At 40.1% G+C, this 121,896-nt stretch overlaps 1 protein-coding gene across 7 annotated transcripts; it reads left to right on the top strand.

Moving 5' to 3' along the window:
- The first annotated feature begins 711 nt into the window (after positions 1-711).
- On the top strand, positions 712-74,399 carry BCOR (BCL6 corepressor). 7 transcript variants are annotated; one of them, XM_039342167.1, is made up of 15 exons: positions 713-1,222; positions 40,011-40,137; positions 41,478-41,556; positions 42,574-45,399; positions 46,021-46,074; positions 46,479-46,662; positions 47,667-47,942; positions 48,370-48,621; positions 52,098-52,426; positions 53,165-53,302; positions 59,869-60,035; positions 70,131-70,276; positions 71,814-71,891; positions 72,074-72,224; positions 73,228-74,399. In XM_039342167.1, exons 2-15 carry the CDS (start codon positions 40,052-40,054, stop codon positions 73,514-73,516), a joined length of 5,055 nt encoding a protein of 1,684 aa, XP_039198101.1. In that variant the 5' UTR covers positions 713-1,222; positions 40,011-40,051; the 3' UTR covers positions 73,517-74,399. The 7 variants fall into 7 exon arrangements, with proteins under 7 accessions (XP_039198103.1, XP_039198102.1, XP_039198101.1 ...); XM_039342163.1 differs by having other exon boundaries at positions 48,268-48,621; XM_039342165.1 differs by lacking the exon at positions 713-1,222 and adding an exon at positions 1,622-2,065 and having other exon boundaries at positions 48,268-48,621.
- The last annotated feature ends 47,497 nt before the right edge of the window (positions 74,400-121,896 follow it).

Genomic DNA, 121,896 nt, shown 5'->3' with positions numbered 1-121,896 from the left:
AGCCGAGGGGCGGCTGCGAGAGGGCCAGAAAGGTGCCGCGAGAAGGCGGGGGACGCATCCTGAGGCAAGAAGCGGCCGCGCCGAGGGGCAGAGGCGTTGTGCCGGGCCGAAAAGGCGAGGCAACCCGGGCGGCGAGCGCGGCGGTCTGGCGCTGGTGTCTGGCTGCGCCTGCCGCTGGGGCTTTGACAGCTTGGCTAAGCTGAGGGAGAGGAGCTTTATGGTAATTGCGGCTCTCCACTGGCCTTCTGGGTAGCGAGCCGAGCCGAGAGTCTGGAAGGGGGCGGGGGACTTTCCTTTTCAACCTCTCTTGGTCAAAAGGAGAGCGGAGTCTCCTCAGGACGCCCTCAGGCGAAGAAGCAGGCAGGGCGTGTGGAAAGGGGGGCTCGCTGAGACCAGCTCAGTCAGCCAAGAGAGAAAGAACGAAAAGCCAGGAAACGGAGCGGAGGGGGGGGGGCGGAGAGAAGTGGAGGAGGAATCAATTAAGAAGAGAAAGCCAAGAGCCTTGGAACAAGAAAAAAGCGAGGCACTCGGGAGTGAGGGGAGAGAGATTTGCTGCGAGAAGCACGGCGGAGGCTTTGCTGCTGCCTCTGCTTCTGCTGGCGGCGGCTCCCCGAGTGCTAAGCCGGGGGGGGGGAGGAGAGAGAGAGAAGGGGGCGGGGAGAGGAGGAGGAGGCGGCGGCGGTGGTGCGAGGGGGGGGGGGAAGAGTGCAGCAGACGTAGCCCGCTCTCCCAGCGGCAAGGTGAGGAAGAACGGCTTTCCCGGTGGATTAAATCCCCAGAGCCAGCCCAGCCACACACACGCACACGCACACGCACACGCACACTCACAGCCGCCGCCAGGACACGGGCTCTGCGAAGGGAGGAGGGAAAGGAGCCTGTAGGCGCCGCCAAGATCAGTCCCGAGAAGCCACAGCAGCAACATGGCGTTACTAAAGCGGAGCCGGAGAGCGACCGGAGGGAGCCCGGCGGGCTGTTGAACTCAGCCGAGGGAAACGCCGACATTACGGCCTCTCTCTCTCCGCCCACCCGGCCCCCACCTGCCTCTGGCTAGTTGAGCCGGGGCCAGTTTGTCAGTCTCTGGGGCAACTGCGGCCTCTCGCCTCCGAGGTCGGCAAACTTTTCTCGCTCACCTAGAAAACGGACGCGGCTCCCTCGGAAAGGGTCAGGCGACGGCAGCGCTGGACTCCGTGTCCCCGGCAGCGTCTCTGGAGCGGAGACTAAGGTCAGTGATCTTCCCGTCGAATGCTCCTCGCGTTTCGCGGAAGCGCCGCGGCGGGCCAGCCAGCCGAGGGACCCCAAGCCCGACTCGTCCGAAGAATCGGTCTCCTCGCTCCGACTTCTCGGACCGAAGCTAGGCGTCCTTTTCCTTCCACACCAGGTGTGGCTGGGATGCGTACGAAGGTGCGCAGGAGAAGTGGGGGAAAAAAAAAAAAAGACAGCGCGCGCCTTGCTTGGAGCCTTGCCTTTCTAAGGCTGGGCTTGTTGCCAGAATTTATTTCAACTTGAAAGGACCCGGGATCCCAGGAGGAAGGCGGAATAGAGAAGACAGAAAGGTTAGCAAGGCCAGCGGTCACCGCCTAGATGTCCCCTGGCTGGGAATTGCGGGTGGGGTGCTCCGGGGACGGCTGGGTCGTGCGGGCTGGCTAGAAGTTTGGAAGCAGTTGGGCTGTGAAGCAGTGCGCAGGGGGGGGGGGAGGCGAACGATTGAGAGACGAGAAAAGAGAAGCTGCCGCTCGCGGTCTGTCTGCTCCAACAGGAAAGGGGAGGGGGCAGGGAGAGCTTACAGCGTCTCGTTCTCTTTTATCTTTCCGATTTGGAAAGGCCTGTAAAAGCCCCACCTCTGGCAGCCGCCACTTTTCGGCTCCCAGGGGGAAAGGGGAGAGTGGGTGGAGGGGAAAAAAAAGCTCAGAGCTCGATCGAGGAAGCTCAGGGCCCCGGGAAGTATTGTTGGAAAGCCTCTTGGCTCGTCCTTATGGATCGCTGAGCGGCGGACTAAAAAAAGATGAGTGCCGGGAATCGAAGAGCGACGTGCGGTCGAGGAAAAGGACTTCGGGATCTCAGTGTGGTGGGTGTGCTTGTTTTCCTAGGGACTCTTCGAGAAAGCCTGTGGGGGCAGTGACTGGTGTGTTGTTTTTTTCCATCGGTGATTTTTCAGGCCACTGGAGACTCGGTTTGGCGGGGCCGGCAGGGGATATTCCAGTGATAGTATTCCGGTTCAAAGAATGTGTGTGTGGAGAACGTGGGGTCCAATATAACAGTTGGGAATCTCGCGGGTCCGTCGCATCTTCCTTTATAGCTGCGGGTAGCTTAAAAAGTTGTCTGGCAGTCGCCGGGGCAGAGAAAGGGGCACCAAGACTCTTTGCAACCCCCTCCCCCCCTCCCCCGTCAACTCCAGGGATGCCAGAGCACCGTGTCTGAGGCACGTAGCTCCTTTGCGTCTCGCCCAGCTGCTTCAGGGGCGATCTTTCGCTTGCGACGCTTCGCTCACCTCCCGTGCTGGCGTGCTGGCTGCATCTCAAGCTCACGAGAGCCGGGGGTACGTCGTCGGTTCCGGAAAAAGGGCTGGGTCGAGAGGCATGCCCCACCGCCGCAGTAGGATTGTGGCAAAAAAAAAAAAAAAAAAAAGCGTTTTATTTCAATGGCGATCGCCCAGGAGCCCGTTTCCGCATTATTCTTCTAACGATCCTCCCTTTGGGGTTTCCGTCTGTTCCGAGGAAGCCAGTGGCTTCTGTCTTTCGTTTCTCTGAGAAGGGCGCTGACGGAAGGACGACCTGTGCCGAGGGTCCAGATCTGTCCAGGGTTTTGTGAACTTTTGCCCGCTCGAGGCTCCTTGCGAAGGAGGCCCAGGGCAAAGGGCTCCCTGAACGGGGCCCCTCGAAGTCTATCTGCCGACCAAGATAAGAAGCGGGATTTCACCCCTCCCCCCCTTACGTGAGAGGAGGCCAAACGCCCTTACAGGCTCTCTCTGGGGCATTGGAGACAGAGCCTACAGGTCAAAACCAGCTGTCCCAGGGCATTAGCATTCACCCTTGGCAAATGGGTCCCCCTTTTTCCCTCATGCGCCTATTTTCATGCTGCTAAGCCCCGTTTCTAGCCACTATTTGTCATTTGTTCGCTCGCTCTCTATGGCAACTTTGTTTTGAAAATACTGTAGTCGCACCAACAGGCTTGTCCCGGGATGCGATGCCCTCAAGATAGGGACAACGATTTTCAAACCATTTCCCTTACAGCAAAACAGTGGAATTGCTCCAGGCTAAATAAAGAGAACCGGGAGAATTGTGTTTATTCTCAGGTCTCCCTCTCAACCCCTTTTTTTACACGTCTTGTATGCGCTTTTCCGTGGATGGCGGCCGGTTTGTTTTCGTGCGAATAAGAGAATAAAACCCTTATTTGATTTTAAGAGGGCTGTAAAGAAGGGGTTTAATCTTTTTCCTCCTCCGCCCTCTCTCGAGCTGGGTTTAAACTCAGAGAGTTCTCAGAACTGGTAGTTGTGCGTTTCTCCAAAGTATCCTTGACAAAGAGTAGTGCAAGACGCTGTAGGTTCCCCACCCATGGCAGTATTCGCCATCTAGTTCACACCATAGAAATTACCTTGTTTCGAAGTAAGGGTGGGGAGCCTAAGAAACTGGGTCTGTGGGCCAAGCCCCTTCGAGGCTTTGATTAAACTTGGGGATGCCTGGGAGGCCTAGATTCTAGCCTATTCTTTCTCCCCTCCCCTCCCCTCCTTGGCTTTATTATATCTGAATGAGCCCAGCCTTCTCCCCGTTGGTTTACAGAACGGGAACAGAAAGGAGTGGTGCGTCTCTGGCGAGTGTTTAAAAAAGCAGGCAAGATCCCATTTGTCCGGCAGGAAGGTGGACATTTTCTAAGCATTCTGAACGTTCTTTAGGGCTGCTAGGGCAGACATTTCTTTATCCTCCTCGCTTTCTCGAAGGTGAGATACCGTAGAACAATCGAGAGGGGGGAGGGAAAGAGAGGCTCTCCCCCCCCCGGTATTGTTTCGGCCGCCTATGATAGATCGGTCTAGACAGCCGTTCAGGCTCCCTCCGAGCGAAAGAACCGGAGCCTGAAAAGGGAGCGTGGGGGAGACGCAGAGGAAAAGGTCAGCACGTTAGTCGGTGCTTGAGAATGGGTGTTGTTAACCCTTCGCGGGTCAGGGCCGTAACTCAATGTTTGTGCGTTGAAGGAATAGGCCCGGTTAGTCAGCGGCTACGATCGTGTGCCTTCTTTAGGGCAGATCGTAGTTGAACCCTGAGGTTGCTCGCCCTTGTTGCCATCTGAATGTCTCCCGAATATCAGTTCCCCGCCTCCTTTTCCAGGCGAGTGCCGGAGCCTTCCGTTCCCAAAAGTTTCCTCTTGTTTGGGAACTCCGCTGAGCGCGCTTAACCCCCACGTCCTGGTAACGCAGAGCCAGACAAATAGCCACGAGCACTAGGCAAGGCAGGCGTGGAGGAGGGAGAATCAAGCTGGAGAACGGCGGGTCGCTTTCCCCTAGGTTGGAGTGTGTGTGCGTGTGTGCGTGTGTGTGCGTGCGCGCGCGTGTGCCTGACATAAAAGGACAAAGCTCAGGCAGAGAGGAGCTCTCCGGGCAAAGATCTCCCGGCAAACAACCCTCGGAGCAGAATCCAGTTTCCTTCTTCAACGGCGGTGGTGGGTGGGGTTTGGAAAGTAGGGAAGCGCGTCGGTCGGGGCTGACTTTGTTCCACACGGCTGGGCTGGGCTGGCTGGCTTCTTTATATTTGTTTCATACAAACGGACCAAACCAGGCACAAACTCACCCTCCCGCTGCCCTGAAGCGCTTTAGACTTGCCCGCAGACTCAGAGGGTAAATAGTGGCTCTGACTTGGCGAGCACGTCTCGATTTATGTTTCATTTTCTGAGACCGGGGAAGGGGGAACGAGGAGACTGCGGTACCCCAAGCCACTCTCGGAGGAATACAAACGCCCATCCTTTCCGAGGAACCGTCCCCCACCCCGCCCTGCCTCGGGTCGCAGACCCTTTCTCAGCCCCGGGGAAAGCTGATTTGCTTTGGATTTGCCCTGCAGCGCGGATCAGCTTTTCTCTCTCTCTCTGTCTCTCTCTTTGTCTGGAGCTCAGACTCCCGGCGCTCCAGCCCTCTGGAAAGGTTCCCGATGAGGAGTGCACACAGAGCCAAGCAGGCAGCTCGGCAGTTCTTTTTTGCACGTCACATCTAAATACATCGGTAATTAGATGGAAGCACCGCCGGAAATGATAGATTGGCTGCATAGCTAATAGGGACGAGGACAAATAAAGCTTACAGCGCCTCTTCCCCCTCCCTTCCCCTTCCCCCCCCCGAATAAGTGGGGCCCTGGAAATCAAGCCCAAGATCTGGAGCGAGAACTGAAATTACACGTCCTCCGTTTTAGGGCTGTAATCAACCAAACAGATGAGAGTCTCGGTTGCTCTCCGGCTGCAAGCAGTTCTTGAACGTGTTTGCTGCAGGGTGGTGGGAGGAGGGAGCGCGGGAGTCTTTTCAAAACCCTCCGGGTGTCTGCTCGCTAAATATATACACCTAGGAGAAAGAGGCGGGAGTGGCGGGTGCAGGAGAAAGAATCCGATCCGTTAATGGAACCTTAGACCTGCGTCTTCATTCCCCGAACACGCACTGGAGCCCAAGTTAAGCGCCCTTCTGGAAATTAATGGGTGTCGATGCAGAGACGCTAAGGAAGACTCTTCCAGAGGCTCAGGAATAAACCTATGTTAAATACTAGCATTTGGGGTGCAGCTATCCAAGGCTACGGGTGCCTCAATCCTAAACGGCAGCGACCGCCATGAGTAGCCCCGACCGCAGGAATTGGGAGCGTCTGGAAGTGGTGTTGTGTTGGCTCCCTGCTGCTTTGGGCTACTCGTTTAGCCCCTTTCCTTCCATCCCCTTTTTTTCCATCGTGGTTCTTTGCATTTGTATAGCGCTTGACATGCTTTTTTCTCTAGACAAACGTGTCAGCCTAAGCAGACTCTTACTAACAAGGAATGTTCATTGACTTTATTGTTTAAAATAGCTCTTCCCTGCCCCCCCCCCACTCCTTTCTGTTCCTGATGTAAAACCCACTGTTGACATTACTGCAGGCTTCCTAGGCCCTGTTCCCGCTTCCTATTCCAAAGCAGAAGGGTTGAAAAGAAACAATTACCTGAGCATTATGATGCAGGAGTGCTTTTTAAAAGATATTTTAATTGCCCCTTTACTATTTTTTTTTTATAAATAACTCAAAGTGGCAAATAATACTTCCTATTTTCTTCACAACATCATCCTTCAGGCTGACAGAGTGGGCCAAAGTCACTTACATGGCTTTCATGTCTATGGAAGAGTTAGAATTCACCATCTTTGAAGGGATTATCTGTTTCAGAAAATGTGGACAAAAACCACTTTAACGTTATTATTTGAGAGATAGTACCTACCTGTTTTTGTGTGAGCTATTAAAATTAAACAGAATAACAAGCTCTTCTACAAATATATGCGAAACAAGACAGTTAATCCTCCTCTTTCAGAGTTTGTGTTTGAATTATTCTCATAGAGAATTAATTTCTCAGTCCACACAGGTAGTTTGGAAAAGGGTGTTCTATCAGTAACCTGCTTCAGGAAAGTTGTCTGCAAGGAGGACAAATTATGTTCCACCTGAGCTTAGAGGAAGGGTGGAGTATGAAGGTGGCAAATAAATTTGTCTTGTAAGATTGCTTATCAGCCCTAAAATGCACACCTCAATGCTGAAGTAGAAGGGTGTGTGTGTGTGTGTGTGTGTGTGTGAAGAACACAGGAACTTTTTTTTTCACAAAAGGGTGCATTATGTCATCTAACCAAACATTAGGGTGTTCATTGGTTATTTCTGTTTTGGACAGGGTTTCTAAGCTTTTAAGTTGTACTCAAGCTTGTTATCAACTGGTATAAAAGGAAGGAGGGAATGGTCACACAAAGACCATAAGGAGTTCCTAGTTTATACTGCAACAGGAGCAAGATTTATAGGACATTAACACACACTCATTTCAGCTCTTTTTTTTTTTTTTGCTCTGGGCTTTGTAATTTGAGCCTATAGACTGAGCTCATACTGCTTTTAAGCCATGCTTAACCTTGGTTTATTGAATAAATTATAACTGGATGGGTTGGTTGCAATGCCGAGTCACAAACCATGGTTTACAAATCCAGTGACTGATTTGCTATAACACACCAAGCTACTACTTTATAGCTTAACATACTGTGTGAATATGGTCATAATATCACTGAGTTTAATGATGCTTGCTTCCAGATGACTTGTGGGTTGTTCCTGGGGATTCACTTATGCAAGCTGCTTTTAATATTTGGTTGGGTGTTGTATCTTAAAATTATGGGATGCCAATCAATTGTGTTTATTTGTGGAAGCATGATTAGACATGGCATGATTTAATCCAATATGTTGAAGATTCTCAGTCATCCAGGTAGACTTCTCTGGAAGTTGAGTCATGGCAACTGGACTTCTTATTAGTTCAAAATATTTAGCTGGTTACCTAAGGAGCTTCTTCCATCTAATCAAGTACCCCAGTTTAGTCCAATGTATAAATCCAGTTTGTGTGTGCCCTGTAGGGTTATGCGCTCAAAAATGGACCCTCATTGCTCTTTGTAAGAGTTGATTTCAAGAACATTTTTAAAAAATTCTGTGAGGATTGTGTTAAGTAGTTTGCCCAAGACCACCTACACTGTTTCTAAGGAATATGGGATTTTATCACCTAGTTGGTCATTAATTTCTTCATTTTTGGATGCTAGGCTGTGGAGATTTTATGCAATCCTGCAGGAGCTGCTACTCTAATTTGACTGCTAATTTGATTTATAGCTGTGTATCTCCTGTCTAAGCCACTTTATGTTCTGTGTTTCCTTCCCAGACAGGCTACACAATAGCAATGCACACACTCACCTTCAGTGTTTGGTGTGCATGGGGAAAGGAAAAAAGAACAGGCATTTTTCTTCCCACCCCACCCTCTTCAGCAATCTAACCACTTAAATAGATCAAGCAGATTCCTTCCGGAAAGCCTGACTAACATCCTTTTGCTGTATCAATGGATGGGTGGGGGGACTGAATGCAAGGACCCTCTCTGTCTTGGAGTATGGAGCAGAGGCCTCATTTGCAGATGGGGGGGGGGGATTTCCTACATCCTCAAGCAGTGCTGACAATTTAATCCTCCTGTCCTTCCACCAAACAAGGCCCAATAAGTGAAAATTTCTTCCTTAGAATCTACCTCTCTTTTCCTTAGTCTTGAATCTTTTAGCAAGCTGCTGAAGGGATCTTTCTCGGCAGAAGTTAATGAATGTTTCACAAGGGTTCCTCTGGCGTGTGCAGTGCCTGACTTAATGGATGAGGTGACTTACCAGCAGAAAGCAAAGAGGCCACCAGCTTGTAGAGGGCATTCCCTCCCCCCACTCTGAAAATTACATTCTCTCGAAAAAGTTTCCTCCCCCCCCGCGGATATTAGCTTGGTACCTAGAGCATTTTTTCCCCTTTCCTTCCTTTAAAAAAAATTATAAAATTCTAATCCCAGCGAAGCTTATATAGGAGATTTTTGCCTTAAACGTATAAAGTATTGAATGCCACAGTACAAAGATAATATCTTATTTCTTGTTTTTTATGCTTACAGTATACCGAAATAAATACAAAACAATATTTTGTCCTTTATATCCAATGTGACCGCAATGTGCTAGGAAGGTTGCATAGAAGATGATCCTTCAACAGAATGAAGTATAATTTTCTGACATGCAAGACAGTTTTGAACGTAATCTTACTGTGCACCACAAGCTCCTGGTATTATTTTGTAGAAGATGGACAATGATCAATTTACATTGACCTGGGGCTTGGTAAGCTTTTAGATGGTAATTGCCATATTGATTTGCATGCCAAAAAGAGGGAAATCTGCTAAAATTAAACACTGCAAGCTAAATTAAACTAGATTTAATGTTGAGGTACAAATGCTAAAGGACTTGTTAACTCAGTCTGCTGGTCTTGCGTTTTCAGAACTATAAAACTTGGAGGAGGAGGATGAGGAGGTGGGTGGGTGGCTTCCATTGCCTTGAACATTATCTTGTATAGCTCTAGAAAGACTAGAAGTCTATGGTGAGTCCACAATCACTGTCCAGTATGTGTGACTGTGTATTAATTGAAAGGAAATGCTAAAATGTCCTGGCTTCCAGAAGACAAATGCTGGGTTTTAACTTAATAAGAGAATTTAAAAAAGAAAAACAAGAAATTCTGGCAGCATCAGCAGCCCTGGAAACTGGTAGAGAGACTTGAGTGAAGTTAGTAGACTATTTGGGGAGGGTTATGGTTTTGCACATTTCCTCAGAAGAAAATCTTCTGCACATTTTGAATTTACCTTATTTAATAGTGCCCAGAAAATTCAGAAAAAGAAACCCATTTTCTCCTTACCTGTTTCTTGCACCTGTTTAAAAGTCATGCAAAGTAATCTACTGCAAGAGAGTCCACTCTTTGTATTAGAAAACTCTGTTTGCAAATGTTTCTATTGAAGCATATTATGAAAACTAGCTATGCCACAATGACATTTCCTCCCAAAGGACTGTGCATAGGATTGTGCCCTTTGTGTCTAATTGCCCAGCAAAGCTATCATCCTATGCAGAACTGTTTGAAACAAATATGAGCGAATAAAAGATGGCTGGCTTTTGAGTAAATGTTTTCTAGGATTGTACTGAATCTCTTCTCCATCAAAGATTAAGAAGGGGCTAGCATTTTACATGGAGAACTAGCTCATATAACACATTTATTGGAAATAAAGTTAGAAGCGTTTATTTAAGTCTAAGGATTAATATATTGATTTAGTACCAACACCTTGATTTTTGTAGTTGTAAACCGTATCATTTGAAAATATTTTGTTATTTTGAGGTTATACAGCTAAATTTAGATAAGTGTGCATAAGACTGGTATAGATCTGTCTGTCTGCCTGCCTGCCTGCCTGCCTGCCTGCCTACCTATCCAACCCACCCATCCACCCATCCATCCATCCCTGGTGCAGTTACACCTGTAGTTATGGGTTTACTTGCACCAATAAGAAACAACCAGATTGCAACATTTCAGCAAAGCAATACGTATCTACATTTATTTCAAAAGAAATAGATGTTTAACTAGGGCACACAAACCATCCCCTCCCCCCCCATGCTGAAAAGGTTGGGGAGGCACTGCATTAAACTACATCGTGTCATTAAATATACTGTATATAAGTAGTTCTTGATTTATAACCGTTCATCAGTGATGATTATGATGGTGCTGAGCAAAACAACTTATGACTCCTGTCCAAAATGTCCATAGTTACAAAACAAAATCTGGACATTTGGCAATCTGCCCACCCTTATGACTGACCGCAGGGACACAGCAATGCCCCCTACCTATCTCCCCCCCCAATCCTGTTCTGCTGGGTCCCTCAAGGCCTTGGACCTGCTTCCCATCCTGCTGGGTTCCATACCCTCCTCCCTATCACCCATCATGGCTTGGTCACTTATCTTTTCCTTAGATTTCTGCCACCTGGCCTTCCTACATGGAGACTGCATGGGAAGGAGAACTGGCCGACCTGTTCCTCAGCCTCCCTATACAGTATGGAGGCTATGTGATGCCATCCTGGAAATTGGCCAGGATGTCTTTCAAAATGGTCAGAATGAATAATGGTTGCTCCCAAACTGGGGCCCACTTCTGGGACAGAGCCATTTCACCTCTGTGTAGAAGGCCATGTGGCAGACTGGCTGCTTTCCAAAGGAGATCTATGAAAAAGGCAGGGGTGGTAAGCAGGTCCAAGGCCTGAAAAGACCCAGTGTGATGGGAAGTGGAGGCTCAGGCCAATCTGCAGCACTTCCTGAGCTCACATGTGGCTTGCCCAAGAGCTCCCAAGGCCTCCCTCACTCAGAGGCACTTCCATGTTCTTCTTAACCACCAGCAGTGTCTCTTAACAACCTCAATGGGGAAAGCAAAGATTGTGATCATTAAGCAAAGCAATCAGATGGGTGCCTCCCTTATTTAGAAACATAATGGACATTTACACCTGTAAGCTGAGCACATCCTGTAATGAGATAGAGAGTCTAGAGCAGGGGTAGGTAACCTCCGCTCTTTTAGGACTCATGGACTTCAACTCCCAGAATTCTGGGAGTTGAAGTCCATGAGTCCTAAAAGAGCCGAAGTTAGAGAGAAAGATGCTTTTCTGGAAATAAGCTGTACCTGCAACCTAATGTTTGCTTCCTTAGCAAATTCTAGGAGACTGTTAGGAAGAATAGCTTCATTCTAAGAAGTGTGTGTTTTTAAGAACATGATCAGTTATAGTAATCCGAACAGTAACACTGAAGTTATTGAAAGTATATGACCTAGATTTATGGAAATATAGGTAGTCCTTAACTTATGACCACAATTGAGCCCCAAATTTATGTTGCTAAATGAGACAATAGTTAAGTGAATCACTGTAGTTGTTAAGTTAGTAACATGGCTGTTATGGGAATCTGGATTCCCCATTCACTTTGCTTGTCGGAAAGTCACAAAATGTGATCACATGATCTCAGGACACTGCAGCCATCATAAATACGAGTCAGCTGCCAAGCGTCTGAATTTTGATTACGTGACCATGGGGATGCTGCAAGTGTGAAAAATGGCTATGTCACTTTTTTCAGTGCCTTCAAACTGTCACTAAACAAACTAAGTTGAAGACTACCTGTAGTTTTTCCCCCTTCACATTGCAAGAACAAAAAATCTGGAGACAATTAGAATTTGAACATTCTAGGCAAGATATGATATACACTACTTGTATCAAGACTGTAGCTTAATCTCTGATGTGCAGACAGACTCGGGATTTAAATTTCATACAATGTTCTTTTTTCTGGAAATCAACAGGTTGTTGCCCTGAAAAAAAAAGTCTAGAAAGAGATTTCTAGGGCTTCCAGCGTTTCAAGCATCTGGTGTTTAGTAGAATCTTTTAAAAAGCAATTTAAATAAGTTGCTTCCACACATTAACTACATGTCTTATGAAATATGGCAAAAAAACTTTACACATTTCAGAGTAATGGTTTTCACACAATTAAAATCCTATGCAATTGAGACTTCTGTAAATACAACAGTGGAGGATTCTCATTGAGAATGATTTGTACATATCAATCGTGGGAAAGTGGATCAACTGGTAATACCAGGAGTGAAGCTCCATGGAATGGCATTGTTCCACATGTACACGTTGTGTTAGTCACTTTAGATAGTACCCATATACTGACATGATGTGATCAGACTTATATATCATTTTCCAAATAAAGCGAAATCACAAATTGTATACATGAAATCAAAGTGATTTTGCACACTGTCTGACTTGGCTTTATCACTGAATTGTCTGTTATGATCCTAATATCTCTTTCCTGGTTAACTGTCAGAAGACTGACTTCATTATATGCAATTATGATTTCTATTCCAAGTGTTTTGCATTTATTTGTAAAGTTTTTTTGATTTATATTGAATTCTATTGCCATTTTGTTGCCTATTCACACACATTGGACAGTTTCCTCAGGTGGTCTTCATTGATTATTAGAATTTAACTATAACCTGGCAGATAAGATAGATAGATAGTCATTTATCCTGGGCTTCATATGAAAGTATGAATATTTTAAAAAGCCCCATCTCATACTAATTTAATCCGAGAATAATGTTTACAGCCTCGCTAAGATTTCACCAACTATGAATAAAGAGTCATTGGTGTGTACATCTGTCAAATAAACAGGTAACCCTTATACCTGATTATTTCTATCCACTTAGTGTTCAAAGAAATGCTTGACAAGATAGGACTTCTCACTGCAGAAATCATGCCAACTTGTCAACAGCAGCACATTTTCTTCAGCAAGCCTTGTCTGACTGTCCTACGTTGGCATAAGCTTTTTACCAGAAATTTGGAAGAGATTTCTAATTTAATATCATTTTAAGGGATCAGGGTCAATTGAAAGAGTGTATCTTTGTAATTATCATAACAATGTCCTTTATGAAGCTAATAACAAAGTTATATTCTTTGGATTGCAGGAGCCCTTACAATTGTATTAGACTAGAAATCTCTTTCCAACTTCTGGTAAGAAATACACCTAGATCCTCATAAGAGCTTGTGAACTTGCTAAAGCAGCTTAAGCATTCATTTTAATGTAAACTTTTTTGGTAATATTTCATCCTTAAAGATGGTCCATTTTAATGTAAGTGTAAACATGAAATTGTATAGCTATAAAATGACACAAGTAATAGCATGAAAAACTTATAAAAATAAAACCAAAATAATGCTTAGTTTGATAACATCTCAGAAATTTACCTCCCCCTCTTTCATCCAAAATCAGAGATAGATATTTGTTAAGTATCTTCCATGGTGAACTTATTTAGGCTAGGTTCATATAATATGCTAAGCCAGTGATGGCGAACCTTTTAGAGACCGAGTGCCCAAAAACTGCCCCCCATGTCCCTGCTCCGCTGTGCCCTCTGGGCCACCCACCACCTTCTCGGCCCACCACAGATCACCCAGGCAGGCCAGCAGTGCCATGGCAGCCATATCCTCAGCATCATCTGCGCGCAATGTGGCTCAAGGGAGAGTCTTGTCCCCGCTTCCCAGCTACCATGTCCTTGGCTGCAGTGGTGACTCTCCTCCAGGGGGGGGGGCTGCTGGTGAGGAGGGGGCCGTGGGAGGAGGCAGGGCTGGGGCAATGGTGCGTGTGCCCACAGAGAGGGCTCTGGGTGCTGCCTTTGGCACATGTGCCATAGGTTCGCCACCACTGTGTTAAGCTATAATGGAGTTCAACTTTGGCTTATCATTTTTTATGAGCCCATTTGGTTTTGCAAATGATAAGCCAATACATTGGTATGTGCATTCTTGATTAATTATATCAGAAGTAAGCAAACCATGATTGAGCACAATGTGTAGATTAGATCTATACTCCATAAGATCTATCATAATTTTTTCTTTTGCATATAAAGTTTTAAGTCAGTGAACTGAAGACAACTCAGGAAGACTTCCCAGTGAAAATACATTGAATTGCACCTTTTTTCTTATGCTGGATTACTTTTACGTTTTTAGACATTTGCTTCTCAGTAACTGTTTTGCTTGCTTAAATGCATTTTGATTTGGAGTTGAATTGTTAGTTTTGTATTTCTGATTAGGGCAAATGATTTTTTAAGAATACATTTTCGTCTTTCTATAGTTTCCTCAGAATTTAATAAACTGACATTTCCTTAGATGTTTGGAATTCTTTCGAATCTTTGGCAGGAATTGTGACTGTATTTGCACAATAACACTGGATCACAAACTACATTACACTGCACTGTAATGTGCTGTGTGTATCAGCTTGGCTGACATACTTAGCTCAGTGTTGTATTAAGCCAGAAAATCAGCTTAAATTTAGTTAACCACAAGTGCTTCGTGCAAATGTAAAGATGAGTTGGTAACCTTGTAGATCAAAATAAGTACAATTTACTCTAATTTGTTTTTTGTAGTTTGCATCAGAAGCCTGTCTATAACTGTCTGTGTCCATACTTGGAAATATGCTCCAATAAATTCAGGACTTACTTTCAAACTGAACTATCTAATGTTTAGAAAGCTGAAAGGTAAGATAGTCAAAAGAAATGTAATGAAATGTGTTTGGTAGAGAAGGACAAGAGAGAGACAGAGTGCTTCAAAAATATACAAGTTTGAAGTGAAATATTTTTAAAATAAGAATTTGAAATATTAATTTAAAAATAATTGGCTAATTTGAAAGTCACAATTGGGTGATTAAGCTCTGAAATTCAGAATCTATAGTTGCAATGAAAAACCAAATGCAGAAGTTTAAAGGTGCTTAAGTAACTCTTGCAAAGTTTTGTATTTCAAGTCCCAGTTTCCTTAGTGCTTTCAGTGGGCCTAGGGCTGAAATTCTGTTGAACCAAGGATTGTTAAGTTTGGAAACACATTAAAACAGCGAAACAAAAGACTGAAAGGAGTTTACAAGGTCTGGCTAGGCGTCCCTTCAAGTTCAGAAATCCTCAGAGCAGGAAGTGACTGTCTCCATTCCCCCTTTCAGTCGCGGTTCCTGTTCCTGTGATCTCGATCTTGTTTTCCTCTGGTTGCTTCTTGGCCCAGTGCATCCTATAGCTGTGGATTCCTCTTGGCCTTAGCCAAGAACCTGCACCCCTTCCTGCCAGCTCCTTCCTAATCATTTCTGGAGACACAGTGGACCAGCTCTTAAGGGAACAAAACATTGCTTTGGAGCAAGTGGATATTTGGTCAATTTTGCTGGCTTTGTTTCGAGCACTATATAGAGTTGAATCATGTTTGGGTTTATGCCATTTGTACTGTGGGGCAAAAGCAGCTGACAAATTCATTCAGTTAATCTAATGATGGAGGATTGATCTGAGTGGAGCAAATTGTAAATATTTGCCATAGATCCTATGCCTTTCTGATTCCAGATGCTATAAAATGTTGAGTGTCTCCAAACCTAGGAATATCTGATTGTAACATTGAAAAGTACAGAGCTCAAAAAGACTTCTTATCAAGAAAACATAGCTGGGGACTGCCTTAAGAGACAGCTTCTTTGCAAATGAACAAAATTATGAAGGAGCTTTGTCTGTTTTGAAATATTGCTTTATTCTAGTCATTCTGAGAAGCAAGAACTTTGAGAAACTGTGTGCCTAGTGCAGCTGCTTCAAGGTTGTTGTTTTTTTAAAAAAATATTTTAGAAAAAAGAACATACCCCAATCAGATTTGGTTCATCTTTTCTAATCAGGCTAATGTTATACCTTTTATATACAGATTTTTGATAACAAAATAGGAAGGAGACTCATGGAGGCAGGCATAAGCATGTGAACTCGGGTTTCCTACTAAGTTCCTGAAGGAAAAGTCAGCATTTGATTGAAGCTACACTTGGTTCTTGGTTCCCAGGGGGACAACAGTTCAGAAATACAAGAGTGCCATGTAGCGTGTGTCTCTCTCTCTCTCTCTCTCCCCCCCCCTCTTCCTTCCTTTCCTCCCCTCCCCTCCCTTTCCCTCCCTCTCTCCCTCCCTCTCTCTCTCTCTCCCTTCTTCCTTCCTTCCCTCCTTCCCTTCCCTCCCTTTCTCTTCCTCTAAATCCTTTGTGCTGAAAGAGGTTTGCAAGGCATGAATTGCTATTCTCTCCTAAAAGAATGTATTTTTAGCCTTTGCTGATTTAGCTAGCAAGAGTTGGGCTTTTTCGTACTTTTTTACGTACACAGAACCTCCACAGTAGAGGTATTTGCCAGCTTGGTTGAGACAATGGTTATGACTGACCACAGGGGGCTCAACTGCTTGAATACTTGGACTCCCTTACTGGGGAATTTGGCTAGAAAGTTGAGATAAATGCAGCCTGTTAGTCAGAAAGCCTACAGCTGGGAATTAGGAAGCATTTTATCTTTCTTGTTAGTTGGATCAGAGATGCTTGCCTCAAGTCATCCAATGCTACTATTTCAAATGGCTAGCCATGTGATTTTTTATGTATTTACCTGGAAGTAAGTTCTCTTGAACATATCATTTTGGCCTCTTGGGAAGTGAGGCATTGCTGACAAAAAAAAAAAAAAAAAAAAAATATCTAGCACGATTTTTGCTTACTTTGAAGATGGTCCCCTAAGTTTATAGAGTTATTGGTAAATGTGACATTGTGGGCACATCAATAGCCTGGTCTTTGCGTAGTTACTCAAAAATAAATCTAGTGAAACTTCTAGATATAGTAATATTCTATTCCTTCTGCTATACCAGTTACGTGGAAATAACTAGAGTAGCCTTATTCAACCTGATGTACTCTAGATATGTAGGGCATTCATTCTCATAACCAGCAGAAGGGATTATGGTATCAGAGTACAGTTGAGTTTGAAGGGGCACCAGATTGAGGAGTATTGATGAACAGGACCAAACTATTTATTCCTAAAGTACTCTTTGATTGTAATCCTATTTAACTTGGCAATCGTTTTACATACATGTAACTCAGTACAGCTGTATTCATGTATAAAACTTATTGTCAATTTATTTTTTGCTTCCATGTGTGGCTTCCTTTTTAATCATATTGCTGAGAGGCTTTTTAAAGAACACATGAATATAAACAAAATACCAGTATAATAGAAGGGCTACTTACAGTCTAGTATATTTTTCTGCAGCTGGAGCTGAAAATGCAAAAGCACAAAAATTAACTGTTTTCTTGTAAAATAATTAAATTTGCATACTGAAGTCACACAATGTGAATGGGTTTAGAGCCAGAGATTAAGTTTTGTAGCTATTGGTGCCTCCTAAGGGACACTCTTTGAGACTTGGCTTCATAGTTCTACCACCTGGTCTCCCTTCTAGTCCAGATGTATTACAATCAATTTAAAGGCAGATTTTTTAAAGAATGGCTCAATGAAAAGGCCTAATTTTTCAAGGAAAAAGTCAGCACTGAATGTGCAAATGCTGCATAGAGCAGTTCTGCATACAAAAGGCAGGCTTAGCTGAACTGATACTTCTGTCCAAAGGGCATAGTATCTGTCCAGTGCTCCCTTTTGTGCCTCCCTTAAGTGGTAAATGAATTTTATTTTTCCATGTCCCAGAAGGAGCAGGAGTGGGAATGAATTTTACAGTTGAAGTACACCCAGCTTAGGACATCCTTGTGAGATGGAACACTCTGAGTTTGATCGAGGCCATCACAGCCATCCTCCATGGATGTAAGACATCTTATTATGCCTTCTGTTGCTAAAGTCCCTGACTAATCATAGAGCTAAAAGGGACCTCAGGGATCTTCTAGTCCAACCCACTGTCCAAGGAAGGAGTCCTTATACCATCCCAGACAAATCAATCTTTTCTTCACAATCTCCAACAATGGAGCACCCACAACTCTGGGAAACAATCTGTTCCATTCGTTAATGTTAATTGCTCTGTCAGGAAATTTTTCCTTGGTTTCAGATAGACTCTCTCTTTAAGGAGTTTCCATCTCATGCTTGTTGTCCTACACTCAGGTGCTTTGGAGAATAAGTAAACCCTTACTTATTGCCCTTGAAATACTGGAAGAGAGCTATTGTGTCATCTCTAATTCTTCTCTTCATTAGCCTAGAATGCACCTAGTTACCTTGACAATTCATCATTGTATAGTTTAGTCTACAGGTCTCTTATCATCTTTGTTGCTGTTCTCTGCGCTCTTTTCAAGGACTTTTTTTGTATTGTGGTGACCAGAACTGGACACAGTATTTCAAGCCTGGCCTCAGTAGTGCAGTATAGAGCAGTACTATCACTTCTCTGAGTTTGATACTATCCCTCTTTGATGCAATCAAGGACTATATTAGTATTTTTTGGCACTGCAGCATGCTTAGCTAGTTCATACTTAAATGGTGGTCCAGTATGAAACTTAGATTTCTCTTACGGTTACTATTGTTGAACCAGGTATATCAGTTGGTATATCGATCTATAGCTAGTAATCATGGGCCGGGGATCTGGGGATACCGTAGCTTAGTGGAGAAAAGGCTCCAGTGAACTCTCTCAAGTAAACACTGCAAGAGATTTCACACTTAAGAATGTAGAGGAACTATACTAGCCAAACTTGGCAACAAGATAGCATCTAAATTGTTGGGACCACAGCCTCCAGAATTCCCAGCACAAGCATGGCCACTGAGGTTCATTAACTCACCACCCCTTTCCTTGTTTAGCAAGGTGGAGCCACCTTATTTCAGGCAGACTCTTTCCCTTGCTCCATATTCAGGCTATGTTCGCTCTTCCCTGCTAGGCCATAAGCCGTAGTTTACGAAACAAAAACAGAATTCCTGCAACTCGCTAACTCCAACCCGCCACCTTCAAGTGTAGCGTGCTGTGACATCAACAGTTCCCTCCGTCTGAAGAGAACGGAAAGTTCTTTCGAAAAGGAATTTGGCCATGGACGGCGGCTCCTTTTCTCAGCTCTGGCGAACCGGCTTTATGTGGAGTCCGGCAAACGACTGAGCTGGAAGATCGCCGAATTGGCGCCTGATCTCCACAGTGGGAGGCCTTGGCGAAGGAGATTTCCTCATCCCTCCTCCAGGCGCAGAGGGGACGCGGGCCCGTCAGCGGTAAAAGCCCTTATCGTCCTGGCAGCTTCCTTGAAGCCCTTCGGGAGTCTCAGCTCCGTCTTATCGCCTCCTAGGCAAACGGAGGAGGCCTTGAGGACCGGTAGCAGCGGCCAAGCGGGAAGGAGCTGCGGAGCGCAGCTCTCATTCCTTGTTTCGTTTTCTCCTCCGCCCAGCGCGCCGCTCGCAACCCTCACTAGCGGTGAAACGTCTCCTCCGGAACAAGAGGCCTGGGGCTTCTTGGGGCCCCGAGGTCGGAGCACGACCTTGTCAGCGTGTCTGGCTGAGAGCGAACCCAGGAGAGGCGAGGCTAACACAGCTGGGCGTGAGGGGGGCGCACTGGATGGCGGACCTGCCCGGGCTTTTCCGGGAGGAAAGGTCCTAGTGCTGGCGGGGCGAGTGGGCAGACGGCCTCCCTCTGCTTGGAAGGAAAGCTTTTAATTTTTTTTTTTTTTTAAAAAAACGCCCCTAGATTGACAGGAAAGGTTCGTGGAATGATGGATCAGCTGACACAAACAGCTCCCTGGCTTCCCGGGCGAGAAGCGAAGAGAGGGGGCTCCTTGTTTTGAGTAAACCAGCTGCAAGAGAGATGCTAAAGCGACCGAGGCAGACACAATGCTGCTGTTGTTGGCTTGATCTCGAACTGGGGATTGTTAGTCTGGATTTAACTATGTGGTATGGGGAGGCGGGCGAAAGAAGGGGGGCGCGAAGGCTGTTTACAGCTAGTGCAAATAATGTGACAGCTGTTGGGAGCGCGAGCAGCCAGCGCCTCTTCGGCTTTTACACAAAGCTCTCACTATGGCGAGAGGGAGGAGGGAGAGAGGAAGCTAAATGGGGGGTGGTGGCAGGGACGACAGCTTCGTTCCGGTTCTTGCAGAGAGCACACCCGACAAAGGCGGCGTCCTCTTCCTGCTCCTTTAGGGCAGGCTCAACAGATTTGAAAGGTTCCTAGGAAGTCTTGATGGGATGAGTTGTTTTCTTTTTATGGAGGGGGGGGAGAGAATACCATCTCTCCTCCCTTCTTTGAGAAACTTGCAGAATAAGGTTGAGTATTAAAATGCACAGGAATTCTGTGAACCTTATTCCCCAGTTACTTGTATTTTAGGACAGAAGATTTAAATTATTGCGAAATGTCTTCTTACATTGTATAAAAGAGGATAGGCATATTATTTTAAAATTTTTCTGGGAATTATCCGATGCCTGCATATTATTTAATATTACAAAAATCTACACATTAACACATTTTAGTTTAACTGAAGATTGATTCACACATACACACACATCCTAGCTTATCTCACCCCTGGGGAATCTTAATTTAATGTGTAAACTGATTCCACTGAGAAGTTTTGAGTCCTATATTCGCCTATATTCTTGGAGTTCTCTTCAATGTAATGCTAGAATTGTTTGATACTACAATTGAACATAAGACATTAAAGAGTTATTGGGCAACTAGTGGGATTTTGCTGCTTGGAAGGTTATTATCATCACCCACAGTAACCCCAGTTGAAAGTTGTTCTTGCTCATTGGGGAAGTAAGAATGTGAGCTAGCTGCAGACCAGAATCAAAACATCTTAACTAGCCCTTTGAGTTTATTCTTTATCCTAGTGACTTTTCAATAATATTATATAAAAGCTAATTCATACATGAGATTACACAATTCTTTTCATATAATATGTAAGACAACAAAACAACAATCTGAAAACTTGAGAAAATAAGTGCCTCCAGCCCTTAGTGGCTATCTTAAAAATGCCAGGGAAATATTAACCATCTTAAAATACACCATGGCTGAGGAGGCAAATGTCTCTTAATGGCTTGCTCCCATATGCAAAGTCTATGGTGAAGGTTATGGATTAGTGATCTTTTCCAAAAATTGCTGAACTTCAGTGCCCTAGCCAATAGGAAGCATGGAGGTTGCAGTCCAGTCATCCAGAGATCCAAAAGCTGTCAACCCCTTTTATGCAAAATAGTTTGCATCCTGTTTTCACATCTCCACTGAATACATTCAATCAGAAAAAGTAAACATCTGCCTACCCCAGAGGAAGGCAACCTTGGCTCTTTTATTTCAACTCCCAGAATTCCTGAGCCAGCCTGGCCTACCCCTTCATTCAAGAGGTAGATGGACATTTTTTTATGCATGTGCAAATTGGCTAGAGAAGATAAAGTTTTCCCTCCTGTTTTAGCCCTACAAATAGGAATCAGTGCTGGAAATCCAGGATCCTCAGTTTCTTTATTTAGCAGCAGATGCCAGGGCAACTAGCTCTCTTAATATAATTCACGTATCAGGGAATTAATTTCCATATCAAATTAAATATCCCATATAAATAGCAGCAAAGAACATAAAAAAGGATTTCTTATCTGACTCTAATTCTTACTTAATATACCCATTTAAGTAAAGTATGAAAACCAGCTAAAAGTAAATTTCTATATTATTTCAGGATTAAGGGTTTTCCAAGCCAAGAGCCTGTTATAAGCCAGCTCCAACTTGCAAACACATCCTTAAGTTAAATATGAATGGCCTTTACTTGAAATTAGAACACCAAGAGCTTTCACAAAGCAAAACTCAACCAAGAGGCTTGAGTCTAAGACAATGATTCTATGAACATCGTAGCATCACTTTTGATCACAGTGCAATGAAACTTTGATTCTGTCTGAATCAAAATTGCATAACTTTCATGGAAGAAAATTACTGTATTAAGCCTTACAAAAATGAAGGAGAGAAAAGGAGAAGGAATTAATGCATAATATGTTTGTGTGTTTTGATATGTACAAGGTAAGACTTCCAAACAGAAATACATGAGTGTATAATGTGGTTAGAACATCTTTGCAGTATTTTTCAAATTAATTAGCCTGCATTGTTTTTAAATATTAAATTATGAAGTTCTAAAATAAAATTCTGAAGCAACATGTTGCTATTCTCACTTTTTATGTTAGACAATACAACAACCAATTTCACAATAGCATTCATTATGTGCTATTGTACACATATACCAGGTGTACAATTATTTCTTTTTATTAATATAAATATACAAGGGGCAAGACCTCATTTTGTAAAGTTCACGTTTTCCTCCAATTTAATCTATTTTTAATTTTTTTTGCAAAACATTGAGGTAAAAATAGAGATTTTGATAGGTGTTACATTTATCAAACACTTATTCCCAGTAAGATTTGTTAGTTTCCTTCAAACTTTTATGACACATTGATTTGATAATTTTCAACCATTTTATTAAGAGAAAAATGCTGCTGGTAATTTGTTATAAACCAGATTCAATCTGAGCCATGTTTACAAGGGAGAATTTGGTGCTAAATTGAGTAAAGTAAATACGTGAAGGATCAGTTTGCATGGTATTCCAAATTAAAGCATAGACTTTGTCCTGCCTGGATGAATTGAGAACCTAAGTATTGTTTTTAGAGCAAGACTGAAGCAGCAAAAGAAAATTAACTCACAGCTTGCATTTTACTTTGGCGCCAGCTTTGGAACAGACAGCCTTGGAACCATGTGAAAACTAGCAAACCATTTACCACATACATCCTTTCATCCAAACAGTTTTCATTATTTGTGCCTTTTCTGCCTGGTTTAAGGTTTCTCAGGTGATTTGATAAACATTTTAGGCTTTTTTTTATAACATTAAAAAAACCTGCCCATACAAAGTAGCTAAATGAAAATGCATTACAATTACATCTGGCTTACTTTTCCTGGACCTGGAAGCTAAGTAGGATTGGGCCTGGCTACTACCTGGATGGGAGATTAGCAGAGAGTTCCAGTGTTGGAGTAAGACTGAGAGGTCCCAAATCATTCTGGGAGAAGGCCATTGCATACAACTTATATTCTTTCACTAGGAATAATACCACACGCATTTGGCCACAAAGCCATCAGGAGTCCAGGTTGATCCAAAGAAGACTTTATCTTTTTATTTTAAAATAGGACCTTAGAATCTGGCCATGCTAGTGAATCTCACTTCTTTCTGTTTTGATAAAAAGATTTTTATTGAAATACAATTTGATGCCCAACAATATAATTTTATGTCTTTTTTTTTGAGCCCAGTAACTCTTATTCCTTCATACGAGTATATAACAATTGTAGAAATGCAATTCTTAAAATCTATCCTGCCTACATTAAACTTTGATTAAAATCCTGTATCATTACATATATCCTTTTCAGAATTAATATTATATTTCACATAAGTATATGCTTAAGTATATGCTTAAGAAAATGTAAAAATATTCCATTTTGCTTTTTTCCAAGCTACACTTTGCTTTGGCTCAGTAGGATTGGAGTTTGTTGTTTAGAATGACCCTTTGACTGCACATGAACAAAAAGCTCAGCTCTTGGTCCAATGGCAGCTGAGCAAATTGGAGTAGTTTTATTCCTTTTCATAATTGGAATTAATTAGGTCCCATTTGGGAATCTCTCTGCAATGCAAATCTATTCCTTGCTTATGTGTAGTGAAAAAAACTGCTATGTTTAACAACATATATTTAGTTATGGGCATAATATTTTTATGGAGACAGTAAAACTGAATCAGGTTGAGAGCAGCCTGGATAGGGGTGGTGATGGTACTCAGATCAAATAAAAAGGGGTTGAAAAAGTTGGGTTTGATTCGCCTGAATAAGGAGAGACTTGATATAGTCTTTAAACAGTTCTTACACAAATACTGAAGTTTTAGGGAAGCCAATTTCAAGTAAATGTTGGGAGCAACTTTCTAACAGCGAGAGATATTTGGCAATAAGTAAAGACTCTCTTACGGTAGTGGGTTGTTGTACCCAATAAAGGTTAAATTAGATCAGAAGTAGGTGTCTTGGCATATTCTAGAAGTTTTAGATCCATAGCATCCAAAGCTATGGTCTTATATAACTAATTTATAGGTTATGCAGTTATCTCGACTGGAAGAGATATTATTACAAGTGAATGCGTATCTTTAGACAGTATGGGGCACTTCATACCTTGGTGTAATATTTGAAGAGGAAGTACTATTTCTTCCAGCATTAAAATGCAAGAGCTCTTCCCGTATCTGTTACTTGTGACCCTACTTAGGAAGCCCAGTGCACATGTATCTACTTGCCTCATTTCTCTTATGTCTGAAACCATGGTATGGGAAGAGGAAGGAGTTTTTTGTGATGTTCATGACACTGAAACCTCTCTTTTATATAAATGAAAGACTTTATAGCAATATTTAAATAAATAAAATATGCTACCTTTGTATATGTGACAATGACTTGTAAGGGGCCACAATGTCACAAGTAACTGAATGTGATAAAAAGGAAACTATCATTTTTCAGCAAACCTCTATTCTGGCTTCCCTAGGTGATTCTGCATTTGAATTACAGATGTACGAAATGCAAAAATGATGGAGATTTGAACTAACAGGAAACCTGTTTTTAGCTGAGTTAATTGCTCTTAAAGAGCTTGAAATTAATGGAACAGGCTTTGAGGCTGCAGGCCTAATAGTGCCTTTGCAGGAAATAAGCTTCATTGAACTCAGGGAAACGAACTTCTGAAAAGCACATGTAGGACCCAAAAGAGCAATAGCATGAACAACAGCATTTTATTTTGGCTTGTAGAACCAATCTTTTCAAACAAATTTCATTTGGTTTGAAATCTGAATAGTTCGTTGGGCAAGAACTGATTCGTTTAAGGGTGACTCACATTTGTATATAGAATTTATTCCTCATAACTCTCATACAGCGTATTTGTCAGCCTCCAGTTTCCTTGCAAAAGCAAGCGTTTTTGGTAGAAGACCCCTCCAACAGTTCAAAGTAATAAATTGGATTTTAACATGAGGTACACTATTTTTGCTAGGAACGTTGATTGTGACACTACTTTTGTCTTGCAGCAAAGGTGCAAGATAAACATAACTGGCTCACCAAAAATATTGGCAAATCTTGTCTGTGTTTCCACAATTCTCTTAAAGTCACCCAGCATTTTTATTATTTCTCCAGGATTACGCTGCTGCCTCTGATAGTGGATTGCTGTTGGTTTTTTAGTTTGGTCTTAAGGGGAAAAGAGCTAATGCAAATTAGAGGAAAATAATTTTCTTTCAGAGATATGCAATGTATTAGTCACTTGTTATCGTGCTTGGAGGCAAACCTCATTTGCACTTCTGCCAACTTGCTCACATCTGCTCAGAGCTGTTCTGGGCGTTTTAACCTTGGCGGTATCAAGTCGTAGTCCCAAGGATCAAGAGCCAGTAATTAAGGCTCTAAGCAGCAACAAAAAATTCATAGCTGCCCATCTGCAGTGTTGCTACCCTGCCCAACCTCGTCCCCCAACCCTGATGTGGGGCTGACTTCAAGATGGCAAAGATGGCTCTGCTGAGAGTCTTGGGGCTGCTGAGGGCTGACACACAAAGAAGAAGCCTTATGCTGCACCATAAAGCTTCACTTGCAAAGTCTGAACTCTGCTCCAGGCCCCTTCTTGTTGTCCAGGGGCTGTCACTTCCGGTTTATATATAAAAAAAGGCAGACTGCCCGGATCTGCTATTGAGCCTGCTTTAGCAAGGGGCGGCACACTAACTGCTAAAGAGGAGGCCCATTGTAAGATGGGGGGCTGAAGTTTCATCCTGCTGACTTGCATCCATGCAATCCAACTCTTGGAAGAGCACTTTAGCCCATGACCCAATCTAAGTGACCTTCAGCTCTTACCTAAGTCACAGAAGAGACCGCCTTCTTGATTAAGGCTGTGAGTAACACCACTCACCCCAATCAAGTTTATGTCTAGACACTTTAAGAGTTCTGTGATACAGTTTAATATATGAGACCACTTCTGAGAAGACATGCATGAAGATGAGAGAAAACTAAAGGAGTAGTAGGAAAATTATCTCATTTGATGAGCTGCTTTAAGATAGAAGCTACAGATTTCATATTAATCGGGAAGATATTCCTTATCCAGTGGCTTGCAGGTTACCATGTGGCTCCATTTCTGATATTTAAGACTGATACGCTTCTGGATTGAAATACACAAACAGTAGGAATTTTCAAACAAATAATGGAGCCTTTCATGTTCAGGGATGGAGGGAGGGGGCAGCCAAATGAGCATAAATTCACCTGCAACACTGCGTGTTTTGTGTGTGTGTGTGTGTGTGTGTGTGTGTATATATATAAAAAAAAACTGGGCTTCCCTATCAGGAACAAGAGGCCTTCAGCTTAAGTGCTTTTCAAGAAGCAACGATCATTCCGCGTTGCCTCCCCCTCCCGCCTCGGTTAAAACCGTCTCTATTTGCGAGTGCTTAACTCCCGGACCAATCTGGTGGCGGGCGGGAAGGTGGAGGCGGTGGGGCCGACGACGCAGGCAAAGGCAGGCAGACTGGCCTGAGGGGGAAGCAAGAGGATTTAAGGCTAGTTAAGCTCAGCAGAGCGTTCGACAGCGAACCAACCAAGCTGAATCTCTCGCTGCTGGCGCGCCGGCCATTTGCTGAATAATGAGAAGCGGCTTCTCTTCCCCTCCCGAGGGATTCGCCTTCACGCAGGGTTCTCTCGGAGGTGGCGGCTGAGTGTGTGTCTGCCGGGGGAGGGGAAGGGAGTGGGAGGCGCTGCGCTCCCAATCAATCAGACCCCTCAATGCTGTTGCTCCGTAAATGAGGAAACCACAGGTACTGTCAGCCACAATTAAGCAAAATCAACTCGCCCCGTGATTCAATATCTGCTGGCTCCTCCGGTGAACACGGGAGGCGCCCCTGCCCTCCAGGGACGCACAGCTCGGCTGTCGGCCCAACACTGTGTAATGCGGAGCAAGCGAACCGAGGCAGCCATGAATCCAGAAAAAGGACGTGGAATTCATGAATCATGAGGGTGCGTTGCTACGTGGGAAAGGAACCAGCGTGTAGGACCTGGGAGAAGAATAGGTGCTTATAGAAGCCAGGGTATGGATCAATCGAGCCTGCTTTCAGTGCTCCTAGGCCGTAGGTCTATTTATACAGCACAGATGCATACGAGTCACGGCCCTACGTTTGCGGATGTGGGTTCTTCTTAAACAGAACTTATTACGCCTGTGAATTATTACGTTTTTTTTTTTTAAAAAAATGGAACATTCTTACCAAACTATAAATGTACACATCGAATCCCTCTTCCCGAATACCTGGTTCTTAGGTCCCAGTGAGCTGTATTTATGGACACCAGTATCCACCACGGTTTTTTCTGGCCTTCCAGGAATAGCGAGACCAAAAGACCATTGTTTCTGTTTCGGGGACGGGGGGCCCGAATCCGCCTCAAGCCGACTCTGGCAAAATGAACGCTTTGCTTCCGTCTGGGCCTAAGAGGCCTTCGAAAGGTTAATGGGGTTGTGGCTGCAGCCGGCAGCGGAAGCCAGCGCGGCCTCTTCCGCGTTTTCCCCAAGCTCTGGTTTGGCCGACCCAAAAAGAGAAATGTTCGCTTAATTACCTGACGGGTTTATTCGTGCCAAGCGGATTGGCTCGGTGGATGTATCGCTCCCTGCGCTAGCGCGATCTCCGCTATTGCTACGGAACGTCCTTCCTCTTTTGCCACTACTAAGACCCTGTCGCTGCCGGCTTGTTGTTTCTGAAAGCAACAGCAACTTCTCCGCCGATCCTTCATTTGTCTAAAATGGCGCGCCTGGTCCGGGAGACCAAGACAAAAAGATGTAAAGGGGCGTTTAAGTGGTGTTGGGAGTTAAGGGAAAGGCCGAGGTCTGTTCTTGTCCAGATCAAGTGAGCGTTTTTCCAGGCTGGGTTGCACTCCGCCGCTCTAAAGTTGGCCAGAAAGAGCGAGAGCACCCGTATGCTCTCTTGTTTGCTTTGCTCCAGGAACGGTTGTTGGGATCGCTTCAGTGGTAACGGGGCAAAGTTGCTTTATTTGAGCTGTGGAAATTCTGCCTTAAAACTAAAATGAGGGGTTGCTTCTGTACTTTATAACCATGCCATACTCCCTCTTCAAGCAGCAATTCTAAAGGACCATCTTTTGTGACAGCCTTAAAGGCTCTAAATCTAGTTCCTGAGCAGCCCCCTGAAATAGTAACTCCCTGTCTGTCTGTCTGCCTGCCTGCCCGCCCTTACAGTCCCCCTTCACACATGCGTTAGTCCTGTGGAGGAAATGTACTGCGCAGGCTGACATTTGGGGAGGGCGCTGTTTCTCCATTCTATAAGCCTCTGGCAGAAATGAGGTGAGAAAGACGGGCAACAAGGTTATTTGAAGGCTCCACCAGCCATTTTACCTTTCCCTTATTGACAGCCTCTCCTCTCGCTTTCTCTCCGCATCACTTATTCACAAGTTTTGCTGGCAAATGGCGTCAAAAGGCAGAAACCATACCGCTTTCTTCACGATTTATAGAAATACGAAACTGGAAAAAAACGAGGCGAGACGCTGGTGCTGCGGATGCGGTCTAAAGCTCAGTGTGTAATAGAGGCAACCACAGAGAGGATTGGGTGGCGGTAATGAGAAAGTAGAATTGACGAGCTGCCGATTGTGCCCCCGCTCTCGCAGAAACAAAGCGAAAGCTAGAGCCTCGGTTTCTCTCCAGAGCAGGACTCCCCGAATCTACTGGAGAGCAGGAAAGCCCCCTGGCCGCGGATACCACATTTTTCTAACACCGCCGTTTCCTCTTGCCACACCAATACAGCACTCCTCGCTCGATTTCCAAGGAGTTACGCTCCCGCTCCTAAAACTCAAGCTTTTTCCGTGCCTAAACTGGAAGAGCGACGCTCCCTCCTTCCTCTACTCGCGTTATCTGTGTCAGGGCTTGAATCGCTTGCCTAATAGCGGCGTCTGTCCCGTCAATGCACAGCCCTAGAGTCCGTCGCCCCGACGAACAGCATTGTGGTTACTGGAAACTCCGGATCGCTTCTCTGTACGTGACAAGTCTTGGGAGCCTTGAGGCAACCGAGAAAGAGAGCGAGCGAGAGAGCGCCGAGAAGAGGAAGTTTAACACTCCTTCCCACCCCCAACCGCGACATTTGACCGGGGGCGCTATTTTGCTAAACTAAGCAGCTTTCTGCAGAGCTTCGATACGTATTTTTACTTCGTAAGAACTTGCAGGCGCACTATATTCAGTTTTATGGTCAGACGAAATGCCACACATCTCTGCTAAAGGTCAGTTTTTCCTCCCACCCCATCGGTACGGCAGTCATTTCGCCTTTTCCCATCTCGCCGCCTGGCAAACGGGGCTGTGTTTATTACATTCTTCTTTCGCCTCCGCTATATCTGCATTCAAATATATGCAACTGTATTTATTAATCATTCAGTAATTGCTAGCAAAAGAACTAAAATGCCTCCCTTCGAGTAGGTTCCATTAGGGATTAACACACTTCGAAAGAACTTGGCCGCACTCAAACTGCAGAGCTTACTTGTAAGAAAACGCTTAAACTTATAACTATCCCCATTCGATCCGAATTTGTTTGCTCTAAAGTATAGTTCGTTTTTACCTACACTTAGGTTAACTGGTGGGCTTCATAAGCCGATGTGGCACAGTTGTTATGGAATCGGACTAGGGCCCTGATTGAATCGCAAGTTCACTGGATGGGGCCAGTCACCGTTTTTTTTTTTTAGCTTGTTCTTGTGGGAAAAACACTGAGGAAAGTGTAGCACCTACGCACTTTGTGCCTGTGGAGAAAAAATGAAGTATGAATATAACATGTACAACTAGTGCAATAGGTTAGCGAAACGTGTGAACTCAGCCAGTGAGTATCTCGACTTCACCATTTCCCAGTCTAATTTATCTCCTAAGGCTACTTTAGTTTGAGAAAGGGCCATTAGAATTTCAGTTTGGATGTGCTTTTCTAGTCCCTCCTAAACGTTTTTTTGACCGGTGCATGTAAGAATAAGCGCGTCAAGGAGTCTGGCCTTTTCTCCCTGACTTGACTCTTTGCATTCGGAGAGTCACTGTTTTACTGGCGATCCTTCTCTCGGCTTGCTAAGGAGAAAACTGAAAGAGCTGCTCTGAGGCGTGTGCCGGTCAAAGCTCTTGCTTTTTTTTTGGGGGGGGGGGAGAGGTCTTACGTGCTTCGCTCGGCTCCCGCTATTACTCGCCGACGCGAACCTTCCCTGTAGCTCGCTAAAGCTGGAGCCGCCTGCAGTTCAGCTGACGGCGGCTGTGGTTTATGCAGTGGAAACTGGCGGGCTGCCAACGGGAGCTGGCGGTGGAAAGAGTAAAGGCGCCAAAAGGGAACTCGTGGACTCGGTGCATTCTCTCTCCTTCTTGACTCGCTAGGGCTGCCCGAACCCCGATAGGGCTTCCTCGCGGATTATTTTGCTTGCACCTTTGCAGTGCACTCGCTAGCAATAAAGGCATCCTCGCCAGGAGAATCGCGGGAAAGCGTAGACGGTGGGGAGAGGGAGACGAGAGAGGCTTGACACGCTGAATGGCTTCCCCTGACCCCTCCCCTCCTTCCTAGGAGGCGAGAGCAAAGCGCCGCCGCCGCCGCCGCTTCCCTTGGCCGCGGGCATCAGGTTTTTCTAGTTTGTGAAGGCAGGAGCGTGCTAGCAAAACTTTGCTCCTGCGCCCGCAGCGGCTGGCGTCAGAAGCTGCCAAAAGTCTGCTCTCGTTGCGAGGGAGATGCAAACGTTTCCCTTTTGAAGAAATAAAGGGGAGGGGGGAGGGAGGGAGAGAGAGGAAGATCAAACGGCCAAGTCAGGCTCTGCGTGTACGCGTTTGTCTGCCTCACAGCGGCGCGGAGTTGCGGCGGCCAACGGTGCCCGGAGAACTGGGTGTTCAGCCAGGGAGGCCAAGCGCCGGGATTCCTTTTATTTTATTATTTTTTTCCCCTGTCTGCCCTGTAACCTGAGCGCGGTTGACTGGAGGGGGGGGGGAAGGGAGATTCGGCTGGGCGAGAATCGAGAAGCAGGTTGCCGCTTGCACGCGCTGTTTATTTATGCATTTATTGCACGCCAGCAGCCCTCCCTTCGCGGCGAAATCCCGTCCTGCAAATCGGCCTCCTAGCTCTGTCAGGGAGATACCTCTGGGAAGGAAATCCCGTAGTCTACGCGGCGGTTAGAGCCTGACTTTTGCCTCTTGGGTCATCTCGTCGCTCAGCGAGGGAGCGGGCGAGCCAGCGCGGAGAGCTCTTAAGGAGGGGCGGCGCGGTTCCTTTCTTCCCGCTGCGGCGGCGGCGGCGGCAGCAGCAGCAGCAGCTCTGAGCTTCTGGCGCGGAATGAACCTGAACCTGTTACTGCTGTTCCTTCAACTGTACCTGGGAACTCGAGTAGCGCAGCCCAGGAAGCACGAGTTGCATCTGAGCAGTTGGGTGCTTTCCACGCCATTAAATAGGTGAAGGTGGTGAGCACGTTCTGAAAGTTTTCTGCAATTGAGTGAGCAAAACGGGCGTGTGTAGTCCAGGACGGGGTTTCCCCAACCCGACTTCCCCCTCCTTTCTTTTCCAAATTCACTGAACTTTATTACCAAGCCACCAAAGACAACTGTTATATAAACCTTGAGTCAGATTTGGATTCCTGGAGATGCCTGGATGAGTTCCTGCAGTTTTTGTGCCAAGGTTTTTCGGAAGTGGTTTGCCCTTGCTTGCTTCTTGGGGTTGACAGAGAGTGACTGGCAGAGAGTAACCCAGTTGATTTTTTGACTAGGGCAGGATTAAACCAGATCACTACTACAATCTGGTGCTTGAAAGCTGCAGGGCTTGGGCAGGCAGTTGCCAGGAATCAAATCTGACTCTTGAGGGTGTGCTTACCCACAAATACACACATAAAGATACAGACAATACTATAATTGGGAAAATTTTAACCCATTTCTGATTGAATTCTTCAAATTCATAATTTTTAGTTAGAAAGTCTGGATGTGGGTCCTAAAATCAGTGGACAACAGTACCTAAATTTAAGGTTGAGACAAATAATAATAATAATAATAATAATAATAATAATAATAATAATAATAATAATAATAAAGTTGGAAGGTACCTTGGAGGTCATCAAGTCCAACCCCCTGCTCAGGCAGGAAACACTATACCAGGGGTAGGCAACCTTGGCTCTTTTATGAAATAAAAGAATTTTATTTAATTCTCAGGAATTCTGGGAGTTGAAGTCCACGAGTCATAAAAGAGCCAGGGTTGCCTACCCCTGCCCTATACCATTTCGGACAAATGGCTGTCCAGTCTCTTCTTAAAAACTTCCAGTGTTGGAGCATTCACCGCTTCTGGAGGCAGGTTGTTCCACTGGTTAATTGTTCTAACTGTCAGGAAGTTTCTTCTTAATTCTAGGTTGCTTCTCTCCTTGATTAGTTTCTATCCATTGCGTCTTGTCCTGCCTTCAGGCTTTTTGGAAAATAGGCGAAGAGTTTCTAATATTCAACCACATGCATTACTTTCAAACATTATTTTTAAATAAAATGTATTTTGAAACAGTAAATGACAGTGCTACCTAGCTAACTTCCCTGAAAACTTAGGCATGCAAAGTAAACATTTCTATCTACATTTTCAATTTTTATTAATATAGGTCCATCTCTTAACATCACTCTTAAGGCTCTTTACTACCTAAGGCCAACTCAGTTCTAAAAAAGCCTGCTCTTATTTACCAGTGGCTAGGAATTAGTTTCACTGAATGTGATTGGACTTGTTTCTTATAAATGGGGAGAATGGTTATTTATTTAGGTTTAAGTTAGTATAACTAAGATTGGATGTCAGCAACTAAGTAATTTCACTAAAGCTTCCAAGTATAAAACCTGCACTAGTCACTTATTCTAAATGTTCCTGTTGAAGTGAGTAATGGACTGCTTTATTTAGAAAAAGTTCTTTATCTTTCTAACAATCGCCACAGATCAAGGATACAAGCAGCATTTACTCCCTCTTCTTGCCCCCCCCCTTTTCTCCATTCTACAAGGAAAGGCTGACTGAAGGGAATCTGAAGAGTTAAAGTCTGTTGCTTGTTGCAATGAAATTATGGCTGGCAGTGGCGCCGCTGTTTGTTCAACAGACCTCCACTTTTAAACAGTTCACAAAAAGTTCATCAGGGCGGTGATGATTATAAATAACGTATGTACGTATCCAACTGCAAAGTATGACCCTGAAAATGAGCAAGAACTAGCAAACTTGTTGTCCCACCCACCTCCCAAAAGGAACACACACTGATCATAGTGCTTGGCTTTATTTTGCACAATCCCCAAGAACTGGCTCAGCCACCTCACACACCCAGAACAGCCTCTGATCCTGAAAAACATTTGCTTCGTATTCAGTGGCTTCGTCTCACCAGCACGCAGCTGCGGTGCTCGAAGAGCTGGCTGCGCAAGCCTCATGCAGGGCCTCTCTCTGCAAACACCTCCGCTTGAGGCAGTTTTGCAGAGTGCAATAGCAGAGAGATGCTTGTCTTGCAGTAGACAGCAAAATAGTTTTCTTTTTCTCGGTGCTTAAGATTCCTTTCCTTTCTTAAGATTATTACAGTGTTTTGGAAGGTAGACTATCATACCTATACTGATTATTATTGTATAGCTTACTTAAAGTTTTCACGTGTTTCTAAAATTAAGGGTTCTTAGAAGTGAGGGCTCCCATTCATTGGAACTTCCATAATAGCATATTTGGGGATTTCATTCTTAGGAAGATTTTTCTTTTTGTTCCAAAATAGGCAGGCACGGCAGCTGATAGCAGCAGTATATTACTAGCAAAAAACCCAGAAGCGCAATAAGTAGGCTCCCTGCCATGTTTTATTTTCAGAAAGGGGAGGGAGAATGAATGGTGCCCTTCCCTCCTGTCACACAACCTTCTCTATTTGGACTTTGTGTCCACTCCATTCCTCACAGATGAGGCAGCACACTGGGCAGCTACTAACTGTATGTAAAACTCTAAATCACTCTCTCCAGGCTGTGGCTGCTCTGAACCGGTACATCTGGAAAACAGTAAATCTGTTCAGCAAACCTATCTTTCCAGTGGAATAACTCCTTTTGAATGATAGCACAATGTTTTCTTCTAGCCGCTATGGCAATAGTGGAAAGGATTGGGGAGGGGAGGAGGAAAAGGAAGGGTATGGTTTGGTTTCCTGTTCTCCTAGCGATTTGGGAACCAGTTACGGTGGAAGGCATTAGAGGAGCATGTCATCCATTTGTTCTGTGCCTGGGGTTCTATGACTCTGTGCCATCTAAACTAATAACTGGACACAAGGAACATATATTTTCAGTATTTGTGGCTGTGCAGCATCATATCTATGAGTAGTGGTGGCACAGTGGTTAGAGTGCAGCATTGCAGGCGAATTCTGCTGACTGCCAGGGGTTCGATCCTCACTGGCTCAAGGTTTGACTCAGCCTTCTATCCTTCCGAGGTCGGTAAAACGAGGGCCCAGATTCTTGGGGGCAATATGCTGATCTGTAAACCGCTTAGAGGGGCTGTAAAGCACTGTGAAGTGGTATATAAGTCTAAGTGCTATTGCTATACCTGAAACATTTTACCTCCAATTAATCCCATATGGGTTCAATACCATGACCTCTCTTGTGCATATATAGGATTGCACACCTAGTGTGTAATAATATAAGACATCACTAGCTCATATTGGTGTTTGCATTTTTCTTTCTTTTCTGACCAGAGGAAAATCTGAAGGAGTATCTTGTGTGTTAAAATCCCTCCCCATTAACCCAGCATCTAACAGCGGGATGTAGGCTGAACCTCAATCAAAATAATCGACTGAGCCTCCAAAGAACAATTAAAATCTGGCACTGGAATAAATCATGCATTGGGATAATCGGGTTAATAAAACGCAGCTTGTCCTGACACTTCACTCATGCAGCAAAGTAGAATTTAATGCTGGTGGAGGTAGCTAGTTCTGGAAGGAATAAAGGCAAGCAAAGTTGTTCTGTTTCTGGACACAAAAATCTGGTTGCTTTTCACCTGCCTTCCCTACTGCACGCAGCGCTGATCCTTTTGGACTGCTAATGCTTCTCCAGTGAGCCCGCTAATGATTTCTTTCCCTGGAGTGAACAGGCGTCATTGAATTACTGAAAGCACTCAAAGCAGCAGCAGCTCAGCAACAACAGCTCCAATGGTAAAAGCCACTAGGGCTTGGTTACTTAATCAAATCAAGAGTGAGGAGTTTACTAACTATTTTTAACCCCTTTCTGGGCTGAGATGCAATTTTTTACTCCAGGAAAATTAAAATGTTACCATTTTAAAATTAGAACTTCCTGTTTATAGCAATCCAACTTTCATAGCCCATAGCCACTTCAGCTTTTTCTTGGAGATTGGAATCTTAGAAAGTTTCTTTAAAGTAGAAGCAGACATATTGTTTGTTATTGTTTAATGATGAATAGGGTTTCTGCCTGAGATAAATGTTCAAAGATTCACTCTCACTCTGCTCCCATACCAGGACATCGCTTTAGACTCAGTTTAATGACTTATTTCATTTTCCTTTGTAGATTATTTGACTGCTACAAATTTAATATATCTTGACTTCATTCAACAAAACATTTTGCAGAGAAGCCCATAGCATTCTGATTAGCAAACTTGTTAAATTATGAGCTGGTTGCCAAGTCTGTTAAGTGGATCAACAGTTAATTTAAAAATGGCACTTCAAAAGTGTTTACTTAAAAAGTTGAAGGGAGTATCAAGTTAGGTGTCATAAAGTGCAGTTTTGACCCTGGTCTTCTTCAACATTTTTCTTAATGAGATGGTTGAGGATTTCAGATTTGTTGATGACACACAACTGGATAGGATAGCTAATGCTGCTGGAGACAGAAAAAAATGTTAATGGGCTAAAGAGAAAGAAATTTAATCAAGATATATGTGAAATACTTCAATTAGATAAAAGAAATAAAAGGCTGAGGTTAGAAGGGGACATCAAGGTTAATAATAAATGGTACCATCTCCCTTGGGTCATCTTGGCTCTTTGTTATAGACAAATTTGTATTGATTTCTTGGTAATAGTATGGAACTAGTTTTCTATATTAATCTATTCCAGGAATATTCTTTTTAAGTGTTAGCCTAGTTTATATTCCTGGAAATTTCTGGTGATCTGCCATCCAGATAGCTGGTCCAATTCTGCTTAATTTTTCTGAGTTCAGCCAAGGTCAACTAGGTGTTGCCATCTGTCTTGAATTATATATGGGGAGTCTGAGATCTTGGAATTGTACCTGATTGCAAAGTAAATATGAGTTAGCAGTGTGACATATTTTCTAAGAAGGCAAATGCAGGTTTATACTACATCAATAAAAGTGTAGCTTCCAAATCACAGGAAATAGGTTTGCATTAGTTGGACACCATATTACATATTACATCCAATTCTGGGTCTGGCTCTGGGCCCAGTGCTGGGTGTCACACAAAGAATCAGAAACTGGTTCTTAGAAGATGCTGAAGAGATTAGAAGCTAAATCTTACAAAGAGAGCTGAGGGCAATTGAGTATTTTTTGGATTTTAGAAAATATGGCTGAAGGGATGTCGCATAGAAAAGATTAGGACCTCTCTTTTGTTGAACTGCAGGTGTGGCATACAGAAGTTACAGAAAAGTAGATTTGGGCTGAATATTGGAAAAGTTTTGCAAGAGTAAAAGTGTTTAGTGGAGCCAACTGTCATTGGAGGTGCTGAACGCTGCTTCAAGTATATTAAACCAGAGTCTGGACAAGCATCTGCAGGGATGCTTTAGTTTGGATTCTTGCATTGAACAGGGTTTTGAAAGGTCTAAATGGCTCCTTTCAATTCTGTGTTGGTATGAAATGTATTGGGCTTTGAAGTATAGAACTCTTGATTCTTGTTTGGATTTCAAGATTCCCAGAAATTTGCTACAAAGTGCGAAAGAGACAACATACAAAAATAAGATCTGTGTTGATTTCAGTGCGGTTCTGGATTTTTATGAATTCTAAGAGTGATTTGTTGCACTATTTTCTTTATGCTTTCTTATGTGACCCTTTATATGACTGAGGCTTAAAATATATGAAAAAGGATTATACTAATAAGATCAGTAACTTTTATATCCTGTAAAGAGCTATCCAGGCCTAGCCCATTTAAGACAAGGTAAACAACAGACATGGATGGTCAGATATTAGATATAGTCCCTGTACGGGGGCAGATACGATGAATCTGAGGATAAAGAACATCAATACCTATCCTTTGTCATATTAAAACTACTTTCTGTTTCCTTTGGAGATTTTTAGTCCAGCTTCCCAGTGCATAAAGATTGGGCCTATTAAATCAGTCTTTCCCTTGTACCATTTGATTTCCGGATGGTGTTTGGAGAGCTTCCTGGGCAGTTAACCTGATGTCTTAGTTGCTATCTGGAATGGCTTTACGTAGGATTGCATCTTTACGTAGGATTGCATCTGAGCAGCTTCTGTCCTGTTTCTGTTGGACCTCTTGGGTTTTTGGACGAGCGTCAGTAAATGAAGAGTCAGAAAAGACACATAGAGCTGGAGAAATAAGAAGAATGAGTCTAAACATTTGCATGAGTTTATATTATGATAAGGGCAGCAAAATGTAATTATTTTCCCATCTTATCATATTTGCAGAATGCCATGCAGTGCCCCCTTCTAAGAATCTGTTAACTTTTATGTGGCTGGAGAGCCAGGATAAACATAGGCATCTGACTCTTAGATTCATTCAGTGGACTCTTGGTTGGACGTGTTCTGGGGAACTGACTGTACAGGAACCCTGATTATCTGGAGAAGAGTCTGAATTTGTGAATCTCAAGGAAGTGGACAGAGTCCTTCAGAATCTTAGCACTGATGACTATGTATTGATCACTTGTTTCTTCTGGTTATCAAGACCTATCAAGGATAATCTGGATCTTTTTCAATAAGGCTTTTTTTTTTAGTAAGGCTGAATATAATACTGACAGGGCATTAATTGCTCTTGTGGAATGCCTCTATCAAGATTGGAATAGAAATAGTACAACTTTCCTAGTCTGATCCACCAGTGGCACTTAAAACCTTGAATCATAGTATTGTTATGGAAATGTGGTTCCTTCTCTTCCTTTGTGCTGGTTCCAATCAGTATTAGTAGCTGAGGAAACACCTAGTTTGAAACCTTTGCTGTATGGGGTTCCAGAAGGCTTAATACTTTTCCTGCTTCTATTCAACAGCTACATAAGAGTGCTAGCTGACATTCATCTATCAGCAAGTGATCAGCCATCATTGGTATGGGATGAATGCAGCTTTACATTTTGATCCCTGGCCAGGCAGTTAGTTTTGTGGAGATCCTTGTCCTAGTGTCTGGAGTCTATAAAGGCTGGAATGGGACTGAATGGCTTTGGTTTCAAGAACTTTCCAGTTCTAGAAATTTAGTTCTTCATAGGATTGCACTTTCCCAGGAAACATTTGTACATAATTTGGGAATTCTTATGGATTTTCAATTCATGCTCAATGGACTAGGTGGCACTTGCAGCCATGAAGACTTTTCCAAAAATCCATCTCATGCACTAATTATATTCTTTCCTGGATCAAGAAGTCCTTTTCCTAGTGACCTCAAGTTTGGACTATTGAAGTGTACTTTACACTTGAAAATTACTGAAAGTGACAACTGGTATAGCATATAGTCATGAGAGTAGTTAAGGGAGCTTCTGTTTTGTCCATTCAGCACCTCTGCTTTGTGAACTGAATTAGCTATCCTGGTCTTCCCAGTGCAATTGAAGGTGTTGGTTGTCACCTATGAGTGTTTGTAGTTTAGACCTGCTTACCTATAGTATCATCTTTCTCCTGTTATTTCACCTCAACCACAAAGGTTTGGTAAAGAGGCATGTTTCAGGTCCCGGTCCTAAAGCATTATAGGAGATGGGCCTTCTCTGTAAGTATACCTTTTTTGTGGAACATTGTTCCCTCAAAATCTCTACAGCCCAAACCCTACTGTGATTTCATAAAATTTTGAAAACCTGGATCTTTCAGAAGGCATTGGGACACAGTGAGTGATCTGTTCTCTAATTGTGTATTGGTGTTATAGTTGTGGTTGACTTTGGTATCATTTCTCCAATGTGTTGAAGTATTATTTTCTTGGTTCTAGCTTCTTTTTATTATTTTTGTTCTGCTGTTTTTAAATGCCAGCATATTATTTGTCTATTCTGATGATGGAAGCAGCATACTAGATAGATAGATAATAGATTTCTGTTGGAACTGTTTGTTTAATATATTTTACGGTTTTACTGTTAGGCAGTGTAGTAGATTGATCTCTCAACTTGGTGCTTTCCATACACTATGTTGGACTACAGTTTCTAACACCTTTAATTAGCTGAGCCAGAATACATGCAATAAATGATATAACTAATTAGTTGGATTTCCTTTGATGGCTTATTCATTCTAGAGCCTAGTTCAGTGGTGGTGAACCTATGGCACTAGTGCCAGAGGCGGCACTCGGAGCCCTCTCTGTGGGCACGCATGCCATTGCCCCAGCCCCACCTACCCCCATAGCTCCCTCCTTACCAGCAGCCCCCCTGGAGGAGAATCACCCTGGGTGCAGCCTGTGCGGAGCTGCACAGCCAAGCACATGGCAGTTGGGCAGCAGATGATGCTGTGGGGTGCAGGCGGAGCGTGTGGCCACCATGGCGCTGCAGGGCCGCCTGGGGGATCTGCGATGTGCTGTGGATGGCCCTGAGGGTGGGCGGGGCAGGGCGGGAGTGGGCAGGGGAGCGAGGGCGGGGCGGTTTTTGGGCACTTGGTCTCTAAAAGGTTCGCCGTCACTGGCCTAGTTCCATTGTGTTTTCAAACTAATATTGTAGAAGAATGAAATATATATATATAGATATACTTTGCTGGAATATTAAATAGTTGTCTGTCTTCTGAGTACAAATCTGGTGAATTTTGTTCATAAAAATAGAATGATTTTATTTTTTTCAATTTAATGAAACTCTTAAAGTATTAGATTTGTCAATAGTATGGAATAAATCTTAATTCTCTGAAAGTGTATAAGAGAACATATCTATCTCATTTGACCCATAAATTTCTTCAGTGTATTCCTGTGTGTGTGTGTGTGTGTGTGTGTGTGTGTGTGTGTGTGTGTGTGTATAAAACTATCTGTTTTTATTATCTATCAATCCCACATTCAGAATTAATTATCAAAAAAGGCTGGTGATTCTGCTGTGATATTTGCATTTTCTTTTAGGCCAGTTTTCTCAATTCCATATGTTCTTGTTTTTAAATAGATTGTAAACACGTGTGAAGAAAGTCTCTTCTAAGTGACGTCATGCTTTCTGCAACTCCCCTGTATGGCAATGTTCATAGCTGGATGAGCAGTGAGAGGATCCGCATGTGTGGAATTAATGAAGACAGGTAAATATTTATGTTTCAGAAAACTTAAATTATAGCATTATTACTGGAGATTTTCTGTTACCATAACAGAGAGCATTCACTTGCCCATTTTATAAATAAAAGTTTTCAGAGTAAGTTTCATGGGAGACTTGATAAAACAATAGTAAGTACAATATTTGTATTCAATGTTACAACATTGTTCTGTTGAGGAGCATATTTCCTTAATGGTTTTCTGATTGGAAGTGCACATAGTAGCTGATGGCAGCCATTTTCTTTTTGACACCCCACTTTTTTCTCTTTTTGAAACCCACTTTTTTGGCACTCTGGAATGGCAGGACGAACAATTATTACCTGATGTCTCTCCTAGAGGTTATGCTAAAGGCTACAGATTGCTAAACTTGCTGAAGATATATAGCTTTTTTCTTTTTAGTTTAAAGTGATATGCGCAGAAAGAAAGAAAGAAAGAAAGAAAGAAAGAAAGAAAGACTAATTTATAAAACACGGCAGATGAAGACTTTTGGCATTACATATTGTTATCAAAGCACTAATAAAAGGATACATACAAAAATGTATTAAAGTGTTTGGCCAGCTCAGTTTTGCTACAATAACTGATCAAAACTATAAAAAATATGGGTGCTACTTTATCTTATGTATTGATTGTGTCACTTTAAATATTATATATTAGAATTGGCTTTTCTGGGTAATGATGAAACTTTCCTTCTGCTATATGTCAGCAATTGGATTTGAAAGTTGGCACCAAGGTGTTTTTTTATTGGCATTTTCTATGATAACAAGTCCCTGGCCTGCAGCACTGCTGAGGCACAATGTGTAGTTCCCTCTTCTTCACTGAACAGCTCTTGTTTATATGATATTAGGATGGTGTGATAATTTTCTACTTCCATTTTTTAAAAAGATAAATCAACCTGGAATATTAACTAGGAAGGCTATTGTATGACTCTAAAGAAACAGTACTCTTCATTTTATAGAAAAAATACTTTTGTTGCTGAATGAAATAATAATAACATATTCTAAAGAACATCTCGTTGAAGATAGAATATGTATTAGGGCTTTGAATCCAAGCACAAAAATATAGATTGGTATGTGAGTGTGTGCAAATGTAGCATTCATGTGCAATTCCTTGATCCAAAAATGGGCAGGTTTAAGTAGTTGCATATAGATATAATTCTCATGCCCCTTTATACCCCACTGCACATTTTTGCCTACAATCCAGAATGCTGTGTATGCTTAGTATTCACAAATGCATATTAATGTACAGTTTAATAGGAAAAAGTAGTCATATCAAGATACAAGATTTTATAATTTTATTTCTAAACCTGTTTTTAAACATTCCTTTAAAACAGGAAAATCCCTGTAAATGATGGAGATGTCTTGAAAAGCAGGCTGGAATTAAGGGAAGAAAATCATCTGAACCACAGTGTGGTAAGAAACAGATAACACAGATTAAAGATACAATTGTTGTTAACCTGTTATATATTGTTTCATTTACAAATAATTAAGTACAGTTGGAGGTGATGAAGCATTTAGTTCACTACTGTTCAGATGTGGTATTTAGACATTAAGATCTTTCTTTTTTGTGGCATAAGTAAAACTTTCCATGCTATATTTTGTTTAGAATGAGTCCTAAAGCCTCTTATTCTGTGATATAACTAGTTAATGAACAGTTACAATAGTTCCAAATAATATTACAATTACCCATCCCAACACTTAGGAATTACGTGATTGACAATTGTGCATGTTTGGATATGAACTCTTACTATAGTCTGTCTTGAGAGTGCCTAGAAAGAGTGCCTTCTTTCTCAAGGAAACAGTCCAGTCTTTTGAAAAAACATCTTCAACACAACTATGAACTGGATCACTGAGAATCTCCATAGACAATAGGTTACATCCTATTTGGAATCAGTAGGCTTTGAAGTTATAATTGTATGCTACTTTATACTTTTTTACTTAGAGTAAATCCTATTGAGTTCATGGGACTTTTTGTTAAGTGTTTGTATAGACTGGAATCTATCCTAATTGATAAGGAGAATTTTTAAGAAGTATTATTCGGGTATTTTCTCCCATTTGTTACTTTAGATACATGGATATGTATCTAAAAAAGACAAAGATATTGAAATTGATTTCTCTTTATGGATGTGTCATTTCAGTAGGAGAAATTTTGAGAGAATATTGTTTAAAGGCAGTATCTACATAGATGTTTGCTAAGTATGAAAGGATCTGGATGCCTGTCAAGTTATTCTTTAAAAAAAGAAACTTTGTTGAAAAGTTTTGTTGAAAAGGCTTCTTAAATTCCCGTATGAAACATAATTTTTATAATAAACATCTTATAATTTTTAATTATAGAAAACCTGTTGTTTCCACCGATTAAAAATACCAACTGTAGTCTTGATTATCACTTTCATTAGATGCCAGAGTAACATCATTTTTTATTCCTCAAAGGTGGATACAACGCCTGTGCATCGCATTGACAGCCTTGCAGCTCTGACTATGGATCGTACTGGACTTATGCGGGAAGGACTTAGAGTCCCCAGTAGTATTGTCTATTCCAGTTTATGTGGACTTGGCTCAGACAAGCCCCGGGATGCTACAAGTGCTATTGCTGGCCTTGGATTTGGTCCTGAAAGGAACCCAGAGATACAGTTCAAGTCTAACCCCACTGAAGCAATTGAAAATGGAGCTGGAAAGAACCCAAATGGCTTCAGTGCTCTGTACAAAACACCACCTGGAATACAAAAGAGTTCTGTTCCAACTGGGGAGACTTTAGGCTTGGATAGAAGCTCAAGTGACAAACAAAGTCCTCTCAGCGTCAATGGTGCTAGTTACCTAAGGCTACCCTGGGTAAATCCTTATATGGAGGGTGCTATTTATCCTTTTCTTGACTCACCAAATAAGTATTCACTGAATATGTATAAGGCTTTGCTACCTCAGCAGTCTAATTTTAGCTTGCCACAGCATCTGACTTATTCGCCTGTATGTACAAATGGTGAACGTTTTTTATACTTGCCACCTTCTCACTATGTTGCTCCCCACATTCCATCATCGTTAGCTTCACCGATGAGGATCTCAGCTACATCAGCATCACCTGCAATTCCCCCTTTGGGACACTGTGCAGATAAAAGCTTATCTTGGAAGATGGGAGTGAGTCCAGCAAATCCTATAGACTCTCATACCTATTCACATATTCAGAATAGTAAACCACCCAGAGTTCCGTCTGGTAAGCCAGCTGCTAATAATATGCCAACTGATCCTTCTGTTTTGCTGTCACATTCACCCAGGCCATCACCTAGAATGCATCTCCCCACGCAGGTTGGAGATACGTACTCAGAGTTCCATAAACACTTTTCCAGAATTTCATCCTCTCCTTCTTCAGTTGCACTCCCCAAGCCATACATGAATGTAACCAGTGAATTTTCTTCCAGAATCTCAAATGGGAAAGCTCCCAAAACACATGATCCAAATGAAATTTCTCAGCAACCTGCAGTGCATGGAAGGAAAACAGGCCATGACCGGAAAGATAGCAGATCCCCTCCATTATTAGAAAAGCAGCAAATTATTACCAAAGATATCATTGACAAACCCCTGGATTTGTCATCAAAAGTTGTTGATGCAGAAATAACCAAGTCTGATCATGTTAAGAAAATGGTACCCACCGTGTTAGTTCATAGCAGGGCTGGAGGAGGATTGGTGTTACCTGGAGGTGATCTTCCAAAAGAAACTATTTCTCCTGGAAATGGTTGTCCTGTCTATAGACCTGAAATAATTAGCACTGCACCTTCTTCCTGGGTGGTTCCTGGTCCAGCTCCTAATGAAGATAACAGTGGCAAAAATGTTCCATTGAAAAACAAAACACCCGACTGGGTAACACCTCAACAAAGAAGTTCTTCTTGCCCTAGGATGGGAGGCACAGAAACAGTAATTAATAATACTTTAGGATCTTTATCAACTGAAGGTCGCCCAGCATCTGCTTCTCCAGCTCCAAATGCTAATGTAGATTGTCCCAAAACTAACATTTCTGTAGAAACCACTGCATCTGTCATACAGCATATAGGACAACCTTCAGTATCATCATCGTCATTGTCATCATCACCACCATCAAAGCATAGTAATAAGGCAGCTAAATGCAATAATCAAGAACCTATGTTCAAGGCAAATGAAAACACTCTTGCCCCAGGTTCCGTATTTTTTTCTCCAAATGACGCATTCCGATCTCCACCATTGCCCTATCCAAGAAGCTATCTCCCATATCCAATTCCAGATGGTTTAGCGTTAGGTCCTTTGTCTCTACATGGAAAAGGACCTGTGTATCCTCACCCTGTTCTGTTACCTAGTGGCAGTCTTTTCCCTGGGCATTTGGCTCCCAAACCTACTATCCCATACAGTTTACCAACTAGCAGTGCTGAGTTTATGACATATCAAGATGCACTGGGTATGGGAATGGTGCATCCAATGTTGTTATCCCATGCAGCTCTTGAGCTAAAAGATGATAAATCAGAAAGGAGATCTAGGTCACATGAGAGGGTCCGTTATGAAGACCCTGCTTTGAGAAACAGATTGCCAGAGATGCTAGAAACCAGCACACAGTTACATTTTGAAGTACCTCCAGAGAGAAATGTGAAATCACACCAAAGTTCAAGTCATAATAAAAATAGTACCAAAACTGAAAAACTCATGTTTGCAGACTTGAGAGATGAGCAAGATGCAAAAGGTGAAGCTGGTCTGACAAATCCGAGTTTTCCTATTGAAAATGGTAATCAAACAAATGACCCTACAAAGCACAAGGTGGAGCAAGGCTTTCAGCATAGAGATTTTATTGTAATGAGAGAAGAATGTGGGAGAAATAATTTCCACGAAGTGTACAACTTTAAGCAAGTTCAGAATCCACACCCATCAATCTTCAACTTAAGGAAAGATGATCTCTCAGCAAGCCATAATAGAGAGAGATTGACTATTCCCCCTTCTTCGGTATTTCTGGAGACTGCTCATGGGAATGATGGCTTGGCTATGTCTTTTTGTAAAATGCCAGATGATGCCAAACAACTTTGTATGGGAAATGCACAGTCAAACATTGAAATCAATCAGACATATGCCAAAGATGGGACTGAGGGTATGGAATCTAATGATGGCAAACTCCTGAAACCTAAGCCATCTAAGTTGGCAAAGAGAATAGCAAACTCTGCTGGTTACGTAGGTGACCGATTCAAGTGTGTTACAACTGAACTGTATGCAGATTCTAGTCAACTGAGTCGAGAACAACGGGCCTTGCAGGTGAGTCTTGGGGTTAACTTACCGAAAACAATATTTGCTTTATAAAATTGTAGTTGAGAATGATGTTATGTGGGTTGGGAGAATGTATGTATATACTACAAATTTAAGTCTTGACAAAATTAATGATAAATTTTCATATATGAGGGTACTACTATGAGATGAGAGGGAGTTGAGCAGTAATAGATACAAATTAAATGTAAATAATAGTAAATAAATAATTTAATCTCAAAAAGCCTATTATATAATAGTGAAGAGCTGAAAAAAAATGCGTGTTTCTTATTTGCATAGGTAATTTTTTATACCTTGTTAGCTTGTTTGGCCAGCATTGTACAATAATGGCAAAGGTTCTAATTAATATTCTAAGTGTGGCATTTGATAAAGGAGTTGCATTTTAGTAAATTAATGCAACTTCTTTATCAAGCAAAAATATAGCATAGAAAAATGGAAGCTGTAATGAATTAAATGTTGAATGATGGCAAATATTGTAGGTTAAGTTTACAATTTATGACAAGATGAGTTAAGCCAAATTGTTTGCATTGTTAAGAAAAGAATTGGTTGATGCTTATAAAAATGGATGAAATTATCCAAATGATCCATTGAGTGCCCATTTTAATTACATAGATGGAAGGATTACAAGAGGACAGTATTTTATGTCTACCTGCTGCTTACTGTGAGGTCAGTTCTTCAAATTTTTATTACTAGACTCTTAAAAGTTTGAGTTAAAATTTCATTTCCAAATACACAAAGGGAAATTGTGGGCCATGATCCTCTTTATTCATTGTTTTGTTTTTCTTTTTTGCTTGTTATATTTCTCAAAATGTGTTTGCTTGCCTATATTATACACAACACCTCCACAGCATCTCTCTATATGTATATGTCGATGTATAAATACAGTATCTTTTGCATACTGAGAATTTTAAATTTTGTAATTATATATACTCAAATATTGTATGTATGCCAGTTTTTATACATTATATATTTGATTTTGAACAGAATATTTGAATGTACTTTCATTTAAGGTAAGGTAAATAAAGTAGCTCTTATTGTGAGTCTTTTTTTCATATCATTTCTCTTTCTAGCGTGCAATGATGCGCTTCTCAGAGTTGGAGATGAAAGAGAGAGAAGGCCATGTAGCAACCAAAGACTCAGAGATCTGCCGATTCAACCAAGCAGACTGGGAAAACTTGAAAGGAAATAATGAAAAAAAGGCTAACTCTGTCCCTTCAGAAGATGTTATTGCTGGGCCAAATGACAAAAGCAGATGTAAGCATATATTAGTCTTAGCAGATTTGTGGAGGAGAGTTAATTTACTCACTGAAAAAGGAGATGTTATGTTCTAATTTGAATTGTTGGGGTACTTAGTATACATAGAGCTTTTTTATTTGGTGCATTTGAATATTACCATAATTCATAGAAATGTAGGCTGACAAAGCACAGAACTAAAGTCTACCCTTCTCCAGTCTCCTTGCCTTGCTCTCTTCATTGGTAAATTAATGGCTAGATGTTGGAGAAAAGAAAACAAGGGATGTAATTTCCCAACCCTTTCAGTGGGAAAAGAGCTGCATAGTATGGGAGTACTGGGAAGAGCTAGTGCATAACAGGAGAGACTGCTAGGTCACATTCTGACCACCGACTATCACCATTCCTGATCTAGGTGACACTTAAAGGATGCTGAGCTTTTTCCAACCCAAGGACTGTGTTGTATATTTGAAGGATGGGATAGGATGGGGACTTCACTGCAAAAAACACTGGCTAGAGTCAGAGCAAAACTACGATTGATTTCATTTGCACATCAATTAATTGCATATAAAAGATAATGAATAACTTACCAGTTATATATTATCTTGCCAGTTGTGTATTTAATAAGTTCCTCTTCCCTACAGTAATGCATTACAGATTTCAATTTGGTAGCAACAGGTGTTAAGAGGTGTATCTAAGGTTTGGGGGACTTTACTCAAAATCTTTGCATGCTGCCTGGACCCTCAGATTATGGATCTATTTTATAACTTACATTTTTTTGGTCTGCATTTGTAATACGGGCAGATAATGTTATAGCCAGTATAACAATATTGTGAAATAATAGTTTCATGAAGTGATAGTAAAGTTTTTATAAACTTGATTTCCCTATTGGTTTTTGTACAGCTCTCATAATATTCAGCCTGAAAAAGATTTGTGTTTTCGATGAGAGAGAGAGATTTTCTTTGAAAAGATCAAATGCATTCTTGCACAACAAACTAACCAAATTAATAATGTGGCTTTATTTAAAGGTTATTTTCATAACACAGAAAATATCCATGATCAGAGTTCTGAAATTCCTGAGGACAAAGGTTCTGCAGATATTGGTTTGGAGAGATTTACTGTGTACGAAAAGACAAACGACCAATCTTTAGAAGATATAAGCCAGGTTCCGTGCCCATATCTGGACCGAAAGCGTAAACATTCTGGTGAGAACATGCAGAATGATGGAACCCCTAAAGAAAACTTTGTAGAGGAACTGGAAGAAGAATTTGCATCAAAAGCAAAAAAGAAGAAGACCTCTAAAGGTAATCAAGCCCAGTTCGTCTGTTTTAAGGCATGGTTTGTGAAATGAACACTATTTGGATTAACATGCCCCTTTATGGTCTTAATTCTGCCAATCCCAAATTCTCCCTGAATGATATTTGGAAATCTGAAAGGTTGAAAACTAGTCATTGGACAATGTAAACATTGGACAATGCAAAGGGCTGTATGCATGCAACCCCTTCCTGAGCTAAACATTTAAAATACAAGTGTAATGGTGAAGCTGAAAGAATCTGCCCCACAAGTGAACTATAGTTTTTGTTTCAAGTTCAGCGCCTTTTGATTAATTTTTAGTTATTTTTCCATTAGATGACTGGCCTGAGAGGGAAATGACAAACAATTCCTCTAACCACTTAGAAGAGCCCAATTGTAATGAGGTGACCAACCTGAAGGTGTGCATTGAATTAACAGGGCTCCATCCCAAAAAGCAGCGTCACCTGCAGCATCTTAGGGAACTATGGGAGCAGCAGGTATCGCCAGAGAGATCCCCACCCGGCAAGTTGGGCCGGCAAAGCAGGAAAGATTTAGCTGAGACTGTTCAGCCAGAGGCCGCTGCAAAGGTCAAAGACTGCACAGAAGAAAGGCACACCAAGAAAAGGTCAGAGATCAAAAGCAATAGAAGTTGGTCTGAAGAGTCCCTCAAAACAAGTGACAATGAACCAGGTATGCAGAGATTACCAGGGAAATGTAGCATTATTTAGTGATGCATGCTGCCACCAATGCTAAGAAGTTATCAGTAGTGATTTTGGGGGGATAGAATTATATTATAATATAATACATTAATATATTTAATGTAATATATTACATTATGTATTATAATATCAATTATATGGTTACTATATAAAAGATTTAAGAACTACTATTTAATTAAGTTGTGCTTGTTTTGCCAAATTTATAAAGTGTGGTATAGTATTATTTTAAAATCAATATCCTAGATGTTTATGTGTTTTAGAAACAATCCCGAACAATTTTTGTATGATGATTATAATAGTGGTAATGCTCATTTGAAAATGCTTGATTTTATTGTGGAGTTCTTAGTGTTCTGAGCTAATGATGATGTTAATTAGTTGGGTAATGAAATGTCCACAAGAAAAACAAGCAAGGACTCTACAATTCAACATAAATTTTCTTCTATTGGTTGATTTTATAAAATACGACTATATCAAATGGGCTAAAATTAAGCCAAGCATAAAATGTTGCAAATTTTTGATCACTCGTGGGAATAGGCTGCTCCATTAGGTTTTGAACTTCTGAGCTAAATCTTCACGTTCAGGGAGATCTCTGATCTGTGTTAGGAGAAGTGACAGATGATGTCCTGAATCTCTTGTTCTTTGTGTCTAATTTGTAGTGGTAAAGCTCCTTACCACATATTTCTCTTCTTTCCTATTTAGTCAGTTAGTCTACTTGTGAACTTCATTTTCCAAAAATATAAGATGCTCCAAAGCAGTTTAGATTTTAAAAAGGTGATAATTTCAATACTGTAAGTAGCAACAATACCACTGAAATGCTTGATTACTGGCATTGGGTTGGGTTGAAATAAGGGTCCAGCGGAATTTTATACCTGGCTCACTATCAGCACTACCACTTGGGAAACTACACTGCTGCAGTCAAAAACCTTCTTTGGGGCTTATTCATGGGCTTACCTAGTGGCCCTGAATGGGTTAGACTGCTTGACTCCATTTGAAAGTGGGCGCTTTCTGAGCCTCACTTCAGGTTACCTTAAGCTACCAATTATAACTCTACAGTTGGTAGCCTAAGTAGCCTGAAGTGAGGCTCAGAAATCTAGAGCCAGACCTGGGTATACTTATTCATAAAAGTAGTTTGGATTAAATATCTTAATGTAGAGGAAGGCAATATTTCTTTATCATATTATTGCTAGGTATCTGAGATGGGCAACAGAGAGAAACTATGATGTAATCCCTCGTTACATTTGTGACATAATTTAATAATCTGAAAGGACTCATAACTAATCCTGGCCTTGCTGAGCACTTAACACATTCTTGCCTATTTTGCATATTTGTTTGCTGCTATCATCCCTATCCAGATGTTAAATGCAACTTCTACAGAAGCTGATCACCAATCTCTGCCTTAATGGAAGGACCAACAAGGTTCTTTAATTATACCTTCAAAACATGAATCTTGATTTCTATGAATGGTACTTGTGAAAATTGTGCTTTCCATCTAGCTAAGAAGTAAAAGAATCCAGTTCTTGCTAGGAGATAAGCAGATTGTGTTATACTCTTCTTGCCTGTTTCAGAGAATCAGGGCATTGGAGATAATGCTTTTCCCCACTCCAGTGAAGTTAGATTTTTGCTTTTCAGAACAGTGTATGTGTGTTGAGAAGGCTGATATGCTTTATCTTCCTAAGTTTTAACATTAGACTATATCTATTTCAAGTTACTGTGCGTTTTCCTTTATATGTGTCAGTGTTTCTCCATTCAAATTAAATGTATGGAAAATGAACACATGGAAAACAAATACTTTTCCCAATACAGGTAGTCCTCAGTTAATGGCTGGTTGCTTAGTGACCATTCAAAATCATGACCTATCTGAAAAGAGGGATTTATGTAAATGCAGCTGTTTGCTGTGTCCCACGGACACATGATGCAAGGGTAAAAAAATGAAGACATGGACTCCATCATTACTTCAAATAGAGATTGTGGGTAGACGATAGTGGAAGAACAGATAGAAAAAGGAAGAAAGATAGGATAGGTTATAGGAAAAGGCAAAACTATGGTTAGAATGGGATGTAGAAGATTTGTGGGGGAGGGAGGGAGGAAGAGAGGTTGTGTGTGGAAAAAATATTTTGACAAAAATGAATGGATTATGTTCCAGGTGTGAAAAAGAACAATTGGTTGTATTTGAAGAGAATTGTAGGTTGTAAGCAACATGTTTTAGAGGCTCATACCATTATGTTGTAGTGGGGTACCTGGGAAAATTGCTTGCTTTATAGCTTTACCTGTTTTTCATTTTTGTAAAAAAAGTTTCTGGTAGATCAAAAACCTGGATATTCATTAAAGTAGGGTTTACCTTTGGGTCTAAGACTCTTCTCCATATTATGTTTCTTTGCAGAACTTGCATGTTTTGAGTCATGGTAGTCATTGTGTGATGGCACTGTGCCACTTTCAACATTCGAGATTTGCCCAGTGTCTTAAAAATGTTGGAGGCCTTTGAAATATACTTCTAAAAGCAACCTTTAGTCATTCATTTAGCTCAGAGAGTAGTAGCTGTAATATCGAAAATATGGCTATGAGACATATTTCCTTGTCACATTTTTCTCATGTATTAGGCAATCAGTTTTTCAGACATCAATAGCGGAATATTGCAAAACAGAAAGAACTGTGGGCTTTTTTTGGGATGCTGTATACTGATTCCAGTTGGATTAAGTACATATCATGTTTACAAAAAATCCTGACATTCTCAGAAAAGGTTACGTGCTTTCTATTGTTTAGACAGAAAAGATAGCTATTTATTTATAGCAATTTTTCATAGATACATGGTTACCTATTTGGATCTATGAAACCATTTCAAAATGCTGCAAGAAATTGACTCCAATTACCTTTGTATGCAAAGGGATAATTTTCAAAGACAAAATTGAGAATTGGATAATTTAGTGCCATTTCTGCTTTTGGAAATCATCTACATCTGTTTACATATTCATAACAAATCAACTGTCCTTTGACACTTGCTCTATTAAAAACAGACTCCCAAGGTGAAAAGGTCTAGCTAAGTTTTATACCTAACAGAGCAACCTATTCCCATTTTAGCATCATGAAATTACAGGTAAGGAAGCATCTTCTCCTGTTTGTATCCAAAGTAAGTTGAGAAGTTAGACTGGCATCATAGTAATTTGCCATTATTTCTGTGATGTGGTGTCTAAATTGTGGGATTGTTTATTGTCCTTTGTCTAAGGCAGATTAGAAAACATAGTTTAGAAGTTACAACAATTCATTCTATATATTTGTTTTAACAGTTACAGTTAAAATGTTTTTTTGTTTAAAAACAGTAGTATAATACATATATAAAGATTAGTGCTTTTAAACAATGCAAGGACTTGTATTGATTGTTAGATACGCTAGTGTATCTTTATCTTCCCATTAAACATGCTGTACAGTGCGCAATCCTTTCCTTCCATTTAGGTATCCCTCTGTTCCCAGTGTCCTCACATATGAAGAATCTCTCATCCACCAATATAAACAGCAAAAGGCAAACTCAGCCAAGCTGTACTTTGACTTCAAGGTTGGCTGCCAAGCAGCAGAAAATTAAAGAAAACTGGAAGACAGATGGGCTGTGCATGGATGAAGAAGAGGATTTCCAGGCTGCATCCCTGTTGCAGAAACACAGCGAGTGTGAGAAGCCGCCAGGGAAACGTCAGTGTAAAACAAAACATTTGGCACTGCAGGAGAGGAGAACAAGGTCATCCTTGACTGGAGATGACATAACAGATACTGAAAGCATTGAGGAGAAGGTATCTTTTTATCATGACTCAGTTGCCATTAATATCAGATTGATAAAATTGCTTTCTCCTAGGACAAATTACATGATTTCATGGAAATCTTGTATATGGATATCAAACTTTTAAGTGGTAGCACTGTAATTGAGAAGATAACACTACCATACACTTTTTTTAAAAAAAGAAAGATTTACAGTGAATTATTGAGGGTAGATGGGATAAGGTATGGAATTCAGTGAAGATTTTGACAGGTTACATTAATGAGAATTTGAAATCAACTAGAGCAGTGGTTCTCAACCTGTGGGTCGGGACCCCATTTGGGGTCGAACGACCATTTCACGGGGGTCGCCAAACAACGCAGTCTGCCATTTTTTTCCCCCTTTTCCTTAGCTGTTCTACTCCCTTTTATTCTATGGGCTTTTGAAAGCCAATAGAATAGACTCTTGAATAGAGTCTAATTCTATTGGCTTTCAAAAGCCAATAGGAATTGTCCAGGCTGTCTCTGCCCTGCTGAGCCCGCCAAAAGTCCCATTCTGCAAACGGTGCTGCACCAGTTGAGTAGTCCTCGACTTACGACCGTTTGAGTAGTCCTCGACTTACAACCGGTTGGGGGTCGCGGCATTAAAAAGGTTGAGAACCACTGAACTAGAGGCTCCTTCAGATTGAGATTCCTCACCACTCAAATCACTTAGGCGCAAACTGTATGATTGCCTTGCAGCAGCAGACTCCCTCATTATTGCCTCTTTTTTTCAGCCCTCACAGCTGCAGATTGCAAGTACACCTCAGGAGATTGCTCCAAGTCGTCCCATGCCCCCAGAAGCTCGAAGACTTATTGTCAATAAGAATGCTGGAGAAACTCTTCTGCAAAGGGCAGCACGACTGGGATATGAGGCAAGCATTGTTTCTGAAGATCACTATTTTAAATTAGAATATGGAAGATGTTTGGTGTCACATGAGTTTTATTGCTCACATGTTTAAGAATCTGTATTCCCTCTCAATAGGATGAAATAACTTGAGACCTTCTGCTTTGGTTTTTCATTCAAGCATGCAATTCAGGCATTTTGTGAGTGGGTTTAGGAGGAAAACCATATAAACCCATATAATTTAAGCACCTTCAACTTGAATTAGGTGTCTGTCATTGCCAATAAGAATTCAGAGTATGGTGTACTTTGCAGGATTGGAATCTTGTATAAAGTAAGAAAAAGGGTGGGGTGGAGTTAAGAGATCTATATTTCTTTGCTGTATTTACAAAGAATTAGTGATTTGCCTTATTTTCACAGTGCAAGAGTATAAGCATTCTGCATTTTAAGGTTGCTTTAAACATTGCATTATTGGCACACTGTATATAAATACATTTTGGGAGTAATTTCACACTTTTGACAAATATAGAGTCCTTAAAGCCTTAGTTTTAGGAAATATACATTGCAGTGGACTATGGATTTCACTCGTAATGTGAAAATACAATATATGAAGTGTATTTGTCTCTGTGCAAATTTACTACATTTTAAGACATTGATCATGTTTTGTGAAAAAGATATATGTTAAATATCAGGTTGGACAAAGTCCTGATATAGCATGTTTATTTAATGTTTTAATTGAAGAGTTTATTTCTGATGCAGCCAAAAAGAGACAAAGAACAGAAAAGAGGTTATATACATCTTAATCAGAAGCAAGAAGCCAAAAATGTTCCTTAATAGGTGAATTTTATTTCATACCTAGGATTTTTATTTAAAAAATGAGTTTCTCTTGCTGAAAGAGAGTGAGGAGAGGTTTGTTATGAAAGCCTACATTGAGATGTTAGGTAATGTAGCAAACCTTTTTGTTAATTGCGAAGTCGTGTCCGACCCATCGCAACCCCATGGACAATGTACCTCCAGGTCTTCCTGTCCTCTACCATCTTCTGGAGTCCATTTAAGTTCACGCCTACTGCTTCAGTGACTTCATTTAGCCACCTCATTCTCTGTCATCCCGTTCTTCTATTGCCCTCAATCTTTCCCAGCATTAGGCCCTTCTCCAGTGAGTCCTTCCTTCTCATTAGGTGGCCAAAGTACTTGAGTTTCAACTTCAGGATCTGGCCTTCTAAAGAGCAGTCGGGGTTGATCTCTTCTAGGACTGACCAGTTTGATCGCCTTGCAGTCCAAGGGACTCGCAGGAGTCTTCTCCAGCACCATGGTTCAAAGGCCTCAATTCTTTGTCACTCAGCCTTTCTTATAGTCCAATTTTCACATCCATACATTGCAACTGGGAAAACCATGGCCTTGACTATATGAACTTTTGTTGGCAGGGTGATGTCTCTGCTTTTTAGTATGCTGTCTAGATTTGCCTAGATCCAAATATTTTGTGACACACAAATATCTAGTTTCCTGCATGGTAAGGTGATCTGACACCTTATAAATGCAAAGGTCCAATGAAAAATGTGTCTCTGGCTTTAAATTTATTTGGCTTGGACAACAACTTAGTCATTTTCCTTAGCTATAATTGAATGTTATTATATACTTCATTTTGTCAGAAAGAGAAAAGGGGGGAGAGAAACATAACCTCCTGTTGCATTTAAACACATATTAGCAATCTTGGTAATGGTTTAACTCTATCCTAATAAGGCAATGTGTTCTGAATATCTTAATTATATAAATTTGTCTATGTTAAATCAAGCAGGACTGCTAAGCAATTCAAGAAGACTCAATGATCTTCCTAATTGAGTGGTTACCAAACTGATAAAGGACAATTTCAGGAACTGTGGAAAAGGACTTGGAGTTGAAAGATAGTTAAGAATGCTATCCTTCATCTTTTTTGTCCTATTAGCATTGAGGTTAGCCATGAAAAACCAGTTCTGATTGTTTACATCAAAGTGATAGAGCAGCCAGCAAGTATATAGTATTGCAAATGTTTTTAGGTCCAGACAAGTGTATCAGTCTGGGATCCTATCGCTTAGGAAGTAATCCAAACAATCACTAAGAATGAGGTGGGTAGAAAAATGGAAATTTTCATATTGGGAGTGTGATGCCAGTTTTGGTAAGATCTAAGATTCCTCACTTATATCCTCAGCTGGTAATTCATCTAATTGTGCTTAGCTGCCAACAACAAATAAGGAGGGAATTATTTTCTCCCTACTTTATAAGTTTGGGATAAGGATGAAAGAGTGAGAAATGGGAAAGGAGTGGAGTAAGCTGGGTAGTGGGAAAAGAAAAAATAAGTTAGCAGTGTAGACCTAGGTAGTATGAGAGTCTGCTTCACAAAGAATTCCCTCATGGACTCTCAAAAGTGACAGTGCTTTTGCTTGCAAGAATGCATGAGATTTCACGAGAAGGCAAAAAAGGCAGATGGGGGACTTAGTCTTCGTTTGTTTATTTTTGTATGCACTGTTTCTATCAGTGTGTTGCAAGATCCAATTTCTCAAGCCTGCTTTGGTACTTGTTTCTGAACCCTTGTTTTTTTTTGCCTAAGAGGCAAAATGTGGACTAGGAAGGAAGAGGAGTCTGACTAAGCTAGTATAATGTAGATCCCCTTCTCTATAAAAGGGGTAGGGGGACAGAGAAAAAAGTCAGAATGGCAGCTGCATCCATGCAGTTGAAGTCCTGCTCCCATTTAATGTGTGTTAGCCATGCCATCATCTTAACTTTTTTCACCTCCCCCACAGACGCCTTTATCCGTTTCCAGGTATTGATGCATATATAGCCAGACCAACCAAGGTGGCAAATATCAACAAGCAAATGCAAAGTGTATTTCTTTTTAATTTATATTCCCCCTGCACTCAGAGATGTAGATATTTGATTGAAGACTTAGCATATGATTGCTGCAGAGGGAAGAGGACATGATTGAACGGGACCAATTATTACAGGTCTTCCTAGTCTAATAGAACACTGAGATGCAGCTATTAGAGAAGCTAATTCTGAACTTCTGTTTCCTTTTAACACCACAATACATCCATAAGAGTTTAGTATCTCCTTATTCATGCATGTGATGCCATTCTAAATGAATAACTATTTAAACTTCTGTTGATTACTGCAATACAAAACTGCTGCAAGTGAAAATCTTGCCTGACTTCCTAAGATCTTGGTGGCTTAATTAATTCAAAATATATTCCGTGAGGTTTCAGTAAAAATAAAGGACAGTGCTGAAGGTCTTTCGTGAATAAACAGTGACAAATATCAAATTAAAATTCCCTTTGAAGCAGCTGTAGTTGAATGCACAGTTTGAAGGAAGAGGGAGAGGCATTTGAAGGTGGTGGCTAGATCATAATAAAAATTTGGATCCGCTGTATCTGTCTCAGTTTGCACTTCTTCTTTTCCTCCATGTATATCAACAACCAACAAGCTTGTGGCAATAAAGCTCAATATTTTTTTTAAAAAACAAAAAGATATTGAGGTAACTTGACTGTTGCTTAATGTCAATGTTTATCTTTCCATGACTAGAGCGCTGTTCTGCAGAAAAGATACCACTGAATACACTGTGGAAAACATGCGTGCCTCTTTCTGTGTAAATTGAACTGCTGTCAGACCTGAAGTTCAACCACATGTCATATTAGTGTGCAGATGCAGCCTTTTGAGTGGCCTTTCACAATATTACATGGGAAATGCTTAACAATAAAACTCTTGAAAATAAATCAGCCAGAAACAATACAACCAATTTTTTGGATTTGCTGACAAACTCATTTTCTTCATCTCTTGAGTATAATTTGACAAGGAATAAGTTAAGGGACTTTGAAAAATTGTATAAGTTGAGCTTTTTAATTAAAGAAATATTCCTGTAAATGTGTTTTTTCAGCATTCCCTGCTGTAACAATACAGGAATGTGATAGTAAAGACAGTGAATTGTAAGTAGATGGCTAAAGGTAATAATGGATAGGCTTGTACAAACACAATTGGAGGCATCTTTTGTGGTTTCCCCCAATAATTGGATTTACCTTCTGGAATATGTTGTAATGTTTGATCTGCAGAGTTTGTGGACCGCCAGGAAACTCTGGCTGCAAAGGTTTTGTATTTCCCTCTAGATGTCTTTACTTTTCTGGATACTGTTCTAGGAACCTCCCTTTCAGAACTTTTCTACCACTGCCTCATTTTAAAGGAGAATTTCCAGAATGGAAAATTCCCCCTTCTCCACCTATTTTCTTTAAGTGAAAAACCTCTGATTTTAAAGGTGTCTCCATGGTAACAAACAGTTTTTTTTTTCCTCCCCACCCTTCCCATCTTTCTCCAGGAAGTGAGTCTGTATTGTGTGGAAGACAAGGTCTGTGATGTAAATCACTGTGACAAGTCTGGCTGTTGTATTGTAAAGTCCCGTGTTTATTCTTTTAGTGATTTTCTTTGCTGGCTTGAACTGATAATGTACACAGAATACTGTGTAGAGCCATATTTAGGATTATGGACATGGAAGCAGACTAGTTAAAACATCAGTGGAGACTATCAAGTGGAAAATGCATCTCTGTTTGTGTGTCTATTGATCTTTCTTTTCTTTCACATTCTTATCTTTGAATTGCTATTTTAAATACACTTTTGTTTGTATTACATATGTTTTGGCAATGAAGAAGGAATGCATATTTTTAAACCATAAACCTGACTTATTAAATGCTAAATATTACATTTATTGTGCTCCATGAAGCTCATTCTAGAATGACCTCTCTAGGCTGCTATCAGAATCAGTGTTTATTAACATAAAAACATATATAAGGAAATAATTATTTATGTTTCTTACTGACTTTGACACAGGCATGTACTCTGTCTGATAAGTACTTTATAGCTTTTGGTTTATGAAAATTCTGATGAAAATATAAATAGGTCAGAAAAGTATAAAAATTGCAATTTATTTTTCTCAGGGCTCCTATTTTCATATTCAAACTAGTCATGGGCTGTCAATCACATTTTTGAAATTCAGCAGAGAAGGCTGAAACCTATGAATTAAATAAATCATAATTAAATAGTTAATGGTGTATTTAATTAACTATTCATAAAACTTTATTTTGCTATGTTTTGTGCTAAATGACGTTGGATAAAATCCACTGGGAACTTGACCAGTTCAGTGGTGAGAAGCTGTATGCAGAATGGGTGCTGTCTTTCAGGAACTATTGTGCAGATTGAATGAATGAGTTTAAACAAGAGGGAAAAACCGGACAAATTTCTTTTTTACACATATTTATTTATTAATATAGGCAAATATTATATTCCTTGATTAACGCCAAATAGTTCTAGGTCTTATCATAATAAGATACGAATAAGATATCAAATTTTAGGACTGTCATCTAAATTATCTCAGAAAAATTGTAAAAAGTTTTCCTGAAACTTTGAAAAATGTATAGTAGCCTTTTGCATTTTAAGTTCTATCATTTGTTTTGTCCTGCATGCCTCTATAGTGTGATCAGTTATTGGCAATGATTGATTGTAGGTTAAGCAATAGGAGTGAACTAGTTTGTGGAAGGTTACTGGAGCAGATTTAAGTAGAGATGTTCCAATTCTATTTTAGATTAGTACACAATTAGCTATTCTCATATATGAAATCACAATAATTTCTTCAGAAATTAGAGGAAATGTTGAAGTTGCAGTGATCTTAACAAATCTGATGGTATCACATCAGAGTCTTTAACTAGAGATTTTTAAACCATTATAACCAAATTGAGGAGGATGTATTACAGGTATTTTGATTTTTGGGCTAGGTGACAAAATGCTCATGGGCTGAAATTTCCATACTTGCCAAGAATTGTAACCAAATGAAATCTTACAATCAAATTTGCACCTTGTTGTGCAAATTCTTTCTTTCAAAATAGTATAAAGATTTTTAATGCATTGATCTTAATTGACAAGAGATCCTTATCTCCATGAAGTCTCTCATCAATAATAAAATATTAAGGGAAATCCCAGTAGATAGAGTGGTTTACATGTTATTTTTCAGTAGATTTCCATTTGGTTCTAATAGGACCATAGGAATAGTGATGCATAAACCCAAAATCATGATTGCCTGCCTTATTACTTTTGATATGTGGCACAAAACTGATATACAGCAAATTTTGCATGTCATTAATTAACATATGATGCAATGAAAGAGGTTTGCATAAATAGAAGTAAAACTAAATATACTCTTAAGTCTGAAGAGATTTTTGCCCCACAGAAAATTCCACTATATAAAAAAACTGTATTTATATGCATCCACATTGTTTCTTCTGTTAAAGTGAAAAACAATTGTTTCTTGTAAATTAATTCACCCCACTATCCTTCTACATTTATTTGTATGGTAACTCTTTTGAAATTGTTAAATATTTTGTTTGAGATATCTCAGTCTTCCTTCTGGGCTAATCACTGGCTTTCTTTTTCAACCATTTGACTTTATCTGAGATGAGAATTGTATAGTAGCTTCCTTCTTTCCTTTGTAATTTGCTAATAGCCCAATCAGAGAGGTATTCCCAGAATGTTAAAAGTAAATGATATGTATATTTCTGCAACAATTTGTTCTGTTTTCTTCTTTTTCAGGAAGTGGTTCTATATTGTTTGGAAAACAAAGTCTGTGATGCAAATCATCGTGACAATGCTGGTTATTGTGCCCTACATGAGGCCTGTGCCAGAGGTTGGCTGAGCATTGTGCGACATCTCCTAGAATACGGAGCAGACGTTAACTGCAGTGCTCAGGATGGAACTAGGTTAGCCTTTCTAGTTAATCTAAATCTTCTGTGCTTCAATATTGCATTAATATATAGTTGCAGCTAAGTTGTAATCTTGTTTAAAGAAATGGCGTATTTCTTCCGAAAGGTTTATACTGTATACAGTAGTTGCTTTTGTCCTTGTATACTATTCAAACGTTGATGTGACAACACATTGTCACTTTTGGTACATTTTGGCTGCAAGTCTATATCATCAAAAGCAAAGAATCCTCCAATTTTTTGTTGTCCTTGTTCCTTCAAGTCAATGTTGACTCTTAAGAGACTGCCTGGACAAACTCCTCTCGTTTCCATGGCTAGATTCAATTTTGCCATTGCATGCTTTCTATGGGAGAGAGAGAGAGAGAGAGAGAGAGAGAGAGAGAGAGAGAGAGAGAGAGAGAGAGAGAGAGAGAGAATGACTGACAGCCAGCTAAGGTGGGACTAGACTTCACTACCTCCACGGTTTCTAGCCTCAGGCCTGAACCACTGCATCAAACTGGCTCTTATTACTCCTTTAAGTACTAATAAAAATACAAAGTTTAGACAACAGCAACATGCAAATTTTTACTAGTCATAAGGAAACAGGCAGTAAACATGCCTTCTCCCAGAAGATTGTTTTAAATTTTAGATCATTCCTCTTCCATTATTAATCGCTTAACTTATTTTGTTTTGCAAAGTTCATCTTTTCTAAAGCAATTTAGTTGTATTTATTTTTTAAAAGTTCTGTAATAATGATGGATATATTCTTTGAGTTCTTCTGTTTGAATGTTTCATCACTTATCACCTTATCTGGTAACTCAGCTCTAAATTAGCATGTCTGAAAGCCAATAACCTTGTAAGCATTGGCATTTGAATAGAACTTGCAAAGATTTCAGGAAAAAAAACCAACCCTTTTAAAAAACTTCTGGGCAGAGAAGACTTCGTTGATTCTGTAGGGACATTTTGAATACTTGTTCCTTCCATTAGCTAACTAAAGAAAAAGAAAAATAATAATGGGAAAAGGTACATACCTCCACATTGTGAGATTTTTTTTTAAACTAAGCAGTTAGACCTTTAATAGGATCACTTTACTCAATAAGCTATAGAAATTTTTGTAGCATGTGTTATAAACACAAAATCATGGCTCAAAAAGTAAATTTTCTTCATTTGTTGAACCTTTGTTTCATTCCTTGAATGTGCAAAATTCTTATCATGAATTTATTTTACTAAGGATGTTAGTGTTAAATCTATGGGGATTATTTGTATGATCAGACACTGATGTTCATCTGGTAATAAGTGGCAGATTCTGCTATAGTTTACTTTCATCTGCCCTTTGTAATATACAGAGATCAACCATTGAATTAAAAACAGATTGTACACTTTCTGCATGATTCTGACAATTTTTCATTGTTTGCTGTGCTATCTCTCCCCCCTCAATCTAGACTAGTCAAATCCATAGTATTATTTACACACCACACATTCACACATTTTCATATTCACAGCTACTCTTGAAGTGGCACATATGACATCTCTGTTAATGTGAGCTACACTGGCTGCTAGTTTGTTTCTGGGTCCAATTTAAGATACTGGCTATTATCTTTAAATCCCTTTATGGCATGAGTCCAGGGTATCTGAGGAACCATCTCACCTCAGTACCTACTTTAGATTCTGTTGGCCAAATAATTGTAGGTGTAGGTGAGATATGCCCCAAACTCCTGGCCTCTGGAAGAGCCTAAAAATGTGGTTTTTAGATTTGGTTTTTAAATTTTAATTTCTCTGTTCAAATTAAAATTAAAATTTCTCAATTTTTCCAATTTTAACTTTTGAAGCACTTTTGAATTTTTTATTTATATTGTAAGCTACCTAGAGTCACTGTATCAGTGAGATGGGCAGCACAGAAAAATGAAATGAAATGAAACAAACAAACAAATGTTAATAAAGGGAAGTGAGGCAACAGCTTGGACACAATATAGGTTGATACACAAAACATAGGTGTTGCCAGAGTAGAAGATACAGATTAAGATCCTGGAAATAGGCTGCAGTACCAAATTAGCTGAAATAGTTATCATGATCGATGGAAGGCAATATGTCTGAACTCTGTTTCGGCAAAGTTAATATTAAATGCACTTAACAGAACAAAAATAATTTTGGCAATAACTTTAATAACTCCTGATTTAACTACTGTTTCTAAAACATTTTAACTTCCCCCCTTTTTTGTAATCTTAAGTCTTTTATAAATTTATGATAATTTTTCGTGGGTACTTTTCAAGGAAATTGGCTTTAATGGGGGGAGAAACTATACATCGCATACATACAATGATGCTAAGCATGTTTTAAACATGTTTTAACTGGATATATTCATAGGAAAATCCACACATTCAAATGATTGTATCTCGTATGATTAATTTTCATGAAAGGTATGTTAGTAGATTTATTAGGAAAACATGTTCCTATTGTATACATCCATATTTACATCCTCCCTAGCACCAACTAACCAAAGAGAAACTAAGGAGATACTATGGAGAACACATGGACATAGTCAGAATAGCACTTCAGGCTTGTGATCTCCAGCAAGTATAATGTCACTAAAGTAATATATGTATAGTCATAAAAACTGGTAGCAAGCCTACTCTATTCTCCATGAATTTATCTAATCTTCTTCAAAAGCCATCCAAGTAACAAGTTATCATTTAATTCTGAGCAGTAAATTCTACATTTCAAGCATCAGTTTAATGAAGTAGTGCTTTACTATTTCCTCATTTTCCTCTTCATTGAATGGCACTGGGTTCTAGTATTACAAGAAACAAAGAAAAACTTCTCCCTATAAATTTTACTGCCTATAATTTTATATACACTTCTATGAAGTCCTTCTTTAATTGCTTTTTTCCAAGCTAATAAGCCCAAACTTTCCAAAAAGGGAATTTACTTTGTGCTACTGCTTTTTTCCCCTTTTCTACGTTTTCTCTACCTTTACAATTTCCACATAAAAATAAGTATCATACAAATTTATATTTCCAGTTAAGATACATCCCGTTTTATTTCACAGAGTAAACTTTCATTCGGCTCTTTCTGAACAAGGAGTAAGCAGTAGCAGAGGGCAAAGTAGAATGAATGAATTTATTTTTGTAGTTAGCTACTGTAGAAATTTTTTCCTGCCCTTGCTATATCTTTGGTTAAAGGTACAGAATTATATTTCTGGTAGAGAATTTGTCAACCTCTTACTCATTTTTTGATTGAGGAAGGGAATCCAGAGCTAGTGCATCTTCAACAAATGCCTATCAATCATCTATCTGAAAATCTCCAGGAAAAGGGAAGCTTTTCTTGCATTGTAGACTGCTCTTACTATTAAAAACCTCAATCACATTGTTCAGGCTTGTAATTTATAACCCAGATATGATACTTCAATAAAAATATAATTAACTGTGTGCACTAGACAACTCTGACCATAACGGTATGCTTCTGTTTTTGTAAGTTGAGAAAGGCAATTCTAGATGGTAAGTCAAGGAAGGAATAATTAAGTATTTCAGATAATTTATGGATAATTTGTCATCTATAATCAAACAGAATTAGGGATATAAAAGTTGATTGCAGCGGATGGGTTTTGCAACTTCAGCATCAGGCCTACATTATATTTTGTATTTTGTGACATTTCTTCAGTATTATCTCCACTTAGCATACTTTATTTATTAAATTGATAGTGGAAATACTTTTCTGTGTTTTCTTGTGCTCGCATTATAGGACCTTAGTTACCGTTGTGTTTCTGGTAATCTTAGAGAATGGGGAGATGGATAAAACTGAAATGGGAAGCTAGAATTATACTTTTCTACCTCTCATTAATTTTTTCTTCCCACTTTTTGTTATGTAACTTCCCTGTATTCTGTTGGGGTTTTTTTTTTTTTTTTTTTTTTGTTAAATGTTATTGCTTGTTACTTCACTTGTTCAACATTTCTATTTAAGACCGGAGTGTGCTGAAATGTTTATCTACTTTTAAAGTTTTACTTTGCTGTATTCTGTTTCATGACAGTATCCTAAAAAGCTAATGTTTGTGAGAGAAATTATTAGCTGGCATGATTTCTGTGACTGGGTTTCACCTAATATACTACAAGAAAAAAACCACTTGAGTCATTTAAACTGAGTATGCGCTGGGGGTCTTTCCTTGACCTCTGAGTTACTATAGCGTTTGCAAAAGAGATTGGGCAATGAGTACTATAGGATAACTGGATGCCTGCAGCAGCTGAGAGAGAATGCAGTTTTGTGGGCTTTAGAATGAGTGAAGGTGCTGCCTAGAAGAGACAGGCACTTTCAAGAGTGATGTGATTTCCGCAGGCAGGGAACCAAGAAGAGATTCGAATAAACTGACTCTCAGGTGCCATAATCTTAAGGGTAGCTCTCACAAAGTTTTCCCCTGGAAGGAGGAAAACGAGTACAACAACAGGTCTTTCAGCATTTTTTCTGTTTAGGTAGAGCTGGTGTAGTAGACCTTGTAGTACTGATGTATTCAGAACTAAATCAGGAAAATCTCTTTCTGTTTAAAGATGGGAGTTTGGGCATATACCACTGGAATTGTACAGATTTGTTCTATGAGCCTTTTATTGGAAGAGGCATAACTGGATACTGCTAAATGTCTTGTTTTTCCTTGATTCCTTTCAACATTGATAACAATATTAAATATGTTTATTTATTTACAAATAAGATTTCTAAGACCACCCAATTCTAAGGGACCAGGCAGCTCATAGAATTAATACTAAAAGGTGTAAAACAGCAGGCAGAAGAGAAGAAAATGTTGGTTATTTTAGTAGAACAAAACACATACAAACAATCAATAAAACCTCACATGTGGAGAATTTATGTCCCACTCACAGTTTGGGGAGGGGGAGTCATGTTTAAAGCATTCTTAAAGCCATTTAAATCTCTGGGGAGTACTGTTCCAGAGGGCAGGGGCTGCAACTGAAATGGCACACCTCCATTAGATGACATTGTTTAATGGATAGGATCCAGAGTTTGCTGATTTGTGTCTGTTCTGAGGGGCAGGCAGAAACAATGGACAAAGATGGTCCCTTAAATAAATAGCTCTTGCATGTACATGTAAGGATTTGTGAACAACAGACTCTTTATCTTCCACCCAGAAGCCCACTGGTAACCAGGGTGGGATTAATAGTTCCAAGTTTTCAGGAGTTAAAGGGTGAAAGTCTTCCCATATAACTGAACAAGACTGTGCCTCAGTGACCCAGTCAAGGGTCCAGTTTAAGAAGATATGAGTGAATTTATCTAGGATGTTCCTCACACTGTCCTTATATGTATTGCTGTGGCTCATCCTTCCCCAGCAGGAAAGAGGTCACTTTAAAATGGGCTATTGGTTGGCAATCTGTAGATAAGAATGGTAAGAATTGAAAAATATTTACATTTTGCTACTCTTATTGCATAATGTAATCCTGAAATGGGCTCTTAATTATATTGGATCAAATTCACTGCATGTCTCCCTTCAATGACACTCTAGGTATCTCTTCTGCCATTTAATTTTACTGAGCCTTCTGAGATTAAAGGGCAGGGAGAGGCCTACCCAATTAAAGCATCCCATAAAATGCTTATTCCAAGTAGAAAAAAGGGGCTCAGTCAAACTGTCCAATAGATTCTCAGTAAAAAAATAAACCCCCTCAAACCCCCTCTGAGAGGCATCAGAGACAGAGTGATTAATGGTTTCAACGTCCCAGAGTATGGGAGATGAGTGGGAGGACAGCACCAGCAAGCCAAAAAGCAATCAGAGACTTAGCTGACCATGACAAAGGAATAATCAGAATGTCTTACACTATCAAGACAAAAAAATAAATATATTTGACCACCTGCACGAATTAGGTCCTGGATGATCTGAATCCAGTCTATTGTTGCCATGTTGGCTATGAACTTGTGTGCCACCTTTGTGCCACAAGAGGGCAGGTTGAAGTCTCCTAGAATTGGAGCATGGGATTCTCCATTGCCAGGTCCATGGCTGAATTGAGCAGCTCTGGCAAGGATTTTCTGTGCAGCTGGGAAGTCAGCAAAGCAGCAAAAACTCATCTGCTTCTTAGACAACAACTTCAGCTCCAGGGATTTTATATCCAGTTATGTGCAGAGAGCTTAAGGCTTCCTGGCTAACAACTGCCACCATGATCTCTGCTATGGAGTTGTGGCTGGTGCCAAACCTGAACCACAGTTGGGCATATTTTGGAGAATGGAACATCACTTTTTTGGCACACTCTAGGTATCTCTTCTGCCTTGGTAATGTGTGCCAGATTAACTGACTCATTCATAATCAAATCATGGGTGAAAGCACCTTCTTACATCCTGCATTTAGTGGCAACAGCCAATGACCAGCACCACTGGTGACCTAATATTAGAGATGAATACTGAGAACTGGAAGGCCAATCAATCTCAGATAACCAACACTTTCTTATGAGTAGCCCATTCTGACATTCCCATCTTCTTTTATCATTCACTACTCTGATGTTAAGTGCTTGTGATGTCTCTCCCCTGCAACTCAGCTACTTCCCAAATTCTGTCTTCCCTCTCCCAGCCCTTGGGGCCACCTTATCTCAAGGGTTCCTCCCTATCTCATATTCCACTCTACAATTCACTCTCAACAACATCAAAGTTTACTATCCTTGGCTCTCTTTCTGCCTTAGCCCTGTTTTATTGGTTACCAATTTAAATAGCAACATTTTCTTCACTGTATACATCTCTTTCACTTTGCGGATTAACTATGCATGTATGGTATGTAGGAGTATGTGTTTATATACAGTACTGTAGAACGTGGGTGTAAAGAAGATGTATGAATTGCTCTGTTATAAGGAGATAAATGTTTCTGAAACTATTACAGTTAGCTGCCTTATTTCTTGCATTATTACTTTTGTCTACAGTATAGAACAGTGTTACTCAATCTTGGCAATTTGAAGATATGTGGACTTCAACTCCCAGAATTCCCCAGCCATTCTGGGATTTGAAGTCCACATGTCTTCAAGTTGCCAAGGTTGAAAAATATTGCTACAGAAAATATGTAGTTGGTTAATACAGTGAGCAGCCATGCTTCACAAGTCATAATCTATCCCCTATATTTTTCTTCTCTGTCAATAAATGATATTTTTATTCTCCCAGGCAATATTCAAAAATAGGAAGTAAAAGGGTCACTAGTGGGCCTTTGTTAAAAGTTGTACAGTTGGTGATAGCATATACTTGTTAATGTCCAATTTTATGAATATATTAAACTTAAAGTTTAAGTATGAAATGTACATGTGGGTGAAAGTCTTATGATTTTGTGTTTAGTTAGCTTGTTAACTTAATTCAAAAAAATCTGCAAAAGGACTCAAATTCAAAAGATTTCTTTTCCTGAGGCCATCTATGCTTTTATCAAATTTTAAGGCTGCTATCCTTTTAATGAATTCTGAGCAGTCAAAACACAATATAAAACATACAGTCCCACATATAGCCTGGTTCCATGCCATATAGGTCTTTAAAGTGAGAAGCAACACCTTAAAATACACTCTGAAGCTAATACGAAGCCAGTGTAGCTGAGCAATGTCTTCCAATCAGGAATAGGCACAACTGGCACACAAGATGTGTTTGTAAAATAGTCCTCCTAGGTATAGCTGATACCTGCTCCTTGAGCAAGAGCAGTGAGTCCAGGAGGACCCTCCTGTTCCAATTGCCCACCAACTCTTCCTGGGGGAATATAATTCATGAAGAGTTTATGATGGAAAATAACTAGATATGGGTGGCACTGAAATCCACAGCCATTCAGTCTTGTCAGGGTTGAGTTGAAGTCAGTTTTTCCCCATCCAGACACACAGCTTCCAGCTAGTGGGAAAGCATTTTAATAGCATCTCTTGGATGGCCCGGGACAGTGCTATACAACTGAGTGTCATGTTGAAATTATATCCCTTGCCAATCCCAGCGAGTCAGTCACATGGGGTGGACAGACTGCATTGCTTCCTCTAAAATAAGTGTTTTTATTTGCCCAATGTGAGATCAACCCCAGTATGTATTTGTATAAGATCAGTTCTATAATTAGTTAGTAGGGAATAGCAAAACAGTATTAGAAAAGAAAGAGGAAAGATGGGTCTCACAGAGCAGATCTTATAAAAACTAGCCGATATTTTCAAGTGCAATACAGGTAGTCCTTGATCAATGACCAATGAGCCGAGGTGGCGCAGCAGTTAGAGTGCAGTACTGCAGGCCACTTTAGCTGACTGTGTTCAGCAGGTCAGCGGTTCAAATCTCACCGGCTCAAGGTTGACTCAGCCTTCCATCCTTCCGGGGTAGGTAAAATGAGGACCCAGATTGTTGGGGGCAATGTAAATATATATATACATTGCTTACTGGTGTACACCGCTTAGAGAGTGCTTGCACTTAAAGCAGTATATAAGCCTCATAAATAAATAAATAAATAAATAACGATCACTTGTTCAGCAATCATTTGAAATTGTGATGGTACTCTCAGGTGTGAACAACGAGACCCACACATGCAGAATTCAAGCTAACTTGCCTATAAGAAAGGAATCTCCCCGGTCTGGCAGCCTAGCCCTGGGAACAATGAGACAAGGCTTCAAGGAACTGAGGGGTGGGGTTGACCATAGCCCTTTTGTGCTTGCAGAGCAACTCTGAGCTACCTCCGCATTTGATTCCTCCTCCCTACCAGGCTGGATGCTTCCCAACAGGTGCTGAACAAGTGCTACTTATGACTAGTCCTTGAAGTTCTGGTCATTGCATATGATTGTGATCTGGGTGCTTAACAACTGGCTCACAGTATCCCATGGTCACATAATCACCATTTGCCATCTTCCCTGTTGGCTTCCCACCAACAACTGGGGAAGCAGGCAGGGAAGGTTGCAAGTTACTCCCACCTGTTTTTCTTCCAAAGTCTCCCCGCCCCCTAAGATCTTGTACTGCATAGTACTGGCTTGTGCTGCAGCACCCCTTCTTTAGCCTGCTTGCACTTGTGCAGCATCACAACATCTCCTATTCAACTTACTCCCATGTGTGTGGCACTGCAACAACCCTTCCACAGTCATAAGGTCTTCGCTGAATGACGTGCAATTTTTACTTAATGGCAACAGGGATTGCCAGGATTGTCATCTTTAAGTAATGGGGTCATGTGACATCATGCTTTACAATCTTATTGTTTAACAATGGAAATTCTGCCCCAATTACTGTCTTTAAGTGAGGAGCCTGTAGGCATCAGCACTGAAGAAAGATTTAGTTGGTAGTCCAGGTGGCTTTCATACATAAAAATGAAACAGATGCCATTTTATTTTTGATTTCAATTAATACAAGGTCTTAGTTAAACCCTGTGTGCACGTTTTATTTTGTAGAGATTTCTAACAATATTAGGGTTTAAAATTATTATGCTTTTTGACTTTAATATCAGAATTCTAATTCAGATAAAACAAATTAAAATTATTCTAACAAAGGCCTATTTGCTTCTAGCTTGATTGTCCTCTATAATTCCATTGAGTGAAAAATCTGGTTTTTTTATCCACAGTCCTAAATATACCCACATGTGTGTGGTATCTGTAGTCATTCAGACATATTTTAAGAAATTATTCAGCATAACTTGATAGCATATTTTTACATTTACTTCTAAGGGTTTCAACCAATAATAGTTAATTTCACCTGTATAGTTTTTACTCTTTTCTTGATTCATCAGCCAGAAGTTGCTAATAGTTATTGTACATTTTGAATGAAACTAAGTTTGTATAAAATTGGAAAACATTAAGACAGCTACTTGTTTGGGGTTTTGAGGAGTTAAATTTTATAAAGCAAAACTATGATGTGAATGCTCAATACATTGTTTACACATATATATTGTTTACGCGTGTACCAATATGCCAATACTAGGGGGTTTGATTGTTATTCAAAGATGTTTATTTAAACATAACTTTCTCCAAGGAGCTTGCTGTTAATAGAGTATATGTATATTAGTTTCAGTTCCTGAAATAAATTAACAATATATTTTAAAATTTGAGAAAAGCACGTTATGCAGTAGTCCTCTTCCTCATCATGTACTACTTGCTTTAAATGGAGACAGAACATAACTTATTACATTGTGTGGATTTAAAACAAAAGTTTCTCTCTTCCCTTCCTAAGGCCTATCCACGATGCAGTGGAAAATGATCACCTAGAAATTGTCCGATTGCTCCTTTCTTATGGCGCTGACCCTACGCTTGCTACATACTCAGGTAGAACAATTGTGAAAATGACACACAGTGAACTGATGGAGACTTTTCTAACAGGTATGTAGACTTTTGTTTGTCCATTTGCAATTTGATATTCTACAAAACATAAATTACTCTTCAGATAACAGTAAAAGTAAGGGTTGTGGGGTTCAGATATTTTGTTGCCTAACTTACAACAGAAATACAGAGGTTTTTTTTCATAGTATTAGTATTGTGATTTAAAGTGTTAATATTTTAGTCTTCTGGGTAGCTCATAGATCTCTTCATCTGTGGTCATCAACAGTGGCCAATATTATGATGTCATCCAAATTTTGGGATGCGGGAAGAAACGTATGAATAACCAGTATGAAACATACAGTCAGGGACATTTCTTCAATTAGTATTCTGCTTTCCTCTTTTTCATACCTTCCCATTTTGCAATTGGAAATACTAAAGCTGTTTTCTCCAGAACAAAATAGTCTTACTCGAGTATTAATGCAATTACCAATTAAAATGAATAAAGCAACAAATACTAAAAATAGCAAAAATTAGTATTAAGGGTGTATATACTTGAGCTGGGGAAGTTCTCATAGTTTGGATATGGAAGACTTTATCTCTAACTAGAAAATCCATGATATCTTGGGTCATCCTTTCAGAGATATTTCCTTCCCTGCTTGCTCAATGCCTTCAAGAATGGCAGAGCTTCTAATGTCTTGCCTTCACTGAAAAGGTTGGGATACATTCAGAGATGTATCTGTCTGGAAAATAGCCCAAGTTGAACTGTATAACATAGTCAAACATCAGCACAGGAAATGTTTTATGACATATTATGGCAGAAACTGTTTTATGATAAGTTTTATGTCATAAAAATGTTTCCGTGTGAGTCCTGGGTCCTGGGTTTTGGACACATTCTGTAAGTTAGCTCACCTGAGGTATCATGGTTCAGATTAATGTGCTACAGTGCACCTTAGTTCCTGGTGAGAGGTTTGACTTCTTTCTTTCTTTCTTTCTTTCTTTCTTTCTTTCTTTCTTTCTTTCTTTCTTTCTTTCTTTCTTTCTTTCTTTCTTTCTTTCTTTCTGCTGCCCATATCACTGTCAAACAACTCTGAGTGTTTACAGCTCATGTATATCCTGGTAGACTCCCATTCATCCAAGTACTAACCAAATCCCACTCTACTTAGCTTTTGGGAGGGGAGCTATCAACTAAGTTCAGGTTTGCATTGTCACTTGTGCTTTCAAAGTTCTAGGCATCAAAAGAAAGATCTAGTGATTAAGGTGTGAAGATCTTGGCCTGATTGTGTAGCAAGTGTAGCCTAAATTTTATAGTCATATCTTCAGAATCAATTTGAAGCACACAAAACTGAAATACTGAAAATGAGATTTGGAGATTGCTGAAAAGTAAATGAAAGTAGAATAATTATATTTGAAAAGAAATAAGATACTTGATATTACTTCACTTAGAGTTCTGCAATATTTTGATTGTTACTTTATGTTAATACTGTATGTTTTCAGATAAGCATAAAACCTCTCTGGGTTATATTTTGTCATGCTATGATTGCAAAACTTCCCAACTTTGGATTCCCCCCTCCAATATTGTATTGTTGTATCTCTCTAGAGTATTTAACCGATCTCCAAGGTCGTGATGTTGATGACCCTGGCTTGTCCTGGGACTTCTATGGCAGCTCTGTGTGTGGTAAGAAGACATGGTGTTTTTGTTTTTGGTTTTTTTTTTGGTATTATTTCAAAATGTGTGCATGGTTATGTATGGGGAGGAGGCAGAATTCACAGAAAGGAGAGCAAGTAAAAAAAAAGGAAAGGGAGAAAAAGCACTGTATGACAAAGGGTCTTCAATTATTTTTGTTTTTGTTTAAATAGAGCCAAAAGGTGAATCAGGATTTGACATTCTGTCTAATCCACCTGGCCCAAATGATGAAGATGAAGATGGATTTAATGATATCTTTGAGTTTGAATTCTCAGATGTGCCTCTCTTGCCATGTTATAACATCCAAGTGTCTCTTTCTCAAGGGTAAGCACTGTTGTTGTTTATACTGAAGGGGAAGATGTGTGTGTTAATGTATAAATATCTGAGTTATTATTGACATACTCAGGGCCATCTTTTTGTCTCACTGAATGCAGTGAACCTTTCACTATTCAGTCTGCTAAAAATAGGTTTCATATCCTATGTATTTTTAACATAAAAAACTCCCTATAGATTGGCTTCCTTAAAACAGGAATTAGAATAGAATAGAATAACAGAGTTGGAAGGGACTTTGAAGGTCTTCTAGTCCAACCCCCTGCTTAGGCAGGAAACCCTATACCATTTCAGACAAATGGTTGTCCAATCTCTTCTTAAAAACTTCCAGTGTTGGGGCATTCACAATTTTTGGAGACAGATTGTTCCACGGATTAATTGTTCTGTCAGGAAATTTCTTCTTAGTTCTAGGTTGCTTCTCTCCTTGATTAGTTACCATCCATTGCTTCTTGTCCTGCCTTCAGGTGCTTTGGAAAATAGCTTAATTCCCTCTTCTTTGTGGCAACCCCTGAGATATTGGAACACTGCTATCATGTCACCCCTAGTCCTTCTCTTCATTAAATGACATACCCAATTTTAGCAACTGTTCTTTATATGTTTTAGCCTCCAGTCTCCCTATCATCTTCGTTCATATTCAATGTAAATATATTTCTGTGTGTGAATGTATGCTGATATTGCAGACATATTCACAAGATAAAACTTGTGGCTTGGTGCAGCTTACGAAAACAGACCACAGTTGGTTGAGAACAGGACATGGGGAGGGGTGGAGGGGAAAGAGAAAAAATCCTGTCCCATTGTGTGAACAGATGTTTGCTGGTTTAAAACTGGATTTCATCCATGAGTTTACTGGAGCGGGGAGCAGGAAGCAGACGGAAGAGTACAGAGACTAACCTATTTTTTTAATCTCTTTGCCTTAAATAGCAATGTATATAAAATTATTACTAGCAATTGATTGAAACCTCTCATCATCTTGTCAATATTTTACTTTTGTCTCTAGACCACGGAACTGGTTTTTGCTCTCTGATGTAACAAAGAGGCTGAAAATGTCACCCAGGATATTTCGCTGCAGTTTCCCAAATTTGGAAGTTGTCAGTGTTACAGAAGCAGAATTTTTCAAACAGGTGTCTTTGAGTCAGCTGTTTGCTTCCCAAAAGGATCTGGAAGCTTTCAGTCCAGAAGGCAAAGAACTGTTGGACTTGGTAGAATTTACTAATGAGTTACAATCTTTGTTTGGAGCCTCACTTGAATGGTTGCATCCAGATGAAGAAACTGATATTCATTGGTGAATCTCCCAGCTTCTTAATGTACAGCTCTGTGTAAGATAGTTCTTTATGTATATGTGTTACTGCAGTTGTTTCTGTAAAGAAAAGGATACTGTTAAATAAAAGAGCTTTCCTCTAATACACACACACACACACACACACTCACAAATATATCAGATGGGTGGACTTTTGGAAGATTTTTTTTTTAAAGAGACCACTCTGTTTTTACAAATTATAAAATTGGTAAAAAGTGTGCGCACATTCCTTTAAGTGCAGACAAACTTTGGTATAGATTTGTTTTTACATGGAACTTTTTTTAAAAATAAAATAGCTTTGTTTCAAACAAAGCACTGGTTACATAAAGATGCCTATTATAGGTGATGTGATCAATATTGTAAGCTTGGGAAAGTTTATTGGGGGAGACACTTCATTATATTTTTGTTTTTGTTTACAAAAATTCCTGCTTTGGCCAGGTATACACTATTGAATACAATTCAGTAGACTGTAATATAAATGAAAACCATACACATGCACATCTACTAATTGTGTGAACTTTTATATCCTAATTTAAAGATGTGAAATTTACTTTTCACATGGCAAACTGGATTGTTTATATATATATATGTATATATATATATACACACACACACACACACATTTTATATGTGTGTGTTTAAACATTTGATGCTCTTTATTTAAAAGAAAACTTTGAACTATTTTTCTGTAAAATACTGAAAACTAACCTATGTTGAAGTTGCTTAAAACTGTACAGAAGCTAAATCTTTTTTCTGAATTGTGTGTTTATGTTTGAGATTTGTGTTTTAACTTTGTAAGTAAATTCTTCTGCCTTTGTATTTATATTTTACAAAAAAAGATGCTAAAGGCAATAAAACTGTTGAAAAAGCAATGCTGAAATAACAAAGTTTTCTGTATGACCTTTGAGTGAACTGAGAACCCAAATGGTATCTTTTTTCCCATGAGTAAAAATGTGTAGTCTTTACCCAGAAAGAAAAGTCAAGTCAGTCTTCAGTCATATATAATCTGTCTTCATTCAAAATTTCAAACAAATATGTACACATACATACCCCCCCCCAAAAAAAAACAGTCAAGATTTGGCTGTAGATGGGACGGAGGGAGGGATTGGAAGTGACAAAACATGTATCATGAAGTTGTAACACAAATTCTAATCTTCACATACTGACATATGACATTGCAGGGTTTTGTTTTTTTTTTAAAAAAGAATGATTTTTGTACCAAGCGTATTTTGTAGTTTTATATCTGCATAGTTGATGTATGGGTTTGGCCTTACGTTAAGTCCAACATTAATTACTTTTTCACAATGTTGGACACAAGCAGCAGTGTTACAAGCACCGTATCATATTAGATCAGCAGTTCTCAACCTATGGGTCGCGACCCCATTTGGGGTCGATCAACCATTTCTCAGGGGTCGCCAAACAAGGCAATCCGCCATTTTTTCCCCTTGGGGGTGCCTCCGCGCACGTGGGCCGCGCATGGGGGCGCCGCCGCGCATGTGCGCTGCGCATGGGGCGGCGCGCATGGGGGCGGCGGCGCGCATGCGCGGCACGTTTGTGTGACGGGGGTCACCGTCACACAAACGTTGAGAAGCACTGTATTAGATGTTAGATTTGTTTTCTTAAATATTGTGGAAATATTTTTAGGAGTATCTCTTTTCCTACCTCCTTAATATTCAGCATAACTGGCTGGTGAGAGAATTTGCTAGAGAAAACACTTGTGTCAACAATTATTCAGCAGAAAGAAGATAAATTTGGACAATTCGGTTGGTGGGTGTAAGGATTCAGTTGCTCAGTGGAGAATTATCTGTGGTGGCTCTAAGCTGCTGAACGAAGTCTTGTAACCCTTTCTCAGCAGCTGTGCATTTTCTTCACTGGCTGTACTACATATTCTTCATCATCTTCTGCTGCTTACTGGAGATGAGAAGGCCCCCCTCTATAAAAGCACTATAATGGGCAAAGCATGATTTGTTTTGGAACACCATAATTTTCAGCTTTTTCAAAAATAACTATAGATGAATTGCTTGAAAAATCACCTAGAACAAAGTTACACAAAGATGCTAAATTGTGGTTTAAATACATTTACACATCAGTTTCAAATCCTTTGTTGGATAAGTGAGGGGTCCCCAATCTCCGGTCCGTGGACCAGTACCAGGCCACAGCATGCCAGTAACCGGTCTGCACAAACAAGGAAAGCCCCATCCGCAGGATGCGGGCAGCACACAAAACCACTCCCCCTCCGGTCTGTAGAAAAACCTCTCTCCATGTAACCGGTCCCTGGTACCCAAAAGATTGGGGCCCTCTGGGATAAGTCCTACAATTTTTATTCAAGTTACAATGCTCAGGTTACAATTATGAAGATGTTGAAAGCTGAGGTAAGATACAAAGAATAGGCTGATTGGTAAAACTTTCTTGAAAAGAATGTTGACTCTTTTCAAACATGAATTGCAAAAGTCACTTTTTCTGATGATTTAAGATGCAGATGTATTCCAGAGATTGGTATTTACTATAAGAGCACATAAAAAATGTATAACCATAGCTATTGAAAGGATAGGCCTTTTATTTTTCATTCTTTCACTGCTCAAAATGGGAATTTCTCATATCTGCAGCAGTTTAACCTAAAAAACCCTATGTGAAACAGAAATTATAAACTCACGGTTTTACAGAGTAAATTCCACTGAACTCAAGGGGTGCTTTTGGATTAACATTCTCTATAGCTAAACAATGATGTAGAGAAAGATTTTGTTTGTGCATTCATAGAGCAAAATCTTGATTCTTTTAAAATCCATGATTTAACTATCATTGATTTAGAATAGAGATGGGGAACTGTGGCCTCTTTGTGACTTGTGGACTTCAACTCGCAGAATTCCTGAGCCAGCACCGCTGGCTCCAGAATTCAAGGAATTAAAGTCCACTTGTCATGAAAGGGCCATAGTTCCTCACCCCTGTTTTAGAACAGAGATATTGCTAGATCATCTTACATGATGGTCTAGTCCAGGAGTAGGCAACCTTGCCTCTTTTATGACTCGTGGACTTCAATCCCAGAATTCCTGAGCCAGTCAGGTTATGAAGGCAAAATTCTTCCCAAGTTTTATTCTTCAGCAGCTAGTATTATAGGTGGAGGCATCATTGAAATTATTTGGATTATTGGTATCTGCCACTGTCAGTGAAATTTACCTTTGAAAGCTGTTCTTGCTAGTGGTACTGAAGTCTCATCTTACATTGTGCTTATAACCCCATAAATCTCTACTCCATCTGTCCTTACTTTCCGCCCCCCTAAATTAAAAATATTTTAAGTATTGTAATCTTTCCTTGACTTTTGAATGTTGCCATCATTGTCTATATTAGTATACCAAGCATGAGATGCAAAAACATGGACACATCATTAGGCACCAATAGGAAGGACTCACTGGAAAAGAGTCTAATGCTGGGAAAGATTGAGGGCAATAGAAGAACGGGACAACAGAGAATGAAGTGGCTGGATGGAGTCACTGAAGCAGTAGGAGTGAACTTAAATTGACTCCAGAAGATGGTAGAGGACAGGAAGGCCTGGAGGAACGTTGTCCATGGGGTCGCGGTGGGTCAGACATGACTTCGCAACTAACAACAACAACAAGATTTGCTTTACCTCTTTCTTGTTTTCCAGTATGTATGTTTTATTTCTAATCCATATATTGTAGCTCTAAATCAGTTCAGAAAACAGATTATAGAAATCAGTCTGCAAAGTGCTCATCTAACTCAACACTGAGGTATATTTTAACGAGAGGATTAATTTTATACTGGCCTTGCAAACAAGTCACTTTAGGTTTGAAATAGGAGAGTACATCGGGATCTAGATTAATCTGGATGAAATCAAAATGTTACTTCAGGCTATTGTGCGGATTGATAGCTGCAACAAAATGGAATGGCCTAGAGTATTTTTTTCCTGTAACACAGGCTGGCAATGAAGGAAATATTGGATAGGATTATCTTCATAGACTGCTGAATGGCAATAGTAAGCTAAAGGTGCCTTTTAGTTGAACTCAATCCCTGGCGATGAGGAAGGAAGAAAGTACACAACATCCAGGTATTTCCTTCGGTTGGTTGGAACCATCGACATCCCTGCATTTTGTATAAAACATTGTAGTTCTGTTGCTAAATAGAATTTCCTTTTGTTGTCACATTAATTTGCAACTCATTAATTGTGACAGAATTGAGGTGCTGCACTGATGCCGATTTGCATATTCATGAGTACTTATTAAACAAATAAGATCTCCCTAGCCTTAGGAAACGCCCCAAGTAATGCTGCACATTACATTACATCAGACTTAGATGCTCTAGTCTCTCTTTATTGTGTTAATAAATGGAGTGGATTTAAATAATAAAATCAACTACAATTAAAATATATAGAATATTTTAAACAATAAGCCAATTGGCTGTAGCTTTCCAAAAATTGTATACAGTACCTTCCTAACTAGGAATTAATTTGAATAGATGTAAAAGTCCTACAATTAAATAAGTAAGGAAGGGACAGAATACAACAAAGTGTTATTTTTCAATAGTACTTTCTTACATATCCACATAGGAAAAGTACAATGTAAATAAGTTGGAAATTGGTAAAAAAAAAAAAAAAAAGTATGGTTAGGTATAGACAAGATTCATATTGGACTTTCTCTTGCTTTTAAAACAAATATCAACAAATGAAGATACGATTTTCCATGTTTTTAAAGAATGAAGAGCCATTTGCAATTACTGAACTGGGTTCAGCAAGATATGTTCTTTCTTATTACATAAAAGTGGAAATTAGATAAGGTGAGAAGGACAGAGATAGACAAGCAAAAAAAGCATCCAGCCTACAGATGAATGTTCTTCAAATATATCTTGCTGCAAGGAGGCAAAGATATTGTGATTATTCTCTGCAATAGCACCCAGCTGATTTTACTGAGATTAACCAGAATGTCACAAAATACTGGAAGGCTAATAATGTAGCCTACCCCAACTTGGTGTTCACAGAATTGGGAAAATGCTAAAATATGGTACTTCCCTTGAAGACCAAGCTTTCCCCCAAATTACCAATTTAACTTTCAAAATTTAGATTTTGAAATCTAAAATATTTTTTTTAAAACAACCCCTTCCCTTTTTGGTGTTGGTAGGAGGCAGAGCTTTAAATTCAGATTTAAATTCCTTTGATTAGATATAGAATTGCAGTTTGATCCTCTTGGCTACCAAAACCTCACAAAAAAAGTATCATAAAAATCATAGTTGTTTTGCATTTCCTAAAAGTTTCAACATTTATAATGTCTGGGCAATTTATACAAAATATTCTGCAATTTGCCTGGCCTGACAGAAGTGAGGTATGCTTGCTCATCAGTGTTCTTTCACCCCTTGTTGGTGGTGTGTTTAATTTCAAAAAAGGAAGATATAAAGTCATAACAATATACAATATTAGAGATGACCATTCACTTCATTATAGATTGGTTTTTCTTTACATTATGTTACACATATTGTTTTTCTGAATTTAGGGACCAGAACTACATCTGTTGTTGGATTGGACTACTTGGCACATATCTGGCACACATCTGTCTATCTATATGTCTGTCTCTGCCTTCCCTGTCCTCCTTTCTGCCTTAGCAGAATCTGAGAGATCTTCTAGATATCTGTTTGTGTTTTTCTTCCTTCTTTCCTATCTGAGTGGAGGACTTTTTAGTATATTTTTATGGATATATGTAAATCATTCTCTTGACCATGGCAGACAGAAGTGTCTTAAACAACAACAACAACAAATCTAGTCAAACCCTTTCCTAGGTCCAGGATCCATTTTAGGGTCTGATAGATAACCATCCAGCCTTCATTTGGAGATCTTCAGAGAAGAACATACCACTTTTGTGGCAGCATGACTGATATCTCATGCAGGTGGGAAGTTCCTCCTGACCTCTAATCTAAACTTCCTTCGTTATTGGGTTCCTGCCCTCTGGGGCAGTATAAAATAATTCTCTTCCCTCCCCTCTTCCCTTCTATTTAATAACCCTTCAGATATTTGAAGAATTCTATTGTATCTCCCCTCAGTGCTATATTCTGTAGGCTAACTATTCCCAATTCCTTTAACTGCTAGCTACTCCATAGGGCTTGATTTCCAAGACCCTCCTGGTAAATATTCCAATCTGTTACTATTCTTTTGCTCTGTGGTGCCCAGAATTGCAGACTGTATATAAATGGGTTCTGAGTGGGAGCAGAGCAGTGTAGAAGAATTACTTGTGTGATGTGGATTCTATATTGTGCTAATGCATCCAAGATAGCATCTGTCTTTTTAATAGCTGCATCACACTGCTGACCTATATTTAGTAAGTGGTTGACAAATTCCCAAATCCTTTTCACTAGTGCCAACCTAGGTATCTCCCATCTTATACTTGTATTTATTTTTGTGTGAGCTCCTGTTATTTGCAGCATGCATGTGCATCCAAGTCTATCACATGTCAGCTTTTGAAAGAGCTCTGTTGTGTATCCATATTGGAGTTGCTGGATTTACTCCACTTTTTTTTTTTGTAACAAAGATGATCTAGGGACTGGAGGCTAAAACATATAAAGAAGAGTTGCTGGAATTGGGTGTGTCTACTTTAATGAAGAGAAGAACTAGGGGTGACATAATAGCAGCGTTCCAATATCTCAGGGATTGCCACAAAGAAGGAGTCAAGCTATTCTCCAAAGCACATGAGGGCAGGACAAGAAGCAAAGGATGGAAATTAATCAAGGAGAGAAGAACCTAGAACTAAGAAAAAATTTCCTGACAGAACAATTAATCTGTGGAACAACCTGTCTCCAAAAATTGTGAATGCCCCAACACTGGAAGTTTTTAAGAAGAGATTGGACAACCATTTGTCTGAAATGGTATAGGGCAGAGGTTCTCAACCTGTGGGTCACGACCCCTTTTGGGGTCGAACGACCGTTTCACAGGGGTCACCTAAGACCATCGGAAAACACATATTTCCGTTGGTCTTAGGAACCGAGACACCGCTCTGCATCCATCTCCGCATGACCTCCTCCGCCATTTGCAGAGAGAGAGAGAGACAGAGAGGTACTTTCGCTTCCCTTCTCTCTCTCTCAGGCGGACTTACCTCCTGCAGGTCTCCTGATTGGCCCTGTGCCCGGGTGCCCCACCCTCTGGGAGAAGCGCGACAGTGCCTCGTGGCTTGGAGCCACCCAGGGAAGCCCCAGGATCCCTGCTGGGAGCAGCCCGCTGGAGGCTCCACTGAGCGGGCCAGCCCTCCCAAAAGCCGCAGCCCAAGGGAGACCAACCCCTGCGATCCCCAGCCAGCCCAACCATTGGACCTGCTGAACGGGAAGGCACGCCGGAATCCAGGCTGCTGGGAAGAAAGAAGGAGATTCAGCAAAGGTAGGAGAGGACAGCCTCCTCCTGGGGCCGGCACTGGCGGTGGCTTCCTTGCCCTCCCCTTCCTCCTCCTCTTCTTCCTCTTGCTGCCCCCAAAGTGGCTCAGGCGGGTGCTGGGGCAAGAGGGGTGCCTGGGGGGGGAGCAGCCGGGCTGGCAGAGGGGCTGGCAGGGGCCGTGCAGCACCAGCCTCCACAGCGGCTCCATTGATGGGTGGAGGGTGAGGCCAGGCAGCACGGAGTTCCAGCGGGGGTGGCAGGGACCCCGATGATGCTGCCCTGTTGCTGCCGCTGCCGTCAGAGCCCCTGCCTCCTGTCCTGCTTCCCCTCCCCGACTAGAAGACCTCCAAGGTCCCTTCCAACTCTGATTCTCTTCTCTTCTCTTCTCTTCTCTTCTCTTCTCTTCTCTTCTCTTCTTGTAGACATTGTTGGTGATTGTGCCTTCGCAATTCCAGCTGTGGATTCAGTCTGAAGAATGAGCACAGCACTAAAGAAAAGAATCAGGCTGTACTGCAGTGATCAATGGAATAAAATTAAAATAAAGATTTTGATAGAGGTTTAGGGCTACAAGGCAGGACATCCCACAGATTTGATTTGCTGACCAGTCTGGGAAAACTAGGCACGTTCTTGCTGGTTTACCTGGGATAAGTTCTACTGTTGGGCAAAATGGCCTTTCAGAAGGCAGCAGAGTTGGGAAAGTCACTATTCAAGGAAATGGAATGTTGGGTCTTGAGCTGACAGAGTATGGAACTTTCGGGATCCCAAATGTGTCTGTTGAAAGCTCCATGGGTTGATATATCACTGGACAAATTTTTATTGTGATAGAATCCAAAGTGGATGTTTATTTGCTTAACATTCAGCCATCTAGCTTATATCAATCTGAATCTGGCATGATATTTTTTCCTATTATTTATTTCCATGGTTGAGAAAATAAAGTATCCTTTTGAAACTGCAGAAATAAATAAAAGAAGCGCTAGTAATTCCTATCCTGATTTAAGACTACTAGTAAAATTCTAGAAGTGATAGACTCTCTGCTATATACACTCAGCCGACTAAAATGTAGGACTGTTCTATTAAATGAGCTTGCATCTTGAGCTATAGCACTGTTCGTCTGCATCTATAGTTGTTCAAAAAGGAACTGATGAATATATCCACCTGGCCTTCAGGCTATTAAAATATTTGTGGTTTTATTGATTTCCAAAGACTCCTAGAATTTTAATTTAGGGGAAATAAAGCTAAGACTAGAAGGCAGACAACCTATATTTTCAAGGAGGAACTAAATATTCAGAGATCTTGAATGTTTTCTTTTCCTAGAATAGAGTTATAAATTTGATAGCACAAGCAATCTGGTTGAAATATGCCCTTGCAAAACTTTTTTTTTGCATCAATATTTGTGTTTTCTTTTGATGGTATGTAGTGCTGCAGTATTCACACACTGCCAGGGAGCAGCATAATCCATGTTTAGCTTCTGCTTGTAATTTACTACAATAAAAGTATTTGGCAATTCTTTTATAAATCCTCCTTGATTCTCAGGCATATTTATCTGATCTGGGTCTGGTACATTCAAGTATATTTTTTTGCCTCACATCATTTAGGCTGTGATTTCCTGAAATCACAGCTGGATTCATGTGAAAAAAAAAATAAATATGAAGTGTTATTATGAGGAGAAATTTGTCTGTCTGTCATTGGGGAATGATATAAATGTCTGTTGTTGGGGAATGATATAATTAAGATTTCTTGTTAATGTTATTTTCAACTTATGAGTAGGTTGAATAGCAAGGCCCCCAAGTTAATTGGTTGAATGAATGGGCACTGTATTTTTATACTAAACAACTTTCTCTTCTCTCATGCTCCTGGGTTCTTATTTATTTCACAAACATCCTGAAATGTTATAGAGTTTTAATGTGAGCAAATCTGTAAGCCATTCTTTTCAGTACAAACAGCAGACCTATCTGTTTCTCAGGACCTCTGCAAAATACCATTTATTTGACAGATTTATTTCTTTACCAGCTATTTGTTTAACCCCATGACACTAGGCGGTTAACTTCCAGAAACAGATCTTGAGGTATAGATTCCTACACTTGGCACCTCAGGGTTTCTGGCTTCTTGATGTGATCTCTTAAGATATAGCTGCAGTTAAGACTACCCGAGCAGGATGATGAAACAGATATGGAACTGGACTGAGAATGCAGAGCCTTTGTTCTAAATTTCCATTCAGTCCTAAAGCATGTGGTGTGGTCTTTGACTCATCTGTCTCAGTCTAACCCAGGGATCGCCAACATTTGGGGGTCAGTGGGTTGCATTTGAATTTTTAACAGCATGTTGTCAGGATTCTCACAAAATGGCTGCTGTGGGAAAATGCTTGTCTAACATGGCTGCCATGACACATATGGGGGTTAAAAGGAGTTCAAAGATCCTGGTTCTTTGGTTTGCAATAAAGCTTACACATTATTTCAAATTAATATTTAAATATACATTACTGTTATTAAAATTATACTTGTGTACAAAATTTAGGGATGGAGATGTCATGATTTAGGATGTGATTACAGTAGCTGTTATCAGTAAATTAACTCAAGCATACATGCTATAGTATGTATGAAAGGGAGATTGGTTTCTTTATTATTTTTAATTACATCTATGGCACTAATGGATACCTTGATACTATGATTTCTTCCCTTACCAATCTGTAGGAATTACACCAACCTAGCTAGCCTAAGTAAACTTGTTGGGATTAGGAGATAAGAGGAACTTTAAAGTTGCTACTTAAGACCAAATACAATATACTGCAGGAACCAGACTGGTCCGCAGTATATTCATTTTACTGAAAGAAAGATATTGAAATGCATTTTGCTAAATTTGTTCCATATTATATTTAGTTGCATTTTAATTTACACTAAAATTGACTGTAGATTTGTGAATGTTTTGTTTTCTGATTGTGTTGTTGTTGTTGTTGTTGTTAATTGCGAAGTCGTGTCCGACCCATCGTGACCCCATGGACAACGTTCCTCCAGGTCTTCCTGTCCTCTACCATCTTCTGGAGTCCATTTAAATTCACACCTACTGCTTCAGTGACTCCATCCAGCCATCTCATTCTCTGTCGTCCCCTTCTTCTATTGCCCTCAATCTTTCCCAGCATTAGGCTCTTCTCCAGTGAATCCTTCCTTCTCATTAGGTGGCCAAAGTACTTGAGTTTCAACTTCAGGATCTGGCCTTCTAAAGAGCAGTCGGGGTTGATCTCTTCTAGGACTGACCGGTTTGAACGCCTTGCAGTCCAAGGGACTCGCAGGAGTCTTCTCCAGCACCATAGTTCAAAGGCCTCAATTCTTTTGCGCTCAGCCTTTCTTATGGTCCAACTTTCACAGCCATACATTGCAACTGGGAAAACCATGGCCTGGACTATACGCACTTTTGTTGGCAGGGTGATGTCTCTGCTTTTTAGAATGCTGTTTAGATTTGCCATAGCTTTCCTCCCCAGGAGCAAGCGTCTTTTAATTTCTTGGCTGCAGTCCCCATCTGAGGTGATCTTGGAGCCCAGAAAAATAAAATCTGTCACTACTCCATTTCTTCCCCATCTATTTGCCAGGAATTGAGAGGGCCGGATGCCATGATTTTGGTTTTCTTAATGTTGAGTTTCAAGCCAACTTTTGCACTCTCCTTCTTCACCCGCATCAAGAGGCTCTTTAGTTTCTCTTCACTTTCTGCCATTAGAGTGGTATCATCTGCATATCTTAGGTTGTTGATATTTCTCCCAGCAATCTTAATTCCAACTTTTGATTCATCTAGCCCTTCCTTTCTCATGATGTGCTCTGCATATAAGTTAAATAGGCAGGGCGACAGTATACAGCCTTGCCGGACTCCTGTTCCAATTTTGAACCAATCAGTGGTTCCGTGTTCGGTTCTCACTGTTGCTTCTTGACCCGCATATAGGTTTCTCAAGAGACAAATGAGATGGTCTGGTACTCCCATCTCTTTAAGAACTTGCCACAATTTGTTGTGATACACACAATCAAAGGCTTTTGCATAGTCAATGAAGCAGAAGTAGATGTTTTTCTGGAACTCCCTAGCTTTCTCCATGATCCAGCCTATGTTGGCAATTTGATCTCTAGTTCCTCTGCCTCTTCGAAATCCTGCCTGTACTTCTGGTAGTTTTCGATCCACATACTGCTGGAGTCTAGCTTGTAGGATTTTAAGCATAACTTTACTAGCATGTGAAATGAGTGCAATGGTGCGATAGTTTGAACATTCTTTGGCATTGCCTTTCTTTGGAATTGGAATGTAAACTGACCTTTTCCAATCCTGTGGCCACTGTTGAGTTTTCCAAATTTGCTGGCAAATTGAGTGTAGCACTTTTACTGCATTGTCTTTTAAGATTTTGAATAGCTCAGCTGGAATACTGTCACCTCCACTAGCTTTGTTGTTGCTCAGATTTTCTAAGGCCCATTTCACTTCACATTCTAGGATGTCTGGTTCGAGGTCAATGACCATCTCATTGTGGTTATCTGGGATGTTAAGCTCATTCTTGTATAGTTCTTCTGTGTAGTTTTGCCATCTCTTCTTAATCTCTTCTGCCTCTGTTAGGTCTCTGCCATTTTGGTCCTTTATCATGCCCATCTTTGCATGAAACGTTCCCTTCATATCTCCAATTTTCTTGAAGAGATCTCTGGTCCTCCCTATTCTGTTGTTTTCTTCTATTTCTTTGCACTGTTCATTTAAGAAGGCATTCTTATCTCTTCTAGCTACTCTCTGGAATTCGGCATTCAATTGGGTGTATCTTTCTCTTTCTCCTTTGCCTTTCGCTTCCCTTCTTTCCTCAGCTATTTGCAAAGCTTCCTCAGACAGCCATTTTGCTTTCTTGCATTTCTTTTTCTTTGGGATGGTTTTAGTTGCTACCTCTTGTACAATGTTGCGAACTTCCATCCATAGTTCTTCAGGCACTCTGTCTATCAGATCCAGTTCCTTAAATCTATTTGTCACCTCTATTGTATATTCATCAGGAATATGATTTAGTTCATACCTGAGTGGCCTAGTGCTTTTCCCTACTTTTTTCAATTTAAGCCTAAATTTTGCAACGAGAAGCTCATGATCTGAGCCACAGTCAGCTCCTGGTCTTGTTTTTACTGACTGTATAGAGCTTCTCCATCTTTGGCTGTAGAGCACTCTGATTGTAGCGTGTAGAAATGGAATAACAGTTTATCAGGATGAATAGACTTTAACCTTGCAGAATCTATTTTGTTTTCCACTTTTATCTCTGGGTCTACCATACAAAGCCAGATAAAAAATAGAGGCAAATGAAGGGGGACACTGAATTGTGGATTGAACTATTTAGTTTGAGCATGTGCATAACCCAGGAATGTAAATTCAGCAATGGAATTCTTGGAAATATCTATTTGCAGATAGGACTTTCCAGATCTGGGTGACTACCCACTCATGTTGCTCACTGAACCTCCAGAGATAAATCAACCTTGGGGGGGGGGCATCTTGCTACAATGCCAAGACTTCCTTTGCAAATAGGGTATTTCTTTCTTTCAATTTATATAGCCCTTTATCTTATCAAGGTGACTGGCTGGCCAAAAGAATTTAAGATAAAAGTATAAAAGCCAAATCATTCAGCACACAATGAAAGCAAAAAGGGCAATTGAGGATAATTCCTCTATAAGAATGACAAAACATATGAGTTCCATCAACTTTCTGATGCACATGCTGGATAGAAGAGCCAAGTCTTAAGTGTTCTCCATTAGGTTACCAGGATTGGGGCCATTTTAATATCAGGTGGTCCAGGGTTCCAAAGGGTGTGCACCATGACAAAAAAGGCACATTTACTGGGTCCTACTGGATAGCATCCTTCATAGATCATGCTCCACCTGCTGGATCTAGTGGGGCAAGTAGAAACAATCAGAAAGAGGTGGTATCTCAAATGCTCTGGCCCCACTTCATTAAATATTTTTAGATGACAATCTATTCTACACCATGAATTTTACCTAGAAGTCTATTGGGAACTTATATGACTTGTGAAACAAAGATGTAACAGATGTGGCTGCTTAGGCACATATATGTATTTCTCATTTTATTTAATTTATACCCCACCTTTATTGTTTTTTTTATAAACAACTCAAGGCAGTAAACATATCTAATGTCCCTTCTTCCTCCTATTTTCCTCTTAACAGCAACCCTATAAATTGGGCTAAGCAAGAGTAACTGGCTCAAGCTATTTAGCTTGCTAAGGTTGAGTCTTTTCCTTCCCAGTCAGACCCCCACAGACATTGGGGCAGAACTTTCACAGCATTGTGTGGTTGGCCTGAAGTGAGGATTTACAACTAAGTATCATCTGTATATTATATGATCTCACCTTGCACCATCAAATGATCTTCCCCAGCAACTTCATGTAGATGTTAAAACAGGACTGGAAGAGAATGAAGCCCTTTGGTCTCCCACAAAATGGGGAGGGCTATGATGTGGGTTTCTCCACCCCATCAGCATTGACTATGACTTACCCTGGAGAAAGAATTAGTGTAAAGTTGGGCAATTCCCCTACCTTAGTAACAGCTCTGTGTCAACTGGTACTGCAGAAAAGGCTCTAGTTTGCTTTGTTGGGGAGCTGGTCTAGTCCTGCAAGAAGATATATTATTTATTTATTAAGATTTGTATGCTGCCTCAGTCTTGGACTCTAAGTAATTTCAGTACAGTAAGATATTAGAATAGAGCAAAGGTAAAAACATTAATAAAAGCATAATCTTACCAGCATCACTATTCCTGGTTAAGTACCTGGATACCCATCTTAGTATCAAATATTTCTCTAAAGATTCTGCAGAAAAGTTATGTCTTAATAGTCCTTGATATCAATAGGAAGGCATCCTAATTTTGGGAGAAAGACTGCTCCAAAGATGGGGAGCCATTGCAAAGAAGCCCTGCTTCCATGATGCCCTGTCCCAGACCTTCCAGAGCCACGAAGTGGAGGGAACTTTCCTAACCATACTGCATTAGGTGGGCAGATTCTACTCAAAAGCTTTGAAGATCTCCAGGACTCAAGTACCTTTATTGGTATTAATTAGTATCCTGTATTGTATCTTGAAGAAAGATAGTCATCAGTGGAGCTCCTGCAACAAAGAGATAATCTGCCTTTAATGGTTTTCACCTATGAACAAGTGGGCAGCTGATCTTGCACCAACTGAAGCTGGTGGTTGTCCAGGGCAATCCCATGTATACCTAATTACAATAGTCCAAATGCAAGGTGACAAGGGCATAAGTTACTACTAACAGCAAATACCAGACTATACCTGACACATTATCCAAAGCTAAGCAAAGACTCTTCTGACTCTGACTTGTAGCTATTGCTACAGCAGAAATGGCAAATCCAGGAAATCCCTAAATTGTAGATCTGCTTCTTCAGTTCAACTCTATCTGGTGCTAGTGATAGAAATGGATGAGTTTTGGCCATACAGTCTTCCCAGGATTAAAATTAGACCTGTTACTTCCCATCAAGTCCTTTGTAGTGTCCAGAGGTCAGAAAAGATTAGCTACCCCGCTCCTAATACACAATTACTCTTGTAATGGCAAAGTGGCAGGAAGGTAAAAGGGACAAACACACAGTAGTCATGCTGGAGTATATACAAGCAAGATGGATAGAGACTCTTTCAATTTCCTTTTTTAAAAATATTTTTTGGAGGGAGAAGAAAGGAATTTGTCTTTTTATGAAATTGAGAAGAAAGGTTGAGGCATTCATTACTGACCAATTGCTGAATATTGATTGTCTGAAACATTTTCTTTAAATGGAAAGAGTTCAATCTCTTTACTGCAGATCCACCACACAGAAGGGCCTGTAGTGTCCTCACCATTAAAGTGGTGAGAACACCTGATTCAAACTCAGTTTCATCTCAGTTCTGATGTCAGAAGAGCTGTCAATGGAGCTAGAAGTGCTGTAGAATTACTTATTATTTTCTCCAAGCATTTTCAGTGTTAGCAAGATAATAATGTTTTGGTTTTGCTACTCAAAATCAGAAGCCAGTGTTTTTCATACTTTCAACTTAATATTGGCCATCCGAACAATCCCCCTCTTCTAAAAATAAATGGCAAATATCAGTGAATGACATTAATAGGGGAGGATTTATCAAATTCATTCTTCACAACATTAATTTTACAGTCAGCCGTTTCTTCTTGCTTTGCAAACGAGTGTTGGCTGGACAGTTTGCTGAATGAAATAGAGCATCCTAGAGTGCTTCAGTGCTAAGATCATCACTTTAAAAAGTCTATCTGCAATATCCAAGAACTGGCAAGTTAGGTTTTTTTTATCTCACCTTTTTCATCCCAGCAGTTTGAGTTGGCATGCATAGTTATCCTCCCAACAGCCCAGTAATTCAAGTTGGTCTGATGGGGTAAGTGTAACAGATTCCCCAAATTAAAGAAATTCACCAATGCAAATGTAGCTTTAGGTTTTATATTAATTCCTGAAAAGGAATTTTAAGGTGGATTTTTTAAAACAAATTTTTGTCGATGCAACACCCATTTTCCAACATTAGAAACAAACATAGAATAAGTCACCATGTGTTAACAAGAACATTTTAGAAGGCAAATGTTTTGAACATTGGAACCGTAATTATAGAAACAAATCTCTCTAGGATGCACGCATGAAAACTGGAATTGGTATTCTTGTAAGCCAGGGGTCTTCAAACTTGGCCCTTTTATGACTTGTGGACTTCAGCTCCCAGAATTCCTTAGTCAGAGTGCCTGGCTGACGAATTCTGGGAGTTGAAGTCCACAAGTCATAAAAGGGCCAAGTTTGAAGACCCCTGTTGTAAGCTGTATAGCTTCACTAATTATTGCTTATCTGTTTGCATATGTCTATGTTCTATTCATTTCCCCATCAGTATCAGGGATGATGTCAGGATTGTTGAAAGGCTATACAAAGCATCTTCTTGAACTGTACCAGGGTTGCAGGTTGCTTCTCTTTCACTTTATTTTGGTGAATGAAGAAAGGAATACTGGCAAATTGGTGTGTATTTGTTTTTTTAAATTTGTTTTTGCTTGAATGCTCCGAAATCCTAATGCAGAAATTTTGTAGCAAGTTATCAGACAACTGGGGGGCAGCCTAGTGGTTCAGTAATTAAGGCACTGGATTTGTTGGTTGGAAAGGCTGCAGCCCAGATTCAAGACTGGAGTGCGATGTGACGGCATGAGCTCCCATCCTTGCCTAAGCTCCAGCCAACCTAGCAGTGTGAAAGCATGCAAGTGGAAGTCGATAAATAAGTACTGCTACTGTGGGAAGGTAACAATGCTCCGTGATGTTATGCTGGCTGCATGACCACAGAAATGTCTTTGGACAGCGCTGGCTCAGTGGCCTTGAAACAGAGATGAGCATTGCCCCTTATAGTCGGCAATGACTAGTGGAGTAGAATCTGCAGGGACTCCCAAAGGTGCTTTTTCAAGAGGAAACTGGACTTGCTTGTTTTTCTTTGAAGATGTTTCACTTCTCATCCAAGAAGCTTCTTCAACTCTGATTGGATGGTGAGGAATGGAATGATGTGCAGACAGCTGGTCATTTGCATTCTTTTAGAGAGTCATTGAGGCCACTTGGAGGTTTGTCTGTGTCCTCAGGGACACCTGAATAGTACAAAAGGGTGTGGAGCAGGATGTTTTCTGTCCCTTCACAGCCTGTGCCTGGGTTCAACAGTGAAGGGGCACAGGGCAGAAAACATCCTGCAGAAAGCATAGCTCCACAACATAGTCCTTTGCGCAGTTCCAAGAAGGCTCCACACCCAAGTTGCCTCTTGAAAAAGTACCTTTGGGATAACCATGGCCCAGATGACTGAGAATCTCCATAGATATCTGCAGGGACTTCTTTCTCAGATAACTAAGATGAAATTTTCTGTTAATTTTAATTTGTCAACAATTTTTTATATAAAGCAAATAAAATAGTTGTACACATTGTTTCAAATACCGTACCAGCATCCCACTCAAAACTCCCAAGGTTTTCTAGCTCCACTCATGTTCATGTTATTGTGATGTCTTCACTTTGCTCACCTGAATTAAACCAACCGTGCTATGGGTTGTTGAATGAGTCAAGTTCTGGCTTACAAACAAATCGTGGCTTTTTTCATATAAAGCTGGTCTGTTCTGTTCCCTAGCCTCTGGTAACAGAATTTTTTTACAGTGTGCAAGGACTGGGAAACATCACTTCCTCATCAGATCCTTTGTTCTTGATTGTTGCAGAAAGGGAGTAGAAACACATATGTTCTCAGATATCTCTCTCTCTCTCTCTCTCTCTCTCTCTCTCTCTCTCTCTCTCTCTCTCTCTCTCTCTCTCTCTCTCTCTCTCTCTCTCTCTCCCTCCCTCCCTCCCTCCCTCTCTCTCTCCTCAAGGCAAGTCTCTGAAAATGAAAATAAATAGTCCTAAAGCTCCCATATCTCTCCACTTTGTAGACATGCCTTAAAAAGGCTTGGAAGATTCTTTGTTGCTTTTCCCCGGCCTTCAGGAAGAAATATCTGCTCCTAAACAGCAGGAATTTTAATCCTGTTTGCTAGCAGTGTGAGATGATATTTGTTTACTGCAAAAGTGATTGAGTTGTGGCAAAAGAATATTGCATAGGTTCAACTTGAGAGCCAGTTTGTGTAGTCATTAAGGCACTAGGCTGGAAACTGAGTTCTAATCCTGCCTTAGGCACAAAACCAGCTGGATGACCTTGGGCCAGTCATTTTATTTCAGCCCCAGGGAAAAGGCAATGGCATACTACTTGCAAAATCTTGCCAAGAAATCTGCAGGTAGTTTTCTAGGAGTCAACACTATCTATTCTAGACAGTTGCCAGGAGTGAATATTGACTCATAAAGACCACTCCCCCAAAATATTTGAATTTGATATTGCACTCATTTCTGCAGCATTACTGTATAAGTACCAATGAGGTTATTTAATATATTTATATCATATCTTTGTCTGCCAGTTCAATTACTCCTGGTTACTGTCTCTAGGATGCACTTCTGAATTGTAAGTGTGCACCCACACTCTCACATCAAGAGAGGACAAAAGATCTCTCTCGGCATAAGGGATTTCAGATGATTTGTTCTTCCTTGAAACCACCAGCTTCCTTTTAATTCCAGAAGGGAACTATAGTTGGCATTTGATGTCCTGAAAATACCCTTTAAGTTTAATGCATACTGCACATTCAGAACTTTTTGCCTCTAACAATTTGAATAGATGGAATAAATCTATTCTTTTCTGATCAATAAAAGTTTGCTGATATGCAAGTTTGCAAAACAGTTGATAGTGATAATCAGGACTTTTGAATAGAGAAGGAAAGGATAAGCAGGACTTTGCAAATATATACAGTAATTAACACTGAAAATATTAAGTATTCATCTAAACTAAGTCAAGCCATTGATTCATTCAGCTCAATACTGCTTACACCAACTACCATCAGCAACTACATCCATTTATTAAACTTCATAGGGAAGAAAAACATCCATGTATCTGTCCTGAAGATTCCACCATTCAGTGTCATTAGGTAATCCTGGATTCTACTATTAAGAAAGGAGGAGGAAAACTCTATCCACCATCTCTCTGTAGGTAGTCCTAAACTTACGACCACAATTGAAGCCAAAATTTCTGTTGCTAAATGAGATAGTTAAGTGAATTTTGCTCCATTTTATGATCTTTCTTGCCACAGTTGTTAAGTGTATCACTGCAGTTGTTAAATTAGTAACAAGGTTGTTAAATGAATCTGGCTTTTGCATTGACTTTGCTTGTCAAAAGATCACAAAAGGTAATCACATGACCCCGGGACACTGCAACCATCATAAATATAACAAGTTGCCCAGGACCCAGATTTTGATCGTGTGACCCTGCGGATACTGCAATGGTCATAAATGTGAAAAATGGTCATCAATCACTTTTTTTCAGTGATTTAACTTTGAATGGTCACTAAGTGAACTGTTGTAAGTCAAGAACTGCCTGTACTCTTTTGTAATTTTATATACCTCTGTCAGGCCAACTCTTAAATTTAAAAAAGAACCATGTAAGGTTTCAGTCCCTGCAGTCTTTCTTTTATAAGAAGTTTTTCTGTCTCCTAAGCATTTGGATTATATTTTTGTACCATGTCATGTCACATATCATACTGATTTTTAAAGTGCAATAACCAGTACATATTATTGTAAGTATAGCTGTATTATAATACATGCATAAAGTAATTATGATATCAACATTATTATTTATTATTGCTTTTTAACATAATTTTTGCAGAGGTTGATGCTTTCATTAACGTATCCTTGATAACCCAAATTCTATTTTCTGGCAAACACTATACACCAGGCATGTCAAACTCACGACGTCACGTGACATCGTGCGACGTATTGGAGCTTTTTCTCCATTGCCAGCAATGGGGTGGGCACGGTTTTGGGATGATGTGTCCGGCCTGCAGGCCGGTAGTTTGACACCCCTGCTATACACCATCAAATAAAGTTAGAATTATTTTTGTGTCAATGCGTAACAATTTATATTAAATTATAGTGGATGATTTTGTTATTGTAATTTTCCACAGTTTGGAAAAAGCCTTTTATTCCATTTATTTATTTATTTATTAAATTCATTTGCTGCCCATTTCACTTTTAATAGTGATTTGGGCAGCATATATATTTAGACTCTTTTTGATTTTCTTTTAATCATTTCAAATTATTTAGTGTCACTAGCAATCCTGGCTGTCTCGTCCCTACCTTCAGGTTATTTACATAATCAAAAATCATTAGATTTATTTATTTATTTATGAGACTTATATACCGCTTTAAGTGCAAGCACTCTCTAAGCGGTGTACACCAGTAAGCAATATATATATATATTTACATTGCCCCCAACAATCTGGGTCCTCATTTAAAAGATACCTTTGAATTACACAGTCTTTACATTCTTTCCCTTTAAGAACAGACTATTCCTTTCCATTCTCTGCTTTTGACCTTTAAACCTCTCCTTTTAGGCCATGATTGCTCAATATTGTTTAGGAATTTTACAAAATCTACCAGATCATTCCTGCTTTGCTTCTTACTGATATTCTCAAAACCTTGTAAGATTAGCGAGACAGAACTGTTTTCAGAACTTATGCTGATAGATTTATCTTTGAGCTTGGTAAATTTATCTCTTTGGTAACTTTTATCTAATATGTTTAACAATATTTTCACATATTAACTAATTGATCTTAGTTTCCTAAATTTCCCCTGGACCTCATCATTATCAATTGGCATTCCATTGGTCACTGCCCAATCTTTTAATTCAAAAGTCAGTCTTTGGAATATTTTGCTATTAGATCAGTGTTTTTCCATTTAGGTTTCTTTTTTCTAAACTCTCAGATGGATGTCATTTGGAACTGATGATTTGTTTTCAATTGGTCAATAACGTCTAGAACTCCATGCTTTGTCACATTTCCTGAACCAGCTTCTTAGTATCCCTTTCTGAAAATGTCTATTTAGACATTAATATCTCCTCTACATCTTCTGCACCGAACACATGCACACAATTCATACAAATTCTCTAGTCTCCTGTGACTCCATTGTCTACCTGCCTTTCTAACCAGCTTCCTATTTTTAATGCACTGGAGTAATTTTTCATTATATGTGTTGAAAAGTTATAAAATCATTTTTACATTCTGCACATGTTTTTATTTCTTTTATGCAAATTGCTATTCCTTTTGGGAGAAGTCCATGTTAGGTTTTTTTTGGGGGGGGGGGAAGGGAGACAATAAGTGGCTTGTCATTGTCTTTTTCCAGGCAATTATTTTTTGGGAATATCTTGATTGTCTTCCTTCCAAGTACTGATAAATTTGGACTTGCTTTGTTTCTAAGATCAGCCAAGTTTGGCTAGATGCTTATCAGTTCAAATAATGGAATATACATGTTGTCAATTTTTTTATTTTGCTTTAAGACTGTTTTATATGTACAGGCTTTTAAGAAAATGTTAAATTGTTGCTCTCTGCTTAGTTTTTAAATTCAAATTATGCTGTATTTTAAATAACTTTTATGATTGCCCTACAGTTTATCCCTTCATTTTAAAATCACTCATTCAGAAGGATAGACGAATCTGAGAACATTTTCCCTTTTCCTCATGAAAGACTGCCCAGGAGCCAAGTGCCTGATATATATTAGATATCTCTAGATAAACCTTTTATTCTTTTCTGTAACACAGATACAGCTTATTATTTTTGCCAGTGCCTTCTACGCCCGCATAATACCTAACTATTCCTACACTGTTGATATTTTTGTCTGCCCCATTTCTAGCCCCATTAACTGTTTGTGCAATCAGTTCTCTGCTACTATTAGATATGCTATTGTAAGTATTCATCCTTACATTCATCCACATTCATCCTTGCCAGATGACCTATCAGCTGAAAACTGCCACACAAGCTCAGAAAAAGATAGGAAAAAAAATGTAGCTCAGGGTTGAGCTGTAGAAGACTTTGTTGCTCTATGAATTTGGTTGTTTTCTTGCAGACATTTCATTTCCCAACTAGGTAACATTTTCAGTGCTAGAGAGATCAGAAAAAAGATATAGCTGTTTTAAGTTGTTCCAGGGAGCACTATATTATATTAGTCTTTTAACAGGTTAATCTCAATTATTATCTACAAATGAAGCACTGAACCTGGTTACATTTAAAGAATCTTTAAAAAATATTTTAATACAGAATTAAATATATGTTTTTTTCAGAATAGAGAGGAGGTGGGAACATAAATCTTAAGAGCAGGAAAAATACGAAGTATATCTGAGGAATCATTTCAGTAGTCTGCCCTACTCATTCCAGCAGAAAGAGCCTACTTTGGATCCTATCAGCCAAAGAATTTCAGCTCTGAGTCAAAAAAAGAACCTTTTCTGCTGTGGTCCTTGCCCTCTGGAATATTCTCCCACTGGAGGTGGAGTCTCCTCCCATACTCCTGGCCTTTTGGAAGAGCCTAAAAATTTGGCTCTGTCACTTGGCTGGGGGCCTGACAGGAGCCTGCTATATTGGGAATGATTGATGGGGTTAGAGAAGATCTCCATCCTCAGGCTGTCCATTATTTTGGTTTTTCACTTTTAACTTCTCTATTCAATAATTTGCATAGTGTAAAAGATTTATTAATCAAATTTTTATAGTCACCCATCACACCAAAGGTATCTCTGGGCAGCGAACAACAATCAAATAAAAACAACAAATAAAAGCAAAATATAACATCCATATTAACAAATATCATAAAAGTTAGAAATACAAACCTCGGGTAAGAGAGGATAAAAATGGCCACCCCATCAGTGGAGCTATCCGAGCAAGTCTTGGATTGCATATATAAGCAGGAAAGAATAGCTGCAATGAAATAGTTCAGAACTTGAAATGTAGTATGCCAAAGTTATAGGCTGTCACTTGATTTAATTACCTTGTATGCAGATTATATTATGAGAAATGTTAAATTAGAATTAAAATTTCTGTGAGAAACATCAAGAAACTAACAGGAGCCTGGGAGTACCTTTTGTAACAGATTTTATTAAAAGGCTACAAGTGAGCTGCAGTCCTTGGCAAACAGAATGGTTAGACTCAGAGAGATACTTTTGGCCCTGCTGTTTGGATATTGATAGATAATTTCCAATTTTCTTCTTCCTCCTCTTCCTCCCTAACCACAGTTTGATAGAATGTGGGGATTAATGAATTGTCACTTAAGGAGGCATCTTGCTGACCAGCCTTCGTGCTGGCATTATTCTATATCATCATGCTGGCTTGAAAATGAACTAAAATGCCAGGTCTGGGGTATAAAATGAGCTTCTACTTTCTATCTTTTTCTTTTGAAGATTTTTTTCTGGCACTGGGAAAGTGGAAGGACAGACAGGATTGGCAATATTGGCAAGTGAACAGCTGACTAGATCTTTTTTTTTTTTTACTAAGGTTTATTTAACTGTGGCTTACTGAAGATAACACAATTGGTTAAGTTCATAAAATACACTAAAACATAAATCATTCTATAAACATTAATTGCTGAATTTAGCTAAGCTAAAACAATACAAATCTACATAAAGCATACTGCAATATGTGAATCCTGTCACTGGTTCAAGGATTCCTTTAGATTTTAGGCCAAATTAATTGATATCAAAATCTGTGGCAGATTATTTGCTTTCATTAAAAGCAGTTGCAAGTTAGCTTTGCATGAATAACCTTTGAGCTAAATTTCATAATGATAAAAACATGATGACAACTATGTAGACTTTTAATGTCAAATTTCTATAACAGATTTAAAAGTGGTTTTATTTTATTGATTAGTATCATTAAAAAATGCTAGGAATCCACCCCTTTCCTATTTCATTCTATCACTATCTAACTAGCTAATAGCATATTTCAATTTGCTTTTATGAACTCACACTGCAGCAAATTTTTAGACTTTTTTGTTTTGATGATGTTCACTATGACAAAATTGCTCTTCCAGGTTTTGTTCTTTAGAGCCTTATTTGGCTAGCTTTTTGTTTTAGCTCACAATTCAACCTCCAATGTATCTTTTGGTAAAAATTTTCTATTATTCAAGCCCATTTAAAAAAATAATTGAATCCAACCCACTCAAAATCAGATGGGAGACAGCAAAAAGTTGTTTTTAGAGTAGGAGACATGACAAGGCAGCCACCCACAAGTCTGCTCTGTTCACAGATAAAGCAGAAGTGTGGCCCAATTCTTACAGCAGCTGAGAAAGGATTGTAGAGGCAGATGGCACAGATATATTCCTCCCAATATTCTATGCTTTAAAGCAGCATTCTGATAGGCTAAATGTGATCTCAGAAATTGTTTAAAGCTTTCCAGATAAATAGGGCAGACATGTTGATAACATTATCATGTGTAGCTTCATTATCATCAACTTCTGTAGTCTTACAGCAATATAGAGCCAGAAATCAGGGGTGCCTTCAGTGTGTGATCAAAAAAATCAACATGATGGCTGTGTGGTACAACTCATATAAAAATCAGGTGCAGCTTTGATCACACCATCACAGCTGCCATCTTGACTTTTTTGACCACACTCTGCAGACCATTTTGCCAGAATTAACTGGAGCATTAAAGTAACAGTTCAACATTAAGGTTTAAATTAAAACCAACAACAATTAGAAGCTTGATGTCAGAATCCAATTATATTTCATTTCTATCTACCTACTCTGATAAAAAAACAATTCTTACTCTCTTCTGGATTCTGTCATACTATGGAAGGGGAGGAGGGTAAGCATGGGGGTTTTATGACTCCCACTTCCTTCATGTGACCGGGTGTTGATTCTCTTCGAAAGGACTAACCATAACAATGCGGCCATCGCCTTTCATCCTACACTCTCTGAAGTTCTCCCCTTTGCCGGCAGTGAGGGAAAGGGGAGGGGAAATGCAACGCCTGGGATCTGGGAAAAGAGAGGATGAGTGATCGTCCCGACGGAGCGGACTGACGGATTGAATTGCCTGGAAGAGCTGTGAGGTGGGGGCTGCTTGGGAACACTTTAAAACATTGAATGGTGGGAGAGGATTCCCCAGATCCTGTCTAGCATGCCTGGAATCAGTTTCTCTTAATAAAGATTCCTGTTGGAAGAGACATTCCAAGAGTTCTGCCTTCTTAAGATGTAAAATGAGGTGGGTCCTTACACTTGCTTAATATTATCAAACCTTTTATCTGAGAATAAAGAGATTGGTTCACTCAGTTTGACAAAGAGTACAATTTTAGAGACCAGAAAGAGCTACAAAGAAAGTTGAGACCTAAATTTTTGCCAGAGTCCCATGGCACACATAGGCAAGCTCTCCAATTATACCAATAAGCAAAGATAGGAATCAAATACTTGTTCTCAGTCATCAGCCCTAAGCCAGTGGTGGCGAACCTATGGCACACGTGCCAGAGGCAGCACTCAGAGCCCTCTCTGTGGGCATGCGTGCCATCGCCCTAGCCCTGCCTTCCCCCGTGGCCCCCTCCTTACCAGCAGCCTTCCTGGAGGAGAATCTCCCCCGGGTGCAGCCCACATGGAGCAGCGCGGCCAAGGACATAGCCGGGCAGCAGAGACACGACTCCACCCTCGCACCCCATAGCGTGCAGATGATGCTGCGGGCTGTGGGCGGAGGGCGTGGCTGCCATGGTGCTGCAGGGCAGCCCTGAGCATGGCTGCTGTGGGCCATGGAGGCGATGGGTATCCCTGTGGGTGGGCGGGGCAAGGGGTGGGTGGGGGCAGAGCAGGCAGGGTGGGAGGTGGAGCAGGGGGCAGTTTTGGGGCACTCAGTCTCTAAAAGGTTCGCCATCACTGCCCTAAGCTGTCAGGGAGTTTAAAAGTGATAAACAGCATTTATTTCTATATGTAGAATAAGGCAAAATATCTAAAAGTAATGCAGTCCTGATGGGCACTTCCACATGACCATTGTTTTCACTTCCCAATCCTCAGTAGCAGTTTGAAAACAATCTACAATCATATTCCCTCCTGCCAACTCAGAAACAGTGAGAACAAGGCATAAAAAAAAAATCACTGCTTGGGCCCGAGTTGTTGTAGGTCCTGCAATGTCCATTTTCATTCAAAAGGAAAAGAAAGGAAATAAAAATAAAAGCAGCCCTGATCATCCTTTCCCAAAGAAAAGAGGGAAACTGACCGAACAGGGAAATGGGAAGCTGTCAGGCTAGCATTTCTAATATAGAATCAGCTAACAATGCTAAAACTCATGAAGTAGAAGGGGGAATGCAGTGAGAATGCCTTCCAGTGGTGAATCTGCTTGCCACCAAGTTCAGCACAGCTTCAGAGTGTCCAGCATAAAAGTGGCTTCAGAACAGTCCTTGCAGTGTAATTGAACCAGAAGTAATTTGGTTCAGTTGACTAGGAAAGAGAACGGGACGGGATGATAGGGCTGCAAAAACAAAAAAAATGGCACACCATATTGTGTGAAAATATCCAGTAAGTATTGGCTGCTGAATTCTGTATTAATTAGTTTTTCCAGATTAGCTACCAAATCCTACAGCATTGCAGTAATTACTACATTCAGCATATTGGTTTGATTCTTATTCTGATCAAATAGGAGTTGCAGGTATTTATAGAGTTAGAAACAAAAATTAGAAACCTGCTGGATTATATCAGAGACCTAAAAGCTTGTTTTTTTTCTGATACCGACTGACCAGCTGCCTCTAGGAACCTACAAGTGTGTCTGTGTATCAAAACCTGCAATTTTACATATTGCAGTGATCACCACCTGTGAATGGCCACAAAGTGAAGATGCCTCCATGATTTTGTGTGATGAAGCATGAAAGTCTTACCAGGCAGCAGCAAAATGGGCCCTCTTTCTCTCATCTATCTGAACAACTGGGTCTAGTTACTATTTAATTTTGCACTGAGTGGCATAAATTGGGGGGATTAGAGGAAATTAAAAAACAGATGATTCCAGGCTGGAAGAACAGTATTTCACTGTGAAGTAGCAGTCATCCCTTGTAACTATCAGCCACTGATGGGTAGGTTCTATAATTGGAAGCAACTTCCTCTTTTCACCTGTCATCTGATCCTTTTAACTTAGAGGCCATGCAGCTGAACCTTAGACCCTCTGCATAAAAACATTTCCTTGCATGCAAAGCATTGTTTTGCCATTGAACTACAGTACTCGGTGCTCTTAAAAGCTAGGACTTGTCCTTATTTGCAGTGTGACAACCTATTACAGTTGCAAAATGAGAAGCCAGGGGCCAGAAAAAGAAGCTGATGAAGAATTGATAGTTAGATCCAGAAATAGATCCCAATTTAATTCTGACAACTTCCTGTGAATTAATCTAGTTTGAGAAAGTGTAAAACAATAATTCTCAGTATGGTGGAAAGCATTTGAACACACATTTTTTTCTGAATTACAGAATCATAAACAACGATGAATTCTCTGACACCTTAAAAACTACATTAGAAGACAAGCTTTTATTGTCAACATTCTTTATACCAAAAGCATGGCATATTTTTCTGAAAGATTATTACATATACCCAGTGCTTTTTTTGTAAAAAAAAAAAAAAAGGTGCCGGAACTCACACATGTCATACAACCCGCCTTGCCTACCCTACTCTGCTCTGGGCATTCTATGACAAAAAAAGCCCTGCATATACCCATAATAGGCATCAGGAGAGGGAATAGGAAAAGAAACGGCTAGAGACCAACATGTGTAGCAAATTTATTTATAGTTTCTACTACACCATAATTCCAAGTCCAAAGTGCATGTTTGTTGCACTTCTCTTAATTTGTTCTGATTTATCTGAATCTTTCTTAAAATGTAATATTCAGAATTGAATACAATAATTGGAGTGGGCTTGACCAGGGCAGAATGGAATGGAGTGATTATTTTGTACGATTTGAACATCATAATTCAGATGAAGAATACAAAAGCTTCAGAGTGTGGCAAATAAGGCTTCAGATCATGGATTATCACTTATGTATGTTTTTATCCAAGATACACATCTATGTGTAGCTTGTAACAAGCAAGGATTTAAATACAAGTCCCTTTGATTAAATTCCATTATGCTGCTGGGTTTTCAGACTACAAGACAAATATTTTAAAGTTTAAAAAGTAATAAATATATTTCTCCACACAACTCATAATTAGAAAAAGTCAGTTAAGTAGTTTCCTCTCTGACATGATGGCACTGAAGAGCCAGTATCCATCTCATGCAAAATTATACACATTTTTAATCAATTTTTTAACTCTAAGCTCTTTGAAATAAATGAGAGCATTTTTTTTAAGAGAAGAAATAATATATCTCAAGTGCAAAACATTAGTGATTGTGTTTCTCTGTAGTTTGTAATCTATTATTTTTTCTTAGGGTGAGACAAACATTTTAGGCAAATATTTACATATATGAATAAAATCACATCCTATTTTTGTTATTATATCTGACACATTTAAATCATCTCCATTTGATTTACCTGATGACTTCCTATATTCTTTGTGTGTATAGTCCATACATTAGTTCACCAATAATGATCTAATGTAGCGTACAATGATTTAATCATTAATTATAACATGTATGTGTATGTTAATGTTCCAAGCCCAAATGCAATATGGAATTACTTTTTACCAGTCCAATGGACTGTGAATCAACATGTAATTATTACAAGGTAGAATTGTGATCTTCACACACTTTGCAGGATCTGAAAAAAATTCCCAATACATGCATTTTATTATGTTGATTTGTTGTTTCTCTTTCTATCACCAGCAGCCAGGATAGCTCTTGGAAAGTACCAAGTATCGGAAACATAGAGATAGGAACTCATGATAAGCAGCTAACTTGCAAATAAGAAGCTTCCAAAACCAAGATTTTTAATTTTAAGAGGAAAAATTTAAAGAAGACAGGTTTTGAGAATTTTCCTCAGGCACTGAATAGGTGTGGGGAACTTGTATCATGATCAGCCATCATAATCATTGGTGATGATGTAGTTCAACAATATATATATGATTACTGATTCTTCATCAAAATCTAATTTGATAAAGACTACTTGGAAGCTCTTATGGTCCTTGGACCATTGACGTTTAGCTTTTTTCTTCTTCAAACTGTTATTTGCTACAGTCCAGTCATCCTAAATGTTTGTAATCAAAACATGTTCCCTTTCAGCAAATCCAGCTCACTTTTCTTTCTTTCTTTCACAAGCAGGAGCAGGTATTTTATCCATCGATCTGTACAAGACAGAGTGGTCTTTGGGTACTATTTAGTTCCAAAGAGGGCCATAAAAGGCAGATGGTCTCATTAGAAACAATTTATGCATATCTGTTTCTGAGAGGAGGTTGCTGCCAGAATAGGTTTGAACTGTTCCTTGCACAGAGGAGAATATTGTTTGTGAATGTTTTGGTTTGCAAAATGACTTGTTCAAACTAGCCAAGCTACTAATTCTATAGAATCTAGAGGAGGCGAGATATTACTCTGATTGTGCTGTTGATCATCTTCAGGACAAATGATTTCACATCCTTTCAGATACCATTCTATTTCCGTTTTGTAGGCTAGTTCCCCTCTCTTAGGGAGCAGAATTTTAAATCCTGCTGGGATAATGCCCTTGTTCTCAGTATAATTTTTAATTTTCAGATTGAATGGCCTGTTAATTAAAAAGGTGATCTAACAAATTCAGATGATGGCAGGAAATTATTCCCACCACCAGATATTATTATCCTGCTTGGAAATAGTTCTCGAGTACCCTAGGTGCTGGGAAGAATTAGGGTTTCATTTTTTCTTAAAAGTGCAAAGCATGTAATTCTACTCAAGGCTAAGTTTCATGTTATTCAATGGTACTTTCTCACAGTAAAGATATATACAATTGTAATTTAAATCATTGCTTTGAAAGCCAGGAATCCACTATGCTATGGCGAGAATCACTTTTTTACCTTATACCACTGACTATTTTATTTTGTTGACAATGTCCTCTGTCTTCAGAAGTTATTTGTTTGATGCTTGCCTTCTCTTGTCCATGATACCCTTCTGACAGCCACAAGAAATGTTCCGTTTCTCTGTCAAATGAATAACGAAAATACAGGTCATCACACTTATCTTTGTTTTTTGTGGTGATGCTGTTATGAGTGAATGTTTCATCCATAGTAGCCCTAAGTTAGGCCAAGGCCCATTTAGGGCACCAGGTTGAGAAGACTGATATTAAGTCGCAGGCCTATTGTGACCGCTCAAGCCTTCTCTTGTTCACATGTGGCAAAAGCAATACATTGACACAAAATGGGGAAGGTAAATCTGATTAACACATTTTTCTGCATCACAATTTTTCTCTGTACAAAGAACAAAATGTATCTTAATTGGTTCAATTTACTATAGTACTAGAAGCTATCGTCTAGAACTATAAGAAAATAATGTGTAGAAGAGGAAGTAAATCCAGGTGCAAAATGGTAGAAGAACCAATGAACTATATACTAGGCTAACAGAACCATACAAAAATCCACTTCTAGTTTTCCTGGCAAATTACTAGTAATTCAGCAGACTTATTTAGGAAGAGGAAGGAAGGAGTTGAGGCAATCTATTGCAAAAATACTCCATTGATTATCCCAATCTACAGCCTTCCTGGTTTAGTGAGTGATAACTGAGCCTATAAACTAGATCTATCAATATGTGTTACATCTTGAAGTATGCATGATGAGTAGTTCATCCTGAATCTTCTTACACTGAATTCCCAGAATTCCTAAGTAATATTTCTGGGTTAGTAAATTGTGGGAGGTCATGTACTTTTTCACCATTACATTTTCACAGACAAAAAGGTCTCAGTATTTCATTTTAATGCTCTAATCCTGATCATAGTTTCTAAAAGCATATTAAACTCAATGAAGAAATGTAATGTTTTAAGAATGAAGTGTGGCAGGAAATATTATCATAATGAGTAAATTGCTCATTTGTCTTATACTTACTTCTTACATAAAATTCTCTTGCCAAATGCTTTCCAAACTCCAGAATACAGCATACATCAAGCTTGCTGGATATCAGCTCCTTCTTTTTGTGTGATCAGTAATATTCATATATAAATTATACCAAATAGAAAATGTTAGATTTGTGTATAGAGCAAGGGAACCAAACTCTGTTTTTGTTCTTAAATATGAAAACCAAGCTAAAAGTGAGTTAAAAACAACATCCTTTTGACATCAATGTACTTTCAAAGGTAGGAGTAGAGGGATTTTTTCTTTTCTTTTTTTTTTTAAAAAAACAGCAGCTGTCATACGTGCTGATCCTTACATCTCATGAGTTTAACACTAATGAGTTATGGGCAGGCCCACAAAAACATAATGTGTAAATTAGGAATTTAATGATCTGTAAGATTAAAAGCTGTGTGGGACTGTATGTATTTAAGGCTGCCATCTTGTGTTCAGAGAGGAATTATTTGATTAAGTCTGATTTTTTCATTTAGTTTAAAAGGATTTTAAGTGTGTAGTTTATTGGCTGATGTGTGCCACGCACAATTTTCTGAATAATTCTGAATAGTTCTGCTGACTAAGATGTATTACAGATTTACTCCAGAATTAAAGTGTATTTGATGAGATTTGCCTCCACAAAATCAAAAAGTTTTATAAGGTGCCCTGAGTCTTTTGAAGTGGGCTGTAATATTAAATTAAAATATAACATAAAACATATAAGGATATGTTTGTAAGAAATTGCATATATCTAGAATTTGTTCATCCTCATGTTGGTTCTCCATTTTTACAGATTTATTTATTCAAATTATAACTCTGTATTTTCATTAACAGATTTTATGAAAAAAATTTTTTGGATCATTATTAAAAAGTTGGGGGAAGACCAAACCCAGAAAGGAATGGGCAATTCAGAACAATTTTTTTTACTCACCCAGCTTCTGGCTTAAAATCCTATGGGGAATTGAATTCAGTGACTGTCTTGAAAACAGAGTGTCTAATTACAGCATATTAAATGGTTGGTAAAAGACATTTGCTGTCATTGCACTTCATTGTCACTTGGGCTCAACTTTTGAATAGAGCTGCATATAACTTGAAAAGCCTTAGTATGATTTTTTTTGCAAAATGTGGTACACTGTATCTCATAATTTTAATTTTCTTACAAAATTTCCTCTTACTCTGATTGAAAGAAAGCAGCATTGGGAGGCATTTTTTCCATTTTTAAAATTCACTTTCCTAAGAAATATATAAATTGGAAGAATTGTTCTCTGGATTCATGCAAAGTGTCTGGAGCCAATTGGGATTGAGAACCTGGCTGTAAAATAGGCAGTGATCCCTTCCGCAGCCATACTAAAAATGGCAATATTCAAAAAAATTATGTTGAATCCATCTAAGGTATTAATACAGGCTATTAAAGAGGAAATATAATACAGACCCTCAAGCACTCCTCCATTTGCATCTGTTCATGGAGACAGATTAATTTAAATTCATGCTTCAGTTTATCAGCACTGTTTTAAGAATCAGAATTCCAGCAAATGGAAATGAATGTATAATATAAGAAGCAGCAAAATTATCAAAATGCTCCACTACCATCTCAATATACATAGTATGTAGGTGATAGACTCACTTATTCTGAATATTTTTAGGAAATCCCAAAGAGTCTTTTTAGACAATTAAGACAATACAGATGGGTAAATTCCCATTTATATTATAATATTTCTTTATTAATTCATCAAATTTATATAGCTGTCCATCTCACAAGAAGTGACTCTTGGTGGTGTACAATAGTTAGTAAAAAATAATACAAACATACATATACCTAAAAATAAAAAAGCATTAAGATATAGATTAAAACTGAAAATATACAAACAACAAGCAGAGACAGGGTGAGTGGAGCCATCTAAACAAGTCTACGGTTCCCTGGGATCTCCCATGCTCGGTGGTGCAATCAGATCTTGAAGGACTTCTGGAACATTAAAAGGGATGGAGCTAACCTAATTTCCAGGGGGGAGAATATTTCATAAGGCGGGGGCCACCACAGAGAAGACCCACCACTTGTGATCCTCAAATATAGGTTCCTGGCAGATGGAACCCTCTGTATGTCCTCTCTATTGGATCTTATGGGCCGGCTGATATAATCAGGGAGAAGTGTTCCCTCAGATAGATAGCTAATAGCTAATATGTGTTTTAAATTATTGAAACACCCTGAAATTTCAGAATGCATTTGGCTAAACATTCAAATAATGAGAAAACCTGAGAATCGTTATCGTAGGCTATTGGTTTGATATTAGGAAGTCCCTTAAGGAACAGGGAAAAACATTTTTGTAGCATAAATATTGACTTTGAAAATTAAGATAATTCAAGTACATGGGTTACAGTCAAAAAATTTTAGAGAGTTCTGTTAAGACATAATAAATGGAAATTACCAGGACTTTGTTTTCTGAAGAAAGAAGGAATTCAGTTACAAAGTCTGCTTTTTTCCATGTTATGCCTCAATTTACCCTTCAGGATAAAATTTATGGTGTGTGATATAGACTCCAATACATTTCTTGGGATGTCAAATTATGTTTATGGCTTATGTTTTTCTTAACATCAAAATCTGTAAGTCTCCCTATATGGTGCGCTGAGGAAATTTTAGACCTGAACTACAACTTTTATAGTCCCAGCCAGTTTGGTCAGTACTGGAGGTTGCTGCAATATCAGAAAAGTTCAGGAAAAAAAGGGAGAAAATATCAGAAGAACTTCCTGCTCCAAAGAGAATATTTACCATCTTTATTACTATCTGGTCTTTCTTTTCATATACTTTGAAAATAATCTCAAATGTACTGGTTCAGAAGTGAATACAATCAAGAGTTCTCCCCTTCCTTTGTCATTATGCAGGAACAGAATTGTGTCCCAAGTGGGAATAGTGGTGATTCCTGTGACATCAGCGAAGAGAAGTCCTTTCCCCAAGGCATAAATATTCTATTCAGGTCAGATAAAGGAACTTTCACAGCAACAGCGCTGACATTTTCACCCTGCGTCAATCAGAACAGTGCATGTCTCTCTGTTCACAATGCTGCAGCTGGAAAAAGAGAAGACTGTGAGTGAGGTTGGACTGTGAGGACTGTCATTTCATTAACTGGCAGGTTGATGTAGCTAACATGGCTGGTTAAGTAGGTATCCTCTTAATTTCCGCCCTTAGCTCATTCCTGCCAAAGTTGTGTGCTTGGTGGAAAACAGCACATACCCACATCAAAAGAGGTTTATGTTGATTTATTGGATTATTGTAACATGTTTTAGCTGCATACCACCATTTGTTAGAAGGGAAATATGGCACTGCAAGAATGTAGTTGCTGAGTGGGTAAATTAATTTATAGGGTTCCATTGTGTATTCCTCTGCCAGAACTTCCAAATATTCAGCCCCTTTGTTTATAGAACAGTTTATTTGTCTCCATATCCATCATTTCAATCCATATAAGTAACCTGCAGCCCATGCACTTTTCTTTTTCCTTCCTCCATGAAACAAATAACGTGGCAAAATTGCAAATATGTTGTGCTGCCTAGCTTGCCTGAATGGACACAGAATGAATGCTCTTTCTGATAAGAGTTTAGGAATAAGCCTTACTACAGAAACATACATATAGGCCATTTTCCAGCAGCTGGTCATGTTATCTTGAAAAGTGCTATTGCTCAGCTCATCTTCTCACACCTTTCAGTCAGCTCACATAGGGGTGGGGGGAATAAAGCAATAGCAGGCAGTCTTGCACAGCATAGTTTGAAATCTTCGCAGCCTTAGTATCTTTATTCAGAGTCATATAATACCTGCTATTCAAGAATTTCTCCCATACTCCTATTTAATTCTGAATCACCAAAGTGGAAATGTTGGAAGTCCCCATATATTGATGCCTTAATTGGCATTTTAATAGCTGTGGATAGATGAGTTTAACTTTAATTAACCAATTGGACTGGTGCTTCTTTCACTAATGCTGCAGAAATAAATTCATTCTAATACAAATGTTATGAAAGAGCAGGGAAGGAAAAGAGATCTGATTGCTAGCTATATACCATTAAAACTCTTGACTCAGTAACTTTTAACTGGGCAAAATGGTGCATCGTAGGGCAAAGCATTTTCAACCAAAGTACCTCAAATGAGCTAACTTACAGAATGCTGGGACCCCTGCCTCCCAAGGGAATGAAATTTGGGAAAGATGTGGCTGCAGCAGTGCAGCTGCTGTACTACCACAGTCAGCTGCAGTTACGCGATCCTTACTTTAATGTTCCCTGACAGCTTTCTACTAGTCTATGGGAGCATTAGTCCCTCTGCACTTGCACTACAGTCTTTTGGTCTCTCCCCCATTCATAGTAGCCATTTACCTGCCTGAAGGGAAGGGAAGAGAAAAGAAGGGAGAGCGGTACAGAGGGAGGAACAAGGAGGAAGGAAGCAGGTGATGGAGGGAGAAAAGAAAGCAAGGAAGAAAGGAAGGGAGAAGGAAGGAAGGGAAGAAGAGTGAGGGAGGAAGAAAGGAAGAAAGAGGAAGAGGGAGGGAGGGAAGAAGGCAGGAAGGAAGGAAGGAAAGAGGGAAGGAATAGGGAAGAAAAAGGAAGGGAGGGAGGATGGGAGAAAAGGAGGAAGGAAGGAACAAAGAAAGAAAGGAACAGGAAGAAAGAAAGAAGGAGGGGGAGGGAGGAAAGGAAGGGAGGGAGGGAGAAACAGGGAGAAGAGAGGGAAGGACAGAAGGAGATTATATTTAACATTTGGCTGAAAGACAAGATAGCAGTTCCCCCATCAGCATACACTTAGAAGCCAATTGAAATTTCTTCAGAATTTCAGACTGGTAAAGAGTCTTGTGTGATTCCTGAGGGCATCAGATTAATAAAATATATGGAAGACAATTTCCAAGAGAAGAGGAAGGATGACGGATTAGGAGATTCCCACTGCTACCTAATAGCATTTACCTTGCGGAGGTAGTTACCTCACTTGCAGAGAAAAGCTGGCCCTGAAGAAAAGATGCCCTTTTTCAAAAATGTTATATAAGTTTTCCACAATGGTTAGGAAGTATTATGTTGATATCACCCATAGCAATCACATTATAATGTTCACTTTTTTTATATTCAGAGATTGTTGTTGGGGGAACGTTAATTTATGTTACCAGCTTAGAGAAGAATCCATATGAAAATCTATTAATTTGATGACAAGTAAGTTTGCTTTGGAACACGTACTAGCAAACTGTATTTCACTATTTTATATACGGTATTTTGCTTTATATTTCATAGAATCACAGGGCTGGAAGAGACCTTAAAGGTCTTGGAGAAGGTCTAGGACTCTAGGACAATTGGGAGCAGCCATTTCTCTGGCCCTCCAGGGCTCCCCTGCCCTTTGTGGAATGGGGATTCTCTCTTTAAACTCTCTTTAATGACTTTCCATCTCTTGCTTCTTGTCTGGCCTTAGGTGTTTTGGAGAATTGACCCCCCCCCCTCTTTTCTGTGACAGCACCTCAAGTACCAGAAGACAGCTATCACCCCTAAACCTTCCCTTCATTAGGCTAGACATAGGTAATTCCCTTAACTATTCATTATATGATTTAGTCTTTAGACTCCTTATCATCTGTGTTGTACTTTTTCTAGGCTCTCAGGATCCTTTTATATCGTGGTGATAAGAATTGGATGCAGTATTCCAGTGTGGCCTCACTAGTGCAGTATAAAACGGTTCTCTCATTTCTTGTGATCTTGATGCTATCCCTCTGTTGATGCAAGCTAGGACTGCATTGGCTTTTTTAGCAGTTGTAGCACTCTGCTGGCTCATATATGAGTAGTAGGATCCCTCTAGATCTGTGGTCCCCAACCTTTCTGGCTTGGGGGTCTGGTGGGGCGGGGGGAGAGGGGAACTGGGTCGTGCGAGTGGTGGGCTGGCATGCATGCACATGTGTGTGTAGCTCGAGTTGTGTGAGCCGAGCTGCGTGTATGCGTGTGCATCAGCCTGCAGCCCGGTTGTGAATAGGCCATGGCCTGGTAGTCGGCTACAGCCTGGGAGTTGGGGACTCCTGCTCTAGATCATACTACTTAAGATCCATACTACCTAGACTCCTCTAACAGTTATTACTGTTTAGCCAGGTACGACCTATTCTATACCTGTCATTTGGTTTTTCCTGCCTTAATGCGAGACCTTACATTTTCACCACTGAACTGCATCCTGTTGGCTAGGACCCAATGCTCAAGTCTGTTAAAATTCTTCTGAATCTTGAGTCTGGTTTTCAAAGTGTTAGCAATTTTCCCCAGCTTGATGTTGTCTGCAAATCGGATAATCACCCCTTCTATCACCTCATCTAGATCATTTATGAAGGCTTCATATAGATGTAGTACCATTGAGAACTACACACTAAGTGCAATTCTTTGGAATTTGTTGCTTGAATGAAAGAACTGCTTCAGATATGTACTGTAACAGGTAAGGCTCTGCCCAAGAACAAATAGATAGTAAATACAGTTTGCTTTTCAATAGGATTTTGTTTCAACAAGTTGATTCAAAATACTTTATACTTTTCATTGAAGATGTAGAAATTCCCTTTCTCTGCCTCTATTTTAACCACTGTCCCAAAAGATGTTTTAAGAAAGGAAGTTGTGATTATATGAAGCTATCAATAATGTTCCACTCTGCTACAATTAACATAGAAAACCTGCATAGAATTTATTTATTTATTTATTTATGAGACTTATATACCGCTTTAAGTGCAAGCACTCTCTAAGCGGTGTACACCAGTAAGCAACGTATGTATGTATGTATGTATGTATATATATATATATATATATATATATATATATATATATATATATATTACATTGCCCCCAACAATCTGGGTCCTCATTTTACCTACCCGGAAGGATGGAAGGCTGAGTCAACCTTGAGCCGGTGAGATTTGAACCGCTGACCTGCTGAACACAGTCAGCTAAAGTGGCCTGCAGTACTGCACTCTAACTGCTGCGCCACCTCGGCTCTTCATTGAAGAGTAGAATTGAAATAGTAAGGCTAATAAATTTAATTACACTGTCAGATAAGAGCCAAAAGTAATGCTGCACTAGGCTTTGGCAATAGAAACAACCAAAACCTATTATGTATAGAAATCCACACAGTAATCTCCATATTTTGCTCTATTCTTATGCATGTTTAAGATGGGAGTTCAGAAAACCTTTCTCAAGAAATTTTGCATACAATGGCAGCCTTTGACTATTTTGGGGCTTGTTGTGAATATCGTTAGTATTGTGACTGAAAGCAAACAACTGTCCATTTGAAATCCAGAACTCATTCTAGTCAAGGAAAGTTTTATACTGAAATGCAGATCAATGTAGAAAATATAGTCCAAATTAATTTAATATCAGAAATATAATCTTTGATATTGCTATATGTCCAACTATATTGATGCAGCAAGATATTACTCTCTTGATTAGGCTGTTTTCTTTATGGCAAAACATGTATGTTAATTTATATACTTTTTAAAAAATCTGATAGAATTGGAAAATAAGATGTTTTTCCACTATAGGTATCCGAAAAGTTTTTGTAAATGTACTTTAATTGTCATATCATATAAGTTGTGGCTGAATCCCAAAACATTTAGCACTTTACACATGCTTATCATACAACGTGGTATTCAGCAGCAAGGTTACAAGGAATACTGTTTTTCATGCTATGAAATTTGGAACGTTTCCAAATTATTAAATTATTTCCATAAAGTTGAAGACATGCCCATTATGTGATTTCCTACCAATAAGAGGCTAGAGCTTTGCCCATAAAAGCCTGGGAATATTAAAGGTTTTGGAAAATCAGTGAGATATTTGTGCTTTTAGTCAATTAAATTTTGCTAGAATTTAGTTGGAGAGCTCTATATTATACAGTAGTAAATTTAATTTCTTATCCATCATTACCTGCCAAGAAAAATGTTCTGGTTTTCACCTGTTTGTTTCCTCACCTCTCATGATACAAAGTCTAAACATGCTGCTGAAGTGCTTTAAAATACTACAATGTCATTTTGCATATATCCTGGCAAATACAGAAGAATCATTGCATACATACATTCATGAATACACATTATACAAGCCAGTCCTGGTCACAATACATCATTCTCATGTATGAATATTAATATATGTGCTTGCTTGTATACAAAAATTCTGCTCCATCTGAATTATTGAGCAATCCTCCACTGGAGCACTAGAAACATCTAAAGTGTCATAATTTCCTACTCCAATGTCATTTACCAAATCATGGCTTTTTTTGATGAGAAGCAAGGATGCAAAATAAAATAAATGTTATGTTACAAAATAATAGTTGGCTATCCTGATGTGTTAATCTCAGGATGAAGGCCTAGATACCAAGCATAGTTTTCTACACACAATTTCTTCAGAATTGGAGAAATAGCCTTATAGTCCTATCCTAAACATGCATCACAAGGTTTCCTCACTTAATCTAAAATTACTTCCTTATACCATCAAGAGAGTAAAAGAATTGAAATGGAAATGGCCTGGTCACATAGCAAGAATGATGGCAGGTGGACCAAGGCAGTTATAGAATGGACCCCACTTGATAAAAAGTGTCCACAAAAGAAATATAAAACAAGATGGATCAACATCAGCAAGTATTGGGGGCCCATTAGCAAAAGAAAGCTCAGGACCGTATTGGTTGAAAACATGCAGAAGAGGTATTCATCCTGCAGTGGATAGACAATGGTTAAAATCATGATGATAATGCTGCTGCTGCTGCTGCTGATGATGATGACTAGTTGGAACAGTCAACTATACCTAGAATTTATATTCAGCCAGAAAGACTTACAGGTGAATAACTATTCTATGAAGATTACAATGTAAAAAAAAAAATGAAAGGATTATGTGGAAGGAAAATGAGAGCATCAAAGACTTTCTCACAGTTCAGAATATAGATTTCTTCAGATTCTATAAGGACCCACTTCAATCAGTCCTCCCAAGGTAGCAGAACTCTTGAAATGACATCATTTCAAAAGGAACTTTTATTGGGAGATGTTGACAGCAGGACTAGAAGGCAGGATCTAATAGTCAAAAGTGTCCATAGTAACCCAACTGTCCATCTGGATGGTTCAAACAGGCCAATCTGCAGGTGTGAAATTGCCCTGGGAACAGAGCGATAAGGCACCACTTCCAAGGTTCTTAGGTGTCTGCGCTTTTCCTTCCATGCCTGGAGATAAGGCAGATGGTCAGAGGCACATTCCATTCTCACCCCATTAGAGAAAATCAAAGAGGATACAGCAGGAGCAAAGGAAATACAAATCAGCACCCCAAGCTTCCCTCTCCCCCTCAGGAGAATGGCAGAATCTGAAAGGAATAAGAAATCCCATGCCCATAGAAAGATAGAGTTCTGACAGATTCAAAGAAATAATTTGATTTCGTCAGGCCTCCCAGAAATAATTAGATGACCAGGATTCCCTCAAAGCACCTGTAATGTACAGAGGGGGTTTTCCAAGTAGAACCATGGCCTCCTGGAGCTTGCTCAGACCCTGCACTCATTAGGCAGAGGATTCCAGAATAATAAATGTCACCTCAAGCAGATGGGACTTCCAGTTATAGACTCTATGAAGTGGAATAGGACAACTTGTCATGGGACAATTTAACAAATACTAAATAGAGATGGCAGGGCCTTACTACTGTCTGCTTCTTTTCCTCAGGTGTTTCCAAAGGCCTCTTGAAGAGAAAAAGTAGGCAATTTCTGAGCCCCTGCCTTTAAGAACAGCAGAGGAGATAGAAATGCACATCATTTTACAAACTGGATTAGCAATGAAAATTTTAATTAGATTGGCAAATTATGCCAGGAAAGACATGGAATTTGTATTCCAGGCCTATTGCTCAAGTGTGCTTCAAAGAGAGGTAATGCCCCGAATTCTTCTTTAAAGCTTTTATTCCTTGGTTAACTTGATGCAGCACTATCTGTTTTTATGTTCCATTTCTTTCAGGCTTGGGATATACCTTGTGAGTGGTGTGATAAATGCTTTAGCACTTCTGATAGTCTCAATAAAGATAGACCAGAGATAGTATATACTGCATGGCAATAGCTTTTTGTCCTTGCTCTGCAAAGTGTTCCAAGAACAACAGTGATTGCATAGATGTACCCACTGTTATATACTTCCAACTGTATTTTAACATGACTGTATTTTAACAGAAACAGATGAATTAAATAAGTTATTAGGATGTGTCATGCTTTGGCCTGGCTAATTTTTTTCACAACTTCAGATGAATAAATGAAATTTCATCTCAATTAACTCTCTCTACCAAAGTACCTATACTTAACTATTTCTAAATCCCAGGTTCAAGAATTATCATCTTTTCAAGACAGCTGGTGAAGACTGCATTCTGAAACCACTTTGGGAAGCTGGAGATTATAAGGGTTAGACCCAAGGGCAGCACATTCACCTTGATTTTCCAAATCAGATACAGATTGGATTCCCATGCCCTAATGCCATTTGTTTTTAGATTAGTGCAATGTATGAACTCTGCTGCTGTGGTTTAGCATTATGGATAATCAGACCACTACAATTTTCATAACAAGAATCTTCTTTTACATGCACACATTGATTTAGGACAGTGTTTAAACCCATCCACTATGCCAGTGATGGCGAACCTTTTAGAGACTGAGTGCCCAAACTGCAACCCAAAACCCACTTATGCATCATCGGGTGCCAGGTGGGTGTGGCCCATTGGGTGGGTATGGCTGTGGTGGTAACAGCAGACTGGGTGGGACTAAAAAGTTCAGTCAATGAATTCCAACTTTGCAAGATCTTTTTTTTCTCCACGAGAAGTTGAAATTGACTAATTTATTTTTTTTGTACACGGTGACAGAGGCCTAAAGCGAAAAGTTTTATAAAACTCAGCTGAAGGCCTAGGACTAGGGTGACGGTGTGCGTGCCCACAGACAGGGCTCCGAGTGCCGCCTCTGGCACCCGTGCCATGGGTTCACCACCACTGCACTATGCTTTGCCCAGATTTTATCCAGTCTATCTCTGGTAAGAGAATATTAGATAGTGACCTTAGGACTGATTCTATGCCAGTAAGTGAAAGGCCAGAGGGTCACACTCATTATGAGAAAGCAATGAATTTAATCTGTTAATACCTTACTTCAGCAGCTTGTTTCTTGAATAATGGTCCTGGAAATAATATATGATTACAATAATACAGAGAAGCAGTTTGATGTAGGGGTTAAAGGAGCAAGCTAGAACCCCAAAAGACGGGGAGTTCTAGTCCCACTTTAGACATAAAGCCAGCTGTGTGGGTGTGTGTTTGTGTGTGATCTTGGACTACTTGCTTTCTTTCAGCCCCAAGAAGGAGGCAATGGCAAACCACTTCTGTAAAACCCTTGTCAAGGAAACTGCAGCGACTTGTCCAGATAGTTGCCAGAAGTCAATACTAACTCAAAGGCACATAAAACAATTAGTAATAATAAGGATGATTTAATAGGGAATAAATGAGGCTTATATTATCTTTGCAGATTTTGATCCTTAAGCTATGATGATCTGAGAAAATACTGATTTGTAGAAGTTACAGCTACAGATTTTCTACAAAAGGAAGGAACAAACAAACAAATAAACTCATTCCAGCAAAATCAAGGAAGGAAGGAAGGAAGGGATGAAAGCAACTCACCATCTAAGTTCTAAGAAAAATTATGTGACACTTTTCTCACTATGTAGTGCAACATAAAATTGGTTCCTCAGCAAACCAACTTGTGAGTGGTTATGAAAACCTGTACAGTAACCAAAAATTGAGAGCCTTCACAACCCTTTACAACATCAATTTTAAGACAAGGTATCATTATATGTACTTTTGTAGGTATAAGACTTTTAGGAAACATCCCTTGAAAGGAATTACTATGGAGAGAGCATTCCACCCCATCAAAAATTAAGAATCATATATCACACCAGTATAAGGCAAGTCTTTCCCTCAAGCTTTAATGTGCTTTGTGTTACAATGTGAAATTGGAAGAGTTAACTAGAAAATGGTGAGATGAAATTTCTGTGCAAGGATGATATACTATACCCATGCATTTTATAGTACCGGATAAGTAATTTAATGTCCCAGCCAATATCAAACACTTCATTTGCAAATCTTAGCATGCTGAGCTCCTTAGTGGTTCAGGCAATAAAATGGGATAGTTAAAGGGCATGTCCTTGCTTTAATTCTGACTTCTAAATTTGAGGGGCTTTGCCATTATAGTAAATATTTACTATAATTATCTAACAAAGTAATCCTGCTGCTCCTGTTTGAAGACTTGCTCAGAGCTTCCCATTTTCTATAAGTTGGAATGACTTCTGTGTTTTCACACTGGGGAGCTGCTGAATTTACCTCCCATTAAAATATCAGTAAAATATTGTCTGTGGGCAATTTTTTAAAGTTGTGGAGTTGGTTCCAGTAGTAAAAACGGGGATAGTGATGAATAAAAACAGACCGTATAGAAACAAAAGACACACGGTTTGGAAATGTCACAGAGATTATGAAACACACATCTGTAATTGTCTCCTTTGTTAGAAGTGTTCCAAAACCTGTTGTCCAGTATGGCAGCTCCAAGGTCCAACAATTGACTCATGAGCAGGCGCAATCCACTGTGTTGCTATATATGGCATTCCAGAATAAGGTGGCGTGCAAACCCAAGACAGAAGGTTTAACGCAACCACAACAAAGTTTTAATATACTGCCATTATAATATTCAACTTGTATACCTCTTAGCTCTCGCCCCTCAATTACTGTGAGAGCTTTGGGAACTGGATCTGAATCTGTGCCCAGAGGAGAAATGCTTTAAAGGGATGAATGCTGAAAGGCAGTTTAGCGGCATGCTGGCAAAGCAGAGCATGGAGCAAACAGGAAAGTCCTGATACGGTGAAGTGGATTGAGGCTCCTGGGCATTAAGCCAAAGTAGGTGATGTTCTGCTCAGCCTCTGTGTTAGAGGAAAGCAACTTGCCCAGTGCTGACGGTGCCGGCAATCTTTCTCTGAAACAAAAAGGGCAGCTTTGTTTTAGATGTGCATTCCAGCACCCATTCAAATAGAAGCAAATGCATTTCTTTCCTCTCCCTGCCTGGGAAACAAAGGCTTTGCAGCCTTCTGTCCGATGCCAAAACTGAGTAATGAATGAGGTTTGTTCTTGCTGCATCATGTTATTGTTACTTCCCCACATTTTACGAGGTAGGTTTGAATATCTTCCCACCCTGGACAGGATTTGGGACTGTGAACTGCACTCAAGTTTGTAACAATCTCTGCTTTACTATGTCAACGTCTCTTTCATGTCTCAAAGGCCAACTCCAGCATCAAGGAGACAAAAGGAGGGTGATGGGATTCATGTCGGGAACCACTGTGTCCGGAGGCTTGGATTCATTTCATTAGGGGCAGGCAAATACAGTTACTCTCCTTAGTTATACTGTATTGGTGTCATTTGCAAACTGAGGTATGGCATCTGAAGCAGTTTCTTTTTCTTCGTTCTTTTTTCTTATAAAGTTGCATCCATTTCAAATGGCTTCTTTCTTCTTCTCATTCAGAAGTTTTTCTTTAGCCCTTATTTACAAGGTACAGTTCACTTAATTAATCTGAGTATGTTGTGTAAACATATTAATTGTAGTGAGGCCTTTGCCAAACTGATAACATGAAGAAATTGTAATTGCCCCTTTATATCATCATTGTAAGAAGCAGAGATTGCCTTAAAGCAGTGATGGCGAACCTTTTAGAGACTGAGTGCCCAAACTGCAACCCAAAACCCACTTATGCATCGTCGAGTGCTGGATGGGTGTGGCCCATTGGTTGGGTGTGGCCAATTGGGTGGGCGTGGCTGCCGTGATAATGGCAGACTGGGTGGGACTAAAAAGTTCAATCAATCAATTCCAACTTTGCAAGATCTTTTTTTTTCCCCCCGCTAGAAGTTGAACCTTCTTTTTTTCCCCACATGATGGCAGAGGCCTAAAGCGAAAAGGTTTTATAAAACTCAGCTGAAGGCCTAGGACTGGGGTGAAAGTGCGTGCCCACAGAGAGGGCTCTGAGTGCCGCCTCTGGCACCCGTGCCATAGGTTCGCCACCACTGCCTCAAAGAGTGCATGCTTTTATTTCACTTTTCATTCATCCAATATAATCTTGCCAATTTGCATGAATATGAGGTTATCAGATCTGAAGCATAATATCTAATAAACTCTGACAAGATACCATGAAACAAAATGGCAACACTTTCTCTTGAAAGTCACTATTTCTGATAGTAGAGAAAGTGGGTGACAGGAAGTGGCATCATTAAAACCCCTAAACCAGCGGTTCTCAACCTGTGGGTCGCGACCCTTTTGGGGGTCGCAAGAGCCTTTCACAGGGGTCACCTAAGACCATCAGAAAACACATATTTCCAATGGTCTTAGGGAGGGCTTGTCAACCGCCTTCTCTCCCCCCCCGTGGTGGTGCCTCCCTCCCACCCGCTCCACCTCACTTGTTTGTGGAAAATATGCTGCTTGGTGGCAGTCTGCACGAACTCTACCAAATGTGCCCTGCAGGGGGCACATGAAGAGTGCAGGCGCAGAGCAAGGCCCTGCCCTCCCTAGAGACTCATTGTGCAGCAACCGGATTGACTACTTCTCGTGCATGCAGGTCAGTGAAGGGGAGGCCGCCGCAGCATCCAATTCCTGCACCCGTCAGCTGGCGACCCCTGAACTTGCGCTTCTCAGACGGGAGGTCTGGCGACAGCTGCCTGTCTCCTTTGCCACCCCGCCTGTCCTCGACTCCTCCTCCGCACATTCATGTCGAGCCTGCCGGGGCTTGACAGGGAGAGAGGGAGGGAAGGAGGAAGGGACTCCTCCTCCTCTCCTAAGCTTCAAAGCACGATCGGCTTCCCAAGGGCGCCACAATCCTCATGAAAGCACGGGGGAGGGGGGGAGAAGCAAAGGGGGCAGGAAAGCTTGCAGTGGGCTCGAAGGAGCACCTGTCAGCATTAGTGATGAGAAATTCCCCACAAACCCAGGGAAGGGGTGGAGAAAAGGAGCCCCCTTTGGGAGGAAACCGCCACCTTTTTCTCCTTCTTCTGCACTCTTCTGTTCCTTGGCAGCCGGGCTGCCAAGCCTCTGCTGGCTGGAACTTCCTTTCCTTCCCTCCCTTTTGGTCTCTTCCTCCTTCCCTCCCTCTCCCCTTGTCCCTTCCTTCCTTCCTTTCCTTCACCTCCCTCTTTGTCCCTAGTTCCCTCCCTCTCTCCCCTTGTTCCTTCCTTCCTTCCTTCCTTTCCTTTGCCTCTCTCTTTGTCCCTCCTTCCCTCCCTCTTTCCCCTTGTCCCTTCCTTCCTTCCCTCTTGTCCAGGATCGGGGCGAGCCTCTACAGCTGATCTATGCTTCTGCAGAGCAGCCCAGAAGCAGATCAGCTGTAGAAGCTGTCCTGGGCTCCTGCCCAGCAAACTTGCTCGAGCTTTGCTGGAAAACATGCCGCTTGCTAATTTAGCAGAAGTGCGAATCAGCTGTAGCCCAGCGCTGATCCTGGCACTTCTGCTAACATAGCAAGCGGCATGTTTTCCGGTGAAGCTGAGCAAGTGAGGTGGGCAGAGCTCTCCTCTGCCTCTGCTTGTGCACAGGCAGGTTTAGCATGTCGCTATGGCCACCGGCAGCAAAGCCACCAGCTACGCTGGCAGCCTGTCCCCCTCCCCTTGTCCCTTCCTGGGCACGGAGGGGGGAAGAAAGAAGGGACAAAGAGGGAGGGAAGGAAGGGACAATGAGAGAGGGAAGGAAGGAAGGAACAATGGAAGGGAGGGAGGGAAGGAAGGGACAAAGAGGAAAGGAAAGAAGGAAGGAAGGAAGGAAGGAAGGAAGGAAGGGACAAGGGGAGAGAGGGAGGGAAGGAGGAAGAGACTAAGAAGGAGGTGAAGGAAAGGAAGAAAAGAAGGAAGGAAGGAAGGAAGGAAGGAAGGAAGGAAGGAAGGGACAATGGGAGAGAGGGAGGGAAGGAAGAAGAGATTAAGAAGGTGAAGGAAAGGAAGGAAAGAAGGAAGGGATAATGGGAAAGAGGGAGGGAAGGAGGAAGAGACTAAGAGGGATGAAGGAAAGGAAGGAAAGAAGGAAGGAAGGGACAATGGGAGAGAGGGAGGGAAGGAGGAAGAGACTAAGGGAGGTGAAGGAAAGGAAGAAAAGAAGGAAGGAAGGGACAATGGGAGAGGGAGGGAAGGAGGAAGAGACTAAGAGGGAGGTGAAGGAAAGGACGAAAAGAAGGAAGGAAGGGACAATGGGAGAGGGAGGGAAGGAGGAAGAGACTAAGAGGGAGGTGAAGGAAAGGAAGAAAAGAAGGAAGGAAGGGATAAGGGGAGAGAAGAGAGGGAAGGAAGGAAGGCACCCACCCAAGTCCCATCCCAGAGAGCCACAGATTCCCCTCCACAGGCACTCTGCAACCAGAGTGATCAGCTGGCCACGCCCCCTGGCCATTGATCACGTGACCCTGGGACACTGTGAACGTCATAAGTATGAATCAGTTGTCAAGCATCCAAATGTAAATCACATAACCCTGGGGATGCTGCAACAATCGTAAGTGTGAAAAATGATCATAATTCGCTTTTTCAGTGCTGTTCTAACTTCAAATAGTCACTAAGCGAATTGTGGTAAGTCGAGGACTACCTATACTTTCCCATTTTTTCCTCTCTTTTTTTGGTCAAGTTTTTGATACCCCCCGGCCAGCTGGATGGGGGGTTGGGGGTCACCACAACATGAGGAACTGTATTAAAGGATCGTGGCATTAGGAAGGTTGAGAACCACTGCCCTAAACCTTTCTCCCACGTGCATTTCACTAGAGTTGAGGCCTAAAGGAAGTAGTGGAATTGTGAGCAAGTGATGGAAGAATAAAGGTTACAAGTAACTACTGTCAACCATGCTTAAAACACACATGTGATTTTGTATAAATATTGTAAAGCATTTTGTATAAAGGAAGTAACTTGCAGGAAAAATGTGGAGTTCAAAATGATGAATCCTTTCCTCAAAGGCAAGGAAACATGTTTTTTTTTTTTTAATTTCCATCTCATTATTTGTTACATGAGCCTTCTTCAGCTATCCATTATCTTATCTCCATCTAGAACAACTTTAGCAGTCTTGGTATGAAGCAGCAGAACATGGACCCTGAATCTCCTGCCTAAAGATATGACCCTTGCATGTCTGATGATTCTGCTGCGGAGGGAGCTGCAGTTTTATGACATTAAATATTAACAGTGGGATATTAATAATGAAGGCTGACAGCTCCTTTCCAGATGCCTATAGTTGCCTCTCTCTTCCAGTCTGCCAATCCTGTAAGACTTGAGTTTTTTCCCCCCTGCCCAGGCAATGCGGTTGGAGGCTTCTGATCTTTAAGGTCAGAGGAGGTATGAAAAATAACACAGTGGTGTCATCAGTGTGAATGAGAATTATCCCTGTCTGACTAGCATGGTCTGTCTCTCTCCCTCTCCCTCTTTAGCCTTGTTGCAGACCGGATGGAAGAAAAGCAATGCATCATTAAAGGCAGAGGAAATGGGTGATGCAGTAAGATTCATAATAAAAGATATGGCAACAGAGGCCATCCAGAACTCCCATATCCCCAGCTTGATAATTTTAGTTGAACAAGCAAAGTTAAAAATAATGCTGAAATTCATTTTGTGGTTTTCCATAAATTTCCTCCATTCTGCCCGGATTCTTTGGCCTGCGCTCATCCATCACTCTTCTACATTGGCCACAAATGCAAGCTGA

Source organism: Crotalus tigris, unplaced genomic scaffold (genome assembly GCF_016545835.1).
Source record: "Crotalus tigris isolate CLP2741 ecotype Arizona unplaced genomic scaffold, ASM1654583v1 scf7180000017775.1145084777:2100578, whole genome shotgun sequence".
NCBI lineage: Eukaryota > Metazoa > Chordata > Lepidosauria > Squamata > Viperidae > Crotalus > Crotalus tigris.
This window is presented reverse-complemented; position numbering and strand designations above follow the sequence as displayed.

Excerpts from the sequence above, each read along its gene's own strand:
- BCOR (XM_039342163.1), top strand. The coding sequence starts at position 40,052 with ATGCTTTCTGCAACTCCCCTGTATGGCAATGTTCATAGCTGGATGAGC. Across the intron at positions 40,138-41,477 it reads TGTGGAATTAATGAAGACAG|GAAAATCCCTGTAAATGATG; the intron begins GTAAATATTTAT and ends CCTTTAAAACAG. Across the intron at positions 71,892-72,073 it reads CTATGGCAGCTCTGTGTGTG|AGCCAAAAGGTGAATCAGGA; the intron begins GTAAGAAGACAT and ends TTGTTTAAATAG.